Source organism: Notamacropus eugenii, chromosome 5, assembly GCF_028372415.1.
Source record: "Notamacropus eugenii isolate mMacEug1 chromosome 5, mMacEug1.pri_v2, whole genome shotgun sequence".
In the NCBI taxonomy this organism is placed as follows: Eukaryota; Metazoa; Chordata; class Mammalia; order Diprotodontia; family Macropodidae; genus Notamacropus; species Notamacropus eugenii.
The window spans coordinates 37,629,788-37,770,026 of NC_092876.1; the positions used below are offsets into that span (position 1 = coordinate 37,629,788).

Genomic DNA, 140,239 nt, shown 5'->3' on the forward strand with positions numbered 1-140,239 from the left:
GCCCAGCACAGCATCATCTGCTGTTGGTCAATGACCTGAAGCCGGTATGATCCTTTCAAACTGATTACAGATTTATTTATATCCAGATTATTTTTGAATGTTTGGTGTCTAGGACTTTTGTGATTACATCAGTTAGGGGTCCCAACACAAAACAACCTTTTCTAGAATATAGGGGAGCAGTGTGACATAGTGGAAATCATATTGGACTTGCAGTCAGAGAACAGGGTTTGAATCCCAGGTCTGCTATTTGTTGTTTATGTACCCTGGGTTAATAATAGCCATTAGTATATTTATAGAGCTTACTATATGCCAGCTACTAGATGCTAGGCACTTTACAACTATTATCTCATTGTATCTTCACAATACTGGGAAGTAGGTATTGGTATTATTACCATTTTACAGTGAAGGAAACTGAAGCAAACAGAGATTAAGTGACTTGCCCAAGGTTACACAGCTACAAAGTGTCTGAGGCTGGATTTGAACTCAGGTCTTCCTGATTTCAGGCTCTGTGGTGCCACAAAACTGCCCTACAAAGGGAAGGATACTCAACTTATACTCAGAAAAGATGGGTTCCAATCCCTTGGATTCAAATTTGAAATTGAATAATGCTTTTGTTAAGTACCTATTATAGGTATTGGGGATAGAAAAGCAAAACTAATCCATGGCATAATATGTGCCAAACACCGTGCCAATTTCTGGGAATAGAAATCATGCAGTTCCTGCTCTCTAGAAGCATGACACATGTAGGAGTGATCAATATGGGACAAATGGAAAAATCTAGATTTTGTCAGGAAGAGTCGTAAAAGTAAATAAATATTGGTGGAGAAGTCCATGACACATATTTGAATTCCTTCAACTCTCCAAATAAACCAGGAACAATCGTGCTACCCTTGTATAAAACTGTGGCATCTCTGTATTAGCAATCTGATCCTATTCTTCTCATTCTTTCTCATCATGATAAAAAGATTATTTTTCAAGTAAAGTTCTTGAATAAAAAAATAGCAAGTGATATCATGACAGTCGAGGCCCACCTGTCCTTAAGATTCAATGGCATGTAAGTCCCACTAGGCTGGAAATCATAGTGAAGTTGACAAGGTTTGGTGGTCGTCTTGATCCATTAGCAGGTCAGATGGATTATGGCAGATGACTCCTTGCTCATTCACATGAGCCTCCACGCCATCATGATGACATCTGAGAATGGAATTTGGATTTCTGTACCAAAATTTAAAATATAAGGATGATGGCCTACTGGCCATGGATGAAGTGTACCCAATGGAGTCTAGCATTTGTAGGTAGCTTGTCAATCTAATAGAGAAAAAGAGGCTTTAAAAGATGATGCAAGGGAGGGATAGAGGGGATTAAGAAAACCGTTTATGTTTATCTGTCAAACTAAGTACTGTAAATTCAGAGGAGTCAAAAATCTAAGAAAGACACCAGTAGGAAAACCCATGGCTTCAAATGGTCAGATACAAATTCACAAAGTCTGGGCTGTGAATGAACTAGATTTCCTAATGAAAGTGGGCAAACATAACCCCATGTCTATTGCTACATATATATTGAAAATCATATTTGAATTACAAGTTTACTCCTGACAAGTTATATATACACATGCCCATGCACATATATATGTCAGTATTACATGTACTCATACATAAGACTATATAAATATATACATGATGAATGCATGAACATGCATACATATGGTGTGATACACAAACATATATACATACACATATACCTATAGTATATGTGTGCATTGCACATATAAATGCATACAAGTATATACACATATGTGTAATTTAATGGGAAAGATCAATGATCAACACCTTGAGTGCTTTACTTAGTAATCACTTATCAGCTATAATTATTTTGATAAGTTAAGAAGTAACTGTTGATTTATAATAAGAGTATAGTTCCAGGTCAAAACCTGTGCAACTGAAATAATGATGTAGTCCTAGGTGAATACCTGTGTTAATCAATATTAGGGGTATAATTATAATTATCTTTGTATCAAAATACGCTTTGTAAAAGGTGGATGTGACCTATGGTGCAAGAGTTAGACTATAAATATAAAATCTGCAATGGAGACATTATGACCTACTTGAGCCATATGTCAATTTGCTTGAGCCATGAGTTGACCTACTTGCAGCATATGTGAATCAAGAGGACTACAAATAAATGTGACTCTTGTAGGTTGGGAGTCTCAGACCATAGCGCATGGACTGCAGACTACCAGTTTCTTTTTTACAATATAGAAATGCAGGTATATACACATATGTGTATATACAAATGCGTATATTTATATATCATCTGCTTATCTATCCGTCCATCCCTTCAGGCATCTATCTACCTATTTCCACTTATATGATCTATCATTATCTATCATTATCTATCTATCTATCTATCATCTATCTATCATCTATCTATCTATCTATCTATCTATCTATCTATCTATCTATCTATCTATCTATCTATCTATCTATCTATCTCCTTTATTCAAAGAGAACAGGAAAGTGAAAGAGGGAGATGGTAGGATTGGAAAAGGCATTCCATACTGAGGAGGCATACCCAACATTCTTCTTATTAAAACAAAAATGTTTTCAATAGCAAGGTCCAAAACAAAAGAAAGATTTTCTGATTCTGCTCAGTTAAAGAAAACATCTTATTTCCTGAATAGTTCATTTAAATAAAATTTTATTGTAAATGGACTTAGGAAACAGGCGCAAGTAAAGAATAAGTATTTTTTTTCTGAGTCACATAGTAGGTCACTTGCTGTATTTTTTTCAATCCGTGAAGGTTAGCAGCTCCTCTTAAAATATATATTGTTGATGTTGGATTTATTCATCTTGGTGTTATTTTTTTTAATTCGATTTTGAAAAGATGATTTATATATGACATAGAACAAAGACTCTTTCCCATCCTCATCACCTCTGCAGTTTGTCCATGTCCTTTCTAAATGTAATATGGCTCTCCAGAGGGGGTACAACTAGGGCAGCATGCAAGAGGTCTCTCTCTTCCTTATTCCAGGAAACTCTGCCTCTTTCCATGCATCCTAAGATCTCATTAATTCTGGGGTTCCCAACCTTTAAAATCTTCACACCTCTTACCTCTTCATAAAGCTTCATTTACCCTCTATTAAGAAAAAAATGAAATCAATTCTAGAGTTATCCAAGTATATGGATGTAGTCAATAAAATAAATTGTTTTCACACAGACAATTTAATTCCATGCATAATTAGAGTTTTAGAACACAGGCAAAATAATGAGACCCTTGATTTGGTTTCTTGTCAACGAACAATTTTATTCTCAGTAGAGTATTTAAAGAAGCTTCATGCATTATATGTAGCTTTCTGTTGGTTGATTGTTTTGTTTTGATTGAGAATGGAACTGAGAATCCAGAGGGACAGAGATAAGGTGAACATTTAGTAAGAATGGGATGGGCTTCTTCAAGGGTCCATCAAAAAGTCTGGAGCTTCATTGATCAAAAATCAATTCAGAGTTTCTAGCTATTTTGAAGACCAATGAGTTCTTCTTTCCATGGACTGTTTTTGCTATTTTTTCTAGCTTGATATGTAAATTGTTTCCTATCCAATTCACATTCATTTGACTTAAGTCAGTAGGAATTATTTATTCAACTGTTTCTTTCACATTTTTCATGTGCAACATAACAGTTCCTCCCTTACTCACCCTGTCCTAACCTCCTCCCTACTTTCTCTTCAATCGCAAGTTGTTTTCCTTAAGCCTACTACTTTCAAAACATTTCAATAGGATAATATAGTTATTTACCAACTATTTTCTGTAATCAACCCCTTCACAAGCTTTTCACACCTCCCAGTGTACATATATACCAAGTTGAGAGCCCTTGCATTCACTGTTTTTTCTGTTAACAAATCACACTATTGACTCACATTTAGCTTTCAGTTTATGAATCACTATGAAAATCTGACAAACTGGCATCTAACCATGGCTCTCCTGTCTTGAACCTGTGAGAGTTCCTGTAAAGTCATCGATTGGGAAATCAGATTGCAAGGAGTGGAAGACAGAGTAGGTGATGAGGAAATGGAGATAATGAGTAGAGAGAACTCTTTGAAGGAGTTTGGCACTGAATGGCAGGACAAAGATGGGAGAATGGCTTGAGGAGTCAGCAAGTGGCTGGATGAAGGGGAAGGTCTTTCAAGGATTGGGGGCATCTGAGAGTGTTTGTAGGCAATGAGGGAAGGTAGGGAGATGATGAAGAGGAGTGGAGGAGGGAAGAGGAGAGAGGGGGAAGGGAGGAAGGGGAAAAAGGGGGGGGGAGAGAGAGAGAGAGAGAGAGAGAGAGAGAGAGAGAGAGAGAGAGAGAGAGAGAGAGAGAGAGAGAGAGAGAGAGAGGAATTAGTACGGCGTTATCTCAAAGGAGAATAGAATGAAAGGAAAGGGGTTAACTTTAACTTTAACAAGGGAAAAGTCAGCTCATTCTCTCTCTGAGACTGGGGTTAAGGAGAAGGCAAATGAAGACAGAGAAAAGACTTGATTAGAAGAGTGGGAAAAGAGGAGGGACTTCAGCAAAGTTTTTCAGTAAACAAGGAAGGGAGGCTCTCTGCAAGAGAAAATTTGTAGGGTGGTCTTAGAAGCTTGAGGACAGAAGGGTTAGAACATCTGGTATAGCAAGAGTGAACCTGAAACAAATACAACAATTGCTGTGTAGCAGTCAGGGGGTCTACTGAAGGCAGATAATATGAATGGATGAGTTGCTTTTCTTTTTACAGTCATTTTCTTTACCTGTAAAATCAGGACTGGATGACTGCTATGTTTTCTTTCAGTTTTAATATCCCAAGATTCTGGGGCATCTAGGGGGCACAGTGGATAGAGCACTGGGCTTGGAGTCAGGAGGACCTGAGTTCAAATCTATCCTCAGATGCTTACTAGCTGTGTGACTCCTTATCCTTAGTAACATCACCTACATTCTGGAGAAGCTTGTCTAAATGTAGTTTCTAGTACCTAGTTTACCCTTTTCGAAGGTAGCCTCTGATCATGTGAGTCAGTTCTGTTATTTTAGTTTGTCACTCCCTCCCCCCTCTCCATTCAAGTCGATTCAATCCAAGCTTTTGTATAGCTGTATCCTTAGGTATACAGACTACTTCTATCGCTTGAAGATTACTCGATCTTCCTAGGAGAAAGTAACTGGGAGGTGCTGAGGTTACTCTTAACCCACCTCCTCAATGAAATGTCTACCAATTGGGATTGTTTTCTCTTTGCCAGGGGAGATCCATATGTTATACATCAGGCCAATCAGAAGGAAAACACATCTGGGTTTAAAAGAATCTTCTGTTCTCACTCTGGGTCTTTGGTCATTGAGAAAGATCATTGACCCAATTTATTTGTTATTGTTGGCCTAACCAATACATTGATCATGCTCAGATACCTGACTTAGCTGAGCTGACCAGTGGCCCATTTTATTTTTTTTTTAACAGCTATATATGTCACTGTTCACAAACTGTTATCGCACCCTGGAGAAATTCATTCCTCAGTTGTCTCAGTGTCATTTTACTTAACATAACAGTTTCTCTTTGGTGAGGATGACAGAGGGAAGGGATGAAAGTGGCGGTGAGAAGTATGTCAGCTCCTTCGCTTGTCCTTGTGTGTGCCAGGGAACATGAGATTCTTGAGGACAGAGAAGGTTCTATTCTTCCCAGTCATAAACCTTCAAGCTCACATTTCTCCAGCTTTTGGCTTGAGATTTTAAAAGTCAACCAGAAAGTATTTATTAAACACCTGTTGTATATCAGATATCATGCTAGATGCTGATGATAAAAAGACAAAATTGAAATAATTCCTATCTCAAGGAGCTTACATTCAGATAAAAGAGAGAGCATATATAGGAATAACACCTTTATGTGGGGGGGCCTGATATGAACCTCCATAGTGTGTCATGTTCACTCCTAGTTGTCTTATTCATCTCAATGTACCTTCAAAATAATAAGTTTGGATTCCCAGAGAAAGTCCAACATCACATATAACTCAAACTCTGCATTCAAACTATGGGCAATAGGTGTAGAAATACATGGTGTCCACCCCCCAACCCCATCGTACCTGCCACTGTAGATTTTAAGCCCCCACTATTGTGCTTCCCATATACATGGAAGAAATAATTTACAATGATGAATGCATCAACTCTTAAGGTTACTCTATTTTATTTATTTATTCATTTTTAACATTCATTTAAAAAAACTGGAGTTCCAAATTCTCTTTCTTCTTCTACCTCTTACCTCACCCATTGAGAAAGCAAAAATATGATACATTATACATGTGAAGTCATGAAAAACATTCATATTAGATGTTGCAAAAAACCAAGAAAAATAAAGACATAATTCCAAATTGTTCTCCACAGTGTTTGGACCAGTTCATAACTCCATCAATAGTGCATTAATGTACCTATTTTTCTATAATGCCTCCAGCATTTTTCTTTTCCTTTTTTGTCACATTAGTCAATCTAATAGGTGTGAGAGTGGTACCTTAGAGATATTTTACTTTGATTTTTCCAAGCAATAATGATTTAAAACATTTTTAAAGAGTTTAATAGTATTTTTTCTTTGCTTTCATGTGAAGAATATTTTTAGCATTAATTTTTATAAGATTTTGAATTCCAAATTTTTCTCCTTTCCTTTTTCTGAAAATGGTAGGTAGTTTGATATAGTTTATATATGTGCTATCATGTAAAAAATATTCTCATTTTAGTAACAATTGTCAAAGAAGAAACAGAACTAATGAAAAAAAAAGCATGAACAAGAATAAAGTAAGTGAAAAAATGTTTTGATTTGTATTCTATCAATTTCTTATCTGGATGTAGATAGTACTTTCCTTCCTTGAGTAATCCTTTGTACTTCTCATTGGTCATAGTGCTGCTGAGAGGAGTTGAGTCACTCATAGTTGATCATCACACAATGTTGCTGATACCGTGTACAATATTTTCTTGGTTCTTTATAGTATTTTTGAAAAACATAAGTGTTGATAGCTTTGATTTCTTCTTCTGAAAAATGCCTATTCATAACAATTGCCCATTTATCAGTTGAGGAATGGCTCATTTTTTTTAGATAAATTTGACTCAGTTTTTTATATATTTGAGAAATGAGACCTTCATCAGAGATACTATAAAAATTTTTCTCCTAGTTTCCTACGTTCCTTCTAATTTTGATTACACTGGTTTGTTTGCGTAAAACCTTTTAAATTGTATGTAATTAAAATTATTCATTTTACTTTTTGTGAGCCTTTGCATTTCTTTATTGATCATAAACTCTTCCTTTACCTATAGATCTGACAGGTACATTTTTCCATTCTCCTTTAATTTGCTTGTGATATCACTATTTATGTCTAAATCATGTACACATTTTGACCTTTTGGAATGCAGTGTGAGATGCTGGTCAATACCTAGTTTCTGTCAAGCTGTTTTCTATTTTTTTCCAGATTTTTGTCAAATGGTAAGTTCTTATGCCAAAGAATCTTTGGTATACCAAACATTAGATTACTATGGTCATTTACTAATATGTATTGTGTACCTAATCTCTTGCACTGATCCATCATTCTATTTGTTAGTATCAGATTGTTTTGCTGATCACCACTTTGCAATAATATTTGAAATTTACTAGGTTACCTTATATCATTTTTCCCATTGATTACTTTGATATTCTTGTCCTTTCCTTCTCCCAGATGAATTTTGTGATGATTCTTTTCTAGTTTATATAAAATAATTCTTTGGTAGTTTGATCAGTTTGGCACTGAATAAGTAAATTAATTTATGTAGAATTGTCATTTTTATTATATTAGTTTGGTTTACCCATGAACAATTACTATTTCTCCAATGCTTTAGATCTGACTTATTTGTATTGAAAATGTTTGTAATTGTGCAACATAATTCCTGATTTTACCTTGGCAAGTAGACTCCCAAGTATTTTATATTGTCTAAAGATATTTTAAATGGAATTTCTGACTATGAAACTATACTGCTAGGTCTATATCCCAAAGTAATTTTAAAAAAGGTGTGTATATGTGAGGGGGGTGGAGAGTGGAGAACTCATTTGTACAAAAATATTTATAGCAACTCTTTTTGTGGTGACTATGAAGTGGAAATTGAGGGGATGCCCATCCACTGGGGTATGACTGAACAAGTTGTGCTATATGAAAGGTGCTATGAGAAAGGAGAAGCAGAATGATTTCAGAAAAATCTGGAAAAACTTACATGAACTGATGCAAAGTGAAATGAGCAGAACCAGGGAGACATTGTACACAGTGACAGCAATATTGTATGATGAAGAACTGTGAATGACTTAGCTATTCTTAGCAATACAATGATTCAAGACAATCCCAAAGGACTCATGATGAAAAATGCTATCTACCTCCAAAGAAAGAATTGATATTGTCTGAATACAGACTGAAGCGTACTATTTTCACTTTGTTTTTGTTTTGTTTGATTCTTCTCCTAATAAATGACTAATATGGAAATGTTTTACATTATTACACAGGTATAGCCTATATCAGATTACTTATTGTCTTAGGGAGAAGGGAATCTAGGGAGGAGAAGATAGAATTTGGAATTTAAACTTTAGAAAAAAGATGATCACTGCTAAATATTTTTTATATGTAAGTGAGGAAAATAAATATTATTTAAAAATGAAATTTATCTATCTCTTCCTGCTGAATTTTATGGGTACTATGTAGAAATGATAATAATTGATGTGGTTTTATTTTACATCCTGCAACTTTGTTAATGTTACTTTTTTCAAATAGTTTTTAGGTGATTCTCTAGATTTCTTTAAGTATACCATCATATCATCTGCATAGAGTGATAATTGTTTTCTTCATTGCCTGTTTTTTTCTTTCAATTTCATTTTCTTATATCATGCATGAAGCTAGCATTTCTTGTACAATACAGAATCACAATGATGATAATGGACACCCTTGCTTCCCCCCTATCACATCAGGAAAGCTTCTAGTTTCTCCCCATTACTGATAATGCTTACTCTTGGTTTTAAATAGATAGCACGCATCATTTTAAGAAAAGCTTTTATTCCTATGCTTTCTAATGATTCTAATAAGAATGGGTGTTGAATTTTGTCAAAAGCTTCTTGTGTCGACACAATCATTTAATTTTTGTTGTTTCTGCTATTAATATGGTCAATTCTGGTTACAGTATTCATAATATTGAGTCATCTGAGAAAATCCAGTTGAATCAGATCCCATTTTGTAATTGATTCTATTCTGTATCATTCCCAATGCATTTTAAAATTACTCGTCACTTTTTTTTGTCTTTAAGTTCAGAAGTTTAGCTTTCCTCTCTGAGTTAAGTTGTCCCATAAATCACCTCAGCTTAAAGAAACATATTTTGCTATACATCTTACTGCCTACAACAATTCAAGGAGATCTATTATCTTACTAACAAGCCTTGTAAGATGTAGGTTGTCACCAGAAAGTCTATTATCTCTGCAACACTAGCTGCTCTTCAAGAAAATCTGGACAGTTATCACTCTAATTAGCCATACAGGTGGCCACCACCAATGAGCTTTCCATAGCAGCAAGATGCAAGGAGAGGTTGCTGGTAGTCCTGTATTCCTAACTTCCACCAATCAGGTTGTTTTCCAACATCTGTGATAATTCAGACTTTGTAATCAATCATATTGATTTGTGCCTTCTGCTGTTTGTTTCCTTGTACTTCTCAAAACTAGTAAGCCCTACCTCATAGTCTTTTGATTGATTGAAGAATCAAAAGACTCCTTTTATTTGTAATTGTTAGCCTCAAGCAAAAAAATGAATATGCTCAGAACTTTGTGTCTCAGTTTCTCTTAATTCCAATCGCCTCACAACCCACCTGAGTGTGAATATACATAGCCTTCCCTCTTTGAAATGTTTCAAATGAGATGGAGGTTCAAATGGTGCCTGCCCCCCCCATCTCCCCCTCTACTGTAAAAACTCTTCCTCCTGCTTCACTGTCTCTTTTTTACCTGCAGATGTGATTTTCAAAAAATGTTTTTAAATTTATTTTTTCCAATAGCATGTAATAGCAATTTTTAACATTCTTCTTTAATTGCCTTCCAAAATTTTTCCCTTCCCTTCCTCCCTGTTCCTTGAAAAGGCTAGAATATATATATATATATGCAGTCATGCAAAACATATTTTCATATTAGCCATATTCTGAAAGAAAACACAGACCAAAAAACCTAAATGCAAACAAATCATGGAAAATAAAGAATTAAAAATACTTTGATCGGCATTCAGACTCCATTGGTTCTTGCTCTGTAGGTTCACAACCTTTTTGTCATGAGTCCTTCAGAATTGTCTTGGATAATTGCACTACTGAGAATTCTGCTTGTCTTTCATGTGAGATAATTTTCTCTGTTCTTCCTCTCTTTTCCCTCTTCTTCTGCTTCATTTTTTCCAAGATCATCCCAAAATATTCCATTTATACCCATACCTCTGTTCTGCTCCTGGCATTTCTCCTGGAGTTGTCAGGCAGGAAATACCATATCTACTGTTCCTCAGCCCTTTCTGAAGCCACACTGGCTCTCAGGTCGATGACCATCTTCCAGGTGAAGGATCAGCCTATTAAGGAAGACTATAGCAAGAATCTTGCCAGGAATGACTGAGAGAGACCCCCCCTCTGATTGTGACAGGGCAATCTATTACCTTTACTTTTATAGAGATGGACAATGGAGGCATTCTTGATCACCTGTAGGATAACCTCTATCCATATAACCTGGAAAATTTCAGTCGGCTTTCGTATGAGCAAAGGACCACCTATCTTGTAAACTTCAGCTGGACTAGAATCAGTACCATGTGCTTTGCACATGAAAGGAAACTGATGGCCCTCAAAACCACTTTTTCAGTTGGCCGTTCAGCAAAGGAGGAATTCAGCCACCATCACATCATCCATACATGGAACCATCAGTTACAGCAAATGGAGAAGTTTAGAATGCTGTGGATAAGTTCACTTACCTTGGTAGTATACTTTCCAGGGATGTATACATTGACAATAACATTGATGCACACATTGCCAGAGCTAGATCAATGTTTGGGAGGTTCCAAAGGAGAGTATGAAAGAGAAGTATTAGACTGACTACCAAAGGTCAGCCTTTGTGCTTGACCTCATTGCTGTATCCTGTGAAACATGGAGAGTCTACCAGTGCCAAGCCAGGAAACCGACTCACTTCCATTTGAACTGTCTTAGGAAGATTCTGAAGATCACCTGGCAGGATGAAGTACCAGACATTGAGGTCCTTACTCGAACTAGATTGACAAGCATTAAAACTCTGCTTCAAAGATTGCAACTCTGATGTTCTAGCCATGTTGTTTGAATGTAAAACATATGCTTCCCATAAAGACTATTTTATGGAGAACTTGCTTGGGGCAGGTGATCACATGGTGGTGAGAAGAGGTGATGCAAGGACACTCTCAAGTTCTCTTTCAGAAACTTTTCAATTGTGTGCATGAGAGACACTGGCACAGGACCACTCAGTATGACATGTTCACATCAGAGAAGGTGATGCGCTCTATGAGCAAAGCAGAATTGAAACTGCTCAAAGGAAACATAGGGCAAATTTAGAGTATCCACCTCAAATGTTCACTGACTATCTGTGCCCAATCTGTGGTAGAGTATTCTGAGCTCATATTGGTTTGATCAGCCACAGTCAGAAACGTTGAATCTTGATTTTATCATAGTAATGTCATTTTGGTCTTGTTTGAGAAGAAAGGACAACAACCAACCATTTATACCCATGCCCTTTGTTTATGTAGACTCCTTTTAATTACCCCCAAAATGAGAAAACTATTGGGGGTTAAGTGTCATCTTCCCTGTCATGTTTCCAGTCACCTTCTTCTAACAGAAAAGCAGGTATACAGTCTATCTTTCCTCTCTACTTTTCTCTCCTCTGGGGAGAGACTGGGAGAATGAGTCTCTCAGACTGTATTTGGTGCCAAAGGGAATAGCAGAATACAGCAGTTTGCCACGAACCTTTAGTCTTTCTTCAGTCAATCACAACTCAGAGGAGCACCTAAAGTTTCCCAGTCAGGTCATTGTGCCTGTTGACTTTTTGTTGATCTGCTCCTGCTGCCATCTAGACTCCTCTATTGGTCCCGTTCTTGACAGATTCTTTAACATGTTAAATGGTTCAAATTTAACTCAGCTTTCCTTTATAAAGTCCACTTTATATTGATTATGAAAAGTCCACATTCAATCACTTTGTGAATTTAAACTCTCAAGATCTCAGTGAGCTGAGGGGCAGTGATGCACTGCAGGTTGTCATTTCTCTGTCCTCAAACAGGTCCTCTCACTTGTCCATTTGTTTCCTCTCTATCTTCACATGTGAATAAAAAATGTATTTCATTTAAAAATTTTAATAGTGTTTTATTTTTCCCACTTATAAGTTTTTTAATATACAATTTATTAATTTTTTAGTTTTCAATATTCACTTCCACAAGAATTTGAATCCAAAATTTTCTCCACGTATTTCCCCTTTCCCCATCCCAGGACAGTATGTACCCCATCCATCCCTTCCTCCAATCTGTCCTTCCTTCTTATTGCCCAACTTCTTCTATCCCCCTCCCCTCTATTTTCCTGAAGGGCAACATAGATTTCTATACCCCATTGCCTGTACAACTTATTTCCCAGTTCCACGGAAAAAATTTTCTTTAACATTCATTATTAAAGCTTTGAGTTCCATATTTTCTCCCTTTCTCGCTCTTCACCCACCCTCATGGAGAAAGCAAGCAATTCAATATAGGTCATATATGTGAAGTCATGCAAAACACTTTCTTAATAGCTATGTTGCAAAAGATTGACCACATTTCCCTCTGTCTTATCCTGCCCTCCATTTTTTCCATTCTCTCTCTTCACCTGTCCTCCCACAATAGTGTTTACTTCTGATTATCCTTTTCCCCAATTGGCTGTGCCTTCTATTATCTTCCTTCTCATATCTCCTGCCTCCCTGCTTCCCTGCAGGGTAAGATAGATTTCCATATCCAATTGAGTGTGTTATTTCCTCCTTAAGCCAAATCCCATGAGAGTAAGGCTCATTTATTCCTTTTCATCTTCCTTATCATCCCCTCCATTGTAAAAGCTCTTTCTTGCCTCTGTTATGTGAGATGATTTGCTATATTATACCTTTCCCTTTCACTTACTCTTAGTACATTCCACTCAACACTAAATTTAATTTTTTTGGTATTCTCCCTTCATATTCAGCTGACCATCTGTTCTCTGTGTGTGCGTGTGTGTGTATATATACACACACATACATATGTAATATATATATACATATACACACATACATCCAGGTACATATACATACTTACACTATTATATTATTATATGATATTACACTCTATTATACATTATATATATATATAGTATATATTCCCTCTAACTACCATAATAATGAAAAAGGTCTTTTGAGTAACAAATATCATCTTTCCATGTAGGAATGTAAACAGTTCAACTTTAATATGTCTCTTATAGCTTCTCTTTCCTGTTTTCCTTTTCATGTTTCTCTTGATTTTTTGTATTTGAAAATCAAAATTTCTATTCTGTTCTGGTCTTTTGAACAAGAATGCTTGGAAGTCCTCTATTTCACTTAAATTATATTTTTTCCTGTGATGTATTATACTTAGTTTTTCTGGGTAGGTGATTCTTGGTTTTAATCCTATCTCTTTTGACTTCTGGAATATCATATTCTAAGTCCTTTTATCTCTTAATGTAGAATCTGCTAAATCCTATGTTTTCCTGATTGTATTTCCACAATACTTGAATTGTTTCTTTCTTGTTGTTTGTAATAATTTGTCCTTGATCTGGGAACTCTGGAATTTGGTGATAATATTCCTAGGAGTTTTCCTTGTGGCATCTATTTCAGGAGGTGACTGGTAAATTCTTTCTATTTTTTATTTTACCCTCTAATTCTAGAGTATCAGGGCAGTTTTCCTTGATAATTTCTTGGAAGATGATGCTTAGGCTATTTTTTTTGATCATGGTTTTCAAGTAGATCAATAATTTTTAAATTATCTCTCCTGGATATATTTTTCATGTCAATTCTTTTTCCAATGAGACATTTCACATTGCCTTTTATTTTTTCATTCTTTTGGTTTTTTTAAAATAAATTCTTGATTTCTCATAAAGTCATTAGCTTCCATCTGCTCCATTTTCATTTTTAAAGAACTGCTTTTTTCAGAGAGCTTTTTAACCTCCTTTTCCATTTGACTAATTCTGCCTTTTAAAGTATTTTTCTCCTCATTGGCTTTTTGGACTTCTTTTGCCCTTTGGGTTGGTCTATTTTAAAGGTCTTATTTTCTTCAGCATTTTTTGGGTCTCCTTTAGCAAGATGTTAACTCATTTTTCATAATTTTCTTGCATCACTCTCATTCTTCTTCCAAATTTTTCCTCCATATCTCTTACTGATTTTTAAAATCCTTTTTGAACTTTTCCATAACCTGAGGCCATTGCATGTTTTTTGGAGGCTGTGGATGTAGGAGCCTTGACCTTGCTCTCTTTCTGCAGTTGTGTGCTTTGGTCTTCCTCTGATTGCATGATTTACTTTTCCTCACCTGAAAGGATGGAAGAAAATACCTTTTCACCAAGAAAGTAACCTCCTATAGTCTTATTTTCCCCCTTTTGGGGCATTTTCCTAGCCAATTAGTTGACTTCTGATTCCTTTGTCAAATGCAGGGTACCCCAGGCTTCTGAGGTTTTGTGCAGCTGTTTTCAGAGATATCTCCTGGGACCTGTAAGTTCTCAGTTCTTCCAAAGTAGCATAGTCAAGGGAGAAGTGTTTACTCCTCTCCTGGCCTGAACTCTGGGCTGTGAGGAACCACAAGGTCTCTTTTCTGCCCTAGAACTGTGAGTAGGATTCCCTCACCACAGCCACTACCAGTTCCACCATGCCAGAATTCCTCTTCATCCCAGGACTACCACTAAGGACTGAGAACCATATCAGTTGCTCAATTCTTCCAGGGTCTGTAGAGAGTTCTAGAAGTGGCCATTGCAGCCATCCTGTGGCTGGAACTTGGGCCAAACCAAACTTCCCTCTCACTCAGGTGAAAGAGCTTTCTCACTCACCTTTGAAGCTGTCTTGGGCATTTGTGGGTTGAGAAATCTGGAGACTGTGGCAGCTTCCCATGATTGAGTGTCATGAAGTCTGTTTCAGCACCTTTTGTGCAGGGTGGCCCATGGTGGACTATGCTCCAAGCCCAGGATGATAGGCCCATCCTGTTGCCTTCTAGGCTCTCTTGGGATGGAAATCTGTTAAACTTTGTCATTTTGGTCCATCTACTGGTCTAGAATTTGTTTAGAGTAATTTTTACAAGTATTTTAAGGGTTTTGGCAGGGAGAGCTAGAGCAGATCCGTGCTTCTACTCTGACTCATCCTAATTGTATGTTAAGGCAATTTTTAGCATTCAGTTTTACAAGATCTTGAATTCCTGATTTTTCTCCCTCACTTGCTCCCACCCCTTCCCTCTTCTTAAAATGGTAGACATTTTGATATAAGTTGTATTTTGAAAATGTATTTCTTTATACACTGATTTTAAGTTTTTTCTCCACAAATGTTCTTTTTCTGTTCCCTTTTTCCAGTCAAATACCACATACAGAAGGAGTAATACTTTACAGAACACAGTGAAGACACAAAGTCACCTTCACTGGGGAAGCATTTGCTGCTGAGGGGCCACCTACTACAAGAGGTATCACTTGAGTTGTACCTTGAAGGAAACCAGAAACTCCCTGACTCTACTACTCATCTTTTCCATAAAATGACATACTTTGTCAAATGCTTGCTCACAACCAAGTAAAATCTGTCCTACATCATCCTTCTTCCAGTTTACAAACCCTTATAAAAAAGTAAACAAGTCTAGTCTGGAATTAAATACTTTATACTTGAATTAAACCAGGTTGGCTTATTGTGATCATTTCTTTTCCATATGTGAAGCATGAAGAGGCATTTAGGTGGTACAATGGGTAAGAGTATTGGGCTTGGAGTCAGGACAATATGAATTCAAATCATTCCTCAGGTATTAGCTGTGAGTCTGGGTGTGTCACATAAATTCTGCTTGTATCAGATTCTTCGTCTTTCAAATGTGGATCATAATATTGTTTACACTACTGATAACCCTGAAATAAATAGCAATTAAATATGACAAGTGTGTTATGAGAATAAAAGGAGAGAACATATGCATAATGTTTTGCAAATGTTCAAGTCCCTTATAAATATGAAGTACACTGTTATAGGGCAGTTAGGTGGTGCAGTGGATAGAGCACTGGGCCTGGAGTCAGGAAGACTCCTATTTCTGAGTTCAAATCTGGTCTCAGACACTTGCTGTGTGATCACTTAACTCTATTTGCCTAAGTTTCCCCATCTTTAAAATGAGCTGGAAAAGAAAATGAAAAACCACTACGGTATCTCTGCTGAGAAAAGTGAGTATTTGTGGACTTCACCTCAAACTCTAACTGGTATTAATGAATTTGATATGATAAAGGATAGTGATGATAAGTTCTCTTTATTTGGCCCCAGAACTATGATCTGCAGATGGTAAGATCATTTATGTAATCATAGGAAGCTAGCCAGAGGCCCTTCACCCTTATTTTTCCTTATCATGGTGACCAAATGCAATGTGACAGAGATGATTAAACTACATGGAAAGTCCCCCAACTGTTTTTGGGCCTCTGGACAAGAGATAATTCTCTTGTCCAACACGAGCAGTTTTCCATCTTATGACCACATAATCATTGGAGATGCCCCCCCCATGCTTCACCTAATTTGTGACCCTGATGATTTTGTGATTCCATTTTGGGTTTCTTGACAGAGGTACTTTAATGGTTTGCCACCTCCTTCTCTAGCCCAAGTGACTTGCACAGGGTTGCACAGCTAGTAACTGTCTGAGGCTGAATTTGCACTCATGAAGATGAGTCTTCCTGATTCCAAGCCTATTGCTGTATTCACTGCGCCAAAAAGCCAAGTTCTCCCGCTGCATACTGGGCCATCTTCAGTTGTCCCGATCTATATCTGGCCACTGGATTCAGATGCTCTGGAGGAGAAAGTGAGGTTAGTGACTTTGTACAGCCCTACCTCACTCTAATCCAATTCGGTTGCAAGCCATGGCATCATCTTCCTGATATCAAGGTCCTTTTTGAGAACGAATGACAAACCACAAACCTGCTGAGAGATTATTTTTGCTTATATGTCATATGTCAACCAATGGAATAATTTTGTATTTGGTGCAGCTGTTCTTGAATATTTAGCTTTCTAACATCATAAATAGAGGGCTCTGGAAGGAGGAGGCATCTCAGATCATGAGGAAAATCTGAAGTCATCTTCATTAGAGGGGGTCATGGACCCTTTAATACAATGCCATTAGCTCAGAGCTCTGCCTCAGATTCCCTTATTATAGATTGGATAATTTTTATCCCCACACTGCCAAGAAAATCTCAAATGAGGTCACAAAGAGTCAGATATGACTGAAAATAACAAAATAATTATTATATTTTCAATAGTCTATTCTTGGATTTTCCCAGGATCTAGTTCTAGGCTCTATTCTCTTCCCTTTCATGAAAATCAGGGAATTAGCCTCTTCCAGTCTTGCAGTTCCTTTCCCCTTCTCTGTGATCTCTGTGACAATGACAATGAAAGGAATGACCAGTGCTGCAGAGCTGAAGAGATGTGGTGTATTTGGGAGAAGTATAGGTGTATGTGAGGACTGAGGACTGGGGAGCTGGGAAACATTAGAAAGTTTCAGAAGGCACTGGGTAAGAGGGAGGGCAGAGGGCAATAGGGATTGGGAAGACTGGAGCAGAGATTACCCTGGACGGAAGGAGAGGTGAAATTTGGGGGTGGACAGAGCTTTGTGTTGGCCAAAGGTCCCTCTTGTTAATCCCTGTAATCATGTGTAATGTAAGCCCTGAGGCCAAGAATGAATATTAGGGCAGTCAGCCTTCCCTACCATGGTAATGTAGGTACCAGGAAAGGTGCATGCTGGATAGAAAAACCAGAAGGGGTGCCATTTTGAAGACTGGTTGGGTGGTGCTTCCTTGGCATAGAATCAATACTTGTTCCTGCCCTGTGTGTGCCTGGGACAGAGCCCTAGCTATTCCATCCTAGTTCCAGCCTTGACTCTATGATATATAAGAGGCAGTGTGGTGTAATGGAAAGGATTCTGTGATGGATATTTAGAAACCTGACTTCTAATGAGAACTTGGACAAATCCAGACTTGAATTTAAATGAAATTTTGGTAAATAGTATCATTTGATTTAGTCACATTAACTTACTTAACTTTTAATAAACCCTTAATCTGATTAGTGTTGCATAACTCTTAAATTGTGCACATCTGTTGAGACTGTGAACTAATCTTGTAGGACTAATGGGGAAAGCCTTGATAGGCAATGGAAATGAACTTTGGTCCTGTTGCTAACTCATAGTTGATATTGACCAAGTCATTTGCTTTCTCCTTAGGAGACTCATTGCCTTACAGTGCTTTTTATGGAGGGGAAATTGTACTTATTACTTGTTTATCGAATTGAATTGATCTGAATTTGTCATTTGTAAAATGATATGGGGGGGAGGGTTTGTACTAGATAATGAAACAGAGTGGTGTTCAAGATAGACTTGAAGTTAGTGGAGCTGGGTTCAATCCTGGCCTTGCTACTTCCTATCTGGGACAACAACCTCCCAGGGGCTCAATTTCCTCATCTGTTAAATGGGTGAGTTGCGCTACATGTCTCCAATGTCCCTTCAAGTTCTTGGTTTATGATCCAAAGTGCTTGTGATCTCCAAGGTCCCTTCCTGATGCAAAAATATGTAATGGAATGCTCAGTTATGTAAGCCTAAGTAGACAGGGCTTCCTGGAAGAGGCAATTCAATGGAATGTTTTGTAGACAATGAGAGACAGAGATTGGTGGAGATGACGACGATGATGATACTACTTAGTTAGCAGCAGTTTGCATGAAGTTGGCGCCTTCCTGAGCATGTCTGCAGGGGAGCTTGTTTATAGCAATGGGTGTGGGCCAGGTGTCTCTTTTTGCACGTCTACCCATCTGAACCTGACCACATCATAAGGATGCTTCCTCCTACACTGGAACCTGCCTTTTGCTCTTTCTTACCATGACATCCTGTTTGTGAAGTCAGATTCATGCCCATTGATGATAAACTGGGACTCAAGTTCTTTACCTTCCTGGCCCCAAGATCATCACTGTCAGCCATCTCTATATTTCCAGTTAGTAGAAAAGACTCCACAAAAACATGAGATGCCCTAACTCGAAGTCCAGTGATCTTTCCACTATGACACACTGCCCCCCAAACAAGTTAAAGGAACTTTCCTTCCCTGATTCCTTAGTTTCTTCATCTATAAAATCAGATTTCATGTTTATGGAGAGTTGAAAGACTGATTCTTTTTTCCTCTGTCCTCTTTATCCAGTACCCTGCAGATGCAGAGTATCTGATGATACATAAAGGAGCCACATGGAACTGAGGGTAATTAATTTTTTTTCTCTGTTTTGCTGTTCATGATCAAAAGATCCATCACCCAGTAGATAATCAGGTAGGGCTGTCTGCCATTGCAAGGCTGGCCTTTGGGCACCTGCCCATTTCTGTTGCTTGAATTATACTGCAAGTTTCTGTCATGATAGAATTCACCAGAATTCCCCCTACATACCACCCAAGGAGGCCAAGGCCATCTATGTGCAAAGGGAGTCAGGACTTTAGGGGACTTCTTTGACCTTTGCTCTCTAGCCTGCCTTTTTTAGCCAATTGTCCCATTGCCCACTCTCTCACTGATTTTTGGGTTGTCTCTGTCTACTAGACATTATATTTCCCCCATCCTCAAAAAAAGTCCCTTGATCCAAATGTCCCACCTTGCTATTGTTCTATATCTCCTTTCACTTTTGTGGCTACACTCCTTGAGAAGGCTATCTACAATGAATATCTCCCTTTCCTTCCCTCCTTCCCTCCTTCCTTTCATCTTTTACATTTGATTTTTACATTTAATTTTTAATTAATGATGCTTAAATAACATTCAATTGCTTGCCCAAGGTCACAGCCACACACCTAATTAAATGTCTAAAACCAGATTTGAACTGAGATCCTCCTGACTGCACTGTGTCACTTAACTGCTCCTCTTCTAACTTCTTCATATCTCTCTGAGTTTCATCATTCAATGGAAACTACTCCCTCTAAAGTTACCAATGATCTTTAAATTGCCAAATCTCATGGCTGTTTCTCAATTCTCATCTTTCTTGACTTCTCTGAAGATTTTGACATTTCAATCACCCTTTTCTCTTTAATAGTCTCTTGTAGGTTTTTTTTGACACTTTTCTTGCCTAGTTCTTTTCCTCCTTATCTGAACACTCCTTCTGTATCCTCTTTGATGTATTTTTTCAACTGAGTCATTCAGTTATTTTTGAAGTTGTGTCTGACTTTTCATGACCCCATATAGGGTTTTCTTGGCAAAGATATAGGAGTGATTTTCCATTTCCTTCTCCAGCTCATTTCACAGCTAAGGAAAACATGGTGAAGTGACTTGCCCAGGATCACACAAATAAGAAGTGTTGAAGGCTGGATTTGAACTCATTTGAACTTCATAAAGATGAGTGTCCTGACTGTAGGACTGGAACTTAAAACACTGCATCAACTAGCTGAGAACAAAATCCCAAACTGAAATAATTTAGAAAGAAGTTTATGAAATCATCCAGCAGAGGGCAGATGAAAAGGGGATGGTTCCCTCTTGTCTGTAGGTTACACATATATAGAATTTAAACAAATGAACAATGAAACAGTAGCTGTTTGATCATCACAGAAGAAGTTTTCAGGTAAGATAAGTAGATTGCTTGAGAGATACAATGAGGTAAAAATCCTTATATTCCTTACATTAATCTTCAGATTGGACTGACCTTCTTGTCATTATAACTTAGGTCTTGAATTAAGCATCATACAAATCAGATCTCTAAGCAACAGATCTGGTCCCTTAGTCATATAGGGTTAGATTCAAACCAGCCACATAGTTTGCCCACAATTTTCATCCACATCACATCTACTTATCATGGTTCTGGACTCTGGTCTATTCTTTCTTCTCTTTTTCCTCTATACTATTTAATTGGGCAATATCACTAAATCCCCCATATTCAACTATCATTTCTTTGCAGATGATTCTCAGGTCTATTCGACCAACTCTAATCTCCCTCCTGACCTCCAGTATCATCTTCAACCACTGGATATCTTGAACAAAAATCCTCCCCTTTCTCCAACTTCCCTATTACTACTGAGGACATCATCATTGCTCCAGCCATAGAGGCTTGTAACTAAGTGTCTTCTTTCACTCTCTCTCACCTTTCATATCCAATCAGTTGCCAAGTTCTAGTGTTTCTATCTTCATGACATTCCTCAAATATGCTTTCTTCTCTTCTCTGACTTGGCTTCTACCCTAATACAAGCCCTCATTACTTCTTGCCTAATCTATTCAGATTCAAAGTGTTAAAATCAGGAAAATTAGTAAAAGTCATTTGATAGGTCACAATACTAAAATAATACACAAATATGTTCAAGATGTCTTAATTGTGATAAGCATGAAAAAGAAGAAGAAACATAGTGAAGAATACATTAAATTTAGTTTTTCATTACTTGGAGATGATGACCGTTGTTATCGTATTCGTCCTTTGTTGCTGAAGAAGACCATGTTATCAGACAAATGATGACCTGGCTTGCACTTGACTTTGTTTTGAGTGAAGGAGGGCTGTGCAAGGTCCTCAGACTCACTTCTCCTCTGGAGTCATCTGAATCCAGTGACCAGATATTCATCAGGATGGCTGGAGATGACCCAGGATGCAATGGGAGACCTTTAGGCCAAGGTCTATTCAGGTACTCACTTAGCATGAGGTAACGCCCATTGAGTGAATAGGACTGTCTAAGAAGTAATCAGATGATGGCTATTCATGATCACAATGTGTAATTCCTGGAGAAATTTTTCCAGAGAGCAACTTGAAACCTTTTCTTTTGTCTGGACACTTACAATCAAAACATGAAAACTACTTTGATAAACTTATTGGTTGTTTTTAAGTGGAAAGAACAAGATTTGAAAACTCAATATTGATTCATGTACTTCTGTGAACTTCGTATTTACTAAGTTACTAAATTTCAAAAGAGGGCAAAGCTCATTCTATTTCATAAAAGTAAATTTTGCCATGTGCCAAAGTAATTTTCAAGTGTATATTTGGAAATGTTTCAATGAAGAAGTTAGAAATGATACCTATTTCTAAAAATAAAATGACTTCTTAAATAAATGATATCACATCAGTTATTGTAGAAAGAGTTAAGAAAACAACTGCCCTGAGATTCTAGAACCAGAAGGCAAAATAAATATGCAAGGAATCTGCAGAACACCGCATGAAAGAGATCCAAAAAGAGAAACTCCTAGGAGCATTGTGGCCAAATTCCAGAATTCCCAGGTGAAAGAGAAAATATTGCAAGCAGCTAGAAAGAAACAATTCAAGTATTGTGGAAATACAATCAGGATAGTACAAGATCTGGCACCTTCTACATTGAGGGACAGAAGGGAATGGAATAGGATATTCCAGAAGTCAAAGGAAATAGGACTGAAGACAAGAATCACCTACCCAGCAAAACTGAGTATAATACTTCAGGAAAAAAAATGGTCTTTCAATGAAATAGAAGACTTTCAAATTTTCCTGATGAAAAGACCAGAACTGGAAAGAAAATTTGACTTTCTAACACAAGAATGAAGAGAACCATGAAAAGGCGAACAGCAAAGAGAAATCATAAGGGACTTACTAAAGTTGAACTGTTTACATTCCTACACGGAAAGACAATATTTATAACTCTTGAAACATTTCAGTATCTGGGCACTGGGTGGGAGTACACACACACACACACACATGCACACACGCACACATACATAGAGACAGAGTGCACAGAGTGAATTGAAGAGGATGGGATCACATACTAAAAAAAAAAAAATGAAATCAAGCAGTGAGAGAGAAATATTGGGAGGAGAAAGGGAGAAGTTATATGGGGCAAATTATCTCTCATAAAAGAGGCAAGCAAAAGACTTATTAGTGGTGGGATAAAGAGGGGAGGCAAGAGAAAAACATGAGGTCTACTCTCATCACATTCCACTAAAGGAAAGAATATAAGGCACACTCATTTTGATAGGAAAACCTATCTCATAATACAGGAGAGTGGGGGACAGGGGCACAAGCAGGATGGGGGGGAGGATAGAGGGGAGGGCAGGGGGAGGAGAATGCAATACGAGGTCGACACTCATGGGGAGGGAAAGGACCATAAGAAAATAGAAGTAATGGGGGACAGGACAGGATGGAGGGAAATATAGTTAGTCCTATACAACACAACTAGTATGGAAATCATTTGCAAAACTAAACAGATATGGCCTATATTGAACTGCCTGTCTTCCAAGGGGAAGGGGTAGAGAGGGAGGGAGCCAAAGAAGTTGGAACTCAAAGGTTAAGGGGTCAAGAAAGCTATCCAGCCCTACAGGACAAAAGAGAAGACGGAGACAAGGGCAGGGAGGGAGGATAGAGGAGAGAGAAGATAGGTCACCGGGGCAATTAGAAAGCTTGGATCTGTGGGGGGAGGGGAGGGGAAAAAAGGGGAGAAAATTTGTAACCCAAAAATGTGTGAAAATAAATGTTAAAAGTTTAATAAAAAAAAAAAAAGAAAACAGTGGCATTCATATTTTGCATTTAGATGACGTAACTGATGTTTGTAACCTAGGCATTATTTGTATTTGTAAGATATCAGCATGGATGGTAAAGTGGAAGAGTGTATACTGTTTTGTTATTATTAGTTGAGAAGATATACAACTAGGGAAAACATTTTTAATATAATTAAGGAAAACAAAACCAAACGATCTTCCCGTGATGGGATTTACAGAGATGGAGCAAAATTAATGACTGAGAAATTTGTGGGTATTATTTCATGCATTAAAAAAAGATTAACAGGACTATGTTTTGGACATGGCAGCAAGCACAAACAAGTTTTTACAGCGAAGAGAATGGCACAACAACCTAAAAGCATGTTAGATGAAGCGGTCAAAATAATTAATGATATAAAATCAAAATTTTCTGACTCTTGATTGATCACCATTTTATATAGAGAGATGCATAGCATGCTTTATCATATCTATTATAAAAATGTTAGGTGGCAGGATATTATTTATCTATTTCAATGGATAAAATAGTTGTCTTTACTAATCATCCTTTTCAGCTGAGTGAGTTTACAAATGATAATAACTTGGCTACAAAGATTGACATATTTTAACAGACATTTAAAAAATAAATTCAGCACATCATTAGAGGGTTTAAGTAGAATACATTCAATATTAAGACAAAGCAAAAAATTTGAGTCAGAAAAATTAAGAAATATTGGTACCACAATATTGAAAACAGCAGTGAGTACTTTGTGACACTAAATGATTTTTATTTAGAAAGTGAACTGTTAATAAGCAGAAGCAAGATGGCAGAGAAAAGGCAGGGACTCACCTGAGCTCTCCCAAATTTCCTTCTAAATAACTCTAAAATGACACCTCAAAATGAATTCTGAAGGCACAGAAACAACAAAAAGACAGGGTGCAATAATTTCCTAGCCTAAGACAATTTAGAAGGTCAGCAGTAAAGGTCTGTCACACCAAGATGAGAGTTGAAGCACAGTCCAGCACAGGGAATGACCTGGCAAGACAGCAGTAAGCCTTGAGGTGGGGAGGGAGGCAACTCATTAGAAGCAGCAACTTCTGGAGCTCTCAGTCCACAGATAGCAATGAAGTCACACAACTAGTCAGAAGGAGATTTCAGGGATCATTTTTTTTGGTACTGGGAGCAGGAAATTGCTAAATTTCCCATATGTGAATCTAGGTCACAGTCCTCTGGGTCACACTGACAGGGTGAGGAGGAGGACTAGCACTCCAGAGCTTTCAGTTGCAGAGAAGCAAGGACCATAGTCAGAGTTCTAGGGTAGAAAAGTGTGTTTGTGGTCATTCACAGACCAAAGCACAGACCAGGGGAGTAGTAAACATATCTCCTTAGATAATACTTATGACTTCTCTTTCCTGTTTATCTTTTCATGCTTCTCTTGATTCTTGTGTTTGAAAGTCAAATTTTCCATTTGGCTTTGGTCTTTTCATCAAGAATGCTTGAAAGTCCTCTATTTCATTGAATGATTATTTTTTCCCCTGAAGTATTATACTCAGTTTTGCTGGGTAGGTGATTCTTGGTTTCAATCCTAGTTCCTTTGACTTCTGGAATATCATATTCCAAGCCTTTCAATCCCTTAATGTAGAAGTTGCTAGATCTCATTTTATCCAGACTGTATTTCCACAATACTAGAATTATTTCTTTCTAGCTACTTTCAATATTTTCTTCTTAATCTGGGACATCTGGAATTTGGCTACAATATTCCTAGGAGTTTTTCTTTTGGAATCCCTTTCAGGAGGTGATGGGGGGATTCTTTTCAATATTTATTTTTCCCATTGATTCTAGAATATCAGGGCAGTTTTCCTTGATAATTTCATGAAAGATGTTGTCTAGGCTCTTTTTCTGATCGCGACTTTCAGGCAGCCCCATGATTTTTAAATGGTCTGTCCTGGATCTATTTTCCAGGTCACTTGTTTTTTCCAATGAGGTATTTCACATCGTCTTCTATTTTTTAATTCTTTTGGTTTTGTTTTGTAATTTCTTGGCTTCTCATAAAGTCATTAGATTCCATCTGTTCCATTCTAATTTTTAAAGAACTATTTTTTTCAGTGAGCTTTTGAACCTCCTTTTCCATTTGGCTGGTTCTGCTTTTTAAAGCAATCTTCTCCTAATTAACTTTTTGGAGCTCTTTTGCCAATTGGGTTAGTCTATTTTTAAGGGTGTTATTTTCTTCAACATTTTTTGGGGTCTCTTTTTGCAAGCTATTTACTTGCTTTTCATGATTTTCTTGCATCGCTCTTATTTCTCATCCCAATTTTTCCTCCACCTTTCTTACTTGAGTTTCAAAATCCTTTTTGAGCTATTCCATGGCCTGAGACCACTGGATATTTATTTTGGAGGTTTTGGATGCATCAGCCTTGACTTTTATGTCCTCCTCTGAAAGTATGCATTGTTCTTCCTCATTCAGGAGGATGGAAGACTCTCAATGTGTGGATACCCTTTGATCCAGCAATACTCCTACTAGGTTTGTACCCCAAAAAGATCAAAGAAAAAGGAAAAGCATGTATTTGTACAAAAATTTTAATAATAGCTTTTTCAGTAGTGTCAAAGAATTGAAAATTGCAAGGATGCCTATCAATTAGAGAATGGCTGAACAAGTTGTGGTATATCACTGTGATGGAATACTTTTGTGCTATAAGAAATGATGAACAAGATGCTGTTAGATATACCTGGAAAGACTTGTGGGAACTGATGCAAAGTGAAGCAAGCAGGAGAATGAGAACATTGTATACAGTGACAACAATATTGAATATAAATATCTTATTTATTTTCAACAATAGAATGATCAAAGAGAGCTCTGAAGGACTTCTGCTGAAAAATACTATCCACCTCCAGAGAAAGAACTGATGGAGTCTGAATGCAGATTGAAGCATAGTTTTAAAACTATTTTTCTTGTTTTTTGGGGGAGAGGCTAGAGTCTGTGCTTGCTTTTGTAACATGACTAATACGGAAATATATTTTACATGTCTACACATGTATAACCTATCTCAAATTTCTTGCTTTCTCAATCAGGGGAAGAGGAGGAAGGGAGTGAGAGAATTTGGAACTGAAAGATTTTAAAAAATGAATTTTGTATGTAATTGAGAAAAATATTAAATTAAAAGATGAACTGTCTGGATCAGGTTGTCTAAGAAGATATCAGTGATGATCTGAAATTTTTACAAGTGTCTGTCTTTGAATATTTTCCTGGTTTTCCCAATAAATTGCATTGCATTTGCAACCAATTTGACAAGTTCTTTACATATATCTTGATGAATTAGTGAAGGATGTAAAGAATTGACTGACATATCAAAAAGAGATCATTCACAAATGACAGCCTTATAAATGATGGAGTAAAATATTTAAAAATAATTTCATAATCTTAGCAAGAGAGCTTGCAACATTCTCCTACCATTTTCCACCACATATTTTCTAATCTTTTTATTATTTTACATCAAATATAGAAATGAACTTGATGTAGAATCAGATTTGATTGTTTAATATTGAGCCAAATATTGCAAATCTTTATTCAAATAAAAAGCACTTCTTTGAAATGACTTTTGTGATTATATATATACATATTTATATAGTTAAACATTTCCAAGATGTAGTTTATTTCATCAAAATGTTATTTATAGTCAATAAAATTTAGAAAATAAATTGTTATGAATTTTTGCAAATAATAGTAAGCATATAAGTTTTTGCTAGATTACTTGTTTTAGTCCTTAAAGAATGTTGGGGCAACTAAGTGGCTCAGTGGATAGAGCCCTGGTCCTGGAATCCAGGAATATCTGAGTTCAAATCCAGCTTCAGGCACTTGACACTTAATTGCTGTGTGATCCTTGGCAAGTCACTTAAGCTGATTGTCTCAACTCCTAAAAAATAATTCCATAGAGAATATTCCATATAAAATGTCCATAATTGATTCATAACTAGAATTTCTTATTTAAGTTTTCATAATTATGGGTAGAATAATTTTTATATTTTATAATTATATTATGTAAATTTTAATTTGAAGCTTTTGGATGGCAAAAGTTGTTATTATAGTTATTGTAAACATTAATTAATTAGTGTAAAAGAATATTGTTACTGATATATTAAACTACCTTGGAGGTTTACAGCACAGTTTTTTGTCATTGATGAATGGAGTTTGCAAAGTAAAAATGACTGATATAAAACTAATAGTGACTTCACAGACTTTCTAGTTCAGAGGCATCAAACATGCCACCAGGCTCTCAAGTGCAGCCAGATTAATTAAAATGTAATCGGGAAATATGTAACAAAATAAGCAAACAACCCACTGTTGTTGTTTGGTTGTGTCTAATTCTTTGTGACCCTATCAACCATAAAGTCCATATAAAGATACTGGAGTGATTTGCCATTTCCTTATCCAGTGAAGAAACTACTATAGAACCTAGATAATGTATATAGGGTTTTCCAAGTCAACATGCTGCCATTGGGATCCTCATATACCATTTAGAGGGACCATTTCAGTTTGAGTTTGACACTGGTTATCTAGTCTAACTCCTTCATTTGATCAATAAATATGGAAATTGAGACCCCAGAAATTGAAATGACTTGCTCCAAATCCTAAGATCATAGCCCGACAACTGGGAAGACCTTCAGAAGAAATCTAGTCCATTTGTCTAACTTCTCAAATGAAGCAACACAGGTCCAGAGGCTTGACCAAGATGACAGAGCCAGTAAGTATTAGAAGCAGAATTTGAACCCAGGTCTTCTGATCCCAGATACAGTGTACTTCCCATTATACTGTACTGCCTGCCCAAGAAGACCAGAAGAAAATCATAGCTTATGCCCCAACGTCTATTAAATATAATGAAGATGTTGAGAAATTTTATGCTAAGGCAACATATATTTTGATTTCTATCGTGACTCCATTAATATGTTGTGCACAGGGGAAGCTGGTGAAAAATGCATTAGAAAAGATGGCTGAGGTTTGAGAGACAAAGAAGCTAGTCCTTGTCTGCCAAGACAGTTTTACCAGGGTATGGTCTCTGCTACAATTTCTTGAAGTCACAGGTGAGAATTGGGTGACAGATGAACACCAAAGGTGGATGAGCAGCTGCAAAATGAGCTCATCAAGCCCTTTCACCAGAGAGATGAGTCCTCCCTGAATACCCCATGCACCATAAAATACTAGTGTGTAGTAAATTCGTGCCCTTTAGTCTTTTTGTTTTTAAAATTATTTTATTTGTTTTCAGTTTTCCACAATCACTTCCATATATCTTAGATTTTTTTCCCCCTTTTTCCCTCTTCTTCCCCCTGCCTTCCAACTCCCTTCCTGAGATGGCATGCAATCTTATATGGATTCTACGCATACATTCCTATTAAATACATTTTCACCTTAGTCATGTTGCATAGAAGAATTAAAATGAATGGTAGAAACCATAAAACAAAAGAGAATACAACATAACACAAGAGAAAATGGTCTGCTTCATTCTACAATCCAATTCCATAGTTCTTTCTCTGGATGTGGAAGGTGTTTTTTAGGTCCTTGCATTGCTGTGGACTAAGTCTACTAGAAAAGTTCCTCACACACTGTGGTTGTTGCTGCGTACAAAGTTCTCCTGGTTCTGCTCCTTTCACTCAGTATCAGTTTTTATAAGTCCTTCCAGGTCCCTCTGTTCCTCTACACAATGAATATTTTCTTCCAGAAGGGCAGTGAAAGGTGCTGAATTAACATTCTAGGTAGAGAGCAAGCATGAGAAAAGTAAAATGACTACATTGAAATAGGAAATGACTGATGACTGAAGTGATGAACAAAGGTCGGAGTCAGAGGAAATATCAGATTAGAAGAATCAAGATGGAAGGACTGATCCATGTAGATTATGCAGGAAAGGGATGGAAACTGTCAAATATCATAATAGGTTGCAAATATTTAGCCTCTACAAATACATCATTATTGAATGAAGGGTTCCCTGCAATGGCCCAGCTTTAACTTAATCCATAAAAAGGCTAAAAGAGCATTTGGATAGATGTCACCATAACAGACAGTCATCATTTCCAAACTGCATAGTGTGTTGATTGGAAAGGTTTGAGAGACATAATTTCTGGATGATTCAATCATTTTATTCATAAAGTCAGCATGTTTATTAATGAAAGGATAGTCATTTCCCCATCTCTATTAGAGCAAAGACAATCATGGCAGTGGGTTTTACAGTTTATATACCCTGAAGAATAGGTGTTTAATGATGGGTGGAGACTGATATCATGTCATCCTCAGACAGGAGACTATCTCTTTACCCAGGTCAGCCCTAGCTTAGCCAATGTATTTAAAGGATTTATGCCCCACTCCAGCCTGAGCAGAACACAATGACTACTACACCTAGGTGTGTGTATGTGTGTGTGCGCGCTCGTGTGTGTGTGTGTGTTCATCTTTCGTTGCCGAAGAAGACCATGCTATCAGAGAAATAATGATATGACTTGCACTTGACTTTGTTTTGAGTGAGGGAGGGCTGTGCAGGTCACCAGCCTCACTTCTCCTCTGGAGCCATCTGAATCCAGTGACCAGATGTTCATCAGGATGACTGGAGATGACCCAGCATGAGGCAATTGAGGTTAAGTGATTTGCCCAAGGTCAGATAGCTAGTGAGTGTCAAGTATCTGAGGTGAGATTTGAACACAGGTCCTCCTGAGTCCTTCACTGGTGCTCTATCCACTGCACCACCTAGCTGCCCCTATATCTAGGTGGGATCTTAAACAAGAAAGTCCAATCTCATTACCAGCAATGCCCTTCAAAAGAATGCATTTTTAAAGATAAGGACTTTAGAGGAAGGGGAAAATTCTGGATCTCCTCAAATCATTGATTATTAATAATCATTTCTCTCAATAGGATTCTTTCAAATACATGAAGATCTAACAGAAGAAGAAATTAAAACCAGAAGGGAGCAGATCATTACATATCAGTAAGTTAATCAATCAGCAGCATTTTAAGGATTTGTTCTGTGCTAGGCACTGTACTATATGCTGACACTGCAAATTTAAGGAAAAATAAAGATAATGTCTTCCCCCAAAAAGCTTAGATTCCATTGGAGGAAGACACACACACACACACACACACACACACACAAGGCTGCTGGTGTGTATGTTTGTGTGTGTGTGAGTGTGTGTGTGTGTGTGTGTGTGTGTGTGTGTGTGTGTGTGTGTGTGTAAGAGGGGAAGATATCAGCAAAGGATCAGGGTGCCCAAATCCAGAGAGCCCAAAGCAAATCCAGGAGAGGAATGAATAACTGGTTGTTGGAGTGGGAGAGGGAATGGGATGTGAGAGCTGTCTTCCAGTATTTGAAATCTGAAGTACAATAGGAAGTAGTCTTGTCTTGCTTGGTACAAGTTTATGGAACTTGGTATCAGGGGAAAGTTGCAGAAAGGAAGATTTTGGCTTGATAAAAGGGCAAACTTTCTAACAGTTAGAGATGTCTGTAAGTAGAATGAGCTGCCTTGGGATGCAATAGTTTCTCTTTGGTTGAAGATCTTCAAGTAAAATCTCCACCCTTGGTCTCCTCACACTGGAAGCACTCTCTGTCCCTAGGGCCCCTTTCTCTGATTGGCCAATTCTTCCCAGACCATCCACTTTAAGGAAAATGCTGGAGACAAACTTGTCTTCTTGCTCTCTATGCTCACTCCTGCCTCTCCACATTTTCCCTACCATGTTCTTCCCCATGTCCTTTCTCCATAACTCTCCCAACTTGCAGCTCCCTTTGACACATTGCCTTCCCCCAACTGAATGTAAGATACCTGAGGGCAGTGACTATCTTTCTCCTTGTATTTGTATTGCTAGAACTGAGCACAGTGACTGGTACATGGGAGTTTCTTAATCAGGGCTTCTTGATTTGACTTGAATCTGGAAGATTCATAGAGAAGACCCTTACTAAGGCACAAGTTGGATGGGATGTTGTCTACTGTGATTTTGTGCTTTGGGGAAGGCTTATATGATTTAATAGAGAGATTCCTGAACTTGGAGCCAGGCAATCTGGCAGGCTGCTACTGGAACACAGGATAGAAGAAGTATTGGTTCATGGAAGTGGAGATGGGGCTAAGGGCAACTTCTTACCTGGAACCAGAGCAGTGGGCTCTGTCCAAGCACTAGTGAAGCAGGAAACTGCAGTGCCCCCACCACCTCCTGATAAAAGTTTGTTGATGTCACAATTGTAGAGTTCAAGTTGTAAGGAAGCTCATAGACCATCTATTCCAATCTTCTCATTTTACACATGCGTAAACGGAGAATCAGAAAGATGAAATGGGTACTCAGTGGCATGCTGGGATTCAAATCCAGTTTGTTTGGTTCTAAACCCAGTTCTCTTCCCATGATACCATGCTGTCTAGAGTTTGCTTGGAGATGAGAGTGTTAGAAACATACTTGACACTGAAAACCACCAAGGAAAATGTATTAAAGTAGTATTCAGAGGAACTGAACACCTTGGCCAAGGTGAATTCCACCTTTCTTCAAAAAAGCGGGAGAGAAAGGAAGATACAGAAATGACGGCATTTTTATAATGTTAGTTCAGGACAGATTCTCCCATCAGGGGATTGATTGGTCTGTTCTCTTTCAGGTCATAATCTTTTGACACGCCCATGGTATGTCTTTTAGCAAACAGAATTGGATTTTTAGGTGGCCCTGACAGTGACCTTCGTCTGGTTTAAGGTGGATCAGTTCTGATTTCTTCTTGAGTTTTTCTGAAAGCCCCTAACTGTTTTCTGGCTGGTCAGGGCCAGTAACCTTAGGGTCTAATAACCTTTGTGAACACTTAACTCTGGCTTTCTCTTACTAGTTTTGACCTTCTTTACCTGACTCAGCTAGGTCACAACTTTGATTAACTATCACCACTCAAAGTTGAGAGTTTTGACCCTGTGGAAACAGAACTCTTTCCTCTTGTTTCCCACAAACTCCTTCCCTTTCCCATCCTCTCAGGTGTGCCTTTTTCAGAGATAATAAGACTTTGTTATATTTAGAGGTGACATGACCCTTGAAAATGGGAATGCCCATCATAGTGATCCTCACCCAGTGAAGTATGTGTGGTGATGGGCTTCAAGGCATCTGATAAATTAGAGGGGATTCCCTTCTCTAGGTTTTTCCTTGTTTCTCTTCCCCAGACAACCAAACCAGCTCTCTTGTGAAATGGGGATGGCTAGCTTACGTTTCCAGTTTCTTTTCTCCCCACAGGCAGCTTGAGCTCCCAAGCTTAAAACCCTCCTTTTCTTTTTCCTCATTTGTCAGAGGAATTGATGGGGATATATTGCAAGTTGGGTGCATATCTATCAATCTATCTGCTTATCTACAAATAGATATAGATACCCAGACACACACTTTACATGCTCATTGATTTCCCCCTTACTCGCTGGCTTGAAAACTACATGGGAGTTTCCTGGTAAGAATCAGTGTAGCAGAATGGAGTGAAGGTGTCCTTTGTAGATTCTGTAGAAGCCTGAGGAGGATGGGTCAGGTTGAACATATCAAAAAATAACAAAACAAGAAGCCCAGTCCTTTTTTGAGGCAAAACGATGTCCCACCGGCCCTTAGGAGTAAATATCTTCTCATTATTACTTTCTCTACCCTTCATTCATTCACTTCAATCTCTCTCCTTTTAAAATTCACTAATTAGTTTGCTCATCTAGTTTTTATTAGCTCTGATTGGATCCAACGAGCATTTAACAAGCTAAAACCAAATGCATGATTTTCTGTTTGTGGATGATTGTGCAGTCAGTGCAGCCTCTGAAGCAGAGATGTAACAAAGTATGGATTGATTCCCTGCTGCCTGTGCTAATTTTGGCTTAATAATTAACAGTAAGAAAACACAGGTGCTCTATCAGCCACCACCATATCATCCATATGTGGAACCATCAGTTACAGCAAATGGAGAAGATTTAAATGCTATGGATAAGTTCACTTACCTTGGTAGTGTACTTTCCAGGGATGTACACATTGACAATGAGGTTGATGCACACATTGCCAGAGCTAGTTCAGTGTTTGGGAGAGAAGAGGCTACCAAACTGACTACCAAACTGAAGGTCTAGAGAACCTTTGTGCTGACTACATTGTTGTATCCCTGTGAAACATAGACAGTCTACCAGCACCATGCCAGGAAACTGAATCACTTCCATTTGAACTCTTAGGAAGATTCTGAAGATCACCTGCCTGACTGGATAAGATACCAGATACTGAGATCCTTACTAAAACTGAACGGTCAAGTATTCAAACTATGCTTCAGAGAGCACAACTCTGATGGGCTGGCCACATTGTTGGAATGCAAAAAGACTATTTTATGGAGAACTTGCATGGGGCAGTGATCACATGGTGGTCAGAGGAAGCTATAGAAGGACACTCTCAAGGTCTCTCTCAAGAACTTTGGATTTGACTGTGCAACATGGGAGACACTGGCACAGGACGGCTCAGCATGGTGTGCCCACATAAGAAAGGGTGCTGTGCTCTTTGAGCAATTCAGAATTGAAAATAGCACAAAGGAAATGTAGGATGCACAAATTTGGAGTAACCACCCCAAATGGTCACATGGACTATCTGTGCCCAACCTGCAGTAGAGCATTCCAAGCTCGTATTGGTGTGATCAATCACAGTTGGACACATTGAAACTTCACTTTATCATGGTGATGTCATTTTGGTCCTCTTTAAGAATGAAGGACAAAAACCAACCAACCAACCATTAATTGTCTACTTAATCAGCTAAAAATGTAAAGAGAAAATTAAAAAACATTTACTACCCTTAAAACAGGGATCCCACTTTTAATTAGCTAAGCATAGATAGGATCATTTGAGTAGAGAGAACTAGCATTAATACTGAGGGTATCTGGAAAGGCTCCCTGTAGGAGATGGCTCATGAGCCTGGGCTCATTCATGTTGCCCCACTCTGTACCCCTGATTGTGTGGTTAGTCCAGCACCTGAACTAGAATGTGAGCTCCTGCTTCTGGGGGTCTCAGCTGCCCTCACTAGTGATTCAGGTTGGCCTGCTCAGCTAATAAAAGAAGTGAAAATATCTGGGTCAGGCCCTAGGGAAGCAGGGAGGTCTGGACTGGTCCCATGACCAGAGGCCCTTGTGACTTCCAGTTACAAAAGGAGGGTTGAGGAAGTTTTCATGTGGTCAAATCTTTCTTCCCTCTTCCCTTCTCCCCACCTGCACCAACTGCTTCATTAGTAAATAAGATAATGGGGGTAAAAGGCAAGAAACACTGAGTTCAAAGTTCAGTTAGTTCTGAGTCTGGGTGGCTGCCTTATTTTTTGTTGCCTAACCTCATGCAAAGCACCCAGCACACAGGCCTTAATGCCAATTCTGGGTTCTTTGTGAATCCTTCTAACTCCCAGATCAGCTCTCACCTTGACACTGGTGGGAAAGCCAGGAGAGGGGTGGGGCTCAAGAGCCTGAGCTGAGCTAAGAGCTACATCAATCATCTACCCTCCTGGGTGTTCCAACCAGGGGCAGGAGCCCAGGTGAGAGGCACATGTTCAGTGTGGAATCCAATTTAAGGGTTTTGTTTTCTTCTTTTCCTGACACTGGGCCAGTCCAGAATGGACTTAAAGATATGGATGAAAAAGGAGCCAGGGTCTGAGAGAAAGGTAGATTCCAGGAGTTCTGGAGCAGGAACCAAAGTGAGAGTCCTTCACCCTGATATACCCTCTAGCGTCTACAAAGTATTTTCATAAACATTATCGTTGATCTTCACAACACCCCAGTGAGTGATAGAGGGTAAGGATACTGTCAAGTCACCTGTCCTGGATCACATCCTCAGAAAGTATTAGAGGGAGGCTTAGATGAGGGCCCAGGTCTTTTGTTTCCTGCCCTCTGCTGGGAATTATTACGTGAGTAATATGGAGATAATAATATGGCAGTGAAATGGGTCAGTAGTTAGAGTGCCAGGTTAGAGTCAGGAAGACCTGAGTTCAAATCTGATCTCAGACTCTTATTAGCTGCATGACTCTGGCCAAGTCATGTAACACTCTTTGCCTCAGTTTCATCATCTGTAAAATGAGCTGGAGAAGGACACAGCAATCACTACAGTGTCCTTGCTAAGAAAACCCCAAATGGGGTCATGAAGATTTGGACACAATTGAAAAACAACTGAACCACCACAGTATGGAGAAGCAACCAGAGTCCTGTAGAAATGTGAGTGACCTGGAAGTCTGAGAAATCCATGAGGTTTTGGGATGTGCAAGGGTGGTCATGGACAAGGAGGCAATAGTTTCACTATTTTGATTCCCCCTTTCAATATTCATATAGATGATCACTTTTTAAACTAGAAGACCAAAACATATATGTGACGCAAAAAAGAAAAGTGGGGATAATGAACCCAAACAACAGAATCAGACCCCTTTGCCCTGAGAGTTCTCCCACCAAAGCCTCTTACCTCTGACCAGAATTCCATTTCCACTGAAGCAAGCAGGTCAAAGCCATGCCTGAACTTCCCACCCCTACCACAGGCCCTCAGGCAGACACAGGCCAGTGCTGGAAGAAGCCAGGGACGCCCATTAGTTACCCGGCTTTGGTCATACACTCAGACTGGCTGCTGGCCAGGAAGCAAAGAGGCTAGAGGACTTTGTGTTCTTGTGTGTCGCAAGCCAGTCAGGACCGGGGAAGGAGTCCAACTGGTCTGGAGAGCTGTGTTTTGCTGGCAGAGGAGCTGATCTCAGAGTCAGGGAAAATGTCTGTTACATATTTTACAAATCCAAGCTTGGCCCCATTCCATGATTAAGAAACTCAGTTTTAACACCCAGCCCTCACATTTGGGCATTTTTTCTGACTCTGAATGGTCAAAACAAATATCCCAATCTCAGTTGGACCCCTCCAAAAGGAAACTAATCAGAGCCCCATCTAAGTGTAAGGACAATGGAATTTGCTGCAGACCAGTATTTTGAGGATAACATTTCCTGGTGTAAGACCAGAGGATAAAACGAAAACAGCTGGTCAAAGATTTGTCACAGCCTACACTTAAATTCCTTCTTTTTAACATAAAGAAAAGTTCAAGTCCAGGTTCTCTGTGCTCTGAACATCACTGAGAAACAGGATTTGTAAAGAAGCAACTGAGGTCCCTCTGAGGAGTCCAGTCCCCTCAGAGCACAGTTGCCCATTCTCACTGAGTTTGCTCTTCCTGGAAAGAGGAGACACAACTGGTCCCTTGGGGCAGGCAGGCAGCTGAGGAGCCTCCCTCCTTACATCACTCCTGGCCTTAGGTCCTCTATGAGAAAGGATGCAAAGGCTGGACTCTGGCTGCACATGGTACCTTTCCTTGCTGTTGGACCAGAAGACTTTGGATGAATGTGTTCAGATCTAGGCCTAGGACACTGATGAGCTAAAAGGTGATCAGAAGGCAGCAACCAGAGTGGGAAGGTGTCTCAAGGTCACGATGCCCTAGATGGGCAGGTAGAAGGACCTGGGAAGCTGTAGTCTGGAAAGAAAAAGGCTGCTGTTACATGGCAGAAAAATTGGGTAAGTCTTGACCTTTACAGAGAACAGAAGTAAGAATGATAGGTAAGAGTGGCAAATTGGGCAAGATGTCAGGAAAAAAGCAAAGAAACCACTATCTAATGACTACGTCCCAAAGTGAAAAGAGTTGCTCTGGGAAGGACTGGGTTTCCCCACACAAGCTGTATGAGCTAGGGGAGTCATTTACCCTGCTGTGGCTTCAGTTTCCAAACCCGTAAAAGGAGGGGATTGGTACACTTGGTAGGTGTGTTGCAGTGGAGATTCTTCTGTAAGCTGGGTTGGACTAGGAGGCTCCTGTGAGCCTTTCTGAGTCTGAAATTCTGTGACTCTGTCAGCCCTATCCCCCTATTTTGTTTTTCAGTTCTTTTTCAGCTCTGTCTGACTTTTTATGACTGACCCCATTTGGGGTTTTCTTGGCAGAGAGCTTGGAGTGATTTTCCCATTTCCTTCTCTAGTTCATCAGGGCTCAGTGACTTGCCCAGGGTCATAAAACATCCAGAGGCTGGATTTGAATTCAGGAAGAGCAGTCTTCTTCACTCCAGGCCTGGCACTATATGTACTATGGCACTCCCTAGCTGTCCCATCTTCCTCTACCATCCCAAATTTTGGCTCAAAGAATGCTGTCCTAGGAATCCCCAGCCAAAAGTAAGGGCAGTATTCCTTGATGGAGCTTTCTTGCTGGAACTTGGATATGCCAAATTCTACAACATCTTATTAATAGATCATTATTGATTCTTCTTTCCTCTTTTGCTGTGGCCTACCTGGAACAATAGGCAAGAACTCTGACTTTAAAGTTACTGAGACTGGGTTTATATCCTAAATCTGTGTTTAGGATCAATGTGACCTTGGATGAATCACTTTTTTTCCCTTTGCCTCAGTTTCCTCATTTGTAAAATAAGAATAATGAATTCAATGGCCTCCGGTGCTTTAGGTCTATGATGTATGAAATAAAAACATCCTACCAAGGCCCAGGGACCACCCTCCTGTCTGTCTACTGAAACTGAGTTGCATTCTTCCTACCTTAGTGATAGATACCTAAGAATAACCTTTGTAATGAACCACCTTCCTTTCCCCCCATTTCCCCATGCCACAGTCCCTTGGTGCCTCATTTTAGATCATTAGACTTCCCTTCTGTGAATTAACACTTCATAATAACTAAACTTTGATTTCAAGCATTAATGACTGAAAGTACATGAAACTGGCTCAGTACATGAAAGGGCTCAGAATAAATTGTATTTACTCACATCTGACGTGAACAACTTCTTAGATGCTCATTTGTCACCCCACATATATTTGGAGTTTTGAACAATGATTGATGGAAGCTCCCAGTGAATGTGCCAGTGAGATGCTTTCTTTGAAGATCCAGGAAAGCTGCCCTTAGGTAACTTGGAAATGACAAGTTAGAGACTGAATTTTAAATTCCAAAGGTATTGGTGTTTATTTACTGACCACGGACTTTTTACTAGAGTCCCAGCTTCCAGGAATAAGAAAGTGATGCTGCTCTGCTCTGGTCAAAACAGATCTGCGTGATTGGATTCAGTTCTGGGAACCATAGTGTAGACAGGACATGGAAAAATGAAGAGTATCCAAGGCAAGCAGAGAGGTGAAGGCCATTGAGCCCATGCCCGTAACAATGAAAGGAAGGACCTGGAAATGCTTAGGCTAGAGAAAAGAAAACTCATTGGGGATGTGAAAATCAGGGATTATAATTGTTGTTTGACCAGGAATAAAAGGTGAATTTTGCAGAGGGCAGATGCAGCCTCAATGGCATGAAAATCTTTTTTACGGTGGGAGTTGTCACTAAACAGAAGGAAGCTGCCTTTCAAAGAGATGGGATGCCCCTCTTTGGAGGTCTTCCAGCAAACACTGGAAGCCAGGACCACTTATTGGTTACGTCATATAGGAGTTTTATTTTTTCCAATATGAGTTGGATTAGATGTCCACTGAGCTCCATTTCAAATTCTGTAATGCCTCAATCTTGCATGAATGAAATGCTGCAAAGGGACTTCTTTAGGGTTAAAGGTACTTTTTCTGGAAGAAAATTTTAGCTTAGTTTATTGGACACTGAGAGAATAAAAATCCAGCTCCTCTTCAAGGTTTTGCATTTCTCAAATGCACATTTTGTGGTTATAAGGTGAAGTCTATGCTCTTGGAAAACAGTAGCTATTTCATTTTTCTCCCATATGATGGGTGCTTAAATGCCTATTGAAATAAATCTTTTTTTTTTTGACATTTTTTTTTATTTAGCTTTTAACATTCATTTTCACAAAATTTTGGGTTACAAATTTTCTCCCCTTTTCTCCCCTCCCCCCCCCAAACGCCAAGCATTCTAATTGCCCCTATGACCAATCTGCTCTCTCTTCTATCATCCCTCTCTGCCCTTGTCTCTGTCTTCTCTTTTGTCCTGTAGGGCCAGATAGCTTTCTATACCCCTTTACCTGTATTTCTTATTTCCTAGTGGTAAGAACATTACAGTTGATCCTAACACTTTGAGTTCCCACTTCTTTAGCTCCCTCCCTCTCCACCCCTTCCCTTTGGAAGGCAAGCAATTCAATATAGGCCAAATCTGTGTAGTTTTGCAAATGACTTCCATAATAGTTGTGTTGTATAGGACTAACTATATTTCCCTCCATCCTATCCTGTCCCCCATTACTTCTATTCTCTTTTGATCCTATCCCTCCCCATGAGTGTTGACCTCAAATTGCACTCTCCTCCCCATGCCCTCCCTTCTATCATCCCCCCCCACTCTGCTTATCCCCTTATCCTCCACTTTCCTGTGTTGTAAGATAGGTTTTCATACCAAAATGAGTGTGCATTTTATTCTTTCCTTTAGTGGAATGTGATGAGAGTAGACTTCATGTTTTTCTCTCACCTCCCCTCTTTATCCCTCCACTAATGAGTCTTTTGCTTGCCTCTTTTATGAGAGATAATTTGCCCCATTCAATTCTCCCTTTCTCCTCCCAATATCTTTCTCTCTCACTGCTTGATTTCATTTTTTTTAAGATATGATCCCATCCTCTTCAATTCACTCTGTGCACTCTGTCTCTATGTGTGTGTGCGTGTGTGCATGTGTGTGTGTGTAATCCCACCCAGTACCCAGATACTGAAATGTTTCAAGAGTTACAAATATTGTCTTTCCATGTAAGAATGTAAACAGCTCAACTTTAGTAAGTCCCTTATGACTTCTCTTTGCTGTTCACCTTTTCATGGTTCTCTTCATTCTTGTGTTTGGAAGTCAAATTTTCTTTTCAGCTCTGGTCTTTTCATCAAGAATGTTTGAAAATCCTCTATTTCATTGAAAGACCAATTTTTCCCCTGAAGTATTATACTCAGTTTTGCTGGGTAGGTGATTCTTGGTTTTAGTCCTAGTTCCTTTGACTTCTGGAATATCCTATTCCATGCCCTTTGATCCCTTAATGTAGAGGGTGCTAGATCTTGTGTTATCCTGATTGTATTTCCAAATACTTGAATTGTTTCTTTCTAGCTGCTTGCAATATTTTCTCTTTCACCTGGGAGTTCTGGAATTTGGCCACAATGTTCCTAGGAGTTTCTCTTTTTGGATCTCTTTCATGCGGTGTTCTGTGGATTCCTTGAATATTTATTTTGCCCTCTGGTTCTAGAATCTCAGGGCAGTTTTCATTGATAATTTCATGAAAGATGATGTCTAGGCTCTTCTTTTGATCATGGCTTTCAGGTAGTCCCATAATTTTTAAATTGTCTCTCCTGGATCTATTTTCAAGGTCAGTTGTTTTTCCAATGAGATATTTCACATTATCTTCCATTTTTCCATTCCTCTGGTTTTGTTCTGTGATTTCTTGCTTTCTCATACAGTCCTTAGCCTCCATCTGTGCCATTCTAATTTTGAAAGAACTATTTTCTTCAGTGAGCTTTTGAATCTCCTTTTCCATTTGGCTAATTCTGCTTTTGAAAGCATTCTTCTCCTCATTGGCTTTTTGAACCTCTTTTGCCAATTGAGTTAGGCTAGTTTTCAAGGTGTTATTTTCTTCAACATTTTTTTGGGTCTCCTTTAGCAGGGAGCTGATTTGCTGTTCATGCTTTGACTTCATGTCTCTCATTTCTCTTCCCAGCTTTTCCTCCACCTCTCTAACTTGATTTTCAAAATTCTTTTTGAGCTCTTCCATGGCCTGAGCCCATTGAGTGGGCTGAGACACAGAAGCCTTGATTTCTGTGTCTTTGCCTGATGGTAAGCATTGTTCTTCCTCATCAGAAAGGAAGGGAGGAAATGCCTGTTCACCAAGAAAGTAACCTTCTATAGTCTTATTTCTTTTCCCTTTTCTGGGCATTTTCCCAGCCAGTGACTTGACCTCTGAATATTTTCCTCACACCCACCTCACCTCCTGATCCTCCCAGCCAGTGTTTGGGGTCTGAGATTCAAATGCTGCTTCCAGCCTCAGGGCTTTGGGTGGGGGCAGGGCTGCTATTCAGTGTGAGATTAAATTCAGATGCTCAGGTGAGGGCAGGGCTGCCTCTCAGGCTCAGTTCCCTCAGGGAGTTTATGCACAGACCTTCAACAATGGATCCAGGCTCCTGCCTGCTTGGTGAGCTCTGGTCTGCCGCTGCCCCTCAGCTTCTGTCTCCCGAGGGGGCCCGAGCCATGGGGGCACCCCACTCCCCCCTCGACCCGCCAAAGAGACTCTCTCACCGACCCCCGTCACCTGTGGGTGGAGGTACTTGTGCAGCCGCTGGAGATCCCGTCCCTGAAGCCCGCTCGGATCTGTTCCTCTCGGTGCCGCGGCCACGGCAGGGCTGTACTCAGCTCCCAGTCCCGGCGCCCAGTCCGCAGCACGAAGGACCTTTTACGAGAGGTTTGCAGGTCTCTCCGGAACAGAAATCTCCCTCGCTCCAATGTTCTGTGGCCTCTGGGTGCAAAATTCGCCGTGAGTTACTTCTTTGTAGTTGTTCTATGGGTTGTGGGTTCGGAGCTATGTGTATGTGCGTCTTTCTACTACGCCATCTTGGCTCCGCCCTATTGAAATAAATCTTACATTAAGCCTTCCCTTCTTCCATTTTGTGAACTGTGGGGAATTAGTGTGGATACTCTAATGGGGGATGGGTGTCAGGTAGACTTTCTCAAACTTTCTGAGTGGTTGTTCTGAGTCAGACAAGTGGTGTAAAAGCCTGTGACCCAAGGACTGGCTAGCCAAGGTAACTAAGATGGTATTCCTGCCTTCTTGGTGCTTATTATCTAGAGGAGTGATAGCACAGGCAGAAAAAAAATGGGATATGCCAAGTGCATAAAAGAAATGCAATGATATTGAGATGAGGGATGGATCATTTTCCAGTGGAAGAGGGTGAGGTTTCTAGTACCTACCACTAACTTGCCTTGAAGAAAAAAGCATTTATCTTAGAAGACTAGGACTTGCCAGTAGAGTGCCCATCCTAGACACTCAGAAGAAGCTGAGTTCAAATTCAAACTTAGGAATTTCCTAGCTGTGTAACCCATGGCAAGTCACTTCACCCAGTTTTCCTCAGTTTCTTCATTTGTAAAATGAAGTAGGGAAAGAGATGGCAAGCTGCTTCAGAATCTTTGCCAAGAAAACCCCAAATGGAGTCATGAAGAGTCAAACATGGCTAATTGACAAAACAAGAAAAGAAAAAAAGTGAAGAAATCAAATAACCCCTGTGGGTCAGGGACCATTTAATTGTTTCTGTGCCCCAGCACCTGGCACAGTGCCTGCTGCCCCCGAATAGTAAACATGTCCATTGATTGCTTAGTCTGAAAAGATGGAGGAGAATATAACCCTATCAAAGGCTGGAGACTAGAAAAGTGTCTCCCAGAGAAGAAAGAAGAACTTTATTTTTTTTATTTAAATCTGTAAAAACTGTTTTTCTTTGTTTCTATATTTTATATTTATTTATTTATTTTTTGTTTTCAACCTTCATTTCCACAAAATACTGAGTTCTAAGTTTTCTCCCCCTTTCTCCTCTCCCCCACCCCAAAACGCTGTACATTCTGATTATTCCTTCCCCCAATCTGCCCTCCCTTCTATCACATCCCTCCCTTTCTTTATCCCCATCTTCTCTCTTTTCTTGTAGGGAAAGATAGATTTCTATACACCATTACCTGTATTTCTTATTTCCCAGTTATATGCAAAAACAATTCTCAACATTCATTTTTAAAGCTTGGAATTCCAACTTCTCTCCCTTCCTCCCTCCTTACCCATCCCCACTGAGAAGACAAGCAATTCAATATAGGTTATATATGTGTAGTTTTGCAAAAGACTTCCATAATAGTTATATTGTGTAAGACTAACTATATTTCCCTTCATCCTATCCTGTCCTCCATTTATTCTATTCTCTCTTGTGACCTTGTCCCTCGCCAAAAGTGCTTACTTTTAATTACTTCATCCTCCCATATGTCTTCCATTCTATCATCCCCCAATTCCACTTTTCCCCTTCTCCTCTACTTTCCTGTAGTATAAGATATATTTTCATACCAAATTGTGTGAGCATGTTACTCCCTCCTTAAGCCAAATGTGATGAGAGAAAGCTTCACTTTTTCCTTCTCACCTCCACCTTTTCCCCTCCATTGAAAAAGCTTTTTCTTGCCTTTTGTATGAGAGATAATTTGCCCTATTCCATTTCTCCCTTTCTCCTACCAATATATTCTTCTCTCACTCTTTAATTTTATTTTTTCGATATCATTCCTTCTTATTCAACTCACCATGTTTGTGTGTGTGTATGTGTGAGAGAGTGTGTGTGTGTGTGTGTGTGTGATCCCTCCAACTACCCAAATACTGAGAAAAATTTCAAGAGTTACAAATATTATCTTTCCATGTAGGAAGGTAAACAGTACAACTTTAGGAAGTTCCTTATGATTTCTCTTTCCTGTTTACCTTTCCATGCTTCTCTTGATTTTTGTGTCTGAAAGTCAGATTTTCTATTTAGCTCTGATCTTTTCATCAAGAATGCTTGAAAGTCCTCTATTTCATTGAATGACCATTTTTCTCCCTGAAGTATTATACTCAGTTTTGCTGGGTAGGTGATCCTTGATTTTAATCCTACTTTCTTTGACTTCTAGAATATTATATTCCAAGCCCTTCAATCCCTCAATGTGGCAGCTGCTAGATCTAGTGTTATCCTGTTTGTATTTCAATAATACTTTAATTGTTACTTTCTAGCTGCTTGCAATATTTTCTTCTTGACATGGGGATTCTGGAATTTGGCTACAATATCCTAGGAGTTTCTCTTTTCAGGTCTCTTTCAGGAGGTGATTGGTGGATTCTTTCAATATTTATTTTGCCCTCTGGTTCTAGATATCAGGGCAGTTTTCCTTGATAGCTTCATGAAAGATGATGTCTAGGCTCTTCTTTTGATCATGGCTTTCAGGTAGTCCCATAATTTTTAAATTGTCTCTCCTGGATCTGTTTTCCGGGTCAGTTGTCTTTCCAATGAGATATTTCACATTATCCTCTATTTTTTCATTGTTTTAGTTTTGTTTTGTAGTTTCTTGGTTCCTCATAAAGTCATTAGCTTCCATGTGCTCCATTCTAATTTTTAAAGAACTATTTTCTTTTATGAGCTTTTGAACCTCCTTTTCTGAAACAAGAACTTTTGAACCCATGATTGTCCTTTGTTCGTGAAGAAGACCAAAGTGACATCACTATAGCAGACACAAGTTTCTTTGTGTCCACCTGTGACTGCTCGGACCACTACAAGTTCAGAATGCTTGACCACAGGTGAGACACAAATAGTCCATGTGAACATTTGGGGTGGATTTTCTAAATTTGCACATTCTGCTTTTCTTTTAAGCTGTTTCAATTCTGCTTTGCTCATAGAGCACAACAACTTCTCTGATGTGGGCACACGATGCTGAGCTGTGCTGTGCCACTGTGTCCCATGTCACACAATCAATTCCAAAGTTCTTAAGGAAGACCTTGATAAGTGTCCTTATATTGCTTCTTCTGACCACTATAGGAATACTTGTCCTATGTGAGTTCTTCTTAAAATAGTTTTTTTAGCAAGCATACATTTGGCATTTGAACAATGTAGCCAGTCCATTGGAGTTGTGCTATCTGAAGCTGAGATTGAATGCTTGGCATTTCAGTGTCTGGTACCTCATCTTGACAGGTGATCTTCAGAATCTTACTAAGACAATTCAAATGAAAGAGATTCAGTTTCTTGTTATGGCAATGGTACACTGGGCAGGTTTCACAGGCATGAATCAATGAGGGCAGCACAATGGCTCTGCAGACCTTCAGTTTGGTAGTCAGTCTAAAACATCTTCTCTTCCATACTTTCCTTTGGAACTTCCCAAACACTGACCTAGCTCTTGCAATGTACTCTTCATTATCAATGTGCACTCCCCTAGAAAGCATACTGACAAGGTAAGTGAACTTATCCGCAGAATCCAAAACTTCTCCATTTTCTGCCACTGATGGTTCTACGTATGGATGGTGTGGTGGTGGCTGTGTTTTCCTGGCATTAATTGTTAGGCCAAAATTAGCAGAAGAAGCAGAGAATTGTTCCATACTTCGTTGCATCTCAGCTTCAGAACCTGCACTGAGTGCACAATTATCTGCAAATAGAAAATCATGCACCAACACTCCTCCACTTTGGTCTTGGCTTGTAGCCTTTTCAAGTTGAAGAACTTATCATCAGTGCTGTGTTCATCTTCACTGAAAGCATTTAACAGCATGACTGAAAACGTCAGGCTGAAAAGGACAGGAGTCAGCACACAGTCTTGTTTCACTCTGTTAGTGACTGGGAATGCATGAGAACAGTCTATAATCCAGAACCTGGGTAAGCATGCCATCATGAAATTGATGCACAATGTTGATAAACTTCTTCTTGGAACCAAATTTTGACATAATTTTCCATAATCTCTCACAACAGACAGTATCAAAGCCCTTGCTCAGATTGACAAACACTATATACAGACCTCTGTTTCTGCTGCTGGCATTTCTTCTGCAGTTGTCTGACAGCAAACAACATGGTAACCATTTCTTGCCTCTCTCTGAAGCCAAAGTGACTCTCAGGTAGATGATCATCTTCCAGGTAAAGGATCAGCCTACAAAGAGGACTCTGGCAAAAATCTTGCCAGCAATGACTAAGAGTGAGCCACTCCCCCCTGCCCAAAACATGATTGTCAAAGAGGACAATCTATTTCCTTTACCTTTACAGAGATGGACAATGGAGGAGTCCTTCAACTCCTGAGGGATAATCTCCTCTTTCCATATAGCCTGGAAAATTTCAGTCAGTGTTTATATGAGCAATAGACCCCTTACCTTATACATCTCAGCTTGAATAGAATCAGCACCAAGTGCTTTGTCACACAAAGGAATCTAATGGCATTCAAAATCTCCTCTTCAGTTGGAGCTTCAGCTAGGGAGGGATTGACTTCAACCTGACACAAATGGTCAGTGGTTTCAGCATTGATTGATGATGGTCTTTTGAGAACTCTATGGAAGAGTTTAACCCATCTCTCTAGGATCATGTCCCTATCACTAATCAGTGAGTCTCCATCAGCACTGAGTAGATGAGATCCATCATAAGTCTTTACCCCACAAAGAGCCTTCTGGGCATCATGAAAGTGCTTTGGATTGTTACTATTGGAAAAAACTGAATTTCATCTCCCTTCTTACTGAACCAAGTATCCTGCATCTCTCTATCCTTTACTTATGATGGAATTAAATGTTACCTTCTTAGAGATGGATGAACTATCCTGCTGGTAAACCCTGTGAAGTTCTAATTTTTCTCTTAGCAGCTTCTGAATTTCCCCAGCATTTTTATCAAACCAGTCTTGGTGTTTGTGAATGTTCTGACCCAGATGAGCAAATGCAGCTCTATACACCAAATCTCTGAAAGCTGCCTAGTCTTTTTCTGCTCCAGTGTTGTCAGCTGAGTGTTGGCTCAACTTTTTCTCCAAGTTAGCAACAAACTGTTCACACTCAAAGAAGTGCTTTAATCTGTTGAAATTAATTCTTTGGTAGTCATTTTGTCTTGGGGATGCCACAATTGTTGAAAGTGAATATTTAGTTTTGAAAGGATAAGTGTATGGTTAGTCCAGCCCTCTGCACCACACATTGCCTTCATCACTCTTACACCCTGTCTGTCTCTTCTCCTTACAACCACATAGTCTATTAAATGCCAATATTCACTGTGTGAGTGCATCTACCACGTTTTCTTGCATTTAGATAGGTGGATGACCGTTCTGGGGATTAGGAGATCATGAACTGTGCAAATCTTCAGTTGCAAGTGACCATTGCTGTTGCTGCTTCCAAGTTCATGTAATGCTAATACAATATCCACAGTAGCCACAGTGGATATTCATGAGTATTTCCAGGGTAAACTGGCAAAATATAAATTCTCTTCTTCAAAGAATCAACAATGATATTAATTCAAACACTAGAAAACTACATCCATCATAGCAACAAAGAAATCTATACACATTATCAATGCAGGGATCACAGCAATCTCTCAGCCTTTCCTCTGTCCTGCTTCCCTACAAACAAGCTCCCTTAGGCAAAATCACTCCCTCTCTCACTCAGGCTAGCTGCTCTGTTCTGCTCTGCCTGCTCTCTCTTTCAGTTCCACCTCATTCTCTCTTCCTGCTGCATCTTTCCTGCTCCATTCATGGAGCAAGTTCCTCCCACCATTGTCTCCATGTGACTCAAGCTGTGGGCTGGGCCAGAGCTCAAATCAGGTCACAGGGGCCTATTAAGGGGCAGGAAAGATCTTCAAATTCCCTTAAAATTATATTCCATTCCTCCATGGGACATCCAGAATCATCAGCTTGTTCTCTTTTGGCACACTGATGGTAAGGGTCTCTAGGTCTTCAAAAATTTTTTCTTTGACTTCTTTAGGGTTCATCATGGTAGGAGAATAGGCACTGATGGTGGTGTGAGGTTTTCCTGCAAGTGGCAATTGCATTGTCACAAGCCTGTTGTTCATTCTTTTTTGGTAAGTATAAGAGGTTGGGGACTAGATTAGGTCTGATTGCAAAGTCTACACTAATTTCATGGTGGTCCCCTTCACTGTGGCCATTCGAGAAAAATGTGTATTCAGCTCCCATTTCAGTAAGAGGAACTTCATTTGGTGGCCTTTTTTTTACTCAGTGTTTCTACAACAAGAACTGTTCATCTTTCAGGTCTGCTGGACGTTGTGTCTATAACAGTGAGCACATGTGCTAATGGTGAGTGGAATTGTCTTTGTAGACATTTTTGTACGTTGTTTTGTGTTTCAACTTCAGGGTGGGAATAACTGCCTGCTGTGGTAATCAGGCCAGGGCTGTAAAAACAGATAATTTTTAGGGCACCTTTTCTAGCCCCTTCCTCACTCCAGGAGATGAGCAGTGTAAACCTTAAAAGGCTGCTCAGATATGGAGGGGACTGCCAAATCCCATGGCTACTTCCTTTGAGAAATGACACTTTGCCCTGGGCTGCATGAGCAGTTTTTTGACCATGGCTCCCAGGGTATCTGCACCCGCTGCTTCATCACTTGCCTGTTGCCACAGGACTTTGAGATAGGTAAAATGATAAAATGGTATGGGTGAAGTATTCTGATTCATGTGTAAATTGAACTTAAGTGATGCAGAGTTTCACAAAGTCTTTGGCCTCACTCTCTCCTCCAGAGAGATCGCAATCCAGTGGCAGGACAGAATCAAGACAACTGGCAATGGGTCAGGATGCAGTGGATGACCTTGGCATCTTTGATGTGTGACCAAACTCTAAGCACACCTCAGCACCTGTTTCAGCTGCCTTTATGGCCATTGGAACAAATTGTTCTCATCAGCCCATTCCATCAGAGGAAGGCTTCCCATGCATAGGGTAGACTCTTCCCTAACACACCAATGTGTTTGAGACCTCTTGGTTACCCTCATCCAGATTTGGTCAGTTTGCTGAAATGGTGTATGGAGGTGTGGCTGCTGTGCATGCTCCAGCTTCTTGGAGCCACAGGTAAGAGTTGCATGAATTAGATGGGCAACAAAGGTGGAAAGAGCCCTGAGAAGGGCTTGGCACATGTTCCATCAGAGGTACCTGTCTTCCCTGAACATACCCATGAAACTCATAGCAATGGAGACTTACAGAACTGAAGGGTAGGGCCAACAAGAAGCCCCTTCACTAAAAGCCTACACTTTGGGCCTGAATGTATAGTCAAGTGACTCACTCACAACCCAAAGTGCTGACCTTGAGAAAACATGATACTGAAGGAGCCCAGGACAGAAAGAATCTTGTCCGAACCTTAGAGACCTAGGTCCCAACATCCCCAGTTCCTGGTAAGATCAGTGATGAGAAATCCTATTCTGAAGGACAGAGCCCCTACTTTGTGCAGAGCCCCACATGGTGCAAGGCTCCATGTAAGGCAAAGGTTTCATAGTTTGTCTTGAAGGGAAGATTTCAGAGACCATCTCCAAAAAATGCTGGTCAGTGGCATCACTGCAGAATCCAGCAGCCCTTCTGGAACACTCATGGTGGTGATACCCAAAAGGGAAAGATATGGGTGTGTATTGGTTACTGAACTTTGAACAACAGACCATGATAATATGCCACAAGTACAAGACATCCCGGATTGTCTGCTAGGCAGCCAGTGAGTTTTACTCTGGGACTTCCCTAGTGGATATTATCAATCAATCAATCAAACAAACAATCAGTATTTATCAAATGTCCACTATGTATCAACCAATATCAGATTCCTGTATCTGAAGGAGACAAAGGAAAGACTGCCTTCATAGTCCAGGGATTTAGATGATGCACCAGCTAATTTATACAAGTTTATTAAGAGACTGTGCAGCTTGCCATTTTACACAAAGCCCCAGAGAACAGAGGGGACCCTATAAGGACTATTTATCACAACCACCTCCTGTCCATAAGAGAGTTATTTGGACTTTCCAATGAGCAGGTGGAGAGAACTGATAGACAACTCTGGGAAAAAAGCTGAGAAAAAGCAACCAACCAGGTTTTCTGACCCAGACATGGACACTTAAAGTGATGGAGCCAGTAAATGATATTCTATGTTTTATTACAGGGCAGGAGAATTAAGCTTGGAGTCAGCTCCTTTCATGCCCCAAACTGCTACAGCAACTCACAGGGTGTAGCTGCAACCCACAGAGCCCGAGCAGATTGATAACCAACCTGGAATGGTGGCCAATCCAGGTGTAGACACAGGCCTAGAATGATTCTGAGCATCAGCCCACACCAACTGCTAGGGCTGGGACAGGAACAGAGAGGTCAGTCAGTGACAGGAGAACCAGGCAGCTTAGAGCAGTCACTAGACCAAGTTATCATGTTGTAGGCAAACTTGAAGGCAGACTTCTACTTGTCTCATGGTGATGTGTGGTATTCCCATGGGAAAAGTGACCTGCAGAATAAACATATTAAATATGTTTATTGTTGTACATAGGAATGACTACACCTTGAGAGTGGTTTTTATTTGCTGTTATGTTCAACTGATTACATTTTGTGCTATACTCATGCTGTGGCAATGTTTGGCAATGTTGTACAGGCTGAGGTTTGTAGTGCAGCTGTGTTTTATGTGTGGGTCTATTGACATTATTGCAGCAGTTGGTTTTTCTTTGATCATTAGCCATAGTTTTTAATTGATTACTTGAGATATGAGGGGATATATATGCATATGTATGTGTGTGTGTATGTGTAAGTGTATATATGTTTATATGCATGTATGTGTATAGGTATAGACACACATACAGACATATAAATATATGTGTATATGTATTTTGTATGTGTGTATACGTATACATGTATGTGTATATATATTTTTCTCTCTCTCTCTGTGTGAAAGAAAGACAATCCCTGGCTCCAAGGAGCATGGTGTTCTTTGGAGTGGAAACCCAGAAAAGCCACTGATGAACAGTGAAGAGTCACCATTTTCAGAGTTTCCATTTGGTTAGAGTCTCCCCCATGGATCTTCCCCTCCCCCTCCCCTTCCTCCTCCTCCCCCCAGCCCCCACACTGGATCTGGCAAGACCTATTCTGGTCTTTGTACACATCCTCCTTGTTGTTGTTCAATATGATCCAATTTGGGGGGTTTTCCTGCCACAGATACTGAAGGAGCTTGTAATTTCCTTCTCCAGCTCATTTTACAGATGAGGAAACTAAGGCAAACAGAATGAAGTGACTTGCCCAGGATCACTCAGCTAGTGAGCTTCTGAGGCTGAATTTGAACTCAGGTCTTCCTGACTCCAGGCCTGGCACTCTAACCACTCCATCATCTCCTGCCCTTATACACATCCTCCCCCCAAGATGAGGATATTTTGAAGTTTCTGATCATCATCAGCTTATTCTTGCTTTGCAAATTTGTTCTGATTGTGTGCACTTTTGTCAGTTACGGCCACGACCTGGGCTGAAAAGCATTGCTTATTTTTTTTTAATGAATTTCTTCATTTTTTAGTTTTCAACATGATTTTGAGTCCCAAATTTCCTCCTCATCCCTCCCCTCACTCCAAACAAAGCCAGCATTGACAGCACTTGTTTTTCTCCCTGTGTATTTGCATCATTTACTTTCACTTTCACAAAAGGCTTGTTCTCTGGAGCTGGGGATCGTCGGGTTTGAACTGAGATCCACAGAAATGGTAAACAGAAGCCGTTTGATGGTAAGAATCCGGGGCTGGCAGAAGGTGGACAGGGACTGCCCTGATTTTCCCCACCCCCACCCCCCCACCCCCACCCCCACCCCAACCAAAGGAGACTCCTGTAGCCCCAACTCCCGAAGTTAGGGAGAAGGATTCAGACGAAGATACGAGACACCAGGGGAGTTTCTCCCCGTTTCCTCCCTAAGTCTCGCTCTAACTCTCTTCCCAGCTCCCTCCTCCTCATCCCCTCACCCAGCTTTTCCCTTCCATTCCCCATTTCCTAATTCCCTAACATCCCATGCCCCCTTCCCTTGTTCCTACCCCCAGTCCCCTCCCACACTCTCCATGCCTTAATACTGGACACAAAAAGGTTCCAAAGTCCAGGTTCCTTCCTCTGGAATACAGTGACAGGGAGGGAGAGAAGATTAGAGGGACAGCGGAGTAAATTGGAAACATTTAAGGAGAGTTAGACACTGTGTGGTAGGGGGAGAACAAGAAGGATCTCTGAAGGTAGCAAGGTCAACCATTTCCTGAAGCTGGTTGGGAAGTCATTTTTCAATCCTGCTGATATTGTGACCACATGTGCAGTTTTGTTGGCAGAGATACGGGAGCAGTTTGCCATTTCCCTTCTCCAGCTTGTTTTGCAGATGAGTAAACTGAGGCAAACACAGCTAGCTAGTTTTTGTTTGTTCATTAGCCATAGCTTTTGTTTGATTGCTTGAGATATGTGGGGATATATATGTATGGGTCACACAGGTAGTAAGTGCCAAGGTTGGTTTTGAACTCAGGTTTTCCTCACTCTAAGCCTGGCGATCTATCCACTGAATCACTTAGCATTTTACAAATGAGGAAACTGAGGCCCAGAAAAACTAAGTAAATTGTTTGATGTCCCTCAGTCAGTAAAAGTAGAAGAGACAGAATGTGGCTGCAAGAGGTGGTTGTCTCTTACAACCCCCTGGACATCTTCTCCTTCTGCATTATTTCTTCCTTCCCCTTTCTCTCCCCCTTTCCTTTTCAGAGGTTGTTCTAAGTTCTGGGTTGTTAGGTACAGAAATAGAGAGAGATACCTGTGGAAGTGAAGATTAACTAAAAACTGGACATCGGTATGGGGACTGGACTTGGGAGTTCATCGGTGCAGGGTGCTCTCCCTCTATCGATGTAGTTTGGCACCTTCTCTATAGTCTAGAACCTTAGAGATCTGCGAAGGGCAGACGAAGTCTGAAGATTGAGATTCAATTCTTGGGACCCACTGCCATGTGTATGTATATATTTGTGGAGAGAGAGAGAGAGAGAGAGAGAGAGAGAGAGAGAGAGAGAGAGAGAGAGAGAGAGAGAAACAGATAGACAGACAGACAGACAGAGGACTATAATGGCAAATGGAAGTGATATAAAAATAAACAAGGTCTGTAACATTTATTCTGTGATTGAACAAATGAACATTAGATATTGGATTAAGCAGATCCCTGGAGCACAAGAACAGCTCCCCCCCACCCCCGTCTTCTTCCTTGGTTCCACAAGCTAGATTTTGGCCTCCTGGTCACTGACCCCTCAACGCTGGTCAGCGCCTATTCCTTGTCTCGCCCTGCTGGGGCCTGAGCCCTGTCCAATTTTGGAGGCCCCTGAGGCACATCAGAAAAGTCTGTATTCTTCTAAGAGAAAGGTCAATGAAAAATTCAGTAATGAAACGAGATATGTGCATCTGTCCTGGAGACAATTGTTTATTTAAAAATATAAACTGAGAAATGTAGGCTTCTCTTTTTCCCCTTTTGTCTTTGTAATGTGTGTTTAGAGGGTACTTCGGAGGTGAACACTTTTTGCTTCTCATAGTGGTACCAAGAAGCTGAGCCCAGGCTCTGCTGACCTCTGGTCTGATGAAGGTGGCACAGTAGGCAGAGCCCTAGGTTCAGGTTCCCCTTCTAGCCCTTATCCTCTGTGTGACAGTGGATCTGTCACTTCATCTCTCTAGCCTCAATGTCCCCATGTGTACAATAGGAGAGATGCACTGGTGATCTCAGAGGTTTCTTGTAATTCTAGAGCTAGGATGCTACCATCCCATAAGGAAAGCCCCCTTTTGGGTCTGCTTCCTTTGGATTGTGTAGGAAGAAGTGCTGACTCGGATTCAGGTCCCAGCTTGTCTGAGCTGCCTCTGCTGGGCTTGGTGCCCTCTGCTTCTCCTCCCTATTGTCCTCTACATGTCAGCGAGATGGAACCAGGGGCTTCTGGACCTTGTTTGACAGCACTGAGGTTCTCACAAATGGATGCAGGGCAACAGGAGGAACAGTAGTGTGGCAGATAGAGGCCCCAGAGGCAAAAGTCTGTCTCTGTTCTTTCTTCTCTGTAGGACCTTGGACCAGTCATCTTACTTCCCCCTTCCCCCAACTTAGAGTGTGAGCCCTTGAGAGCAGGCACCATGTTTGTCTTTCTCTCTGTGCCCAGGCCTCATCCCAATGCCTGGCACACTTTTGTTATTGCTGTTCAGTCATTTTCAGGCATGTCCAAGTCTCTGTGACCCGACTTGGGTTTTTTTTTTGACAAACACTGGAATGGTTTGCCATTTCCTTCTCCAGTTCATGTGACAAATGAGGAAACTGAGGCCACCAGGGTTAAGTTCTTGCCCAGGGTCTCACAGCTAGGAAGTATCTGAGACCATTTTTGAACTTGAGTTTTGACTCCAGGCCCAGCCCTCTGTTTCCTGTGTCACCTAGCTTCCTGCCTGACACACAGTAGGTGCTTTATAAATGCTTGTTCATTTTTCCTTACCTCTCTGAGCATGAGCTTCCTTATTCCCAAAGTAAAGAGGAGGAAGATTAGAAATTGGAGCATGGGGGCAGGTATGGATTTCTTTGGCAATTCCATGAGGTCTTTGTCTCCTTGAAAAACCCTTTTTAAATGCATAAAATAAAAGATGAAAACAAGTATTTATAACTGCCTAGTATGTACCCAGCACAGTGCCTTTAAGCACTTTGTCTCATTTCATCTTCGTTGTTGCCCTTTGGTACTTCCTTTCCCCACCCCTTGGAAGTAAGCACCAGTTATTGGTTTTAGGTGGAGCATGTTTGATCATCAACTAGGCCAAAGGAAGCAATCATTCCTCTCTAGAGACCTCTAGCAGGAATTTCCTCACCCTTGTTCCCTCTCCATGGCCTCTCAGGTTTGTGCGAGACAATCCTACAGCATCCCTTGGAGAGGGCGGAGTCAGAAAGACCCTAACTTGAATCCTGCCTCCCACATTTACTAGGTTACTCTTCCAACCTTGGTTTCCCTACCTGTAAAATGGATGTAATAATAGCACCTCCTTCACAGAGTTGTAAGACTGGTGTGAAAATGGTTTAAATTTCTCTGGAAACCTTTAAAGTGCAGTTCACAAGTAAAGTGTCATCTAATCACCATTTTACCATTTTATCATTTTACCATTTTACCATTTATTTAATCACCATTTTAAAATTACCACACATCTGTACCATACCCCTCTGTCTTATATCCTCCCTTAGCCTTCCCCGGCTGGTGCTTTTTAAAGTTAGAGAATGGTCAGACTCCCTCTCTTAGCGATTAAATCATGGGATCCCAGGTCCAGAGCTGGAAGAGATCTTTGAAGCCCCCAGGTCCAATCTGCTCATTTTACAGATGAAGAAATTGAGACCAAGAAGGGTTAAATGACTTGTGCAGAGTAGCACAGTGAGTAAGTGCCTGAGGCAGGATTCTTACTCAAATCTTCTGGCTCTCAGTCCTGTGCTTTCTCTAGTATATTGTGTTACAAATGAGCTATCAAACTCCTCATTTTATAGATGGGAAACTGAGGCCCCAAGAGGGCCAGTCACTAGCCCAAGGTCATTTAGTCAGTTTGTGACCAGGTCAAGGTCAAGATTAGAGTCCAGTTTTTCTGACACATTGTGTTGAGGTTGAGAGATTCTCAGGACCCCAAAATACCAACATGTTGGATCCTTCCCGAATGAATTTTATCAAAACTTCTTTCAGTCAGAGTAAAACAAAGTTTATTAAGACCTGCCATGTTGGTCAAACTTTTAAGAGATCTCACCATTGGCTAGACTGGAATCTGAGCGCTTTCATGGACATGGGGATGGGTCTTACACATAGAAAGATTGTGGGAGGGATCTAGGGGTGGTCTAGTAGTCTGGGAGGAGGAATCTAGGGAGAATCTTGAAGAGGACTCTACAGAAGATCTTGATGGGACTGGGGTGAGCAGAGGTCAGACTCCAGGAACCAAGAGAATGGGATTAAGGCTTGGAAGCAGCTGAAGGTTACCTGGAGATAACAGACAATGGAGGGCTAGACTTGGTTAAGGATAACAGAGATTTGGGCATGTAGATAATGGAAAATTTATAGAGTCAGGAAAATACCAGCTCAAGTGGGAAGATTCAAAAAGCATTCAAGGAGGTTCCCAGAGCCTATACCCCATCATTACCCCCCTCAAACAAATAGGAACCAATTTTTTTTAAGGTAAGGGGCGAAGGTTTCAGTTTCTGAAACTGCTTCCTGCTAGCAAGGGGTGTAGAGCTGTCCCTGCCTCAATGGGTCCTGTTGAAGGGGTTTTGCCCAGAGCTTTGTGAGAGATGTAGATAGTGGGAGCACTGCTAAGTCCAGGCTCCCCCATCATTCTGAGTCTTGAGAAGACTGGGGGGTAGCTCCACCACTTTTCCAACCTTGGGGACAATCCTTCCTCCAATGTTCTTCCTGGTCACATTGACCTGGTTTCACAGGCATAGGTTCCTGGGGCTCCCTCTGACAGGAGTGCCCAAGAGGGTCATTCCTTGCATCTTTTCCTGGTCAAGGCAACAGCCAAAAATTGAGTGTGTTCTCTGTCACTATCCCTTTCCCTTCATTCTCTTTCCTCTCCTGCAATCAGTTCTCTCTTATTAAGAACTGCAAAGGCCATCTCCAGTCATTGGGCCTGAGGTGTTTGGCATCCCATTGCCAATTTCTGCAGTTTTCTCTTAATACCTGGGGCAGACTGATTAATGAAATACATACTAAGGATTGTTGCCCCTTCTATAGAGTCAGGATCCAAATCCATATACTTCTTAATGGCTTCTACCAGAAGGTCTTGGAGAAGGGCAGGGCTCTCCTTTTCTCCCTGAGTAATTTCCTTGATGTTTTGAAAATGTATTTGCTTTTGAAATGCAGTTCTTAGGTCTCCTACCAAGCAAATTATTATATGGTATCTCCTTCCCCCCTCCTCACTCTTTTGATAATCCCATCCTGGGTCACTAGTGGGAACAGCAGCTGTTTCTGGGAGGTATTTTGTGGGATCATCACTAGCCCAACGATCCTCAAATTTTTGGGCTTCTTCCCACATGCTTCTCTTCTCCTCAGTGGTACAAGAAGTGGAGAAGAGGATATGCAAATCACCCCAAGAAAGCTTGAATTGTAGGGACATGTCCCTAAAACCCTCGATAAACTCCATGAGATCTTCTGAGTATCACCTCAGTTTCTCTTTAACTGGAGTGAGATGCAAAATGGACAATGGAACATGCATTCTAACGGTCTACTAGATGAGACAGGAACTTCCCTGAAGGTGCTGTGGGGATGGGGGTGGTTGTGGAGGGAGATGGGAAGCCCCACCTCTTGTGAAGGAGGGACTGGGGAGTAATAAAAGTGGGGGAACTCGTTGGCAAGGGGAAAGATCAGCTGGCACCTGAGGAGGGGAGATAATAAAAAAGACTGCTGTTGGGGCAGGGCCCGAGGATGGGACCTGAATGGGAATCACCTCAGGGAGAGGTACCATGATTGGAGACACAACAGGGACTGATGTGGGGGCAGAAACTGAGTAGAGGTCATCTCAGGTGAAGGGACCATGGGAGGTGATGCAGGTAGGAGACCTGGAAGATGAATGAGGCAGGAAATATGGGGTTTGGGGTTAGAGAGAAAGGGAAGGGAATCCATGAAGGGGGTGACCACAGAGTGGGTGGCATGGGAAACAGGGGGTACCAGGGAGGACTGGGGGGGCTTGAGTGCTAGACAGTCTCTTAGCTGTCTGACCTAATGGTACCTGAGAGGTCAGTCTTGAAAAGAGCCTCCAAAGTGCTTGGAGGGTGAGAAGGGGATAAGGGAAGGGGGAGGCTTACATACCTTCCAGTAGTGACTGGAGAAGAATTTGAGATTAGCAATTTTCCCAGTTGAGTAACTAAACTATTGAAGTTAGGGGTGCTCAGGACACCAAAATACCAACACACCTTGTCCTGTCTGAATGAATTTGACTCAAGCCTTCTTTCAGCCAAAGTAAAACAATTATTAAAGACCTCATATTGACCAGACTCTTTAGAAATCTCACAGTTGACTCGACTCTTAAGGAATCTGAGAACCTTCATGGAAATGGGATGGGTCTTACATATAGAAAGATTGTGAGAGGGATCTGGGGGTAGTCTAGTAGTCTTGGAGGAGGGGTCTAGGGAAGGTCTTGAGGACCAGTCTAAGGAGTATGGTGATGACTAGATCATGAAGTGACTAGAGGTCAGACTCCTGAAACCAAGAAAATGGAATTAAGGGTGGGAAGTAGGTCTAAGCAATCAGGAGATAACAGACAATGGAGGGCCAGGCTAGGTTAAGGATAACAGAGATTGGGGCATAGGGATAATGCAAAGTTTATGGCCTCAGGCAAACACCAGATCAAATGATAAGATATAAGTGGAGTTCAAGGGGGCTCCCAGAACCTATACGCCACCACTTGGACCACACTCTCTCCCTCATTCTCATTACCTCCTCCTCTACTTTTCCAAGAGGTTCAGCATGTTTCTCATGGCTCAGTTCATCCCCTTCAAGGAGGCACTAAAGTGTATGGAAGGAGAGTATGAGGTGGATGGGCAATGCTGCCCTACCTGCCAACCAGGTAAGTCAGAGTTTCTTTCTCCAGAACAGATCACTCTCTTACTCTGATGAATGCCTGCCTTTTCCAGGCTCTCTCATTCTTTAAATATCCATTTGAATTCTAGAAACAGAGAATCTCAGAGGCTAGAGAGATCATGGTGGGGCATCTAGCCCAATGTCTTTCCCCACATAGAAATCACTTTTGAACACTCACTACCTTATAATGCAGCTTTTCTTCTTGTTAGACAGGACAAGTTTATTCAGCCAGCAGGATTTTATGCATGCAGAATCTAGAGTTAAGTTGTCGCCTAGTGCTTTATGGGGTTTAATGCAGGACTTTCTGGACTGGAAGGAGGACAACTGGGTGGTCATTGAAGTAAGAGACGGAAAAAGTCCCCCAGGGCACATCTCTGATTTCCTCTGCCTTCTCCATGACGTTCAGAGCCAAGTGGCACATATAATGCTTATTGAGCAAATGCTGATGCTGGAGAGACTCGTCAACTTTGTCCTGATTCCTGACTCCATGCATCTCATCATAATTCCCTAGTCTTGGTTCTTGGACCCCACATGCCACTCCCTCATCTGTGCATTTATTGGCATTGAGGGGCCCCTTATGTTTGGAATACCCTCCTTACTTCAGCCCTGTGGAACCCCAGCATGTCTTCAAGAGACAGCTCAGACAAAAATGAGCATTTATTTATTTTTCACATTAATTCAAAACACTTTTGAGTTCCAAATTCTCTCCCTCCCTCATTTACTCCACCACCCATTGAGAAGGGACACAATATGATAACAATTATATGTTTAAAGTTACACAAAAGACATTTCTGTAATAGTCATGTTGCAAAAAAGCAAGAAAAGGAAAATGAAAAATGTATCCTTTATTTTGTGCAAAAAATTCATCTTATTTTCTCTTTCTCTGTCTCTTCAACCTTCCCCCTCTTTCTGTCTCTCCTTGTCTCTGTCTACTCTCCTCTCCTCCACCCTCAATCACTCTATGTATTTATTATGAATTTGTATTTATTTATCTTTTAGCATTTTACATTTTCTTGCTGGAATGTAATGTTCTCAAGGGTAGTCACTCTTTCTGGTTTTCTGTCTTTTTGTCCCCAAGCCAAGCTGGTGCCTTGCAGATTTGTTGTAGTTCTGGTCTGCCTCATCACAATCCCATCTGGAGTTTTCATGGCAAAGATACTGGAGGGATTTGCCACTTTCTTCTCCAGATCAATTTAACAGATGAAGAAATTGAGGCAAACAGGATTCAGTGACTTACCCAGGGTCACCCAGCTAATAAATGTCTGAGGCCAGAGTTGAACTCAAGTCCTCCTGATTTCAGGCCTGGTGCTCTATCCTCTGTACCACCTACCTGCTCAGATTAAGCCTTGGTGATAAAGTGCTTAATAAGTTTCTGTTTTATTTCATTGTCAGTTAAGTCCTTAGGGATGGTATTCTGGATTTACTCTAAAGCAAACAAACTTTGATTTTGTCTCTTGTACCTCGGCCTTCACTCACCATCAATCCACCCTCTCCAACCTTGTGTTTTCCCTGTTCCCCCATGGCAGTGACCATGGAAGCCAGTCTGAATGGGGCCTCAAATTCCAGACCTGCCTTGGCCTAAATTTACTTCACATCAGAGTGGAATGGGGTCTTACAGACCAGCTTGAGTCCTGGAGTTCCCCCTCACTACCTGTGTGACCTTGGACCAGTCACTTAGTTCTCACGTCTATAAAACAAGGGCATAGGTGATTTCTTCTGTTTTCTGAAGTTGTCCTCCTAGCTCTGAATTCTATGTTGTGAAGTCCTGCCTATCTCTGGCATTCCATGTGCTAGAGTTCTTTTTAATACTGACAATCTAAGTGCTCGTTCTGAATTCCCTTTCAGTTTTGACAGGCTGGGTTCTAAGGCTCTGAGGGTGGGGGTTTGGATGTGTTCCATCCTAATTTTCATAGTAAACCACAGTAAGTTTCATGGTGACCTTGGTAGCTCCCCGAGTCTGGTCTAGGGTGCCATATGGTGGTATCAGGGTGTTCCTGGGGGGGGGGGGGGGTGGAGCTGGAGGGGAGTGGCATCTGCAGGGAAGGTCCTGTGCCTTGATCTTGATGTTGACTCTTATGTACCATTAGGTTTCAGAGTTCATGAGACATGCAGCATAATGACAGGTACCATGTGTGTGCCTTGTGATCCTGGGACCTACACAGCACACCATAGTGGCCTGAAGGAGTGTCTCCAGTGTAAAGTCTGTGACCCTGGTAAGAAACTCTTCAGAGACCTTGGGGTCAGCTAGGATTCTGCTTCTCACCCACAATCTTCCCTCTCCTGGGTTGTGACCTAAGTCCTCAATTTCCCTGGGATTGGGGAGCTGGGGTCAGAGAAAGTCATCAGTCTTGAACCTGCTCAGACAAGTTAGGCAAGGAGTGAAATCAGCAACCCAGAAAGCAGGAGCTGGATCAGGTTAGAAGGAGAGGCAGTGAGAGTATGGTGCTGGCAGGTGTTCCATTCCAGGCTTTTCCTTGTGTGACCTTGGAAAAGTCATGTGCATTCTTTGGTTCTTAGTTTGTCTAAGTATAACATAAGGGGCTTGGCCTAGTTCCTAGAATTCTAGGGCACCATATTGTCCAGCCTAATGCCATGGGCTGCCAGGTCGCTTACCTTGACCAGGTCTTCGATGATCAGCCAGATGAACATACGAGAGAAGTGACCGCCAGAGTGAAGCAGAGGTGTAGGCTTTATTCAGGATAAAAACTCTCCCAAAGGGAGCCCCCCCATCTCAAGCTTTCCTGTCCCCACTTAAGCTCTCCAAGCTGCATGGTTTGCTGGTGGACAGTGCATGCTCCCAGCCCATCAGCCAATTGACAAAGGCATGCTCAGACCACTGACCAATCTCAAGGGTGGGATGCTCTTCCCAGCGTGTTCCCACCGAGAAGAGGTGCAAAACAAGATAAACTCGTCTCACTCCCTCAATTCCCAGTTGTTACCTGGGGGGCCTCATGAGAGCTCGGCGGTTTCCAGAGACCCTCACCTTTACCTGACCCGAGACTGTTCCCGTGAGACTGAGCCTGTGCCTCCACACAGTATTTCCCACCTAGGAAACACAGGATAATTCATTCACGTTCTCTTGCACAACTACAGAACATAGATATCTGAGCTAGAAGGGATCTCAGGAAAAAGAACTTAAAATGCCAAGGATACAGAAGGGGGCTACTAGAGCTCGTCCTCAGGAATTTTAGAAAGAGGCTGAGTTAGTCCCTAGAGTCCAGCTCAATAAATGTGCCTGTCTACACATTCCTGAATCCTAGCCATTACAATAGGAGGGATGTCTCATGAACTGGTGTTTCCTCCTGACTGCCCAAAACCTCTCCTTATAACTCCTAGCTAGGCTTATCCTCCCCAGCCATGCTCCAGCATTTCCAATTATCTCACCACCTTTCTTCTCCTTTCTGATGATTCCAATGCCTTTGGTTGCCTGGCAAGGAGGAATTATGCTAAGCAGTTAATTCACACTAGATTGTAGATGACTGCTGATGTTGCCCTTTTCTAGGATATTTAAAAAGTAGATTCTTATTAAAAGGCATGAATTTCTAAAGAGGAATTTCATCCAGAGGCATAGGAGGATGATTTTCAAGAACAAAGGCCATGCCCACCCCATGGTCCTACCCCACTTTACCCCTGAAATCCAGGTGGGTCAGGCCTACATCAAGCTGTAGAAGGGTGTGTTTGTGTCCCTGCTGGTGGGAGGATGAGAGAGAGGGGAGGCAGGTGAATCCTGGGTGGGGTAACTAGCCTTGCTGCCAAACTCATCTACTTTGACTTTAGTATTCTGGAACTTAGATTCTCTATTTGAATAGACTGTTTTGAATAACTGGGAAATCTTCTCAAGCATGTCAATTCTAATCTCTTGAGAGGGTAAAGTACTGGAGACTCTCCATGTCCTTCCTGATTCCCTCATTTCCCCTTTTCTTCTCCCCCTGAGGACTGAATACCTACTCCTCTGATGATCTCTCTCTTCCCTACTCCCTCTGGAAGGGATCACAATATGACAAATTCAAAGTTGGAAAGGACCATACAGGTCATCTCATCTAGGACCCTCATTTTACTGTAGAAACTGACCACATAGCAGCTGTGATCTGTCCAAAGGCACAGGGCAAGAAAGAGCAGAGTCTGAATTTGAACTCAGGCCTGAAGACTGCAAGTTAAGAACTTGGTCACAGCTCTTCATCCTTTCCTTCTCCAGTCTCACACATATCCCTTTTTAGAGTTTGAAAAGGTTTTCTCGATTTACAATTCTGGAAGCCAAGGTGGTGGAGTGATCAGTAATTGCTATCTCCCTCTCCTTGTTGACCTTGTTGAGCCCAGAGAATATCTCCTCGGGAAAATCCCTGGAACAGTGGGAACAGCCAAAAGGGTAAACAGACTCTTAGCATGTGAAGCTAGGAAGATCGCTAAGGAGAGTTCCTCTTGCTGTGACTGAAGGGGACCAGTGCAGGATCAGAGCTTTCTCAGACAGCCCAACCTCAACAAACCAGAAGAAGATCCTGAGCCCTTGGAGATGAAACCAGCAACTGCCAACACCAGCACCCAGGTGTTCCTCAGCAACCCAGGGGAATCAGGAAGACACTAGTGTGGACAGGATCACCAACCACTGAGCTTGCCTATGCTCTAGCTCAACAGAGAAGACCTCCAGTGACCAGACCACCCTTCCCCCACACTTAACAAGCTAGCTCCAGGATAACTGTGGGAAACCCCAAAAGACCTCACCTGGTCTCTCATTTCCAACACCAGCCAGCTCAGCACCAGGTAAGCTGCAGCATTTTAGCTTCTAACTGAAAGAACCAGAGGTCATAACACACAAAACCTCAAGTTTTAGGCACAAGAACTGTGGGACAGAGCCCCTTGTGCCCCCGATGCAGAGATCTACTCTAAAAGCCAGGAAAAGGGTGATTATCATAAATAAGAAGCAAAGCAGAAAAGAAAAGACCATAGAATCTTTCTATGGGGAAAAGTATGAAAACACAAACACCAAAGAGGTCAGCACTGAGACTGTACTCCCATCTGAAACTTCAGAAGGGAATATGAACTGGTCTGAAGCACAAAGAGCCTTGTTGGAAGAGCTGAGGAAGGATTATAAAAGCCAACTTAGAGAAATAGAAGAAAAACTGACCAATAACTTTAAAAATATGAAAAAAGAAGTCACAGAAGAATTTAAAAGGACAATTGGACAGATGGAAAAGGAAGCACAAAACCTAACTGGAGAAAATAACTCCTTAAAAGGAAATATTGGACAGATTGAAAAGGAGATGCAAAAGTTAACTGAAGAAAAGAATCTGATAAAAATAGAATCAGGCAAGTAGAAGCTCATGAATATATAAGACATCAAGAATTAGTCAAACAGAATCTAAAGATTGAAGATGGAAGAAAATGTAAAATATCTATTTGGAAAAACAACTGATCTAGAATATAGATCCAGGAGAGAAAATCTAAGTATGATTGGTCTACCAGAAACCATGATGAAAAAAAGAACCTGGACAATATCATCAAAGAAATCATCAAGGAAAATTGTTGAGAAGTCTAAGATTCAGAGGGAAAAGAATCATTGAAAGAATCCACTGTTCACCTCCTGAAAGGGATGCCAAACTAAAAACACTAAAGAATTTCACTGCCAAATTCCAGAACTATCAACTAAAGGAAAAAATACTGTAGGCACACAGAAGGAAACAATTCAAATATCAAAGTTACAGTCAGGATCACACAAAACCTTGGGACTTCTACATTAAAATTTCAAAGGAATTGAAATATGATGTTCTGTAAGGCAAAGGAGCTGGGACTACAACCAAGGTTTAATTACCCAGCAAAGCTGAACATAATATTTTATACAAGGAGATAGACTTTCAATGAAATAAGGCATTTCCAGACCTTTCTGATCAAAAGGCCAGAGCTCAATAGAACATTTGATCTTCAAATGCAGGTATCAAGAGAAGCATAAAAAGGTAAACAGGAGGAGAAAATTGTTTCTCAATATGTGCAAATTGTTTACATCCCTATCAGGGAAGATGATGCTTGCTAATCTTGGGAATTATATATTTATAATGAAATATTAGAAGGATATACATAGATAGAGGAGTGGGTATAAATTTTATGATGTGAGGAGAACAATTGTGATTAAAGGGTGCAGAGGGATTGTAATGCAAGATACGAAAAGGAAGAGGCAGAAAAAAATAATTTCCATCCCAGGAAGAGGAGCAAAAATATATTACTGTAGAGAGAAAGAGGGAAGGGAGATGGGTATTGTTTGAGAGGTACTCTCCTCTAATTGGATTCAAGGAGGGTGCAACAAATTCAGGTAAGTATAAAAATCCAACTAACTCTATAGGCAGTAAGAGGGGACAGGGGAAAGAAAAGAGAAGGGAGGCTAAAAGAAAGGAAAGTAGTAAGGAAAAGGGAAATAAAAGGGAGGGGAACTGAAAGAAGGGAGGGAAGACTGAGGGAGGTAGTGGACAAAAATTAAAACACTATTGTGGAGGGGAAGGGAGAAGGAAGAACTAAAAGCATAAACAAGGGGAAAGGGGATGGAGGGAAAGACACAGACAGTAATCATAACTGTGAATGTGAATGGGATGAACTCTCTCATAAGATGGAGATGGAAAGCAGAATGCATTAAAACCATAATCCATCAATATGTTGTTTACAAGAAACACATTTGAAACAGGGGTATATACACAGGGTGAAGGTAAAAGTTTGGAGCAGAATATTTTGTGCTTCAGCTGACGGGAAGAAAGCAGAGGTAGCAATCCTAATCTCAGACAAAGTAAAAGCAGAAATAGATCTAATCAAAAGAGATAAGGAAGGAAACTATATCCTGCTAAAATGCACCACAGACAACAAAGCAATTTCGTTACTAAATATATACCCTCCAAGTGGTATAGCATCCAAATTCTTAGAGGAAAAGTTAAGGAAGTTATAGAAAGAAATAGACAGCAAAACTATACTAGTGGGAGACCTCAACCTCCCACTCTCTAAACTTGATGAGTCTAACCTCAAAATAAGAAAGATGTTAAAGAGTGAATGAAACTCTGGATAAGGTAGATATGACAGATCTCTGGAGAAAAGTGAATGGGGATAGAAAGGAATATAACTTTTTCTCAGTGGTACATGGCATATATACAAAAACTGACCATGCTCTTGGGCAAAAAAACCTCACAATCCAGTGCAGAAAGGCAGGATAGTAAATGAGTCCTTCTTAGATCATAATGCAATAAAAATTACATGTAATCAAAGGCCATGGAAATATACACCAAAAACCATTTGGAAACTAAACAATCTAATCCTAAAAAATGAGTGGGTTTAACAATTATAGAAACAATCAACAACTTCATTCAAGAGAATGACAATAATTAGACAACCAACCAAATTTTATATCTTTGAATGCCTACATAAATAAAATAGAGAAAGAGGAGATCAATGAATTAGGCATGCAGTTGAAAAAGCTCAAAAAAGAACAAATTGAAAATTCCCTAAGTAAATAGCAAATTAGAAATATTGAAAAACAAAAGAGAAATTAATAAAATTGAAATAAAAAAAACTATTGAACTAATAAGTAAAATTCAGAGTTGGTTTTATGAAAAAAACCAATAAAATTGATAAACCTTTGGTTAATTTGTTTAAAAAAAAAGAAAGAAGAAAACCAAATTATCAATATCAAAAATTAAGAAATTAAAATAAAAATTAAAAATTATTTTGCCCAACTGTATGCCCATAAATTCAGCAATCTAAATGAGATGGATGATTATTTTAAAAAATATAAATTGCCCAGATTAACAGAAGAGGAAGTTGAATACTTAAATAACCCCATCTCAGAAAAGGAAATTGAACAAGCCATCAATGAACTCCCTAGGAAAAAATCTCCAGGGCCAGATGGCTTTACAAGTGAATTTTATCAAATATTTAAAGAACAGTTAATTCCAATACTATATAGATTGTTTGGGAAAATTGGGGAAGAAATCCTACCAATTTCTTTTTATGATACAAATATGGTTTTGATACCTAAACCAGGAAGAGTCAAAACAGAGAAAAAAATTATAGACCAATTTTTCTAATAAATGTAGATGCACAAATGTTAAATAAGATTTAACAAAAAGAATACAGAACTTATCATGAGAATAATATATTATGATCAGGTAGGATTTATACCAAGAATGCAGGGCTGGTTCAATATTAGAAAAACCATCAGCATTATCGATCATATCAACAACACAACTAACAGAAACCAAATAATTATCTCAGTAGATGCAGAAAAAGCTTTTGACAAAATACAATTCCCATTCCTATTGAAAACACTGGAAAGCACAGGAATAAATGGAACTTTTCATAAGTTTATGAGCAGTATCTACCTAACACTATCAGTAAGCATTACGTGCAATAGGGACAAACTAGATGCATTTCCAAGAAGATCAGGGGTGAAACAAGAATGTCCACTATCATCACTATTATTCAATATGATATTAGAAATTCTAGCTGTAGCAATAAATGAAGAAAAAGAAATTGAAGGAATTAGAAAAGGCAAAGAAGAAACTAAGTTATTACTCTTTGCAGCTGATGTGATGATATACTTAGAGATTACCAGAGAATCGAGTAAAAAACTCCTTGAAAAAATAAACAACTTTGGCAAAGCTGCAAGTTACAAAACAAACTCACATACATGATCTGCCTTTCTATATATTACTAACAAAGCCCAGCAGCAAGAGATAGAAAGAGAAATTCCATTTAAAGCTACAGTAGACACTATAAAATATCTGGGAGTCTACCTGCCAAAACAAACCCAGGGACTATATGAACACAATTACAAAGCACTTTGCATATAAATAAAGTCAGATCTAAGTAAGTGGAAAAGCATCAGCTGCTCATGAGTAGGCCAAGCTAATGTAATAAAAATGACAATTCTACCTAAATTATTTTACTTATTCAGTGCTATACCAATCAACCTACCAGATAATTATTTTTTAGAGTTAGAAAAAATATCAAAATTCATGTAGAAAAACATAAGTTCCAGAAAATCAGGGGAACTAATGAGAAGAAATAATGGAGATGGTGGCCTAACTCTACCAGGTCTCAAATTGTATTATAAAGCAGCAATCATCAAAACCACTTGATACTGGTGAAGAAACAGAGATGTAGACCAGTGGAATAGGTTAGGTACTCAAGACAGAGTAGTTAATGAATCTAGCAATCTACTGTTTAGTAAACTGAAGTACCCCAGCTTCTGGGATAAGAACTGACTGTCTGACAAAAATTGCTGGGGAAACTGGATAAACAATGTGGGGCAAACTGGAGATAGACCAATGCCTGACACCGTACACAAGAATAAAGTTGAAATGGATAAATGATCTAGGTACAAAGATTGATACTATATACAAATTAGGGGTGCAAGGAATAGTGTATTTGTCAGATTTATGGAGAATGGAGAAATTTATGATCAAACAAGAGACAGAGAACATTATGAAGTGCAACATGGATAATTTGTATTACATTAAATTGAAATGTTTTTGCACAACCAAACCCAATGCCACCAAGATTAGGAGAGAAGCTGAAAATTGGGAAAGAATTTTTACAACTAGTGTCTCTGATAAAGGTGAGTCAAATGTACAATACAAGGTCAGAGGATATGAACAGGGAATTTTCAGGGGAAGAAATTCAGGCTATCTATAATCATATGAAAAAAAATTCTCTGAATCACTATTGATTAGATGCAAATCAAGCTCTGAGGTACCACATCACACCTATCAGATTGGCTAATGTGACAAAGCAGGAAGATGAGAAATGTTGGAGAAAATGTGGGAGAGTTGGAACACTAATTCATTGTTGGTGGAACTGTGAGCTGATCCAACCATTCTGGAGAGCAATTTGGAACTGTGCCCAAAGGACTACAAAAATGTGCATACCCTTTGACCTAGCAATATTGCTTGTGTGACTGTTTCCCAAAGAGGTCATAGAAATGGAAAGAATCTCACATGTACAAAAATGTTTATAGCAGCTCTCTTTGTGGTGGCCAAAAACTGGAAATCAAGAGAATGCCCATCCACTGGGCAATTACTGAACAAGTTGTGGTATATGAATGTAATGGAATACTATTGTGCTATGAGAAACAATGAACATGAAGACTTCAGAGAAACCTGGGAAGACTTCTATGAAATGATGCTGAATGAAAGGAGCAGAACCAGGAGAACTTTGTACATACCAACAACCGCAGTTTTTGACAAATTTTTCTAGTAGACTTCATGGAAATACATGGACTTAAAAAATTTTCAATGGACTCTTGAGGGCAAAATGTCTTCCACATCCAGTGAAGGAACTATGGAATTGGATCACAGATAGAAACAGATCATTTTCTTTTGTATTATGTATTGTTTTATGGTTTCTCCCATTCATTTTAATTCTTCTATGCAACATGCATTTAATAGGAATGTACATGTATATTTTAAATAAGATTGTACGCTGTCTCAGGGAGGGAGTGGGGAAGGAGTGGGGAATGAGGAGGAGGGAGTGGAAAAAAATCTAAGATATATACAAGTGATTGTCAAACACTGAAAACAAACAAAATAATTCAATTTTAAAAAAGAAACTTCCTTGGAAATCTGTGGTAGGAGAACTCTAAAAATATTGATCTTGGTTTTTTAGATCCACTTAAAAATAAAGCACTGTGTGCCTTGGTGATAATATTGTTAAAGTATTCAAAATAAAACTATTGCCTAGAATCTTTGGAAAAAAAAAACGAAAAGGTTTTCTCCCCCATTACTGATACCAGGTGATACACCAGAATAGTCCTAGATAAGAAGTCAGAGACCTGGGTTTAAATCCCAGCTGTGCCATGTACTATCTATATGATGTTGGGTAAGCCAGTCAAGAAATATTCATTAAGCACCTACTATGTGTTAAGCACTGGGCTAAGTGCTGGGGATACCAAGAAAGGTTCATAAGAAGCTCAGGATCTAATGGGGGATACACCACGACCCACCTCTGTACAGACATGATGGAGGCAGGTCAAAGTGGAAACAATCTCAGAGGGAGGCACCAGAATTAAGGGGAATCAGGAAAAGGTAACTAACTGTTTTGGGCCTGCATTTGCTTACCTTTACAGTGAGAAGGTTAGATGCAAAGACAAATCAGTTTTCTTCTGGTTCTAAATCTATTTTCTATCCATTTGGCTAGGAGACTTAGGCTCTGGGAGCCAAGTGGTCCAATGCATAGGGTATTGGATCTGGAGTCAGGAAAACCTTAGTTCAAGTGTGACCTCAGATACTCCTGACGTTGTGACCTTGTGCATTACTTACCCTCAGTCTGCCTCAGTTACCTTCACTGTAAAATGGGGACGATAACAGTATCTACCTCTCAGGGTTGTTATAGAGAAAAGATGAGATAATATTTGTAACACACTTATCACAGTGCCTGGCACATGGTGGGGAGGCACGAAATCAATGCTTCTTCATTTCCCCCTCCCCCTTTTCTTCTTGCCATCTCTCACTGACTCTGCATGACTTTAAGAAAGTCCTTTTCCCAATCTGGTTCTCAGTGGTTGTATCTGTACAATGGGTGCAGGTAACAACCCTTGGCCCCTGGAGGTATTGTTAGACTGGCCTGAGACTCTGATGAACCCAGAGCTAAGGCATAACTTGTTGCTTTGGCATAGCCAAGTAAACTCATAGTCTGTGAGCATCCAACTCAGAAATTTGAGTCTGTAGAGGTGGAGTGAGCCTCCCACTCACTAAAGGGTAAATGACTGGCCCCAATTTCCTCAGCTTAGACATTCCTGTAGCTAATCACAGCAGGTCCTCCCTTCTACAGCCCTGTAATACAATTTATTTCACTTCCATTCTTCCTGAAAAGGTCCTCCTGATCCACTTGTGTTACCTCTCAGCTTCTGTAAGTCCTTAAGTAAGTTCAGACTTTGGAGAGGAAATCAGACTCCCCCTAGGTCCTTAGCTAGTTAGGGTGTGGACTGGGGCTGGTGGTGATGTCCAGGACTGTCTTTAGTCTCAGCTTCATCTCCCAGGAAACCACCTGTCTCTGTCAGGTTTCCCCTCTTGCCTAAGACGGGTCATAAGGGAATAGGAGGGGCAACGTGACCCTTAATGGCCCTTATCAGGACAGTGGAGGTGCCAGGAATACTTTCTGCTGTGCTCTCTCCCATCTGTCACTTCTGCTTCTGCTGGCTTTGTTACCAGGGATAACAGATTCCCCAAACCTTCAGGGTGGTCCTGGGGAACCAGTCACTGTTCCCATTTCTAGGTTCAGAACTCAGCAGTATACAGCTCAGAGACAGACCTGGATGGGGAGTGTCTTTGCCAAGCCCAGCTCTCCACCCCATACCTTTCCTACACTTAGTCCCCAGCTCATGCACTCAGTCAGGGATATCCTTCACTCTACTTCCCCAAGAAATTCAGATACATAGAATCATGAGATTTATAAACTGAGAGGGCATTTGGAGCTTATCTTACCTCAGTCTTTTTCTGCTGCTGTGATTGTGGGCAATTTACTTACCTGGGCTCCAGTGTCCTCATCTATAAAAGGAAGTGGTTGGTACCCAAAGCTTTTTCTGCTTCTACATCCTAATTCCTAGGTCAACTGCTTCCTTCTACAGAGGAAATGAAGGCCAAGTCAATCAGTCAACAAGCATTTATTAAGAATCTATTGTATGCCAGGCACTAGACTAAGTGCTGAGAAGGAAGGGAGGAAGGAAGGAAGGAAGAAAGGAAAGAAGGATGGAAGTAAGGGAGAGGAAGAGGAGAAAAGGAAGGAAAGAAGAAAGAGATAGAGGGAGGAAACAATAATTTATTAAGGGCCTATTATGTGCCAGGCACTGTGCTAAGTGCCAGGGATATGCAGAAAGGAAAAAGACATTATATCTTCATTAAGGAAAGGTGGCATATGTATAAATAGTCAGAGGGTGAGATTTTACCTTGGGGCTCACTGACTGGAAGTGTTTGTTTGGCAGATGCATCTCTGGGAAGCTGCTACAGAGCCCCTGGCTTTGAAAATCCAGATGTTGTTGCTTCCCCCTCTGGTAACTATGGCCAGGTAGTTGCATCTGTCTGTTGATTTGTCATGTATGTATTATTACTGTCAGAGAGTTTGGAAGCCCTGTCTGGTCTGTATTTTCTCTGGAGCAGAAGTGAGGCTGGTGACCTGCACAGCCCTCCCTCTCTCAGAACAAAGTCAAGTGCAAGTCATGTCATCATTTCTCTGAAGTCATTGTCTTTTTCAGCAATGGACGAACACAATTTTCTCTGAAGTTCAGTGACTTTTTGCTCTGAACTAAGTGAATGATACATGTGCTTGATTAAAGTGATTGTTGACCCCTCAAAAGCTGCTTTCCTTTTAGAAAAGCAGATCGAAGAACCTGTGATAGAAGGTCCCACATGTATGTCAGGTCCTTACTGTTAGAACATATGAGACTGTGCAGATAGAATGTTATCTCCTTGACGGGCAGGAACCATTCTGTCTTTGAAGCCCATTCTAAGCTTTGTGATTTCTTCCTTTTCTTTTTAGAGAGTGATGGTGTGGTGCTAGGCCTATGATTTTACTTAGAATATTCCTTATTCAAGGAATGTGGGTTTCTTGTCTCCATCTCATAGTCATACAGAGGCCAAAAGTGACCTGTCCAGCATCCCTCAGCCACACCAGGTCTGGGGCAGCATCTAAGTTCACAGATGGATGGGCTACCTCAGGTGTTCCCTTCTTGGACCTTTCCCCACAGAGGCTAGGGGACCACTGGTTGGGAATGGCAAAGAAGGGATTCTTGTTTGGGCCTCTGGGATTTTGCTGTTGCCCTCCAGGATCTTCTAACCTAGGTGGGAATAAAGGACACAGTCAGCACTCATGGTCCTGTGGAATGGGCTGTCATCAGAGAGCATGGATTTCCCCTCCCAAGTCATCCTGGACTCTTTACTCTCTCTTACCCTCCATATCCAATCTAGGGACAAGGCTTCTCAAATTCACCATTTACATAATCTCACTAATATGACCCTTCTCTCTTCTGACTGTGCTATAGACTCTCTTCACCTCGCACTTGGGTTATTTCAATAGATGCTCCATCCTCACCTCCATCTCTTGGCTTCTCTGGCTTCCTTCAAATTCCAGCTAAAATCCCCTCTTCTCTAGGAGGCCTTCCCTCTTAGGTCTTGTGTCTTTCCTTCCTTGATTATCCCCAGTTTATCCTGTATGGGTCTAGTTTGTACATACATGTTGGCATGCTGTCATTCCCATGAGACTGTGAGATCCTTGAAAGCAGAGATTGTCTTTTGCCTTTATTTGTAACATATGCCTGGAGCATTTTAGGTCCTGAAAAAATGTTGATTGACTGACTGACCTAATGTCTCCTCTTGCTCTTTTTTCTTTCCTTCAGAACTTGGCTTGGTGACCAGAAGGAAATGTTCACCTACATCCAATACTGTGTGTGGTTGTTCCCCAGGACATTTTTGCGTCATCATGAAAGATGTCTGTGAGATGTGTATGCCTCACCGAGTCTGCACTACTGGCCAATATGTGAGTTCTAGAGGTGAGCCTGCCCCATCTCCATCCACTTGGGACCCATAACTATTATTTCTTCAGGCTACTGCCCTGGAAACTTGATAAGTGCCCAGCCCTTCCTCAGCTCTGGCTGCCTACCTGGAGGCGGTTGTGGTACCTTGGGAAGATACTTGGGTCTGGTCTGAGTTCCTGGGTCCCAAATTCAGCTTTGCCCTCACTATTTCAGACAGCTAAAATAATGAAAAGTAATCAAGCATTTATGTAGACCAGCCTGGCATTTATGTGGCAGACACCATACTAAGTGCTTTACAAATGTTATTTCAGTTGATCCTTACAACAGCCCTAGCTTAACAATATATGCTGTCATTATCCTCTTTTTGGTTGCCTGGAGAAGTTCATCACTATTATATGGCAGTTCCATGATGGCATGTCTGCCTGGGCTTTACATAATGGACAATGCTGTTGTGCTTTCCTAATCACCAATGGAGTGAAGCAAGTTGTGTGCTTGCTCCCATGCTTTTGAGGACAATGGTCTCAGCAATGTTGTCAGAAAACTTCAATAGGGATGAAAACAACATCAATATCAGCTGCTTCATGGATGGTAACTTGGAATTTAACTTGGAAAGGCTACAAGCCAAGACTAAAGTGGAGGGAGAATTTCCATATGACTTTTTGGTTATAGAAAACTGTGCACTCAATGCAGCCTCTGAAGCTGAGATGCAGCAAAGTATGGATCAATTCTCTGTTGCTTGTGCTAACTTTTACCTGATAATTAATACCAAGAAAATGCAGTGCTCCACCAGCCAGGATCATACCATCCATGTATGAAAGTATCAATTACAGCAAATGGAGAAGTTTTGGATGTTGTGGATAAGTTCACTTATTTTTGCAGTATACTTTCTAGGGTTATAAACATTGATAACGAGGTTGACACATGGATGGCCAGAGTTAGCTCAGTCTTTCGGAGGCTCTGAAGGAAAATGTGAGAGAGGCATTAGACTGACTACCGAACTGAAGGCCTACAAAGCCGTTGTGCTGACCTCATTGTTATATACCTGTGAAACCTGGACAGTCTACCAGCGCCATGTCAGGAAACTAAATCACTTCCATTTAAATTATCTTAGAAAGATTCTGAAGATCACCTGGCAAGATAAGATATTGGATACCGATGTCCCTTCTTGAGCTAAACTGACAAGAATTCAAACTCTATGGCAGAGAATCCAACTCTCCAATGGGCTGGCCATGTTGTTCAGATGTCAAACATAAGTTTGCCCAAAAGACTATTTTGCAGAGAACTCACACAAGGGGATTGTTCACATGGGAATCAGAAGTGATACAACGACACTCTCAATTTCTCTCTGAAGAAAATGAAATTGACTGGGTGATATGGGAGACACTGGTAAAAAACCTCCCCAAACACTTCAAAAACACTGAGCTCCATGAAAAAGCAGAATTTCAGTAGCTCAAAAGAAAGGTGAGATCAGCACATTTAGTGACATCTCCACACCAGATGTTCATAAAGACTGTGGTAAAGCCTTCAGAGCTCCTATTGGTCTGATCATCCCAGTCAGACACACTGTCCCTTGACCCCAGCATAGTGATGTCATTTGGTCCTCTTCAAGAGCAAAGGTTAACAGCAAACCAAACCATATCCTGAATTTCCTGTTTCTTTGTAGAAGTGAGGGACTATGGCTATGGAGCACCAGACAAAATATTTCACTTTTTTTGCTAGATTGCTGAACTATTTTGTCCTTTGAAAAATATTCTGCATTATAAGAGATGGTTCTGTGGGTAAGATAAGGCCATAAGTGTTCAGCTGGAGTCAACCTGAACTGCTCTCCTAAAAGCTGATTGTTAAATTTTCACTGTGACCACTGGCACTTCAGAAATGGAAAAACAGTATAAATCAGGGCTTAATTTATTGTTTTGTCAATTGCTTAGATTTAAGAAAGTGATGAAGAAAATGTTAATAATGTCTGTTGCACATTAAAGAAAAACATAAAAACATGCTTTGTGTTTCTTTTTTCTCCCCCAGAGAGTTGATTGTTAAATATTTATTAGTAAGGGGGAGAATCATAGGATAAAGTAGGTGATGCAAAATTGAAATATATTAAAAATATACATTTCTTGCCACAGGCCTGGGGTATTTCACACAATTGTTCCCAATACTATCTGCTCTGTTATAGAGATTCCAGGGAAGGGACCAACTCATCCAGGGACACTGTTCTAGCAGCCATATTTTGCTGTGATCCTGTCGCTATGCTCAGCATCTCCTTCTCTTTTAGGCACAGAGAGAAGCAACACCATCTGTGAAAAGTGCCAGACAGGGACGTTTTCTCCCAATGGAACCCTTGGCCAGTGTTTGCCATGGACGAAGTAGGTGTATCATGCTCTCTGGGACTTGATTTTTCATTTATAGTGCTTTAAATTAAAGTTTTAACATTAACAAACACCAAACAAAACAAGTGTTTTCATGTACAAAGCAGAACAGAAAAAAAGAAAAATGTCTGGGGCAGGGAGTGCTGTGTGTGTGTGTGTGTCTGTGTGTGTGCGTGTGTGTGTGCGCGTGAGCGCAGATAAATGTTTAACAATTGGATCTTTGAAAAATGAATATAAACAGGTTGCACTTTTCAGTTTACTCTGCACCATCAGCATTTGCTTTGTCATTTTTTGTCTAGACACTCAGCAAAGTAACAAATCAAGCCCTAATTTGTAGTATTTGCCAATGTTTGAGGCATGAGTGACATTGAAAATTTAGCAACTGGCTTATAGATTGAACTGATTCCAGCACACCTCTGGATGTACAGCAAACTGGGAATCTCTGTTCTATGCAGCACACATTTCCTATTAGACATAAAAGAAATTCAAAGTGTAGCTTTCAAAGGTGCTCTGCTTTCTACACCTCCTTCTGCTCTTCCTTCTGTTGGATAGCTCCCTTGCTATGATTGTTTCCTTAAGCTGATCTACATTCTGCCTTTCTGTGTCTTTTTTCTATCACTCTAGGTTTTATCCTCTGGGATCAAACTGAGTGACTTTACTTTTCTTCTCCTTAACATTCCTTTCAATACCTGAGACAACTTTGGACCTCTCCAAGCAATCCTTCAAGAGCTCCTTATAGGTATGGTTGGAGCCCTGGTTGCTCCAGTAACATGGATAAGGCTTTGGAGTCAAGAGATTCTGGATTCAGATGCCATGGGGGTTGCCCACCTGTCCTTGGGCCAGTGAGATAATATTTTTAAAGGGTTGGCCCAGGAGAGATGCTATATCAATGCTGGCTGTTATTCTCACTTGAACTCTCTGTGCCCCATTTTTCTCATCCATAAATGAGGGGCCCCTGAAGTCCCTTCCAGCCCAGAAACTAGGAGCCTATAACACCCTCTTATGAGAGCTCTCCAGTCAACTGAGGAACTTTCTAAAATGAGGCCTGAACCCAGCTCTCCAGATGTGGGCTGCCCAGGACAGTGACCATGGGACAGGCATTAGAGCAGTTCCTTTAGTCTAAACACGCCAATATAATCTAAGGTGAACTAACATGGCTGGTTTTCCAATTACACTATGGACTCACATAGAGTGTTCAGGGTACTCACACTCCAAGAACTTTTCCTGGATTGTTATTTAGTCCCAGGATGGTGGCATGGTAGAGTGGAAAGGGCACTGGCTCTGGGGCCAAAGGACCTGGGTTTGGATCCTGCCTCAGATGTTTGCTTCCTTTGTGACAACAGATACATCACTTTGATTCTATGGACCTCAGTTCCCTCACATTTATAATTAGAGGATTAGAGTGGATGCCTTCTGATGTCCTTTATAATTACAATAATGATCAATGGGCAGCTGAGTGGCACAGTGGTTAGAGTGCTGGATCTGGAGTCAGGAAAACTCATCTTCCTGAGTTCAAATCTGGCCCCAGACATTTTATTAGCTGTTTGACCCTGGGCAAGTTACTCCGTTCTGTTTGCCTCAGTTCCCTCATCTATAAATTGAGTTAGGGAAGGACATACAAACTGCTTCAGTATTTTGCCAAGAAAACCCCACATGGGGGCACAAAAAGTTGGACACAATTGAATTGACTAAATAACAAGAACAATTAATAAATTAATAATTAACCATAATTATTTTTGAAAGGGAGGAAAGGTACTAGACTAGAATTACATTTATCTGCTCCCTTAAATACTGTTAAGTTTGGAGGATATGATTAGGATCAAATTAATTTCCAATCAGTTCATAATTTTCAGAAGTAAGGAGATCCCTAATACTAATGGAATGAATGTACTCTTAAAGACCCAAAGTGGAGAGAGAGAAAGAGAGATTGAGAAGCCTGTACATGGAGCTAAGGCTCATCTGTGGTGTGAGTTGTCATGTGACTCACAGGGAGGAAGACCAGACATCTCTAACCTTTTCTTCCACCCGCCCTTTTCCAAGGAAGATTTTAATTCCTACCACGAATACAAACCTGGGGCCAGAAGCCACTTTGTTCTTCTCAGAGAAAGGAGGTACTAGGCTAGAATTATAACCGTCTGCTTCCTTAAAAATTGTTGGTCCAGGGGATGTGATCAGCTTTAATCTAATTTTAATCTAATTTGTGGTTGTTGTGTCTGTTTTTGGAGGAGGAAGGGAAACCCCAAGCTCTTTATGCAAAGTTTAACCCCCTTCCCACCTAATACCCATTCCACAATGAACACATATCACAAAAAGCAAAGATACTCATTCATCTAAATTGTAGCAAAAGGGAGATCAGAGAAGATATACATAGAGAATATATACCAGATAGTACAAAGTGAAGGAGCTTTCCCATTGGGAGAGAGGTAAGTAGCTCAGCTCAATCAAAAGAGAGTTCTAAATCTCTCCCAAGGGGAACCCTCTGCCCCAAATTTCTAGTGTAGCTAGCTGGGTGAGGGCATGATGGAGGCTGTTAGCTCTTCTCATGAATTCCCAGAGTCTTTCCTTCAGGAACCTGAATTGAGGTTGGTCTTTTCCATCTTCCCTCTTGAATTGGAAAGCCAGAGGCAAATTGATGCTTGAAGAGTCCCCCCAAAAGACTTGAAGCTTGAGGAGTCCTGGAAAGGATTCAAGGTTGGAGTCTTCCCACCAACTCTGCCAGTCAACTCCTGCAGCACAGGTCATTCATCTTCACCATTGAAAGCATCTTGTACCCATGTGCATTGGGACAGGAGCTACAATAACAACAACAATAAACACTAGCATTTACACAGCACTTTCTAGGTATTATCTCATTTGATCCTTGGAACAACATCAGGATGTGAGTGGTATCATTAGTGTCATTTTACAGATGAGGAAATAAAGACAAACAGGGCTTATGTGATTTGCTCAAGGTCACCCAACTAGGAAATGTCTAAACTAAGATCTGAACTGTATGCCCTAGACTCTAGGTCCAGCACTCTATCCACTGGTGTCCACTGGACCACTTAGCTATCTCTGTCTCTATGATCTTTTTAAGATGATTTTTCTAGCTTAATTGTAAGATACTGCTTCCATTAAGTCCTATTAATTCCCATCTTACTGTTAGCTTAGAAAGTGGAGGATATAGGACTTGCCTTGGAGTCAGGAAATCTCTAGTTCTTCCTCTTAGACATAGTAAGCTTTGTCTCACAGGCAGATCATGCCCTCTCAGAGCCCTAGCGGACAATCTAAGGCTTTCAATTCCTGACAATTCCTGCATCAGGGGAAGACATTTCTCCACCAGGGAATTCCTCAAACTGATGAAATTGCAGTTCTAGGCTCCTCAAAAACAAAACAAAACAACACTGTCTCATGGTTCTAATTCCTTTTGGATACTGACCCTGGGCACACTGGCTTTCTAGCCAGTTCAATGTGCATGCCTTACTTCCTGCCTTTTTGTATTGTCTAGAAATTGGAGAGGTGCACGCTTCTGTCTTTATCTACTTCTCTCCCTTTATTTGGGATATCCTGCCTCTCTCTCAGCTTCTTCGGGTAATGAGTTGCATGACCAACTGCAACTGAACTAAAAGATGGATCACTAGGTTTTGCTGGGCTGATGGGAATGAATTCATATTCAATAACATGTGTCCTTGACTATCTTCCTAGCTGTACTACCCACGGTTTGTTTGAAGAAAAGCCAGGCACTGACACCACAGATGCATTGTGCTCATCAAAGAGTGACACTCAACGCAGACGTTTTGGTATTCCCGTGATTGTGGTCATCATTCTCATGACCATCATTCTGGGGATGAAGTTATTTGGAAGGAAAAAGAACCAACAAGTAAGTAAGCAGAAACATAAAGAAGGTGGAGTGGTGGAGACTTTACTCCAGGACATTGAATTTAGAGGGCTCTGATCAAAATTGGAGTGCTTTAGGTCTCTAGAAACAACAGGTCTCATTACCTCAATCCTACATTCATTCAGTGAATCTAGAGGAATGTCAGCTGGAAGGCAGGGTACTGATTCCATTTGTCTCCATCCTTCTTCCCCCACCCCCTTCCTCACTTAACTGAGGGTGGGCTTGACTCAGATTCAGTTTGTGGTCCTTCCTCTAGGCACAGAAATCCCTCCTATTTCTGTTGCTAATCACTAACCTGTTAAATTCACACAAAGCCAATCTAAATGAGATTTCTTATTATCACAACTTTGTGAAGTGAACTTGGAAAAGATTCCTTTCTGCAAAGGGAAGTAATGACTGTCATCAAAAATAGATATAAATTCCAGAAGTGAGAGAATTATACAGAGTGCCTTAGCTGTGGGACGTCAGACAAGCCACTTGCCTTTCTAAGCTTCATAGGATCGCAGTGTGGTTGTAGGCTCTAAGATTTAAGGCAGTGGATAGAGTGCCAGACTTGGAGACAGAAGACCTGAGTTCAGATTCAGCCTCAGAAACTTACCAGCTGTATGACCCCTGGGCAAGTCACTTAACCTGGTTTGCCTCAGGTTCCTCATCTCTAAAATAAACTGGAAAAGGAAATGGCAAACCACTCCAGTATATTTGCCAAGAAAATGCCACATGGGATCACAAAGTGTGAGATAAAACTGGAAATGACTGAATAACAACAAAAGGCTGGGGAACATGCTGAATTCAGGGATGCAAAGACTCTCAGTCCCTGCCCTCAAAGAGCTCAGGTTCTAATGAGGCAGAAAACATGCAGACCATTATGTGTATACAAGATATTTAGTGGTGAATCAGAGGTTCTCTAAGTACGTGGCATTTGTATCCCTTAGAGGACCAGGAAAGACTTGCAGAAGGTGGAACTGGAGCAGTCTTCAATGAAGACAGAGGGGAGTGGGGGAAGGGGAGGAGCATTCCAGGCATGGACCGCAGCTAGGGAAAAGACACTCCTAATGTTTCCTGTTGGAATGTAAGATCCTTGAGAGGAGAGGGTGTTTTATTCTTTGTACTGGTAACCCTAGAAACTCGTTCAATGCCTAGCACATAGTAGGTACTTAATAAGATTGATTGACTGTCCAAAGTTGCTGGGTGGTGTCAGAGGTTTTATGTGAACCCAGTTCTTTTTGCCTCAGAGTCCAGAGATCTGTTCACTACACCCCATGTCGATATGTCTCATTCTATTTGTCCTTTCATTGTATGTCTGAAAAATGTCTCTATTCTGCTCCCTGATGCTCATCTTCTTTGCATTTCAACATAACAAGACATAACAAGAAGGGTGAGCAGCTTTGGCCAGACTTATGAATTAATTTGTTGGTTTGACTGATCTGACACCTTTCTGCTAATGTTGGTGCCTGGGGGCCCCTAGTCTTCTAATTGAGAATATAGCTTCCATACTCCTTTGATCTATCACAGGCATGCACCACTTACAGCCCACCAGGATTTTGAGCAGCTCTTGAAAAATGTAGAAATGTTTTCCCTTACATTTTTTGCCAGCCTCAGGTTATTCAGGCCTGGTCTATGTAACAAGCTCTGAATGTATTCACTTGACCAGTGATTTCTAAATCTATTAAATAGGAGACACTTTTCCTTAAAAAACACAAGGATTCCAGACACCCCATTTTAGGAAGGACATTGATAAGAGAGGAATGTAGTTGGGATGGTGATGGGCCTCAAATTCCTACCTTATGATAATTGAATGAAAGACCTGGGGGTGTTTAGTCTGGAGCAGGGAGGAAGCAAAGGGGACACACCATAGGTGACTTCAGGTTTTCCTTAGGATATTTTTTTGCTCTGTTTAGCCCCAGAGGGTAGAACCTGAACCCATGGGTGGCAGTCACAAAGAGAGTCAACTATGATGAGGTTGAAAGTCAAGAAAAGTTTCCTAAGTATTCCAGCTGTTGTCAGGTAGAAGCAGTTGTCTCAGATGGGAGCCGGCTCTTTTACCTGGATGTCTTCAAATGGACATGGGAAAATCCATTTCTGGGGAGTTGAGGGAAGATTCTGGGCCAGGTTTGGGTGGGTCAGTCATTGGCCTCTGAGGTCCCTTCCTGCTCCAAATCTACCATCCTATGATAGGAGAAAACCATGGGAAGTCCCAGAAGTGTGGGGTTGTACGTAAGGTTCTTGTTTGGTTTTGGATAGATCACTTTTCTTTTCTTTTTCTGAGTTTCAGAATTCTCCTGTGATATATAAGAGCTGGACCAGTGATTATAGAGTTATTCTTTCCACATTGCTGCGGTTTAGGGGTGTTGCACCCTGGTTATCTGGAAAATCCACTTCAATTTTTTTTGTCCCTTCCTTCGTATCATAGAAGAAGTCTGAGTTTTTATGGTATTGAAGATAAAATATGTTGATATTCTACAATGGTACATATATGTTTTATACATTTCTGAGTTTCTAAACTTTTTATTTGTCATCTGCTGACCTTTTCATGCAGCCTGTGGCTTCTGCAACACTCCCCCCCAAATTCCCATTTAATTTCTTTTGCCGACTTGCAATAAATCAAAACCACAGTGGAGAAAATTGTGATGTAGAAGGGATACCTCTATTTACACACACACACACACACACACACACACACACACACTGAAAAATTTGGAACAGCCTCAAACAGGTTACTTTTTAGTTCTCTGTCTATACTTTCCTCTGTTTCAGGTCAACCTGTCCCACCATGGAAAGATCTGTGATACCCCTGAGGATTATGGGTCAGTCATCAACTTGCCTGTGAAAGAGACTAAAGCACAGGAAGAATCACCTACACTATGGCAAAGAATGTCCAAGAGTCAAGACAATGGGGAACCTTAATTACTCTCTTGGGAGTACAGTGAAACACCAAGGCATCTGCCACTGGATAAAGCTAGTCTCCAGTAATTCTAGTAATCTCCTGCTACAGACACAAGCATTCCAGATGATGAGTGATATCTAAGACGGGCTAAAGGTTTCACCAGCAACATCCAATTCTGATGTTCGGAATCAGAGCACAGAGTGACAGGCAAGGAAGCAGTGCCCAAATTCTGTGAGGTAAGATGAGCTATGAGTATGTGCCTGGAATGAACAGAATGTACTTTGTAATGACCAACATGAAGGAGGTGTCTGGACACCTGGTGGCTTAGATAAAGCTAATTTTTAAATTTTTTTTAAATTTTTAAATTTTTAAATTTTTAAAATTTATTATAGATAATTTATTTTTTGTTCCTCTTGTTCAATTGTTCAGGCATTCCCTACTTTTTGTAAGCTCATTTGGAGTCTTTTTGGCAAAGACATGGGAGTGGTTTGCCATTTCATTATCCAGGTCATTTTACAGATGAGGAAACTGAGACAAAATGGGTTAAATAACTTAGTGTCTGAGTTCGCAGTTTTGTGACTCTTTGGGCATAATTTTATATTGTTCTACAAAATGATCGGATTAGTTTCCAAATCTAACAGTAGTGAATTAATGTCTCAATTTTTCTACATCCTCTCCAATATTTGTCACTTTCCCCTTCTATCATTTTAACCAGTCTGATAGGTGTAAAACTGATATCTCCTGTTGTTTTAATTTGAATTTCTCTAATCAATAATGATTTAGAGCACTTTTTCACACGAATGTAAATAGTTTTACTTTCTTTGTTGTAAAACTGCCTATTCATATCTTATGATCATGTGTCAATTGGGAAATGACATATTCTCACCAGTTTATATATTTGAGATATAATACCTTTATCTGAGGAAATGTTTATAAAATTTTCCCCCACAGTTTTCTGCTTTCCTTCTGATCCTTGTTATATTTGATTCATATGTACAAAACCCTTTAATGTAATTCATTTTATACCTAACTTTGCTTTCTATCCCTTGTTACTCATAAATTGTTCGCCTTTCCATAATATCTCCATTTATGTCTTGGTCATGTGTCATTTTGACCTTATCTTGGTAAATGTTGTAGGATGTTGATCTATGCCCAGTTTCTGCCCAGTGTTCCCAACAATTTTTTAAAAAATAAGTAGTGAATTTTTATCCCTAAAACTTAAGTCTTTATACTTAACAAATATTAAATTGCTATATCCTCTTTTTATTGTAAATTTATGTCTCCAGAGGGGAAAGCGAGGCTGATGACTTTGAACAACCCTGCCCCCCTAACTTAAATCCAGTTCACTTACATGTCATGGCATCACTTCCTTGAGGCCATGGTCCTCTTCAAGAATAAAAGCCTACAAAACCAACAAACTTATGTCTACTCTGTTCCACTGATCTGCCAATTATTATTACGAATTTATTTTTAGTTTTCAACATTCACTTCCATAAGATTTTGAGCTCTAAATGTTCTTACCCTCCTTTTCCTCTCCCTTAAGACAGTGTGCAATTTAATGTAGGTTCAATTTATACATATTATATATGGTTTCACATTAATCATGTTTTAAAGAAGAATTAGAACCAATGGGAGAAACCACAAGAAAAAAAGAAACAAACAACAAAAAGAGAGCAAATAGTCCACTTTGATTTGCATTCAGACTCCATAGTTCTTTTTCTGGATGTGGACAGCATTTTCCATCATGAGGGTTTGTCTTAGATCTTGGCATGACTGAGAAGAGCTAAGTCTATCAAAGTTAGTCATCACACAATCTTGCTGTTACTGGGTACAATGTTCTCCTGATTCTGCTCATTTCACTCAGCATCACTTCCAGGTTTTTCTGAAGTCCTCTTGCTCTTTTTTCCTTACGTATCCCATTACATTCATATGCCACAACTTTTTTGGGATTCCCCAATTGATGGGTATTATCTTAATTTTCAATTCTTGGCCACCACAAAAAGAGCTAGTATGGCAGAAACTGAGCACAGATCAGCAACTTCCACTTGGGAAAATAACATGTTGTGCCATTTTCCCCCCCACTTTTCCAGCAGTTTTTATTAAATAGCGAGTTCATATCCCAGAATCTGGAGTCTTTGGGTTTATCAAACAGTAGATTACTTCAGTAGATTACTTCAGACTATTGTGTCTTTTGTACTTAACCTAGTCCACTGATCCACCACTCTATTTCTTAGCCAGTAGCAAGTAGTTTTGATGATTGCTGCTTTATGATACAATTTGAGATCTGATACAGCTAGGCCACCTTCCTGTGAATTCCTTTTCATTAATTCCCTTTATATTCTGGACTTTTTGCATTTCCAGTTGAATTTTGTTATTTTTTTAGCTATGTAAAATAATTTTTGGTAGTTTGATTTGTATGGCAGAATATGGTATGATAGACAATTTGGTAGAATTCTCATTTTTATTTTATTAGCTAGGCCTACCCATAGGCAACTGATAATTATTTAGATCTGACTTTATTTGCATGAAAAGGCGTTTTGAAATTGTGTTCATATAGTTCCTAGGTTTGTCTTGGCAGGTAGACTCCCAAATATTTTATGATGTCTACAGTAGCTTTAAATGCAATTTCTCTATCTCTTGATGTTCAGCTTTGTTAGTAATACATAGAAATGTCAATGATTTCTGTGGTTTTATTTTATATCCTGCAACTTTGCTGAAGTTGCTTATTATTTCAAGTAGCTTGTTTCACTTGATTCTCTAAGTATGCCATCGTATTATCTTCAAAGAGTGATAGCTTTGTTTCTTCTTTGCCTGTTCTAATTCGTTCAATTTCTTATTCTTCTCTTATTGCTAAAGTTAATTTTTCAAGTACAATATTGAATAGCAGTAGGTTTAATGGACATCCTTGTTTCACCCCCAATCTTATTGGAAATGCTTCTAGTTTGTCCTCATTACCTCTGATATTTGTTGATTGTTTTAGATAGATGCCACTTATCATTTTAAGGAAGACTCCATTTATTTCTATGCTCTCTAGGGTTTTAATAAGAATGAATGTTGTATTTCGTCAAAAGCTTTTTCTGCATCTATTGAGATAATCATATGATTTCTGTTAGTTTTGTTGTTGATATGATCAGTTTTCCTAACATTGAACCAGACCTGCATACCAGATGTAAATCCTAATTGGTCATAGTGTATTACCCTCATGATAAGTTGCCTTAATCTCTTTGTTAACATTTTACTTAAAATTTTAAAATCTATCTTCATCAGGGAATTTAGTTTATAATTTTCTTTCTCTGTTTTGGCTCTTTCCACTTTAGGTTTCAGCACCATATTTGTAGGATTCTTCCTTACCTAGTTTCTCAAAATGTTTATATAGTATTTGGAATTAATTGTTCTTTAAACGTTTAATAGAATTCATTTATAAATCCATCTAGCCCCGGAATTTTTTTTTCTAGGAAGTTCATTGATGGCTTGTTAAATTTCTTTTTCTGAAATAGGGATATTTAAGCATTTTATTTCTGCTTCTATTAATCTGGTCAATTTATATTTTTGTAAATATTCATCCACTTTATTACATGATCAAATCTATTGGCATAGAGTTGGACACAATATCTTCTAAATATTGTATTAATTTCCTCTTTATTGGTGGTGAATTCACCCTTTTCATTTTTGATCCTGGTAATTGGGTTTTCTTCTTTCTTTTTTTTAAATCAAATTAACCAATTTCTTGTTTTTTTTTTCCATAAAAGTAGCTCTTAGTTTTATTTATTAGTTCAATAGTTTGCTTGATTTCAGTTTTTGTTAATGTCTCCTTTTGTTTTCAGAATTTCTAATTTGGTATTTAATTGCGGATTTTTAATTTGTTCTTTTTCTAGCTTTTTAAATTTTAAATTGCCCAATTCATTGATCTTCTCTTTCACCATTTTATTCATTTAAGCATTCAGAGATATAAAATTCTCCCTAAGAATCTCTTTGGCTGCATCCCATAAGTTTTGGTATGCTTTCTCATGATTTTCACTCTCATGGATGAAGTTTTTTATAGTTTCTGTGATTTGTTGTTTGACCCACTCATTCTTTAGGATTAGATTATTTCGTTTCTAATTAATTTTTAGTCTATCTTTCCATGGCCCTTTATTCCATGTAACTTTTATTGCATCATGTTCCAAAAAGGATGCATTTAATATTTGTACCTTTCTGCATTGGATTGTGAGGTTTTATGCCCTAATACATGGTCAGTTTTTGCAAGCTGCCATGTACTATCAAGGAAGAGGTACATTCCTTTCTATCCCCAATCCATTTTCTTCAGAGGTCTATCATGTCTAACTTTTCTAAAATTGTATTCACTTCCTTAACTTCTTTCTTGTTTCTTTTGTGGTTTGATTAATCTGCTTCTGAGAGGGAAGGTTGAGGTTCCCCACTAGTACAGTTTTGTTGTCTATTTCTTCCTGTAATTCCCTTCACTTCTCTTCTAAGAACCTGGATGCTATATCACATGGTGCATATATGACTAGTAATGATATTACTTCATTAGTACGTTTTAGCAAGATGCAGTTTCCTTCCTTCTCTTTTTTAATTCAATCTATTTTTGCTTTTACTTTGTCTGAGTTCAGGATTGGTGCCACTGCTTTTTCTTTTTTTTACATCAGGTGAAACATAATATATTCTGCTCCAGTCTTTTACCTTTTCTCTATGTGTATCCTTCTTCTTCAAGTGTGTTTCTTACAAACAACATATTGCAGGATTCTGTTTTTTAATCCACTCTGCTATCCACTTCCATTTTGTGGGAGAGTTCTTCCCATTCCCATTCACAGTTATGACTACTGTGTCTTAGCATCCCATTTCTCTACCCCTCCCATTTGTGCTTTTCTTTCTCCTTTCTCCCTTTCCCTTCTCATTAGTGTTTTGCTTCTGACCCTCACCCCAATCTGCCTTTTCTTATATACACCCATATTTTTTCTTTTCCCTTTCTCCTCCTACTCCCTATAGGGTAAGTTAGTTTGCTATATGTACCTGAGTATTGGGTTTTTGAGCCAAATCTGATGAGAGTAATGTTTAAATAATACTCATCTCCTTTGCTTATTACCCCTTACTGTAATAGCTCTTTGTACCTCTCCATGTGATATAATTTACCCTTTTCTGCCTCCTCCTTTCCTCTTCTTCCAGTACAATCACTTTTCATCTCTTAATTAGAATTTTTACCATCACATCAAAGTCAACTTATACCTATGCCCTCTGTCTATGTATGCCCACTCTAAATGTCATAATAAAGATACAGTTCTCAAGAGTTATAAGTATCATCTTCCCATGTCAGGATGTAAAGAGTTTGCCCTTGTTTTCTTTTTCTTACTTATCTTTTTAGACATCTCTTGAGTTTTGTATTTGAAGGGCAAATTTTCTGTTGAGCTCTGGTCTTTTCATCAGGAAGGTTTGGAAGTCTCCTATTTCATTGAATATCCATCTCCTCCACTGAAATATTATGCTCAATTTTGTTGGGTTACAACAAATTACAAGAACCCTTAGTTGTAATCCCAAACTCCTCTGTCTTATTCTAAGCCCTCTGGTCTTCTAATGCAGATGCTGCCAGGTCCTGCATATTTCTGATTGTGGTTCCACAATATTTAAATGGTTTCTTCTGCCTGCTTGAAGTATTTTCTCTAGGAAGGAGGAAAAAACATAAAAAGTAATTGTAGCTCAGAAATGTGAATGGGATAAATTTACCCATTAAATGAAAACAGATATGAGATTAAAAATTTAAATTCAGCAATGTTGCTGTCAGGAAACATAAAAATGAGAGATACACAAAAAGATAAAATAAATGGCAGGAGTAGAATTTATGTAAAGAAGGCTGGGATAGTTACTATGATCTCAGATAGAGTTAAAGTTAAGAGAGCTTTAATCAAAAGTGGAAAATAGAGAAAATATATCTTGTGAGCAATATTATACAATATTGTTTTGATTTTAATTTAATTATTAATTAAAATTAAATTCATTATAAATTAATTTTGAAAATTTTAAATAAAAAATTAAAATTTATTTTTTAAAACTAGAATTTAAATTTAAAAATTTTAAATTAAATTAATTATTAATTAAAATTTAAATATTTAAAATACCTAGACAGTAGAAAATACTTGAGTACCTGCCAAAACAGTTAAAGGAAGCATATGAACATAAGAACAAAGCACTTTTCATTCATATAAACTCAGTTCTAAATAATTAAGGTAACATTTATTATTCATGGATAGTAAAGCCAATATTTTTTTAAAATAACAATTTTACCTAACTAAACTATTTATTCTACATTCCGATTAAATTGCTAAATATTATTTTACTGAGTTAGAAAAAATGATAAAGTTCATTTGGAAGAACAAAACATGAGAAACTTCAAAGAAACCCCCAAAAACATGTAAAGGGATTAGATTCAGCAATATTATATCTTAAACTATATTATAAGGTGAGAGAAAGATTGAAGTACAAAAATGATCAGTTAGATTAATTTTAATTAAAATATTTTGTATAAATCAACTCTGTGTATCCAAGAATAGAAGGAATGCAGAAAACCGGGGTGGGGGCAGCGAGCTTTCACAGATGAGCTCTCAGATTACATGTGATTTGTTAGGAATATTCCTGTGGTGTAGGAAATGATGAGCTGGCTGACTTAGGAAAAACATGGAAAGATTGTGCTATGCACCTTCAGAGAAACAGATGATAGGAGGAAATTAGCATAGTGCAGTTTTATATACATATATGTGTGTGTGTGTGTGTGTGTGTGTTACTTATTGTATAGGTTTTCTTCCAATGAAAATTCATTGTTTTGTATTGAATTCTCTCCTATGGTCTACTGTGTACATGTAAATGATTTCTTTTCTCATTTTGTACTTAAATAAAAAATTACAATAAACACTAGTGATGTGACTTTCTTCTCTGTTTTTAAAAAATCATATTACTCCTCCCTAATTGATAAATTCTCAAAGGATATGAATAAGCAGTTTTCAGATGATGAAATCAAAGCTATCTATAGTGACATGAAAAATTGCCCTAAATCAATACTGATTAGAGAAATGCAAACTAAGACAATTCTGAGGTTCCATCCCTCATGCCTATCAGATTGACTAATATGACAGAATAAGAAAATGATGAATGTTGGGGAAGATGGGGGAAAATTGGAACCCTAGTGTATGGTTGGTGGAGTTGTGAACTGATTGAACCATTTTGGAGAGCACTGCAGAACTATCCTCAAAGAGCAACTGAATTGTGTATACCCGTTAATCCAGCAATATCATTAATAGGTCTGGGTCCCAAAGATATCATAAAAAAGAGAAAAGAATTTTCATATATAAAAATATTTATAGCACCTCTTTGTGTGGTGGCTAAGAATTGGAAATTGAGGGGATACTCATCAACTGGGGAATGGTTGAACAAGTTGTGGTATATGAATGTAGTGGAATACTATTGTGCAATAAGAAATGATGAGCAGGCAAATTTCAAAAAAACTTCGAAAAACTTACATGAACTGATGCTGAGTGAAATGAGTTGAACTAGGAGAACATTACACAGTAATAGCAACATGATGTGATGACCACCTTTGATAGACTTAGCCCTTCTTAATAATACAATGAACTAAGACAATTCCAAAAAACTCATGATAGAAAATGCTTTTGAAATTGTTCTTTGAGTTAAGAGTGGCTTTATTTTTAACTTCAATCTGTATCTCTGAATATGAACGGAGATCTTCTCTATCTCTATCCTACTTGTCTATGGTTGACTTCTTTCTCCTTTGCTTGCTAAGTTTTATTTTGCTTATTTTCTTTGTAGCAGCTTATTATTGTGATTGGTCCTAGTCCCAGAAAGTGGGGAATGGTGCCCCAGGCTTCAGATCCTTCTTACTATCACTTTCTGAGCCCTGTCTGGTGCATAATCTTAGACACTTCTTTCCATCCCCAGTCCATGGCCAGTGTCTCCAGCCACCCTGACCCTCAAACAGGGTCTCCTTACTCCCTTGATAGAGTGTGTGTGTGTGTGTGGCGGGGGGGGGGGGGGGGGGGGGGGGGGGGCGCAAACTTCAGTTCTCTTCTATGCCTTGGAACTCAAACCAGAAACTCCACTCTCCTGTAAGTGCCCACAGTCAGCAAGGTCCCTGCCTCTCTGCTACCACACTCAGTGGGGCTTGTACTCACTATTTCTCTCCCACAGCTGCAGTCCAGAACATGTCTGGTTCAGTGCACCTGAACCTGCATCCCGACTACAGAACATCCTTCAATCTTCACTGCTAGGCTGTCTGAACCCCAAATTGTCCATGAGGTAAAAGATCCTGAAGCTGCCTCAGACCCAACTGTCCCCAAGGCTTGTTTTTTGTTGATTCAGCAGAATTGGCCTGGAGGTATTTGTACTTCACTCCTGCTAAACATCCTCCCATGGAGGGAGTCTTTCCTGAGATCCTGTCAATTGTCTTAGGAGGATAACAGCTTTACCAACTTTCGTTTCTTTTTGTTCTTCTATGTTCACTTTGAGATGATGTTCTGTCTTGTCTGCGAAGGAAATTTGGAGAGGTTGGAATTTTCTGACATATTCTGCCATCTTCCCAGAATCCTCCTCTCTCAGTTAATTTAAAGTTAGAATTAATTGGAAAAAACCTGTGACCTACCATTCCTTCCTCTCTGAGGAAAATACCAAGACATCTTGTGTTATCTTTTAAGTCCCAAAGCTAAGCTCTAAGAGAAATGTTTTCTGTCCTTGCCTGTCCTAGAAAATTAAGGAGGGTCTTATCTCCTTCCTAGGAGCCAGTGAGTTCACTATCCCTGGTTTACTCTCCATGTGCTCAGGATGTAGATGGGTCTCATAAATCAATCAAGCATTCCTTAATGACAGAGAGAGGTGCTTTCTAGCCCCATGTGGGTGCTAGCTTGCCTTCTTTCATGAAATTAATAATGTCACCCCACCCCCCTGATGCTGTCTACCCTGTAACCAATCACAATGTCTTCCCAACCTAGTCAACTTTGAACTCCCTCAAACTATATTAAGGCTGGTCAGCCCTATCTTTGGCTCTTTGGTCATTGAGGGAGGTCAGTGACCCAATTTATTGGTTACTGCTAGTCTAACTGGGGCAATTGAGTGGTGCAGTGAATAGAATGCTGGGCCTGGAGTCAGGAAGGCTCATCTTCTGAAGTTTAAATCTGTCTTCAGACACTAACCAGTTGGGTGATCCTGGACAAGTGGCTTAATCCTGTTTTCCTCAGTGTCCTCATCTGTAAAATGAACTGAAAAAGGAAATGGCAAACCACTCCAACATCTTTGACAAGAAAATCCCAAGTGGCTTACAAAGAGTCAGGCAGAACTGAAAAGTGAATGAACCAGTTGAGTGTATAATTGTGATGAGATACTATTGTGCTACAAGGAATAACAAATAGGATGCTTTCAGAAAAACCTGGGAAGACTTACATGAAGTGATGTAAAGTGAAGTGAGCAGAACCAGTGGAACATTGTATATAGTTACAGCAATATTATAAGATGATCAACTACTAAAGACTTAGCTCGGGGGCGGAGCCAAGATGGCAGAGTAGATAGACACACATATGCTAGCTCCGAACCCACAGCCCATAAAATATCTGTATAAAATAACTTCCAAAAAATTCTGGAGCAGCAGAAGCCACAGAACAATGGAGCAGACAAGATTTCTGTTCCAGAGAGCCTGAAAACCTCTCGCAAAAGGTCCTTGCACTGCAGACCAGGAGCCCAGCCCTCCTTGGCCACACAGCACTGAGAGGAGCAGATCCAAGCAGGCTTCAGGGACGGGATCGCCAGCAGCCACATGGGTCCCTCCACCCACAGGTGACGGGGGTCGGTAAGAGGGTCTCTTTGGTGGGTCGAGAGGGGAGTGGGGTGCCCCCATAACTCAAGCCCCCTCGGGAGGCAGCAGTGGAGGCGGGGGCGGACCAGGGCTCCCCAAGCAGGCAGGAGCTTGGATCCATTGTTGAAGGTCTCTGCATAAACCCCCTGAGGGAACTGAGCCCTGCCAGGTGGCCCTGCCCCAACCTGACCACCTGAACTTGATCTCACACTGAATAGCAGCCCTGCCCCCACCCAAAGCCCTGAGGCTGGGAAGCACCATTTGAATCTCAGACCTCAAGCGCTGGCTGGGCAGATCTGGAGGCAAAGTGGGTGTGAAGAGAATATTCAGAAGTCAAGTCACTGGCTGGGAAAATGCCCAGAAAAGGGAAAAAAAATAAGACTATAGAAGGCTACTTTCTTGGTGAACAGGCATTTCCTCCCTTCCTTTCTGATGAGGAAGAACAATGCTTACCATCAGGCAAAGACACAGAAATCAAGGCTTCTGTGTCCCAGCCCACCCAATGGGCTCAGGCCATGGAAGAGCTCAAAAAGAATTTTGAAAATCAAGTTAGAGAGGTGGAGGAAAACCTGGGAAGAGAAATGAGACACATGCAGTCAAAGCATGAACAGCAGGTTAGCACCTGTTAAAGGAGACCCAAAAAAATGCTGAAGAAAATAACACCCTGAAAAATAGGCTAACTCAATTGGCAAAGGAGGTTCAAGAAGCCAATGAGGAGAAGAATGCTTTCAAAAGCAGAATTAGCCAAATGGAAAAGGAGATTCAAAAGCTCACTGACGAAAATAGTTCTTTCAAAATTAGAATGGAACAGATGGAGGCCAGTGACTTTATGAGAAACCAAGAAATCACAAAACAAAACCAAAAGAATGGAAAAATGGAAGATAATGTGAAATATCTCATTGGAAAAACAACTGACCTGGAAAGTAGATCCAGGAGAGACAATTTAAAAATTATGGGACTACCTGAAAGCCATGATCAAAAAAAGAGCCTTGACAAGACTTAGCTCTTCTCAGAAATTCAACGATCCAAGGCAATTTCAGAGAATTCATGATGAAAAATGCTACCCACCACCAGAGAAGGAACTGATAGCTCCTGAATACAGATTTAAGCACTGCTTTTCTTTAAACTTTCTTAATTTTTCTTACTTTTTTTGCATTCTTTCAGATTATGACTTATACAGAAAGACATTTTGTATTACTGCACATACATAACATCCAAATTGCTTGCCTTCTCAGTGACAGGAGAGAAGAGAGTGTGGAAAAGAATTTGAAACTCAAAATTGTAAACAAACCCAAAACAAACCAAAAACCCAAAGCTTAGAAATTCTATAATTGGGAAAATATTAAAATGATTTTTTAAAAAATAAAAGCAAATTTGTTATCTATGGAGCAAATATTCAAGATACCACAGTGTAAGGGGTAAACAGCCTTGGAGTGGGAAATGGTAGGGAGTGGGGAGTTGGATTGAAAAGAACAGGATTAAGAGAATGAGCAGTGGATGAAGGATGGGTTTGGAATAGTTAGGTTTTCAGAATCATTGCAATGGGAAGGGTACGATTGGGTAGAAGATTGTTCATCACCTGAGTTCAGGTAGTTTTTCAATTTTCTTAGGGGTTTGGTCACATGGTAGAGACCTCATGGGGTCTTAAGTAGCTTAGATGAGGAGATCTGTAAGGGTAACTGGTAAGTGACATTTCTTTTCCACCCTGCAGGCAGACTAGGAACCTTGTGAAGGGAGCTGTGGGGTAGAAAAGTGTTTCAGTTACTCAGTTAGTGTTATTTACAATGAGCAAATAGTAGAAGCTAATTGGACTAAACCAAATTTTTGCCAAAAATGCTTTCCACTTTTAATACAGAATTAAAGAAATAATGTGGTATTTTCTACTCTTGATTAACATAATTATAGAAATACTCTCGATAGCAATAAAAAAAATTGAAGACATAAACGTTGGAAAATAAGAGGTAAAACTATGTCTATTTGCATATGGCATGATGTCTTACTTTGAAAATCCCAGAGAATAGACCAAGAATTTAATCATTGTAATTAATTGTTTTAGTTAAACAATTAATAGCTTCAGAAAAGCTACAGACTCTAAAATAAATCATTGATATCATCAGTATTTTTTATATAATAATAACAAAATTCAAAAGGAAACGACAGAAGGGAAAACCCCATCAAAATAAGTACAAAATGATTAAAATACTTGGAAGTCAATATAAGACACAATTACAATGCAGAAATATAATGAAAAAACTCTCTTTAAAGACAAAAAATTGTAATTCAAATAATTGTTGGAATATTCATTGCTCTTGGTTGGACCATGCTAAAATAATGAAATGGGGTAATATGCGTAATATACCTTGCTAACCTTAAAACATTATATAAACACTAATTATAATTATTTGTGAAATAATGTAATCTAAATTAATTTACAGAATTAGTGACTTGATAATGAAATTCCTAAAGGGATCCCTTAGGGTGCACTGGCCCTGGAGTCAGGGCCTGAATTCAAATTCAGTCTCAGACACTTGATACTCACTAATTGTGTGATATTGAAGAAATCACTTAACCCTGACTGCCCTCGCCTCCCCCCACAAAAAAAAAAAAAGCACCAAAATAACCTACCAAAGAAACAAACAAACAAAAAAGGATTACTTTGGGAATTAGACAACTGATTTCATGAGCTAGACAAAATAACCACAACATTTATGTTAGGTCACAAAAGGTTATAATCCCAAAGGAAAGATAGAACAAAGTAGGAATGAAATGTCCTTTATTCCTATACTTTAATAGACTTTCCATATTTCAAATTAATATTACAAAATGGTAATAATAAAAACTATTGTGAACTAGTAAAAAATAAAATTTCAGCATAAAAATAATTTAAACAAAATTCAGAAACAGCCTCAATAATCCAGTGTTTGATAAACTTGAGAGCATAAATTGTTTGGGGAAAAATCACCTTTCAGAAAAGTTGAAAGCATTATTGCAGAAATTAGGTATAGCCTAATGTAACAGTCATTCAGATGAGTCTTCCTTGAGATCATTGGGCTTTCTCACCAATGACTATAAAGGAGTTGGTCTACAGGAGAGAGGGAAGACCTCAAATCATGTCACAAACCCAACCAATCCCCATGGATAGAGACAACTGTGGTCTAGGGCAATCAGTTTCATCTACTTCCAGGAAGAGAGAGAGGAAGAAAAGACTCCTCAACCAAATAGCTTATTATAGAGTGTCCCCTGCTGGCTATTCTAATATCTTACACAGCATACCACAATAATCTAAAAATGGATGCACAACCTTATAAAAAGTCCTATCATTTAAAAAAGAAATGGATGGGAATGAGAGCAGATTCCTTTCCAAACTATGGCTCCATGAAGAATTCTTAAACAAACAGGGATTAGAGGACATCACAAAAGAGAAAATAGATCATTTCAATTTCATGAGAAAAAAAAGTTTTTGCGTAAACAAAAGTAATGCACAGATCACCATATTTGGGAGTTGGAAGAGACTTCAGCAGCCAGCTATTATAGCATATAAATGAAAGCAATCCCCACTAAACATATTGGATAAGTGTTTACCCAGTCTTTCCGTGGAGATGTTCAAGGAGGAGTAACTCCGTCTCTTGAGGAAGCTCATTTGCTTTGGGTCAGACCTAGTTGTTACAAAGTTTTTTCTTGACATCAAACTTAGTTTTGATTCTTTGGTCTTTCCACCCATTGAACCTAGTTCTGTCTTCTTGGAAGAAAGAGAGCAATCTCACCCCTTTTCCACATGACAGCCCATCAAATGATTGAAGCCAAACATGCTTCCTTCTTTTCTTCTCCAGATTCAACACCCCCAGTTCTTTTAACTGAATCTCCTATGACATGGACTCTAGGGATTCCACCCCCTTGGTTCACCTCTTCTGAAACTCTCTTCCCAAGTTTATTAATTTCATTAATGGAATGTCCTAACCAGAACTGAACACAATAATACAGAGTGGGAAACAGGAAGAAAGAAGCTCTTTCATTACTGTTATTACTATTCCTGATTTGAGCTTTTAAAATAGGGGGAAACAGTATGGTATAGTGGAGAGATAACTGATGCCACATTGTGCCACATACCAACTCTGTTGCCATAAGTTCCTTGGTCTCTTTAGTTCTCAGTTTCTTCATTTGTGAAATGGGAATTATAAATAACACTTTTACCACCCAACTGGCAGAGTTGCTGTAGGGATAAAAGGTGTGTCATTTGAGGGAAGTCACTGACAGAGTGGATGGAAGAAACAACTCATTCAGGCTCGGAATGGGAGGGGTGAAGATAAATGGTAAATTTATTGCATGAGATTGCAGTGGTGGGTGTCTCATAAAATAGAAAAATCCCCCTGAAACAAAAGTAAGCCTTAAAAACCTATGTTCTGTCGGAGGCCCAACCTTAGACACTGCTTCGAATCCCCAGCCATCCTGATCCTCAAACAGGGTCTCCTTACTCCCTGGGTGAGAGGGGAAGGGGTTGCAAACTTCAGTTTTCCCCTTTGCCTTGGAACCAAAGCCAGAAATTCCACTCTTCTGTGGACCTTCAGCAAGGTCCCCTGCCCCTCTGCTCCTACACTCACTGGGGCTTGTTCTCACTCTTTCTCAACTACACCTGCAGCAGAGACCATGACCACAAAGTCCCTTCCCTGTTTCTCCATTGCCTCGATAATACTAGGTGTATAACTTTTGGATACGCCTACTACACAGTTCCCATTGATATGTCCTCCCGCTCCTAATTTATGCAATATGTATGACCATTAACATGAACCTTTAGTCCTCCCAGAGGAGGAGAAGTTAATATTCATGAACTTATTACACATGAGTATTCCAAGCAAGACTTGACTTTTCCCCAACTTTAATTGACTTCTAGCCAGTTGGATCCTGCTTTGCCTGTTATCTTCTGTGTGAGACATAGCTCCTCATTTTATCTCTCAATTCCCCTTCTTCTGCTAGAAGATAATCTAGTACTAATCTATGTTGATAATGTCCTGGGCTTCATCCTTAATAACCATAGGCAGAGAGATGCATTTAGTTTCATCTGACCCTTATTGTTGACAAAAGAGAGGCAATTCCTGGGATTACTTAGAGAAAAAAGAATAGAATGTTCACTCTTATGTATGCTGATTAACCTTATGAGTAAAAATGTTTAATCAGCATCCACCACTGCTTTCTTCTACAATCAGTTTATTTTCCTGCATTTGCTTCATGTCAAAAGACTTTCAGGTATGGATGAATTCCCTAGATTTCCTAAGTCATGTATTATATAATTTCTTTGGAAACAAGAGTTTCAATCATTTCTCACAGTGAATCAGGTTCAACTTGGGGGCCTCTCTCCACAATGGTCACTATGGATCATTACTTCTTCCCCCATGGTTTCCTCTCAAAATCTAGGACAGTGAGTTTGATTTTGTGTTCAAATTTTTGATTATGTAATCTATTCCACTGTACTACTTTTCTATTTTTTTTACTGGTATCAAATTATTTTCATTATTACTATTTTTACATCAACACCTGGCTAAGTCTCCTAAAATGTTTCTCTAGTTTGTAGACCTATCAATGGTTTTCCATGGGAATGTGGCAAATTGGTTTGTGTATCTGAGAGTTCTCAGCTCTCCTATTAACATTCAGGCTATCAAGACTTTGAGTGTAAGGCAGATTTTATTTCACTCACCTCAGAAAATCTATCATGGTAGTATCAAACAACCTTCCCCTTTCGTAAGTCTCCACTTTTCATTCTGGATGTTCAGAGTCCATATGACTCAGACTACAGAAAAAGAGAGAGGTCTCAGGTTGTTTCCTGATATATGTGATTCCTGACTGTTCTTTCCCTTTGGAGTCATAAAAATGGTTAAGTCTTTTGGGTCTCTCTCAAAATCCTAGTGTGAATGGACATCTTAATCCACATCCACATATAAGCTGTGTGGATGAAAACAGTCAATATGTAGCCTAGTGTCTTTTCTACTTCCCTTTCTGAGTTTGCTTGTTTTTTTTTCCATTTAAAAACATTTATTTTTTTAATTAACCAAAACTCACCTTCTCTTACTCCTCTTCTTTCCCCCTCTCCCCCTGCTCCCCCTAATTTAAAAGGAAAGAAAAGCAAAAGCTTCCATGGCACACACTTACAATCTCTGTCATTGGGCGAGGTGGATTGTTGCAGCTCAGGAGTTCTGAGGTCTAAAGGCAGTTGGGTGTCCACACTAAGTCCAGCATCAATATTGTGAACCCTGAATTCATGGGGCCACCAAGCTACTTAAGTAAGTACAAATCAGCCCATGTTAAAAGCCAAGCAGGTCAAAGCTTGCAGGCTATTTGGTAGTAAGAGTTTTGTTGTTCATTTCTTTCAATCATATCGAACTCTTTGTGACTCCACTTGGGGTTTTCCTGGCAAAGATACTGGAGTGGCTTGCCATTTCTTTCTCCAGTTCATTTTACAGGTGAGTAAACTGAGACAAATAGATTAAAATGACTTTCCCAGGGTCGCACAGCTACGAAATGTCTGAGGCTGGATTTGAACTCACAAAGATGAGTGTTCCTGACTCCATACCCAGCACTCTGTCCACTGTGCCACCCAGCTGCCCTGGTAGTGGGTTAAGTACTCCATTTCTAGCCTGGTCAAGATAGGAAGACTCAGCCATAAAAAAACAAAAATAAACAAGTGAACAAGGACAAAATCCAGATTCTTTCAATCAATAACCATAGTCAATAAAAAAATCTTCATTGGCCATGTCCAAAAAATATATCTACATCTCAATGTGCATGCTGAGTCCAACTTCCCTTTATTAAGAGGTAATAATCTTTTCTTCTTTTTTCACTTGATCAGAAGAAGTGATACAAAGACACTCTCAAGGTCTGTCTTAAGAACTTTGGAATTGATTGTGTGACATGGGAGACACTGGCACAGGACCACTCAGTATGGTGTGCCCACAGAAGAAAAGGTGCTGTGCTGTATGAACAAAGCAGAATTGAGACAGCTCAAAGGAAATGCAGGATGTACAAATTTGGAGAATCCACCACAGATGTTCACATGGACTATCTGTGCCCAATCTGTGGTCGTGTATTCCTAACTCATATTGGTCTGATCAGCCACAGTTGGACACACTGAAACTTGACTCTGGCACAATGATGTCATTTTGGTCCTCTTCGAGAATGAAGGACAGGAACTCACCAACCAAGGAAGAGGTAGGCAGCATGTTTCAACCTAAGTCCAACGGAATCATGGTGTGTTATTGCATTGACTGGTCCTTCAAAGTTGTCTTTACAATGTTACTTTATAAATCATTCTTCAGGTTTTCCTTACTTCACTCTGCATCAGTCAGTCAGTAAACATTTATCAAGCACTTACTATGTGCCAAGCATTGGGCTAAGTGCTGGGGATACAGAAAGATACAAAGGATAATCCCTGATCTCAAGGAAATTGCAATTTAATGGAGGAGACTAGAGGCAAACAAACATTTACAAACATGCTGTATAAATAAATAGGAAAAAATTAGGAGAGGAAAGGCACTGGAATTAAGAGGGGTTGAGAAAGACTTCCTGGAGAAGATAGGATTTTAATTAGGTTAAATGAAGTCAAAGAAACCACGAGGAAGACATGAGATGGCAGAGCATTAAAAGTTTGGGGGATAGTCAGGGAAAATGCCTGGAGTTGACATGAAATGTCTTTATCGTGGGACACCAAGGAAGCAAGTGTCATTGGATTGGCTGGGAATAAAGTATACAAGTAGACTGGAAAGGTGAGTTTGGTGGGAGAGGACTGAACATCAACTAGAGGATTTTGTACTTGATCCTGGAGGTAATTGGGAACAAACAGAATTTACTGAATATGGGCTGATGTGGTCAGACCCTCCTTTTAGGAAAATCACTTTGGTGATTGAATGGAGGTTAGACTGGGGTGGGGAGAGACTTGAGGTAGGCAGATCACTCCCCCTCACTAGTAGCTGTTGCAGTAGTCCAGGAATGAGGTGATGAGTGCCTGAACCAGGGTGGGAGTAGTGTCAGAAGAGTGAAGGGGGCATACTGGTGAGATGTTGTAGAAGTGAAATCAACAGATCTTGGCAACACCTGGGATATGGGGGGGGGGGGGGGGCGGTGTGAGAAACAGTGAGGACCTGAGAATGACACCTAGGTTTTGAGCCTCAAGACCTGAGAGGGCTTTCCCTACAATAGGGAAAGTAAGAGGGGAAAGGGGCTTGAAGGATGGATGGGAAATAATGTTTGGTTTCAGAATTGAGTTTAAGGTGTCTATTGGACATCCAGTTCAAGATGTCTATAAGGCAATTGGAGATATGAGATTGGAGGCTGGCAGAGAGCTTGGGACAGGATAAGTAGATCTGAGAATCAAAGGTCAGTTTGGGTGTGTGTACTACTCATTACTAGGTTATCAGTTTGGTGATTATTACAGTTGAATGATCATGACCTTGAAATCACGAACCTGAGTCAGTGGAGCAAAGAGGACCCTGGGTAATCGTGAGGAGATGGTCCATTGATGGAAAGGGGTTTATCTTACTCTCATATGATGAATGAAAACTTAAGTCAACACAAAAATAGAAGCTGTTATTTGATGTTGCACTGATACTGGAGGTGACGTCCAATTCCTGAGGACAGTTAGTGGAACACAGAGCTGTTGATACTCTGAATATGGGCCTGCCTGGGGATTATCCTCTGAGGACCAGACTGGCTAAATACAGAGACTCATACCAAAAGGGCTAGCCACTGGGTGATGAATTCTTTGGCCCTGGAAACTCATTAATATTACAGTGTAAACTGTAGTTTAAGGAGAGGGCTCTCAGGACAATATCTTGCAAGGAAAACAAGTGTCAAAGTATCAAGGAATACAGCAAATGAGACTCCATGGAAAAGAAAAATGCCAGAGGAGAAGGGATTTCAGAGATCACTTAAGCCAATTCTATTCCTCATACCCCTCTCCCCTTTCCCGCGAGTCTATGGAGCCTCTTTAATCAGGTTAAAGGCTAAGAATTTGAAACTTGAAATCCTGGCTAACCCTTGGTATTTCTTCTGTATTATGCTTGTGTGCACAGTAGGGCAAGGAAGGACAAAAGAAGGAGAAGATATCTCTTAGAGATAAGTTCACACAGAAGCTGAACAACAATAAAGAAGCTCCTCTGCGGAAGGACCCTCAGTGCTCTTTGACAAGGAAAAAGCCTGCCTCCTTCTGTCCCTTTTTCTCTTTCTCCTTCCTTCCTTCCTTCCTTCCTTCCTTCCTTCCTTCCTTCCTTCCTTCCTTCCTTCCTTCCTTCCTTCCTTCCTTCCTTCCTTCCTTCCTTCCTTCCTTCCTTCCTTCCTTCCTTTCCTTCCTTCCTTCTATCCTTCCTTCCTTGTTGTTTTTCTTTCCTTCCTTCCCCACTCATACTTTCCTTAATGATAAGATTATTAAATCTTAGCAACAGAGGGAATTTTTGAGATCTTCTGCCTAACCCCCTCGTTTATTTTTGCCTGCTTTAAGCTTTTTTAATTAACATTTAAATCTTTACCTCCCCTTCTTTTTCACATTGGAAATGAAGATGATATAAAAACAAAAGACGAAAATATGGCTCCCTAGCAGTGACTCATTCCTTAGGCTGCAGTTTAATAGGGTAATACTTAATTTAACTTAATAAAGAAAAAAATAAGTTCATCAAAAGTAACCATAGTAACTAAGTCTGATGACATATGCAGGGTTTCACGCCCGAAGGGACAAAAGTTTATATTCTCCTCCCTTCTGCAGAGCCAAGGGTGGTCATTGATCATATATGGAGTCTCTGATTTTTAAAGCCTTTCCTAAGCTGAGCTCCGCCTAACTTTCCAGGCTTTTTGCACTCTGAGTTGCCCCTTTGCAGGTGCTCCGTGATCCTGGGACCCTGGTCTTCCGCTGTTTCTCATTCAGCACCCAGTCCCCAAACTCCCAGCTCCCACAGGTGCCAGGCTGTCCCCCATTTCTGCCTCCTCCCACTTTCCAGAGCTGTCTTCATTCCAGCGCCTTCCCTTGGAGGTTCTCTCCAGTTTATTCTGCCCACATCTGGCTTGCACATAAGATTTGCACGCAGTCTCCCCCTTTAGAGGACGGGGGCTGCCTTGTGTGTAGCTGTCTTGGTGGTCTCTGAGCTTAGCCCTTGGAACATAATAGGTGTTTTTTGCTGACTGTCGTAATTCTAATTTCACGCCGTCAGTTTCAGCCCTGGCCCCGCCTCCTTTCCCAGCTGCCGGAGCTCTGCCCTCACCCTCCTAGCTGTGGTTGGAGGCTCTCCCCGTCTACTCTCCCCTTCATCCGTCGCTCGCCCCACTGCACGTAACCCGCACGCAAAGCCCCGCCTTCTGCTGAGCGAGAGGCTTGATTGGCTGGAGTCTCATGCATATGCATATCAGGTGGTTAGGGAGGTCCCGTTGTTGTCAGTGCTGCCGCCTCTGGTCCGGGTAGGTCAGGCAGACCCCCTCCCCCGTCTTACCCCCGGCAGCGTCCCCGCTTGGGCCAGTGGACGGAGCTTGTGGGGGCACTCCTAGGGCCTGCGATGAGTGCCCTAGACTTGGCTCGGGTGGGCGCTTGTGTCCTCAAGAACGTAGCGACAGGAGAGGTAAGGAGAAGGGGGAGAAGAGATGAACAGCTCCTGCGTCTGGGATGGGGGTCTCTGGAGTAGGTGGGAAGGGACCCTGTTTCACTCTCCTGGGGGTGGGTTCCCAGTTGCTTGTCCCCTGGGGTCTTGGGTCCCTCTTGAGTGTTTGGAGGTGGACGATTCAAAATACATCGCGGAGGCGGGGTACCATTTGCCAGCCTCATTGTGGAGAAGGGGGGGGGGTCCTAGTTCCTGTCTTGGAAAGGGGAGTCCCCATAGCACTCTGTCTCTGGGTTAGAGTTCTCATTCCACACCTAGGGAGAGGTGGTGGAGCACCTGCAACATACTCCTGGGGTGGGGTCTCATTTAAACGCGTAGGTCGGAGGGGAGTACTCATTGTACTTTTTAAAGAGGGGGTCCCCATAGTATGCTTCCAGAGATGGGGTCCCAATTGCACGCTGGAGGTAAGGGGAGATACTCTTTTAGTTCCAGTAGTTCGACTGGAGGAGTCTCAGTTGCACTCCTGAGACAGGAGTTTGGGTACTCCTTGCCATGACTCTAGGGACCTCAGTTGCCCTCCTGGGGCAGGATATGGGGCCTTCCATTCACACCTTGGGGTTGTGTCCCGTAGCACACCTGTGGGGGTGGGCCTCTTCCAAAAGGACAGCCTGTTGCCCCTTCCCCTCGCAGCCCCTGAAGCCCTCTTGGGGCTCAGGAAGCATGGCCTTGGAGCTGTGAACCCTCACTGTCTTTGGCTGTTTTTGGTGGGGCGGGCGCAGGCGGTGGAGCTGAGGAGCCTATGGCAGGAGCGCACCTGCGTGATCCTGGGGCTGCGGCGCTTCGGCTGCATGGTGTGTCGCTGGATCGCCCAGGATCTCAGCAGCATCAAGGACCTCCTGGATGAGCATGAGGTGCGCCTGGTGGGCATCGCTCCAGAGACCCTGGGCCTGCAGGAATTTCAGGAGGGGAACTACTTTAAAGGAGGTGAGTGGAGACAGATAGTCCCTTCTGGTGAGAGCCCTGGATTCCAAACCAGGGGCCCTGTCCCAGTCTTAGCTGAGTCGTTTATTGGTTGTGGGACCTTGGACAAATCATTTCTCCACTTTGGGCTTCATTTCCACTCTCCCCCACCCCCATTTGCAGACCTGGGCAGCATCCATTCAAAGACACAGGTTGCTAGTGAATGGAGTGATGACCTAGCCTCTCTCATCTGGGATGGAATCTTAATACCAAACCTGCCTACCCCAAAACTAGATCTGGAATAAGTAACACCACCACCTCCACCACCAATAATAATGATCATAAAATAGCATTTATATTAGCCTTTAAAGTGGGGAACATTAGCTCACCTGGTCCTCACAAGGACCCTGGGATCTATGGATTCTTTTTATCCCTCTTTTTCAGATGAGGAAACTGAGACTGAGAGAGGTTTAAATGTCTTGCCCAGGATCAGGCAACTAGTGAGTTCTTGAAACTAGATTTGAACTTCTGTGTGGCTACTCAAGGGATCTCAGAAGCCATTTGGCCCAAACCTCTCAGGAGGAGGTTGAAACCTAGGAAAGTTGAGTGACTTGCCCAAGTTACATGTGACAGAACCAGGATTTGAACCCTGGTTCTCTGTTTACTGAGGTACAGCTAAGCCACTATACCACACCACCAGCGTTGTGAGACTCTTGAGGCAGGGTTTCTTAATTTGGAAGCTAAGGCCTTCCTTAAAAATATTTTTGTAACCTCAAATATAATTGGTTTCCTCTGTAATCCTCTGTATTTTGTTTTATGCATTGAGGTGTTTTTTTTTTTTTGAGGCAATTAGGGTGAAGTGACTTGCCCAGGGTCACCCGACTAGTAAGTGTCTGAGGTCAAATGAGAACTCAGGTCCTCCTGACTCCAGGCCTAGTGCTTTATCCACTGCAGTGCCACCTCACTGCCCCTACTTTATGCATTTAGAAATATTTTTTGATTAGTGGTCCATAAACTTCACCAGAGTGCCCAAGGGGACCAGGATCCAGAAAGATTCAGTCAATTGCAGTTACTATGTGCCCAGCATCAGTTAAGAATTGAGGCTCTTAGCTGTAATGAGACGATTGTTCATAAGGTCTTTGCAGTCTTATAAATGTCACTTATTATAAGGGACTTGGATTAAATGATCTCTAAGCTCCCCTCCAGAGTTAAATCCTATGGTCCTAGCCTGGGAAAGGAGAATGTGAGGGCAACCTGATGAAAGGAACTTGGTCTGGGAGTCAGGAGACTTGGCTCTGCTTTTAACTGGCCAGGTCACCATGGGCATGTCAATCCTTATCTTTCTCTGGGCCTCTTATTTAACATTCCCCTCTTATTTAACAATTGGAGGATCCCACATCTGGAACCTAAAGGGACTTTTAGAGGCTGTATGAGCTGACCCCTTCACATTACAGGTGAGGGGATGAGCCCGGGGAGGTGAATGATTTGTCTGGACTTAGAAGTTAGTAAGTGTTCAGAATCGTTGTGACTCCAAGGCTGGCTATGTGTCCTCCCTGCCTGCTGCCTATCCAATAATGCTGGACTTCCATATGGTTCTTTAATTTTTTCAAAGTGTTTTTCATACATCATCTCATTCAAGCCTTGAAACAACTCTGGGAGACAGAGTCCATGACTATCCCCATTTTACAGATGGGGAAACAGAGGCTGAGAGCATCTAAGGGATTTGCCTGTAGGTATAAACCGGGTGTACTGAGCACCGTTCTGTGCTGCTGGTGAGTTCCCCTTAGTAGATAGAAGGCTTTAATTAGAAACTAGACAACCACTTGTCAGGTATAACATATCGAGGATTCCTATTAGGTATAGGTTGGACCAGATGGACTCTGAGGTCCCTTGTTACTCTCAATTATAGAGGTGGGAGTGGGGGGAAACTGTACTTTATGGATGGTAATAACAATTATAATATAGTCTGTATATTATGTAATAACATAACTGGAATAATAATAGTTATTCTGTGGAGACCCCAGTTTACATCTTGCCTGACACTTTCCAACAATGTGATCTTCAGCAAGTCACTTAACCTCTCTTTGCCTCAGTTTCCTCATCTGTAAAATTGAGAGGATAATAATAGCACCTACCTTTCAAGGTTGATATGAGTATCAGAGGAGACAATACACACAAAATGGTTTGCAAACATTAGAGCACCATATAAATGCTAGGTATTATCAATATTGTTATTCACATCCTTATAATTCTGCTGCAGATACTTACTAGTCATGTGACCCTGGGTGCTCTCAGCTTGCTTCTTCATCTGTAAAATGGAGATAATAATTACATCTGCCTCCTAAGGTAGTTGTGAAGACCCAATGGGATAATATTGGTAAAGTGCTTAGCACAGAGCCTGGCACATAGGAGGTGCTGTATAAATGGTGGTGGTGGTGATGGTGGTGGTGATGGTGGTGGTGGTGATGGTGGTGGTGGTGATGGTGGTGGTGGTGATGGTGGTGGTGGTGGTGGTGGTAGTATTAGAAGTAAAATGGGGATATAATGATATAATGGCAGCTACCTTCCAGGATGTACTCCAGCATACACAGGGGCGTCTTCTGTACAGGTTCTTAGGTTCGCATTTCTAAAAGGAAAGCAACTTTTGAGGGTCAGCAATCACCTTAATCAAGCACTTATATCATTCATTTAGTTGAAGCGAAATAGCCAGTACCCTGAACTTCAGAGAAAATACAAACAAAGAAATGAAGCTCAACAGATAGGGCTTCCAACTGTCTGACCATACATACACAATTACCAAAGAGAGAAGCACCAACATCTGGGTTTTCAAAGGCAGGGGCTCCTTAGAGGCTTCCCAGAGTCTTGTCTGGCCAAACAAACTCTTCCAGTGAGTAAGCTCCAAAGTAAAACCTCACCTCAGAGTCTTCATATACTTTTCAGAGCCAGAGAGCATCACAACCCTTGAGAATCAGTGCTTCATTAGAAATTAACAAAAGGTATGGGCCTTCCTACAAAACAAATCTCCCCTAATCAAACTTCCCTTAATGGGCAGGCCCATTAGTGGGTGGGGAAGATCTTTAACTCTCCTAATTACCATTATGCAGGGCAATTCTGAGGATTAAATGAGATCATAATTATAAGAGGCTTAGCACAGAGCCTGGCACATAGTAGTAGTAGTAATATAGTTGTAGTAGCGTAGTAGTAGTAGTAGTAGTAGTAGTAGTAGTAGGCATAAAATGGGGATATAATGATATAATGGCACCTATCTCCCAGAGTAATTCTGAGGACCAAATGAAACCACAATTATAAAAGGCTTAGCACAGAACCTGGCACCTAGTAGGTACTATATATTTATTATTGTATTATTAAAATGGAGATAATATTGAGGATAATAGCTTCCCTCTCAGAGTGGACTAAATGAGGTCATGTACTAAAGGGCTTCACAAACCATAAAACACCATATAAATTTGAGGTATTAATAATAGTAACGAGTCATTCTTATGATTCTGGTTGGACTAAATGGTTTCTAAGTGTTTGCTATTATCAGGTACTGACCCCAGGAGGCTAGACCACTGGATAGTGTCCAAGACACAAGTCAGAGCCCAGGGTCACCCAGCTTGTCAGTTCTGACGCTGGATTTGAAGTCAGGTCTTTCTTATTCCAAGTCCAGTGCTCTATCCACTTTGACCCAAACAGGTAGAAAGATCTGAGATTTGAATTTGTGTCCCCTGTCTCCAGGGCTGGCATTCTTTCCACTAGAGCCAAAGCAAGTAGGCCTTGGAGTTCACGTATGACTCCCCAGACAGGCCAAAGTATTTAAACATTTCTGTAGCCTTTATGCTTAAAAATGTGTTGTAGCAATCATGCCTCCAAGGTCTCTGGGCCAAAAGCTATCTCCAAGAAGCCCAGTCATCTCTGAGATTTATTGATGCCTTTGTGGGTGAAGAGCCTGGCCCCTCAGGCCTGATGCTCTCTCTCTGCGAGTGTCTCCCTCTTTGTGTGGGTAGCCCATAGTGGTTGGAGAAGGATGTGACTGGGGGCCTAGGTGGAGGGTGGATGGGGAAATATGGTACATTCCCCCTCACCCCTGTGATTTTATTAAAGTATTATCAATAACTTTCACTTTTACACTAGAAGTTTAGGAAGCAATCCATCTCCTCTTCCCACTACCCTCACCATTGGACAACAGGTACAGCCACTGTGTTTGAAAAGATCTCCTTATAATAGCTGATATTTCTCTTAAGTATGTTAAGGTTTGCAAAATACTTTACCTACTCATTAAAGCAATTTTGAAGTTCTATATTTCATTCTTCAGATTTGCCAAGATGACCAAAGAGAAAAATGACAAATGCTGGTGGGGTCACGGGCAACGTTTGCTCATACATTCATACATTGTAGGTAGAACTATGAATTGGTCTGGTCATTCTGGAGAGCAGTTTAGAACTATGCCTCCAGAGTCACTAAATGGTATATATTCTTTGACTTGCAGTACCACTTCTAGGCCTATATCCTCAAGAAATCAAATCAAGGGGAAAAGGATCTATGTCTAAAAAAAAATATTTATAGTACCAAAATATTTTCATGGTAGCCAAAAATTGGAAACTAGAAAGGTGTCCTCCCGCTGGGGAATGGGCAAACAAATTGTGGAATATAAATGAAGTGGGATATATTTTTATTTAAAAACCTTTTATTTTTCCCAATCACATGTAAAAAATCATTTTTAACATTTATTTTTTAAAATTTTGAGTTCCAAATTTTCTCCTGCCTTCCCTCCCTTCCCCCTCCCTGAGATGGTAAGCAGTTTGATAGTTTATCCATGTGCAATTATGTAAAACTTTTCCATATTAGAAGAAAATACAGACCAGAGAAAATAAGAATAAGAAAGAAAGTTTTTAAAAAGTATACTTTGATCTGCATTCAGACTCCTTCAGTTTTTTCTCTGGAGGTGGATGCATTTTGTCATCATGAATCCTTTGGAATTGCTTTGGATAATTGTACTTCTGAGAGTAACTAAGTCATTCCCAGTTGAACATCGTACAATGTTACTGTTACTGTGTACAGTGTTCTCCTGGTTCTGCTCATTTCACTTTGTATCAGTTCATGTAAGCCTTTTCAGGTTAATGGGATATTATTGTGGCAGAGGAGACGTTGAAATGGACAATTTCAGAGGAAGTTGGGAAGTCTTTTATAAAGAGTGACTTGAGTAGAGCTAGGAGAAAAATTTTTCAACTGGTAACAACGTTAGAGAGAAAAACGACTTTAAAAGACTTTAGAACCCTAATCAACACAATGATAAACCAGGAGTTCATGAATGAAGATAAAAATAATAATAAAATAATGTAACAGCAGTAACTAAAACAATAATAAAAATAAAATAAGATGAAGATTTAAAAAAAATACCGCTCATCTCCTGACTGAGAGATGATAAACTTAAAATACAGAAAGAGACATACATTTTCAGGCATGGCTAGTGTGGGAATTTTTTATACTGGTCTGTGAAGATATATGTATTGGGGAAATTTTTTTTTTAATTTGCCTAATAGGTGGTGGTGGGGTTATAGTGGTGGGGACCAATTAATTTTTTTTTTAAAAGCTTGCTACTTGAAGATTTTTTTAAAACATTAAAAAAATTTAAATTAAAAAGTACCTTATATATACATATAATTATCTCATAATTATCTATATGTATTCTGTTAACCCTCAATAACCCTGAAAAGTAGGTACTACCAGTATTATCCCCATTTTACTGATGAGAAAAATGAGTCCTGCAGCTTTATTGACTTGCCCAGGCTCACACAGCTAGAATCTAAGGTAGAATTCAAATGGAATTCAAGACCAGTCTTCACCTACCATGGCACTTTTTCTTCTCTAAATCTTAGCTATAAGGAGGCAAGTGTGTTTCATTATCTGTTTTCTGGGATCATTAGTTATTAATTGGTTTGTCTTTGATTCTGTCTTTGGTTAGTGGTCTTCATCTACATGGTTGTGTTCGCCATTCACTCTCTTGTCTGTTACTACCTGTCTTCATGGTATCATTCATACAAATCTTCCCAAGTTTCTCTGAATCTCTCCTCTTTGCCCTTGTTTTTCAGAGCTTTATCTAGATGAAAGTAAGCAAAGTTACAAGGAACTGGGATTTAAGAGGTGGGTGTGATAAGGGAGCCCTGGGGGTAACTGATAGTCTCTGAGAGCACCAGCCTGTTAGGAGGTGGAGAGATGTGGTTTGGGGAGTGGGGGCAGCTCAGCATTCCACCCCCCACCCAGGCTTCCTTTGAGCAGATGTCCTCAGTCACCTGCTGGCTGGCTGCCTGGTGCCTCTAGGCTCCTGCCTTTCCAGTCCTTCTATCACTGCTGCCAATCCTAAAATGCAGATTTGACTACTGCACCCCACCCTCCACCCCCTTCTCAGAATTGTGGAATATTTCCCTGTTGTCTCAAGGATGAAGTGAAAACTACTGATAGCCTGGTGTTCAAAACCTTATACAATCTGGCTCCGTACTGCCTCTTGAGGGTAGTCCAATAAAGTGCTTTAGGTACCCATAAAGGTGGTACTAAAATAAATACCCGCTGTTACTTACAGCCCTGGGCAGTCAGGAATTGAATTAGTCATTGGTTGTCCCTACTTTAGTTGCCTCATGTGTAAAGTGGGGATAATGATAGCCCTCCCTTGATGGTTTGTTGTGAGGATCAAATAAGATAATATTTGTAAAGTGCTTAATGCAGTACTTAATGTTTCTTTCCTTCTCCCTCTCTTTTTTGATTTCCCTCTTCCCTCTTTCTCTCTCCCTTACCCCTTTTCTTTCTTCTCTTCTCCTTCTCTTCTCTCTCTTTGTCCTTCTTTCCTTCTTCCTCTATCCTTTTCCCCCTTTCCCTCTCCTTCTTTCCTTCTTCTTCTTCCTCTCCTCCTCACAGGTACAACAGCCTGAGCATCATCCCTGCTGCTATAGGGAAGCCAGTCCGAGATGTTGCCGCCAAGGTCAGTGAATGAGGTTTTCTAGGGTCCAGCTTTATCCCATGTTTCCCCTGGATTGGTGGTACCCCAGTGACCCGGGCTTTGCTTCCCTGACACAGGCAAAGGCCATTGGCATCCACGGGAACTTGTCTGGTGATCTGCTGCAAAGTGGAGGGATGTTAATTGTCAGCAAAGGTCAGTGATTCAGCAGTGGGGCTGCAGGGGTGCCGGCATCATCTTCCAATCAGGAAGATTGGGCAGGGTTAGATCTAGCCATATGCTGTTCCCTGCAGCAAATGAAGATCCAGAATCTTCCCCCCAAAAGCCAGCTCATCTTCTTTACCATCTTGGCCTAGTGAATGGAGGGGTTCATATCATGCCTCTGACATGTACTAGCTGTGTGACCTTGGGCAAGTCACTTAACTTTTGTGTCAGTTTCATTATCTATAAAATATGAAAAATAATGGCTAGAGAACTGACCTCATAGACTTCTCATGATGATCAAATCAGATAATATATGTAAAATGCTTTACAAACCCTAGAGCACTATGACAATAATTACGAGCATTTTTATAGCAGTCTAGGATTGGCAAGGTATTTTGTATATGCTCTCTCATTTGAACCTTACAGTAGCTCTGTTGAGTAGGTAGGGGCCATCATTATCCCCACGTTACAGAGAAGTATACAGAGGACCAGTGATTTGTCCACTGTCACAGAGCTAGCTCGCAAATATCCAAAACAGTCTGGCACCCTGATGAGAATGTTGATAACCAGTAATAGTATTTTGTCCCAATATTTTTATTTAGTATAAAAAACAATTATTTTGTATACCTGTGCAGGAGTCTGTTGAACACTGACTGTAAATTAATAATAGCCGATTCTAGCTTATCCTAGCACCACCTGTCTCACTTGGAGTCAGGAAGGCCCTGAATTCGAATCCCCCCCTCATACTTAGGAGGCTTAAACTCTGTTTCCCATTCTCCTGTGAACGTATCTGAACAACAACAAAGCACTTGGCACAGGGCCTGGCCCATAGTAGGTTCTGTATAAATGCCTATTCCTTCCCCTGCCTACCCAAACAGGTCTCTTTTCGCTTATGGGTTACAGTGGGAGATTGCTGAAATTCCCTGGGAGGGGCCTGGAGCCCAGCTCTCTGAGCTCCTGTGAAGAGGGTTTTCTTGACTCCCCTGTGGGGTGAGCCTGCTGTGTGATGGAGAATGAGAGTCTTGAGTGTCGCTTATCTGCTTTCCCACAGGTGGTGACAAGGTGCTGCTGCATTTCATCCAGAGCTCACCGGGGGATTATGTTCCCCTGGAAACTATCCTCCAGACATTGGGCATCTCTGCAAATGCTCACTCCAGCGAGAAGCCTCAGGTAAGCTTCCATCAGAACTAGGGAAGTTCGAAAGCTCATCTGGGCATCCCCAGGGCATGCTGCTGGGGGCTGTTCTCCTGCTTCAGCTTTAGGACTGTGGGGAACAGGTACCTGTTCTGTACCTACAATGTGCCAGTTGCTCTGCTAAATGTTTTGTTGTTGTTCAGAAACCTCCAGAGGACAATGGGAAGAAGAGTTTAAGCACTGTAGGTGTAGGGCAGAAGGATTAGGTCCTTGGGGCCCTGGCCTCTGGGATCCATTTCTCCAATCTCATAATAATATCATAGTTCATCTTTACAGAGCACATTCTGATATTTGCTAATCACTTGATGCACAATCAACGTGGATTAATTAAATTCCTACTATGTCAGAGAGTCAGTCAACAAGCATTTATCAAGTGCCTACTAGGTGCTAGGCCCTGTGCTAAGCCCTGGCAATATAAAGAAAGGCAAAGAACAATGCCTGTTCTTGAGGAGCTATACAAGGTGACGATATGCAAACAACTATGTACAAACAAAATACAGACAAGATAAATGGGAGATAATCATTGTACTAAGAACTGGGGATACAGACAAAAGGGAAAACTACGTTGCCCAGGGAACCTACATTCTCATTTTATCTTCATAATAGTAAGTGCAGGGGATAGAGTGCCAGGCCTGGAATGAGTAGAAACTGAGTTCAAATCTGGCCTCAGGCACTTACTAAACATGTGGCCTTGGACAAGTCACTTCATCTTGTTTGCCTCAGTTTACTCATTTGTAAAATGAGCTGAAGAAGGAAAACCCTAAATGGGGTCATGAAGAGTCACACATCACTGAAATGACTGAACAACAACAAACGCTTTGAGGGAAATACTATCAGTTTCCTTATTTTATAGATGAGGAAACAGTCCCAGAGAGGTTAGGGGACTTGCCTAGGGTCATACAGCTAGTGTCTGTTGCAGGTTTCAAACTTAGCTCTTCTTGATTCTACTTCTAGTTCTTGATCTACTCTCACACTCTGAGACTCAAAGAGTCTCTCAGGGTCACATGGCGAACTGGCGGCAGGATTCCAACTCAGGCCCAAAGCTCTATCTACTGCCCCTCTAAGAGAAGAGAGACGGAGAGGTGATGCTCCATTGTAGTAGAACCAAGGCAAGAAGTGGGATGTGGTACCCGTGCTCTCTGTCTACTCCCTCCCAGGAAGGGGATGGGTTTAGACCCTCCTATATGGGGTCAGGGACTAGCCTTGACCCACTTGTTCTCTGTTCCAGCAGTGGGAAGTTGCTGAGGCTTTACAGGGTGAGTTTGGAGGCTAATAGAGATGGAGATGAAGCCACTGAGGTTGGAGACCTCAGAAGTATGGAACTATTCCTTTAGTGGGGTTGGCGGCTGTCTCCATCATAATCTCAAAGGAGAGGACATATGCCGGGTGCTCCATAGACTTGAATGTGTTAGATAAATTCCAGTTATTGTCATTACTGCCACTGTCATCATCGCACAGAGGACTCTCCAGTGCATCCTTCTATTTGGTTCTCACAGCCCTGGGAGCCAAGTTGGGCAGGTGTGATTTATCCTCATTTTACAGAAAGGGAAGGTGAGGCTCAGTGAGCACATTCTCAGGCTAGAATTCTCACCACCAAGGAGAGTTTGTTTGGTGTGGGCTAGAGATATAGGGATGGACCTTGGGGACTGGAAATCTTGACTCTTTCTGTGAGAGACTCTGCCATGTGACCATGGGTGAGTCACTTAGCTTCTGTCTGCCTCAGTTTCCTAATCTGTAAAATGGAGATCTGTCCCAGGGGTATTGTGGGGATTAGATGAGACAATGTTTGTGGAAAGGCTCTAATCTCTCTCAGGGGTTTTATGGAAAGAGCATTGAATTCCAGCCTTGTGTAACCCTGGCCAAGTAAGCTAACCTCACTGAGGCCAGGTTGCCTCATTAGTAACAGGAGAAGACCTAACCTAGCTTTCCTTATGGGGTTGTTCTAAGGATCAAAAAAGCACTTGGCAAATCTGAAATTGCTAAATAGATTTGTCCTTTTTAAGTGTCCCAATCATCTGCCTCTGTCCAAGCATCATCATTATTTGGTCTCAGCACTCCATATGGAGTTCCTCATAGTGAAGACTGGGCCTCTACCAATGGGGTCCACCAACCTCCTCCTCCAGGGATCAAGGGATAGATTTCAGATGGTTGGTGAACTTGGTTGGGAGAAAAAAGTGACATCATAATTGACTTTTTTAATAATGCTCTGTGGAGCCACTAGATGGTGCCATAATGTGTGGAGAACCAGACCTGGAGTCAGGAACACTCAGTTTCCTGAGTTCAAATCTGGACTCAGATATTTGCTAGCTGTGTGACCCTTGGCAAGTCATTTTAACCCTGTTTACCTCACTTTCCTCATTTTGTCAAATGAGCTAGAGAATAAAAAGACAAACCAGTCCAGTATCTTTGCCAAGAGAGCCTCCAATGGGGTCACAAAGAATTGGACACCAATAAAAAAATTGACTGAACAATGACATAAAGTTCTGTATTTATTTTAGTCATGGAGAAACCTGATTTGAGGAAGGGGTCCCTCAGCATTGATAGGCTTCCAAAAGAGCCCAGAACACAAAGAATGTGAAAATCTCTTGTCTTAGAGAGTTACCTAAAACATTACCCAGGGTCCCACAGCTTTTTGTTCCAAGACTAGAATTTATCTGTTACAACAGACTAACTCTTCATGCTGTCATTATATATGTCATGTGAGAAATGCTTGTGACTTTCTAGATATCTTGGTGCCATAATGGATAGATCACTGGGCCTGGAGTTAGGGAGACCTGAGTTCAAATCCAGCCTCAGACCTTCTTTACCTGGGTGACCCTAGGCAAGTCATTTAACCTTTGCTATCTTAGTTTCCCCAGCTATAAAATTGAGATAATAGATAGATAACCTCCCTCCTAGGGTTTTTATTAGGATCACATGAGATAATATTTGTAAAGTGCTTAACACAGCTCCTGGAACACAGTAAGTGCTTAATAAATGCTTGTTTCTCTCCTTTCTCTCCCCCTCCCTGATTCCTCCAGCTGCTAGTGCCTTCCACTTCCCCAAACAATAACCTCTTATTTACTTAGCATATGCTTATGTGTATATACATGGCTTCCCTCACTAGAATAAACTCCTTGCAGGCAGAGTCTTTGTATTCCCCTTTATGCTTAGTACAGTGTCCCTTGATGACAGGTTCTACTGTCCTGCTCCTTATGCATTTCAGAATGGAGCACAGCTTTCCTAATACAGTCCTACCCTTCCAGCATGCAATTGTCCCTCTCTTTTTCCCTTTCAGTGCACGGAGGATGTATGCACAAGATGACGGGCACCAGACCCTGAAACATTCCCCCTGCCAGACTCCTGTAGACTGTCTCCTCTTCCTCATTTTCTTCCAATGAGAGGATCAGACTGAAGAGCCCCTTCACAGGAGGCAGGGGTAGAATCAAGATCTGCCTCTGAGCCATCCATGACCCATGAATGCTATTAATTAAAATCGGATTATCAAATGAAGTCTCTGATTGAGTTGAATCTTTGTGCCTGAAAGCCAGCATCTCCCAGGTCTGCAGCCCTGATGAGCATGGCAGTTTTCTTTTTCCCTTCTGGCAGATGATGTGTGAGGCACTAAAATTGCCAGAAGGGAAGCTGTTGACTTGGACAGTCCAGGCTCCCCCTTACTGGAGGCCTTCCAGGAGAGGCTTTTCCAGGATTCTTTTTGGGGTGTGGGGTCTTCTAGCTTTGAAATTCTGTCATTCTGTAATTCCAATTATCTCAAAATGGAATGAGACAAAGAAGGTTCCTGCTCATTGGAGGTCACGACAGTATAGTAAACAGAATGCTAGGTTTAAAGTTAGAGAGTCCTGTATTCTAATCTTACCTCAGGTTTCTTGTAACACTTATTTCACACCATTGTTGTGAAGACTGAATAGGAAAAATGTATGTATAATAATAGCTAGCATCATATAGTGCTATAAGGTTTGCAAAGTGCTTCACAAATATCACATTTTATCCTCACAGGAACCCTCAGAAATAGAATGCTTTGCAAACTGAACCTGATAACAAAACATTGAGTGATCAGTTTCAAAAGAGTGAATATCAAGTAAGTTGCCACAAATTATTCTTCTCTAAGGAAACTGACTGATTACACCAAAATTCTTTCCTTCAAACAAAACCGAAGATGTTTCTGATCTAGTCTTAATACTTCATAGAATATAGCTCGGTCCCATAAATGGTTGAATCAATACCCAATCATTCTTACATATTTTGAAACATTTAAGAACCTTGTTTTATACAGATACATACATACATACAGATATATACGCATGCACATATATGTATATATACATATGTGTGTATGTATCTATGTATCTAGTAACAGCAGATGACAAGGCTAAATATTTGTATGGAATATAGAAAGGATTAAAATTCTAGGCCAAAAACTCAAATCTTACATCTACATCTCACTATAGTAATTCAGATTTAGTTCTAAATTAATTGTAAAGTGCTTAACACAGCTCCTGGAACACAGTAAGTGCTTAATAAATGCTTTTAATTAATCTAAAAGATAAAGATCTAATATTGTGTTCATATTAATCACATGACATGATTATAGAAATTTGCCATAAAAGAAAAGAAGCATAGTTACACATTAAGGGAATGTACATCCCTAATTTCATGTCAATTCCAGGCAAAAGTTATATAGATAATCAATTGCATTGAGCTAGGCCTAAAGTCAGCCACGTGGGGTGTTTTCCGTTCCAGAGGAAATGTCATACTGGGGAAACTGAGTCAGGATATTCCTACCACAACCCATGCCAAGAGCTGTTCTCCTAACCTTTCCTATGAGAACTCCACCCAAAGTTCATGGATATAAATCCTCTAGGGTTGCTGGTATCATCAATTCATTGGCTCAATAGCATTCCTTGATGGTCATACCTAGAGTCAGACTCAGAATAAAATCAGTTAGAGTCCCATAAGGTCTTAAATATCAAGTTCCAATAATCAGAACTTAAGGCAAATTTAGCTCTCAAGGTTTCACATATCCTAAATAACAAGTATTGACTATAATCTCACATTGATAACAGTAAGAGATTCATCATAGAAAACCCACAGTTTATCTTGATATAACTAGTACTCACTGCCAAGTAGATGCACTTTCATCCCTAAGTTCAGCATGGCACAAATGATTTTGCCTTAAGATGCTTAGTAACAAACCACAAAAGACTTGGGATGGGACATGTAAATGTAATAATCTCATACATAGACTATTTGAAAATTTATAGTAAAACATGTTCGGTTATTAATCATGTTCAAATGGACATAAACATAGATTATTGCTCTCAGAATCCCTTTAAACATTGGGAACTTTAAGGTAACAACTTAAAATGCTTGTCTACACACAGATTCTAATCCTAGATTCAAAAACAAAGAAGTAAAATCTGATATTCTGTAAGATAGCTCAAAAGTTACTACTCTCCACTAACACAGGTGACTGTACTGAAATCCTATTCCTAAACAGCCAAACAAAAAAAAGAGGTTCCTGACTTCAACCTCATAACTTAATAGAGTTACATCTTTGTTTCACAGGCTTCTCTACCTTTATCTTATTGTACTCATATCGTTCTGAAAGAATGAGATACTTCAGGAACTGAATCTTATATGAAAAGTTGAAGCACTAATTTAAATCTTGCTTAGATCATGGAATGACTAAAAATTCAGATCAAAACACCACAATCTCAAGATGGCGGACTAGAAAGACACACTTACATAGGGTCTCCCCACACAGCCCACAAAATACCTGTAGAGAGGGAGTCTCAACAAATCTCACACAAAGGTATTTTTTCACTTAAACATCTCCCTAAAATGACTTATTTTTATTAAAAAAAACAACCTAAAATTTCGTATGATGCTGATCACTAAACTTTCACCAAGTAAATTGGTTGGAAGATGACAGATATCTCTCTAATTCAACTTTAAGGTAAAAATAAATTTTTAACATTGGAATTTATCAAAAGTTGGTGTAAAATGTCTTTAAGTATAATAAATAAATCCCCAAAATACTATAACCAAATAAATTTCCAATCAGTTCAAATGACTAATTACTACCCCCCCTCTAGTGGGGGGGGGGGCGGTAGGGAAGTAAAGAAGAATTTTTAAGTGGTGAATGTTACAGGCTGAATTTGGTTTGAAGTACCAAAAATTCAGGGGACTTGTTTTAGCCAAAAATGAATTTTGATTACTCTGTCCTTAGAAGTTACTATGGGACATATCTGTTGCTCCTTAAAGGACTCATGTATATGTCTATTTGTCTGTGCTATGTTATCCTTGCTTTGTACTAACCCATAACCAACAGGTATTTTACCTATGCCTTTTCATTTTGTGTGATCAACCAAAAGAAACATATTGTAAAAAAAAAAAAAAAGAAAGAATGAAAAAGAAAGAAAAAGTAAACTTTTTAAAAAAAAAGTCTTTAAAAGAAGACAAATCTCTTTTTTTTCTCTGATTTCAACCATGGGCATGTTGGAGATTGCTGATATGAAAGAAAGATACAAATATTAATTGAAAACTAAGAACCAGATAAAGAGAAATTAGAAGCCAAAATTTTGAAAAAGAAGTAAGCAATTTCTTTAATTTCAATCATAATTTGGGTATTTTATGAACTATTTTGGTGAACTTTTGGGGTACCAGAAAATCATGTAAAAAGTCTGCAATTGACAAGACGTCTTTCCACTTCAGACACCAATTTACCAAAACTTGATGTGCAGTGCTAGTGCCTATGAATAACTCTGTTCCAGTCAAAAGTTATACACACTACACAATCTTTATTGTAAAGGCAGGTGGAAATGCCTAGGGTCATGTATGGTGGTCGTCAAGGCCCATGCAAGCTGTCTATGCTTACAGGGGTTTGTGGCTCCCATTGGGCATAGTCAGGTGGGCTCCCCCATCATGTTAGCAAGTCAGCCTCAGTGAATATTCTGGCTAGTCTGATTTGGCTAAGGCTAGTTGGACAAAACCCTGGCTTATTTTACACAATATTTAGAAGGGTGTAGCTATGTGTAAGGGAAGGGGAGGGGAGATTTTTCTGGGGTAAATGGCAGGGTGAGCTCTGGCCATGTCTTGGGGCTACTAAACTTTTCTATATGAAACAAATTTTTCACTTGGACCCAAAAAGACATAGGGGAATTTGCTTCCCCCGCAATTAATAGTATTTCATATTTTTCCAATTATTTGTAAAGATGATTTTCAACATTCACTTTTAAAAGATTTTGAGTTCCAAATTTTTTATCCCTCCCTCTCCCCCTCCCCCAAACAGCAAGCAATCTGATATAGGTTATACATGCAATCAAGTTAAATATATTTCCCCATTAATCATGTTGTAAAAGAAGAATCAGAATAAAAGCGAAAAACCATAAGAAAGGGAAAAAAATGAAAATAACATGCTTCAATCTGTCTCCAGACTCCATAGTTCTTTCTCTGGATGTGGGTAGCATTTTCCACTATGAATCTTTTGGAATTGTCTTAGATTGTTGTACTGCTGAGAAGAGCTGTCTATTAAAATTGGTGTAATTGTAAGGGAAATTTGAAGATCTTCCCTGCCCCTTAATAGGTTAATGTGACCTGCTTTGAGCTTTGGCCCAGTCCACAGCCTGAGTCATATAGAGCCAAGCAGGGAAGGAGCTTGCTGAGGGGGTGCAGCAGGAAGGGTACAGCTGAGAGAGAGTGAGGTGGGGCTGAGCGAGAGCATTCAGAGCAGAGCAGAGCAGCTAGTGTGAGTGAGAGAGGGAGTAATTTTGTGTAAGGGAGCTTGTTTGTGGGGAGGACTGATGGAGGGAAGACCTGGGGATGGCCGTGCTCCTTTAATTCATTCTTACCATGGTGGAATTGGCATTCTGGTATCTGAATAAATATTTTAGTTTCATCTTTGAGGAAGAGTTTATATTTTGTGAATTTACCCTGGAAATATGCATGCATTACCTATAGCGACTGCTGTGGGTATCACATTGATGCCACAGTTGGTCATCATATAATGTTGCTATTATCCTATACAATGTTCTCTTAGTCCTACTCACTTCACTCAGCATCTGCTCATGTAAATCTTTCCAGGGTTTCCTGAAATTTGCCTGCTCATATTTTCTTATAGCACAATAGTATTCCATTACATTCATCTACCACAACTTGTTCAGCCATTTCTCTATTCCCTCAATTTCCAATTCTTTCCCACAACACAAAGAGCTGGTATAAATATTTTTGTGTGTGTGAGTCCTTTTCCTTTTTTTATGAGCTCTTTGGAATGCAGAGCTATTAGTGGTATGGTTGGATCAAAGGTTATAGGGGAGTTTTCTGATAAGAATCTGGAGTATAGAGCTCTGGTTCTTTTTATGGTTGCTAAACTAAGATGAATGAAAAGCCCAAGAGACATAGTTTCTGGGTAATTGATAATCACTTTTTTAATTGGGCAAGCTGATAACAAATAAATTGATGCTTAGTGATTTCCCTCAGTAACAAAAGAAACCTAATGGAGACACTGAATGATTTAAATGTTTGTTGAAAGGGATGCCCCCTATAGGAGATATCAGTCTGATTGTGGAACAACCAAGGAGGGGGTGGCCATTTAAATGTGAAGGTGGGCTGAAAGCCTTCAGCTCTTCCTGCTGAAGAGACCTCAAGTCTCTCTCCACCTCAATCCAACTTCCATGCAGCCGCTAAAGTGATTTTGCTAAAGGGTAGGTCAGACCACATCAACCTCTACTCAGTAAACTCTGTTGGTTCCCAATCACCTCAGGATCAAATATAAAATCCTCTACTTGATGTTCAGTCCTTCATACTCTAGCCACTCCCACCACCATCACCTTTCTAATCTCCTTACACTTTACTCCCTGACAATCCAATGATACTCACCTCTGTGACATTCCATGAAAAAGATATTCCATATCTCGGCATTTTCCCTGGCTGTCTCTCATGCCTGGAATGTTCTCCCTCCTCATGTCTTCCTCATGCCTTCTTTGATTTCCTTTAACCCAGACTAAAACCCCATCATCAGCAGGAAGTGTTTTCCAATCCTTCTTAATTCCAATGCCTTCCCTCTCCTAATCATTTCCTATTTGTCCTGTATATAGCTTGTTAGTAAATCTTTCTTTGTTTCTTGTCTCCTCCATTAAATTGCCATTTCCTTGAGGGCAGGGACTGCCTTTTGTATCTTTCTGTATCCCCAGCACTTAGCCCAATGACTGGCACATAGTATGAGCTTTATAAATGTTTATTCACTGACTGATTCAGGGTCAACTAAGGAAAACCTGAAGAATAATTTATAAAGTAACATTGTAAAGACAACTTTGAAAAACTTGAGAACTCTGATAAATGCAGTGACAGATCATGGTTGCATAGAACTTAAGCTGAAACATGCTACCTACCTTTTAATAGAAGTTGAACCAGGCATGCACATTGAGACATAGATATTTTTGGAGAAGGCTAATGTGGATTTTTTTTTTTTGATTGACTATGGTTATTTGTTGAAAGAGTTTGGGTTTGTCATTGTTTGATTGTTTATTTTTAGGTTTGTTTTTTTTTTTTGAGATGGTATCCTTATCTTGATCAGGCTGGATGAAGTGCTGGGTGTGGAGTCAGCAACATTCATCTTTGTGAGTTCAAATCCAGCCTCAGACACTTCCTAGCTGTGTGACCCTGGGAAAGTCACTTAACCCAGTTAGCCTGTTTCTGCAGCTGTAAAATGAGCTGGAGAAAGAAATGGCAAACCACTTCATTATCCTTGCCAAGAAAACTCCAAATGGAAACATGAAGAGTCAGATATGACTGAAAGGAATGAACAACAAAAATCTTACTATCAAACACTCGGGAAACTTTCACCTGCATAGCTTTTGATATAGGCTGATTTGTGCTTCCTTAAGTAGGTTGGTGGCTTCATGAAATGGGAGCTCACAATATTGATGCTGGACTTAGTGTGAAGAACCAACTGCCTTTAGACCTCAGAACGCCTGAGTTCAAGCAACCAATCCACCTTGTCCAATAGCAGAGATTATAAGTATGTGCCAAAATACTTGGAAACTTGTTTTTCTTTCTTTTTCAATTAGTGACGTCAGGGTGAAAGGTAGGAAAAAAGAGGAGAGAGAGAAGGTGGATTTTTGTTAATTAAAAAAAATTGAAAGAAAAAAAAACAAGCAAACTCAGAGAGGGAAGGTGAAAAGACACTAAGCTGCATGTTGGCCATATTTTTATCCATACAACTTCTATGTGGACCTGAATAACCTTTGAGAAGCAAAAGATGACAGAAATGTGAAAGGTTAGATAAATGTAGTCTCAGTCTGAGATAAAGATTCAGATTGGATGAGAAATAGTAGGAAATGGGTAGAAGTCCATCCACACTAGGATTTTGAGAGAGACCTAAAGGACTTAATCATTTTTATGACTCCAAAGGGAAAGAACAGTCAGGAATCACATATAACAGGAAAGAATCTGGACTTTTCTCTTTTCCCATAATGTGAGTCATATAGTCTCTGAATATCCAGAATGAAAAACAGGCTTAGTAGAGGGGGAGGTTGTATAATACCACCATGAAAAGGAAGGAGAGTTTTCTGAGGTGAGCAAAACAGTCTGCCTTACACTCAGGGTCTTGATAGCCTGAATAGTAACAGGGGAACTGAGAACTCTCAGATACACAAACCAATTTCCTATATTCCCATGGAAAACCATTGATGAGGCTATAACCTAGAAAGATATTTTAGGAAACACAGCCAGATGTTAATGAAGTAATAGTAATAATGAAAATCATTTGATGCTACTAAAAAAGTAGAAAAAATAATTCACTGGAATAAATTAGGTAAGCAAAAGTTAGGACAAAAAAATCAAACTCACTATCCTAGGTTTCGAGAGGAAACTATGGGAGAAGAGAGAATGATTCATAGTGACCATTATAGAGTCTCCCAAGTTGATCCTGGTCCACTCTGTTAGGGATTGCCCTCAAATGGCACACATTTTTATCCCTGCAACAGTGGTACAAGTATTATTTATAATTCCCATTTCACAGAAGAAGAAATTGAGACCTAAAGAGGCCAAGTAATTTATAGTAACAGAGTTGGTATGTGGCATAATCAGGACATCAGTTATCTTTCCTCTATAACCCACTGTTTCCCTGTATTTTGAAAGCTCAAATCAGAAATAATGATAATTAAAGAGCTCCTTTCTTCCTATTTCCCACTCTAGTAAGACTTCCATGTTATTGTGTTCAGTTCTGGTTAGCATATTTCATAAAGAAAATCCATAAACTGGGAGGTTTCCAGAGGAGGGGAACCAAGAGGGTGAAGGGTCTGGATTCTATGTCATGGAAGGATCAGTTAAAAAAACTGGGGATGTTGAGCCTGGAGAAAAAAAGAAGGAAGCACATTTGACTTCAATCATTTGATGGGCTATCATATAGAAGAGGGGTGAGATTGCTCTGTTTGTCCCCAGAAGACAGAACTAGGTTCAATGAATAGAAAATCCAAGGAAGCAAAGCTAGGCTTGATGTCAGGAAAAAAAATGTTCTAACAACTAGGTCTATCTAAAAGTAAGTGAGTTTCCTCAAGAGATGGAGTTACTCCTTCTTGGGCATCTTCAAGGGAAGTCTGGGCAAACACTTATCCAATATGTTTAGTGGTGATTCCTTTCATTTATATGCTAGACTAGTCGGCTGCTCAAGTCCCTTCCAACTTTCAAATATGATGATCTGTGCATTACTTTTGTTCATGCAAAAACTTTTTCATCTCATGAAATTAAAATGATCTAGTTTATCTTTTGTGATGTCCTCTAATCCTTTTTTGTTTAAGAATTCTTCATGGAATGATAGTTGGGAAAGGCATCTGCTCTTTTTTTTAAAAAAATGATAGGACCATTTATAATAAGGTTGTGTATCTATTTTTTAGTTTATTGTGGTATACTACATAACATATTAGAATAACCACCAGGTGACACTGTATAATAACCCATTTGGCTGAGGATCCTTTTTCTTCTTTCCTTTCCTGGAAGTAGATGGAACTGATTGCCCTAGACCACGGTTTTGTCTATCCACAGGGATTGGTTGGGGGTGTAGCCTTATTTGAGGTCATCTTCCCTATCTACTCCAGCACAACTCCCTTATAGTCATTGGTGGAGAAAGCCCAAAGGTCTCAAAGAAGACTTACCTGAATGACTGTTACTTTAGGCCAAACACAATTTTTGCAAAAATGCTTTCCACTTTTTTCCAAAAGTTCTTGTTAGATTCTTCTCCAAGCAGTTTATGTTCTCAAATATATCAAACACTGGATTATTGAGTGTGAGTGTTTCTAATTTTTGTTTAAGTAATCTATTTCACTGAACTGTTTTTCTGCTTTTCTTTTTTACTAGTTCCAATTAGTTTTTATTATTCCATTTTCTAACATTAATTTGAAGTATGGAAGGTATATTAGAATATAGAAATAAAGGACACTTGATTCCTATATTTTTCTACTTTCCCCTCAGGATTCCAACCTTTTGTGACCTAAAATTTATTTTGTTATTATTTTGTCTAGCTCATGAAATCAGACATCGAATCCCTAAAGTATCCTCTTACTTGTTTACTTTTTTGGGGAAGGCAACCAGGATTAAGTAACTTGTCCAGGATCACACAACTGGTAAGTATCAAGTGTCTGAGGCTGGATTTGAACTCCTTGCTCCAGGACCAGTGCACACTAACGTATTCCTCTGGCAATTTCATTGGCATGGCACTAAATCTATAAATTAGTTTAGATAATATGTTATTTTAAAAATAATTATAGTTAGTTTTTATACAATGTTTTAAGGTTTACAAAGTGTATTACATATATTGTCCCATTTCATTATTATATTAGCATGGTCCAACCAAGTACAATGAACATACCAACAATTATTTGTATCATTTTTTTTTGTCTTGAAAGAGGTTTTTCATTATGTTTTTGCATTGTGATATTGTGATTGTGTCTTATGTTGACTTCCAGGTATTTTATTCATTTTATACCTATTTTGAAAATGATTTGTCTTTCTATTATTTCCTTTTGAAATTTGTTATTGCTATACAAAAATGCTGATGACTTCATTGATATATTTTATTATCTGTAGCTTTTCTGAAGCTATTAATTGTCTAATTAAAATGATTAAATTCTTTGCTTATTTTCTGGAATTTTCAAAGTAAGACATCATGTGGTATGTAAACAGACATAGTTGTATCTCTTTTTTCCTCCTGTTTTTGTCTTTAATTATTTTCTTATCTTATTGATATCAAGAGCATTTCTGTAACTACATTAAACAATAGTCAGAAAATAGCACATTGTTGCTATTAATTGGAAAAGCTTCTACTATTTCCTCATTAACTATTAAATAACTATTTCCTCATAATAAATAATGCTAACTGAATAGCTAAAACATTTTTCTGCCCCACAACTCCTTCCATAAGGTTCCTGATCTGCCTGCAGGGAAGAAAAGTCACTTACCAAATCCCTCACAGATCTCCTCACCTAAGCTGCCTAAGACCCCAAGAGGTCTCCACGGTATGACCAAAGCCCTAAGAAAATTGAAAAACTACCTGAACTCATTCCTTAATGATGAACAAATTTCTACCCTATCATACCCTTCCTATTTCAATGATTCTGAAAACCTAACTGTTCCAACCCCATCCTTCATCCACAACTCATTCTCTTAATCTCTTTTTCAGCCCAACTCCTTGTCCCTACCATGTCCCACTCTAAAGCTTTTTACTCCTCCCACTGTTTTATCTGGAATAACTGCTCCATAGGAAACAAACTTGCTGTCATCTTAAAAATTTTTTAAAATTTTTCTCCAATTACATGTAGAACCCATTTCTAACCTTTGCTTTTTTTTTTTTCCAACATTGAGTTTCAAATTCTTTTCCACCCTCCTTTCTCTCCCTCCCTCACCGAGAAGGCAAGGAATTTGATAAATGTTATACATGTACAGTCATACAAAATGTATTTCCATATTAGTCATATTGTGAAAGAAAACTGAAAAAAAAAACACACCAAGAAATACAAAGAAAGTTTAATAGAGAGCAGTACATAAGCCTGTATTCAGATTCCATCATTTCTTTCTCTGAAGGTGGATAGCATTTTTCATCATGAATCCTTCATGCCTTGGATCATTTTATTGCTGAGAATAGCTAAGTCTTTAATAATCAATCATCATACAATATTGCTGTTACTATGTTTAATGTGATGTTTAATGTGTTCTACTTACTTCACTTTACATCAATTTATAAAAGTCTTCCCAGGTTTTTCTGAAAGCATTCCGCTCTTTATTTCTTACAGCACAGTAGTAATTCATCACAATTATACACCACAACTAATTCAGTTATTTTTTAGTTCTGTCTGATTCTCCATAACCCCAGTTGGGGTTTTCTTGTCAAAGATACTGGAGTGGTTTGCCATTTCCTTCTCCAGTTCATTTTGCAGATGACCAAACTGAGGCAAACAGGGTTAAGTCACTTGTCCTGTGTTAATGTCTGTGAATAGATATAAACTTCAGAAGATGAATTGTCCTGACTCCAGGCTTTACAATCTATGCACTGTACCACCTAGCTTCCCCAGGTAGACTAACAGTAACCAATAAATTGGGTCAATTACCTCTCTCAGTGACCAAATACCTGAAGACAGAGCTGACCAGTCTTAACATAGTTTAGGGGAGTTGAAAGTTGACTAGGTGGGGAAAACAATATGATTAGTTACAGGGTAGACAGCATCATGGGGGTGGGGGCAACATTATTGTTTCCATCAAAGAAGACAGGCTAGCACCCACATGGGGCTAGAAAACACCCCTCTCTTTCATTAAAAAATGCTTGATTGATTTATGAGACCCATCTGCATCCTGAGCTCATAGAGAGTAAACCAGGGATAGTGAATTCACTGGCTCCTAGGAGAGAAGTAAGACCCTCCTTAATTTTATTTACATTTTAACTTAATTTACAAGGACAGTCAAGGACAGACAACATATCTCTTAGAGCTTAGCTTTGGGACTTAAAAGATAACATCATGTGTCTTAGTATTTTCCTAGGAGCTGAAGGTATGGTAGATAACAGTTTTTCCAATTAAGTGTAATTTTAACTGAGAGGGGAGGATTTTGGGAAATGACAGAATGTGTCAGAAAATTCCAATCTCTCCAAATTTCCTCCATAAACAAGACAGAACATCACCTCAAAATGTACAGAGAACAGCAAAAATAAATGAAAGCCGGTAAAGCTGTTATCCTTATGAGACAATTGAAAGGACCTCAGGTAAAACTTTCCTTCTATGGGAGGAGGTGTAGCAGAAGTGAAGTCCAAATACCTCCAGGCCAACTTTGCTGAATCAACAAAAAACAAGTCTTGGGGATAGTTGGATCTGAGGCAGCCAACTTTTACCTCATGGACAGTGTGGGGATCGGAAAGCCTAGCAGTGAAGATTGAAGGACATTCTGCTGTAAGGATGCCAGGTTCAGGTGCCCTGACAGGACATGTTCTGGGCTGCAGCTGTGGGTGAGAAACAGTGAGTAGAAGCCCCAGTGAGTGTGGTAGCATAGAGGCAGGGACCTTCCTGACTGTGGGCATTTGCAGGACAGTGGAGTTTCAGATTTTGATTCTAGAAAGGAGAACCGAAGTTTGCAGCCCTTGCCCCCTCTCCCCACAGAGAGTAAGAAGACTGTTTGAGGGTCAGGGTGGCCAGTTTTGGGGATGAAAAGAAGAGTCTAAAATTGGGCTTCACACAGAGTTCAGAAAATAATAATAATAAGGACCTGAGGCCTGAAACACCATTCCCCACATCCTGGACTTAAGGCTAATTATAATAATAAGCTGCTAAAAATAAAATAAAACAAAATAAAAATAAAAATTATCAAGCAAGGGAGAAAGAAACTTAACCACAGACAATTAAGATGTGGATAAAGATGATCTGGGTTTATATTCAGAGGAATATAGTAATAATGATAATAATATAGAAAAAAAAAGTCACTCCTAATTTAAAGAGTAATGTCAAATGATCACAAGGCCTGCAAGGGTCCATGGAAGAACTTAAGAAATTCTGCCAAGGAACAAATAAGAAAGATGGTGGAAAAAATAGGGAAAAATAAGAGCAATTCTAGAAAATCAAGAAAATTATGAAAAGAAATATCAATAAATTGGAAAAAGAGGTCCAAAAATTTAAGGAAGAATATAACTCCTTGATAGAATTGGAGGGGGTAGAGTCAAGATGGTGGAGTAGAAAAATAAAGACTCTTTAGAGCTCTCTCCACAAGCCCAGTCAAATACCTGTAATAAATGACTCAAAACAAATTCTGGAGCTGCATAACTCACAGAATGATGAAGTGAAGCAAATCTCCAGCCCAAGACCAGAAAGTCAATGGAAGCATCTATCATGCCAGGCTGGGAGCAGAGCACACTCTAGCATGGGCCATGCAGGATGTGAGTAGGCCTGGGAAGGCAGGGACTGAATCTCTAGAACTGGTGGCAGTTTTCAGACTTCACAACCACAAAAAGCCAAGGACAAATTGGAAGATCAGTGAAAAAAACCTGTCGGATTTGTGTGAGAGAGTAGAGTGGTCCAGGGTGGCAAGGGGGAGGTAGAGGAGCCTGTGGCAGCTGCATTAGGGGCAGAGACAGAAGTCCACAGATTGTGGGGGCATCGAATGGCTGACAATACAGCCCCCCTCCCAAGCTGGAAGCAGAGAACTACCTTGACAATGAGCTCAATAGTCAAGTAAATGGCTGGGAAAATGAGCCAAAACCAAAAAAAAAAATTAAGAATCAGACTATAGAATATTACTTTGGTGACAAGGAAGCCCAACATATACAAACAGAAAACAACAAAGTCAAAGCTCCTACATCCGAAGCCTCCAAGAGAAATATGAATTTGACTGATTCCATTGAAGAGGTCAAAAAGGATTTTGAAAATTAAGCAAGCAAAGTAGAGCAAAAACTGGAAGAGAAATGAGAGTGATGCAAGAAAATCATGAAAAATGAGTCAACTGCTTGCTAAAGGGGAACCAACAAATGCTGAAGAAAATAACACCTTAAAAAATGGACTCACCCAAATGACAAAAGTGATCTGAAAACTCAATGAGAAGAAAGCCTTAAAAAGCGGAATTGGCTAGATGGAAGAGGAGGTCCAAAATCTCACTGAAGAAAATAATTCCTTAAAGATTAGAATGAAGCAGATGGAAGCTAATGGCATTACGAAAAATCAAGAAACCATAAAACAAAACCAAAGAAATGAAAAGATAGCAGACAATGTGAAATATCTCATTAGAAAAACAAATGATCTGGAAAATGGAACGGGGAGAGATAATTTAAAAATTATTGGACTACCTGAAAGCCATGATAAAAAAAAGAGCCTAGACATCATCTTTCAAGAAATTATCAAGAAAAATCTCCCTGATATTCTAAAACCAGAGGGTAAAATAGATATTAAAAGAACCCAAAAATTACCACCTGAAAGTGATCCCCAAAGGAAAACTCCTTAGGAATATTGTAGCCAAATTCCAGACCTCCCAGGTCAAGGAGAAAATATGGTAAGCATCCAAAATAAACAATTCAAGTACTGTAGAAAAACAATCAGGATAACACAATATTTAGCAACTTCTGCATTAAGGAACTTCTTTTTCCATTTGGCCAATTCTACTTTATAAGACATTCTTTTCCTCATTGGCTTTTTGGACCTTTTTGCCATTTGGGATAGTCTATTTTTAAAGGTGTTATTTTCTTCAACATTTCATTGGGTCTCCTTTAGCAAGGTGTTGACTTGTTTTACATGATTTTGTTGCATCACTCGCATTCCACTTCCCAATTTCTAAGTCTTAGTAATCACAAAAAGAGTTGCCATAAATATTTGTGTAGGTGGGTGTTCTTTTCCTTTTTTTATGATTTATTTAAGACACAGACCTAGTAGTGGTATTGCGGGATCAAAGGGTATGCATGGGTATAAGTACAGGATATATTCCTTTTGGTATAGTTCCAAGTTGCTTTCCAGGGTGGTTAGATTAGCTCACAATTCCACTTATAGTACATTAGTGTCCCAATTTTTCCACATCTTCAACATCCATCATTTTCATTTTCTGTCATATTAGGCAATCTGAGAGGTACCCTTTATTTTATCTTTGTGTGCATCTCTCATTTTTATAATGTTTCCTGAAAGTAACATGTTGCTGAATTCAAATTTTAAACTGCTATGCAACTACTTGAACTTCTGGGAGCCAAGATGGTGGAGTGATCTGCAAGTGCTCTTCCCCTCCCCTTGTTGACCTTGAAAATCCCAGAGAATATTTTCCCAGAAAAAATCCTGGAATAGTGGGATCAGTCAAAGGGGGTAAACAGTCTCTTAGCTTGAAAGGCCAAGAAAATCTCAAAGGATCCTGCTTCCTGTGGCTGAAGGGGAACAGTGCAGGACTCGAACTGTCCCAGATGGCCACACCTCAGCAACAAGGAGGAGATTCTGAACCCCAGAGGGGTGGAGCCCCTAAGTACCACCACCACGACCCCAGGTGTTCCCTAGCACAGTCAGGAAAATCAGGAAGACACTAGTGCAGACAGTGTTCACCAACCATTGAACCTGCCTGTGCTCTAGCTAAGGAGAGGAGATCTCCTTCAGTCAAACCACCCATCCTCTATACTTCACAAAGCATGCTCCAGGGTAACTTGGGAAATCTCAGAAATACTTTACCTGGCTTCTGCTTTGGTACACCTACCAGCTCAACACTATGTAAGCTGCAGCATTCTAGCTTACAGCTGAAAGACCCAGAGGACACAATATACAAAACCTCAAGTTCTAAACACTAGAATTGTGGGACAGAGTCCCCTGGGCCCCAAAAGCAGAGACCCACTTGATAAGTCAGGAAAAAGGCAATCATCATGAGCAGGAAGCAAACCAGAAAAGAAAAGACCATAAAATCTTTCTGTGGGGGAAGAACCAAAACACGAATACTAAAGAGGTCAGCACTGAGATTATATTCCCATGTGAAACCTCAGAAGGGAATATTAACTGATCTCAATCCCAAAGAGCTTTCTTGGAAGAGCTCAAGATGGAGTTTAAAAGCCAAATTAGAGAGGTATAAGAAAAAAAGACCAATGATTTTAAAAATATAGGAAAAAAAATTCATGGAAGAATTTAAAAGGAAAATTGGGCAAATGATAAAAGAAACAGAAAACTGAACTGGGAAAATTAGACAAGTGGAAAATGAAGTACAAAACCTAACTGGAGAAAATAACTCTTTAAAACAAACAAATGGGCAAATGGAAAAGGATATGCAAAAGTTAACTGAAGAAAACAACCTATTAAAATTAGAATTGGGCAAGTAAAATCTAATGATTCTATGAGACACCCAGAATCAGCCAAAAAGAATGAAAAAGAAGAAAATATAAAATATCTGATTGAAAAAACAACTGACCTGGAAAATAGAACCAGGAGAGAAAAATCTACGAACTATTGATCTCAGAAAATGTGACAAAAAAAGTCTGGACAATATCTTCCAAGAAATCATCAAGAAAAATTGTCCTGAGATCTTAGATTCATAGGGCAAAATAGTCATCAAAAGCATTCACTGATCGCTTCCTGAAAGAGATCTCAAACTGAAAACACCATTTTACCTCTCCCTTCCTCTTACTCCTAGTACATTCCATTCAACAGTAAATTTTATTTTTTTAGGTATTCTCCCTTCATATTTAGCTCATCTTGTGCCCTCTGTCTATACATATATATATATATATATATATATATATATATATATATATATATATATATATATATATATATATATATATATATATATATATATATATATATATATACATAGACACATACACACATGAACATATACACACCTACATATATATAATATACACATACATACATACATACCCATACACACCTCTATCTGTCTGTCTGTCTATCTATCTATCTATCTATCTATCTATCTATCTATCTATCTATCTATCTATCTATCTATTCCCTCTAACTACCCTAATACTGAAAAAAGTCTCAGAAGTTCCAAATAACATCTCTGCATGTAGGAATGTAAACAGTTCAACTTTAATGAGTTCCTTAAAGCATCTCTTTCCTGTTTACCTTTTCGTGTTTCTCTTGGTTCTTGTATTTGAAAGTCAAATTTTCTATTCAGCTCTGGTCTTTTCATCAAGAGTGCTTGGAAGTTCTCTATTTCATTGAACTTTCATTTTTTCCCTGAAGTATTATATTCTGTTTTCCTGGGGAGGTGATTCTTGGTTTTAATTCCAGTTCCTTTGACTTCTGGAATATTGTATTCCAATCCCTTTGCTCCTTTAATGTAGAAGCTGCTAGATCTTGTGTTTTCCTGATTGTATTTCCCCCACACTTGAATTGTTTCTGTCTGGCTGCTTGTAATATTTTCTCCTTGACCTGGGAACTCTGAAAGTTGGCTACAATATTCCTAGGAATTTTCCTTGTGGGATCTCTTTCAGGAGGTGATCAGTGAATTTTTTCCATTTCTATTTTACCCTCTGGTTCTAGAATATCAGGGTAGTCTTTTTTTTTTTAATAATTTCTTAGAAGATGCTGTCTAGGCTCTTTTTGATCATGGGTTTCAGGTAGACCAATAATTTTTAAATTATCTCTCCTGGACCTGTTTTCCATGTCAGTTGTTTTTCCAATAAGATATTTCACATTGTCTTCTATTTTTTCATTCTTTTGGTTTTATTTTATAATTTCTTGGTTTCTCATAAAGTCATTAGCTTCCATTTGCTCCATTCTAATGTCTTTTTTCCCATTTTTAAAATCTTATTATTATTTTATTTATTTTCAGTGTTCTATAGTCACTTCCATATAACTTAGATTTTCTTCCCTCTCCTTCCTCCTCTTTCGCCCATCTGTCCCTCCTCCCTCCCTGAGATGGCATACAATTTTATATAGGTTCTACACATACATTCCTATTAAATACATTTTCACCTTAATCATGTTGCATAGAAGAATTAAAATGAATGGGAGAAATCATAAAACAAACCAAAATGTAATACAAAAGAAAATGATCTACATTCTGTGATTGATTTCCACAGTTCTTTCTCTGGATGTAGAAGGCATTTTACCTTAACAGACCATTGGGAATTTTTTAAGTCCTTGGATTGCAATGAAGTTATAAGTCTACCAGAAAAAAATCCTCACACACTGTGGTTGTTGCTATGTATAAAGTTATCCTTGTTTTGCTCCTTTCCCTCAGCATCAGTTCATATAATTCTTACCAGGCCTCTCTGAAGTCTTCCTGTTCATCATTTCTTACAGCATAATAGTATTCCATTGCATTCATATACCACAATTTATTCAGCCATTCCCCAATTAATGGACATCCCCTTGATTTCCAGTTTTTGGCCACCACAAAGAATGCTACTATAAATATTTTTGTACATGTGGGACCCTTTCCCATTTTTATGATGTCTTGGGAATACAGTCCTATAAATGATATTGCTGGGTCAAAGGGTATGCATATTTTTGTAGCCCTTTGGGCATAGTTCCAAATTGCTCTCCAGAAATGCTGGATCAGCTCACAGCTCCACCAACAATGAGTTAGTGTTCCAACTCTCCCACATCTTCTCCAACACTTATCATCATCCTGTTTTGTCATATTAGTCAATCTGATAGGTGTGATGTCTTATCTCAGAGTTGTTTTGATTTGCACCTCACTAATCAATAGTGATTTAGAGCATTTTTTCATATGACTACAGATAGCTTTGATTTCTTTCTCTGAAAACTGCCTGTTCATATCCTTTGACAATTTATCAATTGGGGGATGTCTAGTATTCTTATACATTTGACTCATTTCTCTATATATTATAGAAATGAGGCCTTTATCACAGATACTAGTTGCAAAAATTCTTTCCCAATTTTCTGCTTTCCCCCTAATCTTGGTTGCATTGGGTTTGTGTGTGTAAAAACTTTTCAATTTAATGTAATCAAAATTATCCATTTTGCATTTCATAATGTTTTCTATGTTTTGTTTAGTCAAAAATTCTTTCCTTCTCCATTAATCTGATAAATACACTATTCCTTGCTCCACTAATTTGTTTATAGTATCAGTCTTTATACCTAGATCGTGTATTCATTTGTACTTTTTTCTTGTGCATGGTCCATTCTAATTTCTTCAGTGAGCTTTTGAACCTTCTTTTTCATTTGGCTAATTCTGCTTTTTAAAGCACTCTTCTCCTCATTGTCTTCTTGGATCTCTTTTGCCATTTGAGTTAGTCTACTTTTAAAAGTATTATTTTCTTCAGTATTTTTTGTGGTCTCCTTTAGCAAGCTGTTGACTCACTTTCATGATTTTCTTGCATCACTCATTTCTCTTCCAAAATTTTCCTCCACCTCACTTACTTTATTTTCAAAATCCTTTTTGAGCTCTTCCATGGCCTGAGACCACTGCATATTTTTTGTAGGTTTTGGAAGTAGAAGGCTTGACTTTTTTGTCTTCTTCTGTTGGTATGCTTTGCCCTTTATCATCTGAAAGGATGAAAGAAAATATCATTTCACCAAGGGAGTAACCTTCTGTAGTTTTATTTTCTCCCCTTTTTGGGGCATTTTCACATCCAGTTACTTGACTTTTGAGTTCTTTGTCAGGTGAAGGGTATACTCTAGGCACTTATAAGTTCTCAATTCCTCCCAGTGGCACAATCAAGGGAGAGGAGTTTACTTCTCTCCTGGCCTGCACTCTGGTCTGGGAGCAACCACAAGAACTCTTTCCTGTGAGAAGGCTTTCCTCTTCAGAGCTTCCACAAGCTCCACCATGCCAGTGCTCCTCCTCAGCCCAGGACTACCACTTAGGACTAAGACCTAGATCAACTACTCCCCCAGAGCCTTTAGTCTGAGGGTTCCAAAAGTGGATTCTACTGCCACGGTGGCTGCTGCCACTCTGGGACAAGAATGTGTTCCCCTTTAACCCAGGTGAAAGAGCTTTCTCACTTACCTTTGAAGTTGTCTTTGGTGTTTGTGTGTTCAGAAATCTGGGAACCACAACTGATTTGGCATCCTTAAACCTGTTCCAGTCCTGTCCTTGTCAAGTGGCCTAGGCTGGACTGTGCTCCCCTCCTAGCCCAGTGTGATAAACCTTTCCTGTTGGCCTTCCAGGCTATCTTGTGCTGGAAATTTCTTTCACTCTGTCGTTTTGTGGCTTCTGGTGCTCTAGAATTTGTTTAGAGTCATTTCTTTACAGGATTTTATGGGTTATTGAGGGAGAGCTAGAGCAGGTCCATCTTTCTACTCTGCCACCTTGACTTCATAACTCTAAATCACTATTGATTCCAGAAATGCAGATCAAAACAACTCTGAGGTACCATATCACACCTATCAGATAGGCTAATATGACAAAACAGGAAGATGATAAATGTTGGAGAAGATATGAGAGAATTGGACCACTAATTCATTGCTAGCAGAACTGTGAGGTGATCCAACCATTCTGGAGAGCAGTTTGGAACTATACCCAAAGTTTTGACCCAGCAATATCACTTTTAGGGCTGTATCCCAAAGAAATCACAAAAATGGGGAAAGATCCCACATGTACAAAATATTTATAGCAGCTTTTTTTGTAATGACCAAGAACTGTAAATTGAGGGAATGCCTATCAATTGGAGAACGGCTGAATGAGTTCTGGTATATGAATGTAATGGAATACTGTTGTGCTACAAGAAATGATGAACGGTATGAAGTCTGACTTCAGAAAAACCTGGAAAGACTTATATGAACTGATGCTGAGTGAAATGAGCAGAACCAGGAGAACATTATATAGAGTAACAGCCACAGTGTTTGAAGATTGTTTCTGATAGACTAAGTCCGTCACAGCAATGCAAGGACCCAAAACACTCCCAAAGGACTCGAGTCAAAATTCCATCCACATCCAGAGAAAGAACTATGGAATCAGAATGCAGGATGAAGTAGACTATTTTCCCTTGTGTTATGTTTTATTTTGTTTTGGTTTTTCTCATGGTTTCTCTTATTCACTTTAATTTTTCTATGCAACATGACTAATATATTTAATAAGAATGTATATAAAACAAATATTTAGTTCTCCCTTTCCCTCCACAATGTTTTAATTTTTGACCACCACCCCCCTCAGTCTTCCCTCCTTTCTTTCACCCCCTACCTTTTACTCCCTTTTACTTTTACTACTTCTTCCCTTCCTTTAATCTCCCCTCCAATTTTCTTTCCCCTTTCCCTCCTGCTGCCTATAGAGCTAGATTTCTATACTTAACTGAGTTTGTTGTTCCCTCCTTGAACCAAATCACATGAGAGCAAACATGAAACAATGCTCATCTCCCTCCCCTCTTTCCCTCTACTGTAATGTAATGTTATGCCTCTTCCTGTGATGTAATTTACCATTTTCTGCCTCCTCCTTTCCACATCTCCTGTTATGATCCCTTTGCATGCTTAAATCACATTTTTATCATTACATCATTTACTTAATACCTGCTCCCTCTATCTATGTATATACATTTTATATATCACAATGAATATACTATTATCAAGATTAACAAGTATCATCTTTCCTTATAGGGATATAAATAGTATGCCCATATTGAATAAGAAGTGTTTTTCCCCCTGTTTACCTTTTTATGCCTCTCTTGAGAATTATGTTTGAAGATTGAATTTTCCATTGAGCTCTGGCTTTTTCATCAGGAAGGTCTGGAAATCCCTTATTTCATTGAATGTCCATCTCCTTGTCTAAAATATTATGCTCAACTCTGCTGGATAATTGATTCTTAGTTGTAGTCCCAGCTCCTTTGCCTTACGGAGTATTATATTCCAATTCCTTAGTCCTTTCATGTAGAAGCTGCAAGGTCCTATGTGAACCTGACTGTAGTTCCACAATATTTGAATGGTTTCTTTCTGTCTGCCTGTAGTATTTTCTCATTCACTTGAGAGTTCTGGAATTTGGCAACGATATTCCTTGGTGTTTTTAGTTTGGGATCCCTTTCTGAAGGTGAATGGTGGATTCTTTCTATGACCATTTTACCCTCTGAAGCTAGGACTTCTGGGCAGTTTTCCTTGATGATTTCTTGGAAGATGTTGTCCAGGCTCTTTTTTCATCATGACTTTCTGGTAGACCAAAAATTCTTAGATTTTTCTCTCCTGGATCTATTTTCCAGGTCAGTTCTTTTTCCAATTAGATGTTTTACATTGTCTCCTATCTTTTCATTCTTTAGAATCTGTTTGACTGATTCTTGATGTCTCATAGAGTCATTAGCTTCTACTTGCCCAATTCTAATTTTTAACAAATTATTTTCTCCAGTTAACTTTTTTCCTCATTTTCCATCTGTTCAATTGTTCCTTTTAAGAAGTTTTTTTTCTCTAGTTAGTTTTTGTACTTCCTTTTCCATTTGTCCAGTTTTCCCAGTTAGGTTTTGTACTTCCTTTTCCATTTGTCCATTTTTCTCACTTAGGTTTTGTGCTTCCTTTTCCATTTGTGCAATTTTCCTTTTTTAAGGAGCTGTTCTCTTCATTGAATTCTTTATTTTTTCATATTTTTAAAATCAATGGCCAGATTTTCTTCTATTTCTCTAATTTGGCTTTGAAAATTCTTCTTCAGCTCTTACAAGAGTGCTCTTTGTGCTTCTGATTAGTTCATATTCCCTTCTGAAGGTTCAGGTGGGAGTACAGTCTCAATCCTGACCTTATTGGTATTTGTGTTTTGGTCCTTGTCCTCATAGAAAGATTCTGTGGTCTTTTCTACTTTGCTTCTTACTCATGCTGATCACCCTTTTCCTGACTTTTAAAGTAGATGTCTGCTTTTAGGATACGAGAGGCTCTGTCCCACAATTCTTGTGCCTTGAACTTGAGGCTTTGTGTGCTGTGGCTTCTAGTTCTTTCAGCTAGAAGCCAAAATTCAGCAGCTTACCAGGTGCTGAGTTGGCTGGTATGAGAAAGCAGAGGCCAGTTGAAGTCTTTCTGGTATTCCCTGGAGTTTTCCTGGAGCTAGCTGTGTTAAATGCAGGGGAGAGGTGGTCTGGTCACAGGAGGTCTCCTGTGCTGAGCTAGAGCACAAGCAAGCTCAGCAATTTGTGATCCCATCTGTGCTAGTGTCTTCTCAGTTCCCCTGGGGCATGACGGGGGTCCTGGTGTTGCTGGTTGCAGGCTGCACCCCCCTGGAGTTCAGGAACTCCTTTTGGCTTGCTGAATTGAGGCTGTCTGGGACAGCTCCAGTTCTACACTGGTCCCATTCAGCCACAGCAAGAGGGACCCTCCTTAGCAATTTTCCTAGCCTCATGTGCTGAGACTGTTTGTCACTTCAGCTGATCCCATTGTTCCAGAATTTTTCTGGGGCAATATTTTATGGGTCTTTCAAGGTCAACAAGAGATGAGGGAGAGCATTTACTGATCACTCTGCCATCTTGACTCCCAGAAGTTCAAGTAGGTGACTTACAGACATTTATTCTGCAGGCTGATTGTCTCAGGAGCAGCCACTGCAGATACCTGGGTCTATGTGACTCTCATTCCCTTGGTTCCACTGGACTCCTGTCCTGGGCTGATATGCCTGAGATTCTACAGTGTAGCTGCTGCCTCAGAGCTCCCAGGACTTCCTACGTGGCCCTGCCACAGCAGACCACACTAGTATAGCCTGTGCCCTGTGCGCTCCTCCAGCCCCGCAGAATGGATCCTTTCTGTAGACCTTCCAACCTGTACTGGGCTGTGAATCTATCTCCTATTGGATTCTGACCCTCCAAAATCTGTTCAGATTCTCTTTTTAGAGGTATCTGAAGATGTTTGTCTAAAAGATTACGTGAGTAGTTGCTCTCACTCTGCCATCTTGGCTCTGATATATAACATAAAATTGAATTCCATTCTCCTATCCAAAGGAAAGTAAATATAGCTGCCCAGAGTATACCCAGTTAACTTGGGCTTTACTGGCTAGATTCTCTTCCCTTCCTTTCCCTTCCCTTCCCTTCCCTTCCCTTCCCTTCCCTTCCCTTCCTCTCCTTTTCCAAAACCTTAAGCCTACTGCACTCTGAAGCCCATAGATTTTACCACACATTGTACCAAGCTTGACTTAAGAGCTTCTTTCTGGATCCTCTTGGCTTAAGAGTTATTATTAATAATAACTGTCTCTGTTTCCCTCCCAGCCTGATTTATTTTATTTTATTTTATTCATTCATTCATTCATTTATTTATTTGTTCTTTGCCTTACTAAAGGAGCCATCCTCTGACAACTTCTTTTTTTTTTAAATTTATTTATTTATTTCACCTTTAACATTCATTTTCACAGAATTTTTGGGCTCTATATTTTCTCCCCCCTTGTCCCCTCCCCCCACCCCAGAACACTGAGCATTCCAATTGCCCCTATCACCACTCCGCTCACTCTGCCATCATGCCTCTCTGCCCTTGTCTCCATCCTCTCCTCTGTCCTGTTTGGCCAAATAACTTTCTATACCCCTTTACCTGTATTTCTTATTTCCTAGAGGCAAGAACAGTACTTGACAGTTATTCCTAAAACACTGAGTTCCAACTTCTTTTCCTCCCTCCCTCCCCACCCCCTCCCTTTGGAAGGCAAGCAATTCAATATAGGCCAAATCTGTGCAGTTTTGCAAATTACTTCCATAATAGTTGTGTTGTATAAGACTAACTATATTTCCCTCCATCCTGTCCTGCCTCCAATTACTTCTATTCTCTCTTTTGATCCTGAGCCTCCCCGTGAGTGTCGACCTCAAATTGTACCCTCCTTCCCATGCCCTCCCTTCCATCCTCCCCCCCACCCTGTTTATCCCCTTGTCCCCCACCTTCCTGTATTGTAAGATAGGTTTTCATACCAAAATCAGTATGCATTTTATTCCTTCCTTTAGTGGAATGTGATGAGAGTAAACTTCATGTTTTTCTCTCACCTCCCCTCTTTTTCCCCAAACTAAAAAAATCTTTTGCTTGCCTCTTTTATGAGAGATAATTTGCCCCATTCCATTTCTCCCTTTCTCCTCCCATATATTTCTCTCTCATTGCTTGATTTCATTTTTTTTTTAAGATATGATCCCATCCTCTTCAATTCACTCTGTGCATTCTGTCTCTATGAGTGTGTGCATGTGCATGTGTGTGTGTGTTATCCCACCAAGTACCCAGATACTGAAAAGTTTCAAGAGTTACTAATATTGTCTTTCCGTGTAGGGATGTAAACAGTTCAACTTTTATAAGTCCCTTATGACTTCTCTTTGCTGTTTCCCTTTTCATGCTTCTCTTCATTCTTATGTTTGAAAGTCAAATTTTCTTTTCAGCTCTGGTCTTTTCATCAAGAATGCTTGAAAGTCCTCTGTTTCATTGAAAGACCAATTTTTCCCCTGAAGTATTATACTCAGTTTTGCTGCTTAGGTGATCTTGGTTTTAGTCCTAGTTCCTTTGACTTCTGGAATATCCTGTTCC

At 39.9% G+C, this 140,239-nt stretch overlaps 2 protein-coding genes across 3 annotated transcripts; both read left to right on the plus strand.

Annotated features, from left to right (window-relative positions):
• Positions 1–36,666: 36,666 nt before the first annotated feature.
• Positions 36,667–89,074, plus strand: LOC140504064 (tumor necrosis factor receptor superfamily member 14-like). 2 transcript variants are annotated; one of them, XM_072608595.1, is made up of 9 exons: positions 36,667–37,144; positions 48,252–48,296; positions 48,735–49,059; positions 58,430–58,536; positions 60,638–60,763; positions 72,907–73,059; positions 75,317–75,407; positions 79,095–79,269; positions 81,560–82,017. In XM_072608595.1, the coding sequence occupies exons 3-9, from the start codon at positions 49,007–49,009 to the stop codon at positions 81,695–81,697; spliced, it is 843 nt and encodes a 280-aa protein (XP_072464696.1). In that variant the 5' UTR covers positions 36,667–37,144; positions 48,252–48,296; positions 48,735–49,006; the 3' UTR covers positions 81,698–82,017. The 2 variants fall into 2 exon arrangements, with proteins under 2 accessions (XP_072464696.1, XP_072464695.1); XM_072608594.1 differs by lacking the exon at positions 81,560–82,017 and adding an exon at positions 82,042–89,074 and having other exon boundaries at positions 36,690–37,144.
• On the plus strand, positions 82,283–115,382 carry PRXL2B (peroxiredoxin like 2B). The gene is made up of 9 exons (XM_072608596.1): positions 82,283–82,407; positions 98,121–98,287; positions 98,854–102,601; positions 103,360–103,564; positions 109,633–109,684; positions 110,453–110,516; positions 110,612–110,687; positions 111,748–111,866; positions 115,168–115,382. Exons 3-9 carry the CDS (start codon positions 102,539–102,541, stop codon positions 115,192–115,194), a joined length of 606 nt encoding a protein of 201 aa, XP_072464697.1. The 5' UTR covers positions 82,283–82,407; positions 98,121–98,287; positions 98,854–102,538; the 3' UTR covers positions 115,195–115,382.
• Positions 115,383–140,239: the final 24,857 nt, after the last annotated feature.

Coding starts and splice junctions, on each gene's coding strand:
- LOC140504064 (XM_072608594.1), top strand. CDS start 49,007: ATGGTGTATGGAGGTGTGGCTGCTGTGCATGCTCCAGCTTCTTGGAGC. Junction 58,537..60,637: donor CTGCCCTACCTGCCAACCAG/GTAAGTCAGAGT, acceptor ATGTACCATTAG/GTTTCAGAGTTCATGAGACA. Junction 79,270..82,041: donor GAAGGAAAAAGAACCAACAA/GTAAGTAAGCAG, acceptor CCTCTGTTTCAG/GTCAACCTGTCCCACCATGG.
- PRXL2B (XM_072608596.1), top strand. CDS start 102,539: ATGAGTGCCCTAGACTTGGCTCGGGTGGGCGCTTGTGTCCTCAAGAAC. Junction 102,602..103,359: donor AGAACGTAGCGACAGGAGAG/GTAAGGAGAAGG, acceptor GGGCGGGCGCAG/GCGGTGGAGCTGAGGAGCCT. Junction 110,688..111,747: donor GATGTTAATTGTCAGCAAAG/GTCAGTGATTCA, acceptor GCTTTCCCACAG/GTGGTGACAAGGTGCTGCTG.